Below are 141,640 nucleotides of genomic sequence, written 5' to 3' on the forward strand. Positions count from 1 at the left end.
GCGAGCGGTATGAGGGCCAGATAGTTAGGGCTAGGCTAATGAAAGTCTCGAACGAGGCTGTTAATGTAGACGCTGTTGAGCGTAAGGCTGCTCTAAGGCGCGGCTTGGACGGGTACATTCGAAAAGTAAACGACCTGGAAGGGCTTGCCCTCGTATCAACGCGGGAGACTTGCAAGGGGTTTCGGAAGCATCTATCGGAGCGCTTCACCCAACTACCCAGACTCAGGATCGAAGAGGTTGGCAGGTATTTGGCTGCTCGCCTCGCCTCGTGTCGGCTCGAGCGGCTAGATGTGATGGTCTTGTCACGGAACATGAGATCATTACTGTGTTGAAGCAGGTCGGCTGTAACAAATCCCTGGGGCTGGATGGTCTGCCCTACGAATTCTACTTGAGACTGTCGCCCATGTTGGTCCCTATTCTGAAAGATATGTTCAACCATTGGTTTGTTCAGGGCTCCATCTCTGGGCAGGTGACCAAGAGAGTGATCACATTGCTGAGAAAAGGTCAACGGCATGGTGGGGAGGAAGATTTAGACAATTTCAGGCCCTTGACTCTGCTAAACACAGAGTTAAAGATTTTGGCCAAGGTTCTTGTGACTCGATTGCAGGTTGTCATCACTGACTTGATCGAACCAGACCAGAGCTATGCTGTGAAGGGGAGATCAATTCAGGACAATCATACGCACGATCATAGAGGGGACAGAAGATGACGCTAAGACCACGCTGATCAGTTTGGATCAGTCCAAGGCTTTTGATAGGGTGGACCATCGGTTCCTGGGATCTGTGCTGGAGGCTGCTGGTTTTAATCCGGACTTCTGCAAGTGGATCTTTGTACTGTATGACAGGCCGATGGTAGCGGTGCAGATCAACGGTAAGCTGTTGGAGTCATTTGCCGTCTCCCGGTCGGTGTGACAGGGTTGTCCGCTGTCGCCTCTTTTGTACGTCCTGGTGTAGGAACCCCTCCTTCGCAAGTTAAGGGACTAGGCGACTACACCAGTCCTGCGCGGGATAGCTCTCCCTGGAGGCACACGAGCCAGGGTTTCCGTGTTTGCCGATGATGCCACCGTGTTCGTGTCTTGCCCCACGGACATTCAAGCGGTCACTGAGGCGCTCGCTCGATATGAAGAAGTTATGGAGGCCGTGGGTCTGCAGTTGGGTGCCTGGACCGGAGTAAATTCACTTCTGGGCATCTTCAGTTGGACTGATCCGGTCCGGATCCTCGGTGTGTGGTTCGGACCGAGTCTCCAGCTGAAGAAAAACTGGTCGGAAGTAGAGATCAAGGTCGAATCCTCTGTCAAGACTTGGATTCGAAGGAAATTGCCCTTGAAGGGTCGGGCAGAGGCATGTGCTACATACGTCTTTCCGCTCATCCTTTACCATCTGTCTGTACTTCCCCTCCCTGCAGAACAAAGAACCAGCTTACAGGAGCACCTCGACACACTCTTGTGGAACGAGGGTAGGTATTATGTTTGCAGAGAGGTTTGTGTTTGAAACCCGAGCGAAGGAGGCTTGGGACTGTCCGATCTCCTGTGTCACAAGCACGCAAAGAAGTTGGCCTTCCTGAGCCGTTCGTTGCACGTAGACGTTCCATGGGTCACTGTGGTTGGAAGCTCATTTTCCAATCTCCTATCCAACCCCTTGGTGGAAGCCCGGCAGAAACCGAGAGGGGAACAACTTTTCTATGCTGAATGTCGGTCCGCACTTAGAGCATTGCCGGGGACCAGTGTCCTCGAACAGTCTAGGAACAGGCTTTATCGGGAGCTAGTGGGACGCAGCACAAAGGAACCGCTAGCGGAATGGACGGGGATGTCATTAGAGGAGGTCCGCTCGCAGTGGAGTTGGGCGCCTGGACGGGACTTTCTTCCAAACTCGGAATTTTGCCTCACCTGGCGACTTGTCTAGAACGCACTGCCCCTCCTTGACGAACTCAACCTGTACAATGAAGAAACCCGGGTCTACTGCCTGCGCTGCAACGAGGACATGACAGAAACTGCCGGTCATGCCTTTTTCCGCTGCAGCAGGCTCAAGACCCTCCTAGAGTACGTCAACGAGGTAGTAGTTCACATCGATGCCAAGTGCTAGCTTGAACTCGACGAGTCATATTTTGTGGAGAACATTGATCCACCGCTGCCTAGGGAGAAAAGAATGGTTTTTCTAGCGATACTAGCAGTAGCAAGGATGGTCATATGGATCACATGCCTCAAGCGAATCCGCAAAGGGATATTGTCTACTTTAAACATCTGCTTAAAGTAAAGATCAGATGCGATTGGAGGAGGTTGCCTCGAGTGGCCTTTGACAAGAGGTGGGTGCATGACGCTAGCTTGTGCATCCGTCGAGGCGCCAAGTTTGAATTCTTGTTACCACCATAGGCATGGCACACACTAAACATCTGCTTAAAGTAAAGATCAGATGCGATTGGAGGAGGTTGCCTCGAGTGGCCTTTGACAAGAGGTGGGTGCATGACGCTAGCTTGTGCATCCGTTGAGGCGCCAAGTTTGAATTCTTGTTACCACCATAGGCATGGCACACACGGTACTGGGTCCTACGGACCCATCCCGCTAGGTTAGACAAATAAAAAGTAAAGAGACTCTTGACTGGTGGTAAAAATGAGATCCTGTCCCCCGATCATTTATTTTTTGGCACTAGAGAACCTTCTGAGGCTACCCTTCCATAACCCCCCATCTCTGCTTTTGTTTTGCTACTCCTGGTCAACTCCTCCTCGAAGGTCGCCATTTGTTGTTTTTGACAATATATTCGTTTCTCCCCCCTCACCCGATAAGAATCCACCCCAACCCCCACTAGGGATCTCCCCGCTTGTTTCCGTGCCCCGGAAAACAGTAGGTAATCTAACCATCTAGGATAGCTCAGGGAGGGACCCTACTAACAATGCATTAGGCAATTTTATTTTTTGTACATTTCTTTTAGACTCCCCACTCCCCAACACAAACTGTTTTCTCCCAAATTCAAGAACTTTTTATTTTCTGATGAATTGAACTTTTTTCACACACACACACACGCATTTTATTTAAAAAAAAAAAATTTGAACACACACACACACACACACACACATACACACACGCACACACACACATACACACACACACACACACACACAGAGAAATTGTAAATATATTCTTTTCTGCAAAACGCTGGGGTTTTTCATTAGTTAGTTTAGAGTCCACAAAGTGAATGAGGTATTGTGGTAAATGTTGCCAGTCAAGAGTAAAGTCGCCAAAGACTCCATTTTCACTTTAGTAACACAGACCCTGCAACACTCCCACATCCCACTTCTTGTATGGCCTTGTGCCTAAGTTTGTTTACAAATGTTAATTTTTTGCTTTTATTTTTGGAATTTCTCATTATTTAATTGTAAAATTTTTTCATTACGAAAATAAACTATATAAACAAGATCAAAGTGTAGTATCTGTTCTTCAGATGCTGCTGCACTTCTATTTCTTGTTCTCTTTCGGTGGTGGAGCAGTCCTTCACGACTGAGACAATTTTTATTTTTGTACCTCTGTCTAATTCTGTCCCGTGGGGAGGCATTGTAAATAGGTACAATAATATCAGAACATCTCCATTTACACTGAACATCTACAGAATGCCGAAATCAATAAATTATATATGAATGAGTCCCCGGTGGAATTTCCACAGGTCCCGCTAGTAATAATAATAATAATAATAATAATAATAATAATAATAATAATGATAATAATAGGTATTGAACATGTGAACTGACTATATGGCAATAATATCAAAACGTCTCCATTTACACTTAACATCTACAGAATGTCAACATCAATATATTACATATGAATGAGTCCCTTGTGGAATTTACACAGGTCCTGCTAGTATTCATTATCATGACAATTTAGTAGAGACCCTTGGTTTGCCTTACAATTTAATAGTAAAAGTTTCGAATTTGTTTAGTTGCAGTTGCACTGAAAAACGGGTGCTTGTTAAGATCGAGTCGATTTTTAAATATATAATTTTACGAACAAAAAAACAACAGTACTTACTTAACTATCACGTCGAAAATAGTAATATATCCCACAATTACGAAAATTCATATAGAGAACAGTAATTTTTGATTAAATTATTTGTAAAAACTGATTGAAGATGTATTTTTTGTCTGAGTTTTTTTTTTTTAATGTTTATAACTGTTAAATAAACTAGTGTTGTTCCGCACGTGTAAAAAGCGTTATATGACGTGTCGTGTTCCCATACTTACCTAAACAAAATAGACAAAACCCGTATATATGATAAACCCGGATATAAGAACATATCAGGTCTCTACCCCTCTCTTATATCCGGGTTACACTGGGTTTCTATTTTCGACATAACAAGTAAGTACTGTTGTTTTTGCTAAAAATTATATATTCAAAAAAAAAAAAAAAAAAAAAAAAGGAAAAAGTCGATCTGTCGACTTTTTCCTTTAACAAGCACCGAAAAATGTTGCACTTTTGCTCCGGCCAACGTTGGGTAGGCCTGCTAATAGTAACTAATGTGTTTTAATCACGTCCATGCAACGCACACACACACGCACAAGAAGTGGTTACACAAATTAGCCATCTCATTATAGCAACCTGTGGTTTTGTTATTAAATACGTTGAAAAATAATTTGTGGGGGAGAGCGTTTTTTATTTCAATATTTTAATTACTCTATAATTGTAAGTGTTTATATTTTAAATTAAAAAAAAAAATTATTTTCGCAAATGGTGACAAAGTTTTCGACATGTCTTTTTTCTTCTCGAGAAACGAACGACTATTTTGCCTTTCAGGTCAAGAAAGTCTACAAACAACACGTGGAGTTGTGAGAACGAAATGGAGTCGCAGTAGGAGGAGGGTGGAGGACGAGGACTAGGAGGAGGAGAAGAATGTCTGGCATGTTTTTAAAAAAAGAACCTTGTTATTAAACAAAGCTCCAACGTTTTTCTTTCCTTTTTTTTTTTTTTTTTTTAATATTTTTTATTAATGTAGTCATGATAATGTTTACAGAAAGGAATGCTTACAGATTAAACTAATAAATATTAAATATGTTTTTTTAAAGTAAAATAATAATAATAATAATAATAATAATAATAATAATAATAATAATAATAATAATAATAATAATTTAAATTAGGAATTTTACCAACATAATAAAGAGAACATTTGGTTAAATTCCTACTTTATATACGTAAATTTATTTAGAGTTTCAGCACATCCACATCTCCTGAAGGAATTATTTTTACTTATGTTTTAGTAAGTAAGTAAATAAATACTAAGTTACTCTGAAATGAAAACTATGCCCAAAAATATAGTCCCCATCTTTATAAACAAGTCGAGAAAGAAGGTAGCTATGAAAGATCGATAACTGAAGACTTTTACATTTTTTTAGTAAAGGGTAGGGAACGTTTTGATAAATTTTTACGACGTACCCCACCCCCACCCCAGTGTATTATAAACACCCCAACCTCCCATGTTAAAAACAGCTTTCGGAATAAACACTCCCCAACCTCGAAAACCGTTTTTAACATGGGGAGGTTGGGGAGGTATTCCGAAAGCCGTTCTTGACATGAGGTGGTTATGGGTGTTTATACTACGCTCTGGGGGCATGTCGTAAAAAAAATACCAACGTTTTAAATGGTAAACACAAAACTAAGCAGAACATATTTTACGATTTTTTTTCTATGGGTTGGTAAATATCCCCCACACCGACTCTAAAATGGAAAAATTTATTTACCCCCCCCCCAAGAAAGTTCCCACTTCTAAATTATGAACTTGTGTTATCGTTCTTCCTTAGTTATCCCTTTTCTAGACTTTCGGGTGGGTTTTTATTTCTGCGTTTCGCGTTTACGACGAAACTTAATATTACTTAATGGTTAATATTGTTATTATTTTATTTTTATTTATATATTATTTATTTATTGCTAAAAAAAAACATGTTGTTTGGGAAGTAATGCCTAAAAAGCTCGTTTACTCAAAATAATTTACCCACCAAAAATAGGATTTAAGCAAAGTTTTATTTTAATTTAGAAAAAAAAGATGCAATGTTATTTTAACAAATAAGACCCTTCGTGGGGTTTGAACCTACGATCCCAAATAAAACCTGCTGACCTAAATAAAGAAAATCATACAAGGAAGGATAAAAATTGTCACCAATTCGATTGATACATAAATAAATAAATAAATAAAAACTCAGTCGGCAGTAAATGGGACTTTTTTTCTTACTAAACTTTTTAAGCTTTTTAAATAATCTAGATTTCTACTTGATTCTTTTGCTTATTAAAATAAATAAATTTACAATATAATTATTGTTTAAAAACAAAGGCAAAAATATTTTTTGAGAGGAAAAAAAGGTGAAACTATTCCGCAGCAAGTATTCCTTAACGAGCAAAATGGCGTCCGTTGTCGATGCCGAGCCGTGGTACGTTTCACTTTTGGGCCTCGCCGAAACGTTTCGGACGTCCAACCCTCCCAACATCCGGCTGTGCATCCACTGTCTCCAGTCGATCTTCAATTTCCAACCGTCCCCCCGGATAGAGTCTCGGACTCATCTACAGTTGGGGAACATTCTGTTGGCCCATACAAAAAACCTCGATCTCGCTCGCTTCCATCTGGAAAAGGCGGTAGGTTCAACTCTCGACGACCACAAACTTTTTTTTTTTTTTTTTCACCCCCCTTTTTTTTCTTCGCTTCCCCTTTTTCTCTCTTCGCCAATGTTTTTCCTCTTTCGATCACGAAATTCCTCTCGTAAATTTCTCGGCATTTCGATAGTGAAAACGCGGATTAAATACCGATTAATTTATTTGTAAAATTTAAACTATTTTTGTTTTTTGCCACGTATATAAATAAAACAAAATACTGATTACTATTTTATTTTTGTTTTAGCGATTTGTTTTTCTTTTTATTTGCAGTGGGCCATTTCTTCAAACGTATCCTTTTATAATGTACACATTACGATATCAAGTTCATACTTTGATATACAAACTCATATATATATATATATATATATATATATATATATGAACCTACGCGAATTATTCAACGTTTCGACGGTGTTACTCGTCTTGTCAGAGGTTCAACAATTTTTTTTTTTTTTTTTACGAGAGAATTATCAAGACCCAAATACCACGGGTATACGGGTTAATAAATGTAAAGTGGGACAGTAGTAATCGTTAATTATGTAAGTTGGATACAACTTGATTATTTAAGGGAGCGGTTGAACAAGAACTTGTTTACATTAGACTTGAAGGCTACGATATTGTAGTTGACCGGGAAGCAGGACAATGGGATAGTGTTCCACACGCGGGCCGTTCTAGGAAAGAAGCTTTGTTCATGAAATATGTATTTAGATTTAGGCACAGATAGAGCGTGGTTGAAATTGTTGATAGTGGTTGTAGCTAGTAGAGTGTTTTTTTTTTGTGTGAAACTTTGACAAGGAGGGATCATAGATTGGACCTCATACGAGCATTTGCCATAAAAATAACGATAGAGCAGCAATTCTGACCCTTCTCTCCTGATGAGAAGCATTTAGCTTCGAAATGCCATTACCTAGGTTTCTTTTTCTTTTTTATTCCTCATCTTCTATTTAATATATTTAACTGATCTTCTGAATAGTGTTGTTGAGCCTGTTCCGTTTTGATAAATTTGGCTTTGTGTGTGTCTGTGTGACTGTTACTAGTACAATTTGCCAATCATGCTGAAATAATGTTTAGTATTTAGAAACCCATTCTTAACATGTAGAGACTTTAATTATTCTGTACTTTCAATTCACAGTTTAATAAACAAGATACTGTAAAAACTGAGGTACTTGTGCAGAATACGGAACGTGCTGTTTTTTGTTAAATAGAATGTTCAGTTTTTACGATATATTTTGTTTATTAAATTGTCAGGTTACAAAATATCCGCTCCTCCCCATGTTAATAGGTTTCTAAATAATGGTATCATTTCAGCACGGTTGGTAAAATGCATGACTACGAGTATTGAGTACCAACACATAATTTAACTTGAAAATCCGGGTTTGTATTACTGTACACATAGATTCGAAAAAGCTGTCAAAAAACAAATATATAACAAATAAATGTTATCAAAGGCAAGATAAGTTACTTTTCTACCAAACTGGATATATTTTTCATGTTTTTATTCAATGTAACATGTTTATTCAGCTCGAAAACCATACAGTGTTTACCGATGTATTCGAAAACTCAAGATGGCGTTTTATTCTCTCTTTAACACGGTAAGTGTGGGAAAAGATGTTATAAATAAAAAACCGGATAAAATACTGTTAAAAACTCGCTCAATATATGTTACCGTGACATAGGTTGACATATACTCGGCGGGTTTTTAATAGTATTTTGTATAGTTTTCTATTTATAACACCTTTTTCCATACTTACGGTGTTAAAGAGGGTGTGAGACGCCATCTTGAATTTTCGAATACATCGGTAAACACTGTATGTTTTTCGAGCTGAATAAATGTTACATTGAATAAAAACACAAAAAATATATCCAGTTTGGCAGAAAAATAACTTATCTTGCCTTTGATAACATTTATTTGTTATATATTTGCTTTTTGACAACTTTTTCGAATCTGTGTACAGTAATACAAACCCGGATTGTCTTCCCTTTTCACTAGTATAACTCTTCCGAAAATGAAAACAACAAAAAATATTTCTGTAGAGTTAAAAGTGAACTTGTGTCGAACGGTTAAAATTTATAAAATCAAAAAAGTTTGTTTTTTTACCGCAGCACTCGCAGCAGCATCACTATTCTATAATTGATTTGTTTTTTTTTTAGTTGAACAATAAGAATCGATCGATTTTTTTATCAACAACAGGGATATTTTTTGGTGGAAGGTACTGTGTTATGTATACATATATATATATTATCAGGCCACCTGACATTGCCCGGTCGTAAAATACGTTTAAATATGGTATTTGGATTAATGCAGATTTCGTATTTATTATTATATTATATTGGACCCAATATATAGTAATGATTAAAAAAAAAAAAAAATAACTAAATAAAAATAAAAAAAATGACTCGTGCGTGCGCCACCACCAAGAATCGAAACCAAAACGTTTAGCTTACGATTTACTCTTTCCTTTGACGTTAATGCCTGAGCTATGAAGACATCTTGGCAAGGCTAAAAATTAAAACCTGAATCAATAGCTATTACGTTACACATGCATATTCGTAATGCCGTCGTTCGACCGTCACCTGGCAAATTCGATTTTTTTAATTTTCACATTTTTGCACCGATTTTGCCCGGCTAAATAAAGTTTCGCATGGGTTCGAATACCCTATATATTAAGTTTCATGTCTGTAGACCAAAAACTAACAGGAGTTTGGTAGGCAAAGTTTTTTAAACAAATATACGCATACATAAATATATATAGAAAGAGGTTTGTGTTTACTATAACCTTTTTACGCAAATATTACGCAAGTATAAATCATGTAGAATATCTGCATGAATATAATTACACGTAACAGTTAACTAAAGTTGATCATCCCATGAGAAAACCGAAAAGACTAATGAGGAATTTATTAAAATGAATGTTTAAAAGAATATGCAAATTAGCCAGATCTTTTACAAATGAATGCAATTCCACGACCCATATATAAAAATAAGTTGTATTTTTTTTTCCTGGCCTCCGGGATATAACGTTATTTCAGCACGCTACCTTCTCTGCATAAGTACCTACATTTTTAATATTTATTTTTATAGTTCCTTTTTTGAGGGGCGAGGGTTGCTATAGAGTCGACGTATCGATTTTTTTTTTTAAATATGTCGTTTTAAGGAAAACTAATATTACTTACTTGTCATGTCGAAAATAGTAATATATCCAAAAAATTACAAAAATTCATTTCAACTGCTATTGTATTTTTAATAAAAAAAAATGTCTATCGCTATAGGCGAAAAATGTCGAAAGCCATTAAAATGTAATCTAAATTTTGCGTTCCGAGTTATGTACTCTGTGTGTGAACTCTTCACCTTCTTTTGAGAAAAATGCAATTTTACCCAGTTTTCCGTAAAAATTACTTTTAACTATAAATAACTTTCTCCGCGATGATTTTTCGTAATCTTTGGATATATCACTATTTTCTACATGACAAATACATAATATTGTTTTTGCTTAAAACGACATATTTTAAAAAATCGATCTGTCGACTCTCTATCTTAACAAGTACCTTTTTTTTTGTCTAGGATCAAAATTTCAGTACATGTGCAGTTTACGGATCGTGCTAAAATAGTAACTTTATTTAGAAAGCCATTTTTAACATGGGAGGGGGAGAGGATCTTAATTATTTTTTAAAACTATTCTGTACGTTCAACTAACAATTAAATAAAAAGATACTGATAAATTGAATTTAAATTAAATCTTATCTAAAAATTGCACGGTCTTTTAACTAGACAAACAGCAAAATTTCCAACAAAGTAGGGACCATTTTAAGTAGGATATGGACCCCTTAATTTGTAAGTGCCCCTTTTAAAAAATTTTTTTTTATACATATATATAACCGAATTCTAGTTAAGAGTGTACTAGACATTTTTAGCATTTCAGACAAAGTATGAATGACCATCTGACCATTGACCAACAACACCCAATTTCTCCACACTTTTGATGCCTAATTTATTTCAAATGTAATCTTTGTTTTGAGGTTTTCTACAAATAAGTAATTAATTCCCAAGTGTAGTATCTGTTCTGATACTACAATTCATCTTTTCTTGTCCTCGGTCAATTAAGAGGAAATCCTTATAAATTTAAATAATTTCAGTTTTTGTCCCAATCAAGAGTGCCCTTTTGGAAAGCTGGATTTTCCCCCGATTAAAAATCAAATTTGTGTTTAACTCTGCCCTCGTGGGGAGGAAAGTAAATGATGATATTATTCCACATTTTATTTAAAAATAATTTTTTTTTTTTTTTTTTTTTTTTTTTGTAATTTTTAAAAAATAAAAAAAGGTACTCATGCACTTACTGATCCGTACTGAAATAATAACGTTATTATTTAAAAAGCTTCCATGGGGAGGGTGTTTTGTACCTATTCTGTACAATGCCTTACAATTGAATAAAAAAATAAAAAACATATAAACCTTTAATTAAACTTGGAAATACGATTTAAAAAATAGCGCGGATCAGTAAGTGCATTTAGCACAAAAAAAAATGGGTACTTGTGTAATACGGACCATGCTGATATTTTTACGTCAATTAGAAACCCATTCTTAACATGGGAAAGGGGTAGCTTTTTAATGATTCTGTAACTTTCACTTAAAAATTTCGTCAACAAAAGATACCATAAAAACTGAATTAACCTGAAAATCCTATCTAACAAAACTATGACGGTTGGTAAACTGCGCAAGCATAACGAACAAAGTCAATTTGATGATTTGATTTCAGTTACGAAGTTTTTAAATCTTATTTCTGTTTTTATTTCTTGCAAAAAAAAAAATTACGATGTATATATATATATATATATATATATATATATATATATATATATATATATATATAATCACAAAGTATTCTGTATTTATGACGAACTGTGCTATTTTTAGTAATGATTTTTAAGTTAAATTCAAATTTTACGGTATCTTTAACTTGTTAGATGAAAGTACAGAATAGTTATAAAACGCCCTCCCCATAAGAATAGCTTTTCAAATCATAACGTTAATTTAGCACAGTCTGTATACTGCATAAGTACCAATTAGGTAGGACCAAAATACCGAGAAAAATCAAGTTGATGTTTGTTTTTGTTTATTTTGTTTTTTGTTTGTTTTCTTTAACTAATAAAAATCTATTAAAATCTAATATTTTTTAACAATACGCTCATAACAAATTGTAGAGCGTAATGTTAATAATAAAAAAAAAAATACATAGTTTTTAAATGAAATATTTAAATATGTGCAAAAAAAAAAAAAGTCTATTTTTTGCCCGGTCGAAACATATTTCCGGGTTGTGGGCCCAGAGCAAATGACATGTTTACATATATACATACTTGGCCTTTTGGTTAAGATCAAAGTGTAGTATCTTTCTTCAGATGCTGCTTGTTGCTGCACTTCCATTTCTTGTTCTCTTTCGATGAAGGAGCAGTCCTTCACGACTGAGACAATTTTTTTATTTTTGTACCTTTTCTCCACGTTTAAAAAACGACCCTGGTGTCTAACTGTCCCGTGGGGAGGCATTATAAATAGGTACATACATATATACATATATATATATATATATATATATATATAATATGACTTTAAAAAAAGAAGTTTTATTTTATTTCCATAAAATATTCGATTGATAGTTAATAGATAGCAAAAAAAAAAAAGAAAAAAAAAAACAATTTAATGTGTAGACAAGATGTTGTCTATTACTGTTTTAGAAAGATGATAAAATGTTTGGTTATATTTACAGTTACTGTTTCTATTTCACTTCCGGTTCCTCGTGTTTTTAATCGATTTTTTTTTTTTACAGTATTTTTTTGTTTATTAAATTGTTAGGTGAAAGTACAGAGTAGGTAAAGGAACTCCCCATGTTAAGAAGTGCTTTTCTGACGTTATTAAAAAAAAAAAAATAAAATAAAACATTCTTAACATGAGGGGAGCCCGGGAGGGGCAAGCGGAGATGAACTGAAAACCGTAATCGTAAAGATAACCAAACGTTTCTTGGGTCGCATTCAACCATACAACCAAACGAATAAAAGTCGTACAATCTAACGTGATCTAGTTCTGTTTACATTCGTTTGCTTGTTTACATAGTCGACAGATCGCTTTTTTTTTTTTTTTTTTTTTTTTAAGGTGTTGTGTTAAGCAAAAACAGCAGTACTTACTTGTCATGTCGAAAATAGTAATATATTTAAAAATTACCAAAATTCATTGAGTAGAAAATTATTTTCTCTAGATGTAAACACTTTGAAGATTGCGAATACAGGGAGTATACTTATCTCCCTTTTCGTCAATGTAAAGTCTGACGATTTGTTTTAGCCCATAACAATAGATTTTTTTTTTTTTACTAAAAACGCAATAGCCGTTGTTCTACTGGATGAACTTTCATAAATTTTGGATATATTATTATTTTCGACATGACAAGTAAGTAGTGGTTTGGCTTAAAACCACATATTAAAAAAAAATCTATCTTATCTTAACAAGCACCTTTTTTTTTTTTTTTTAATAGAATTTTATTTAAATTCATTGTAGTTTTCCCGTATTTTATTTTCGTTTCAATAATAAAAGCAATCCAACCGTATTCATCAAAGTTATGTATCGGCAAAAACCACGGACACTACATTTTTTTGTCGAACAGTTTTATAAATATTGCAAATAGAATTGCGTTTTTTTTTTTTTCTTTGTTAACTTGAACTTTTCAGCTGGCCTTTGGGTCGAGATCACAGTGTAGTATTGCTACACTTCACCTTTTCTGTCCTCGGTCAGTAGAGGAGATATCCTTCATGACTGAGACAATTCTTATTTTTGTTCCTATCCAGAGTGCCCCTTTTTGGAGAGCTGGATTTTCCCCACATTAAAAAACCGACCTTGTGTCTAACTTTGCCCTCGTGGGGAGGCAAGTAAATAGAAACATTAACTTAACCAAAGTAGTTATAGTTTTGTTCGGTTAATAAATGCCGTAATGATATAAACGGATATTTTGCAGTAACAACAAAGCGAAAAAATTGTAAAAAAAAACAAAAAAACAATAACTGTTACCAAAGGCAAGATTAGTTACTCTTATGCATATGTTTTTGTTGTTTTAACTTATTTTAAAGCGTTTATTGACTTCGAATCATAAGTAGTGCCGTGTATTAGATTAGAATAAGAAAAAATGTCTGACATGAGACTGTCATCTGAACAATCTTGACAATCGTTTAAAAATCGAAAAATAAACAAAATACCTGCAGAAACACGCCCAATAAGTTTCAGTGACATTTATTGGGTGAGTTTATACCAGTATTTTGTTTAATCTTTGATTTTTGAGCGATTATCGAGATTCCCCAGATAATGGCCTCATGTCAGACATATTTTTGTTCGAAGTAAATAAACGCTTTAAAATACGTTCAAACAACAAGAACATATCCATAGAGATAGAAGAATAACTAATCTTGCTTTTGGTAACATTTATTTGTTTGTTTTTAACCTTTTTTCGTTTTGTTGTCTACACTTCAAAATACCGAAATATGACCTAATTATTACGGTATTGTTTGGCTACTAAATTTATTAACTGAACCAAAATTATTACAAAACTCGTTGTAATGTGATGATGTTTCAAGTGCCAGCCATCTTAAAGCTGAAAACTTCAAGAGAAGCTCATTTTTTTTATATATATTTATAATATTATGGATGGATTGTTCTAATTCCTTTTTATCTGCCCCCCCCCCCCCTGCAGACCCTCCTTCCAGCATTCCGTAGTTAACGAGTTTCCATAGCAACCGTCGACATCCTCACTGTTTTTCCATCCACATAAAACAGTTCCTTTCATTCTTTCTCGATGCAACGATTGATTACCGATAAATAGCGTTCGTCTCCTTCTTTTCCTACAGGATATTATTAAATTTCTTATTACAATAATTGATCTTCCCCCCCCCCTCTCTCTCTCTCTCTCAATTTTACAATAGTGATGCGGTTGAAAAATACTGCTTGTGTTTGGGACACCCGCCCTAAAAACCTATTTACAAAAATAGCGATTCTCAAGAAATACTATTTTACTTTATTTTTGGAGAGCACATGAATTATAATGCTTGATTTTAGTATATAAACTGCTATTTCTTATCTACCCCTCCTCCTATATTTAAAAAACAAAAAAAAAAAACAGAAAATAAAGAAAAATCTTTATGATGTATGTACCTGTGACGAAATGAAAGTATCATATTTCAAAAATCACGTAAATTGATCAAGTAATTTTATTTAGATCCTCACGGGATCTGTATCATTTTGAAGCTCAACTCTTCGGACGATACATATTAAAAAAATTGACTAAAAACATTAATTCTTTCACCCTCAAATGGGTGACATAAGGTCAGAAAACGTAGGATTTATTATTAAGTCAGTGCCCTAGAAGAAGAGTACTCTAGCTTGCAAAAATTACCTGGGTAGGTCAGTTAATATTCCCTGGTAGGGATGTCTCGGACAATTAGCAATAAACTAACCCTTTCTAGAACTGTACAGGACCAGGACTGTACACCTCAGCCAACATGGAACAAGTCATCTCGACAATAGCCTACACTCTGGTGGCTTTGGGACCGAAGGAGGGGGGGTCGCTTTTTTGCCAAGATTTTCGATTGACTTGCTTTAAATCTTCGCCACTTTCAGTTTGGCGATGGATGCAACAGCAAAGACATTAAATTTTTTTTTTTTTTTTTTCACATTCTTTTCCTCCTTCATGGTACGGGTTCAAGCCTGCCTGCCTACTACCCCCTTTTTTTTTTCCCAACAAACATCTCCAAACCTCCGGGCAACGCCGGGCACCCAGGCTAGTTACTACATAAATCTCACAAGTTTGGAGTTATCTAGCTTAGTTTTTGAGATTTTTTTTCCAAAATGACTGACGAAACACTCACTTCTTGGATGCTCATTAAATTTTTTTTTTATTTAAAATTCTTTTATTTTATTTTAAAATAAAACTATTTGATTTATGTGATTTTTTTTTATGGAATATATTTTCATTTTATTATCGATACATGCATCATACAGATTTAGGGGGAGTTGTTTGTTTTGTTTTTTGTTTGTTTTTAATATAGGGGAAGAACCAAATTTTTTAATTCTACCTATAAATTACCTTCAATATGCCATCAAAATTACTTTTGAATTGCAAAAAATGCAAAGTAAGCACTATCCCTTCCATTATAAAACAATCCTAAAAAAGGGCCTTACGAAACTATTAAAGAAGTTTTTAAAAATGTGTAAAATAATTTTCATAAAAACATTACTGTTTGATAGACTGTGAGAGGCCATTTTTTAACATGGCTGCTTATGAATTTATTTATTTTTATTTTTATTTTTTATTTTTTTTGTAGCAAGTCCAGTAAAAAAAAAAAAAAAATTGGCTTTAAAGTTCATTAAAATTTTATTTCTGGACTAAAAATGCACTTATTGATCAGTTTTATCTGAAAGATGTTAGAAATAGTTTTATTTTGATAAGGTTTTCTATAAAGAAAAAAACAAAAAAAATTGCTATGTTGAAAAATTGTCTCTCGTAGTCAAACATTTCTAGTAATGTTTTTTTGTTGTTTTAATTATATTATGTAATGTTCCTATGTATTTGCTTCCTCCATGAGGGCAGAGTTAGACACAAGGTCAGTTTTTAATATAGGGAAAATCCAGCTCCCCAAAAAGGGACACTCAGGATAGGAACAAAAATAATTATCTCGGTCATGAAGGATTTCTCCTCCATTGACCGAGAACAGAAAAGGAAGTATAACATCAGAACAGATACTAAACTGTGATCTTGGCCCGAAGGTCAAGAATAAGATGTTTTAAAATTGAGCCAAGTAGCATTTTTTTAAGGATTCCCTTTAAATCATGTTTCAGAATTTTTTGGATTAAGATTTATAGTTTGTGTTTGGATTATTCACACTAGAGTTCTTATCATAGAGATTATTTTCACAGCGTTTTGGTCAATATGACCTCCAACCTTCTTCAGGTTCAGCCAAAAGTTTTCCTTCGGTCCCAAAGCCACCAGAGCGTAGGCTATTGTCGAGATGACTTGTTCCATGTTGGCTGAGGTGTACAGTCCTAGAAAGGGTTAGTTTATTGCTAATTGTCCGAGACATCCCTACCAGGGAATATTAACTGACCTACCCAGGTAATTTTTGCAAGCTAGAGTACTCTTCTTCTAGGGCACTGGCTTAATAATAAATCCTACATTTTCTGACCTTATGTCACATCTTATTATGGGAGGAAGATAAATAACCTCTTCAGGTATGTCTTGTTGAACTGGGGAATCTGTCATTTCAAACGAAACTCTCTATTTAATACACAAGATTAGTTCTATCAGCCATTTAGTACAGTGAGAATGAAACTTTCAACCTGTTGAAGAGTGTAATTTAGAATTGATTGTATTTAGCACTTTTATCCGTTGCACCACAAAGTCCTTGTTAAGTTTTTAGCAATCACGTAAACTGTTCTTAACATTGTAAATTCAAAAATGATTTTAGAAAGGTTTAAACTGTCCATTTAAAAGAAATTTCTTGCTAGAGATAAAATTTAAGTACAAAAACGAAATATTGCAGTTGTGTTGCTTAATAAGATAAAAGCAGTTTTTTTTTTAGATGGACAAGATTTTAAGAAAATAATTATGATTTTTTGAATTTTGCATGGCCGCAGAAATCATTGTGGCAGCCATTTTTAGAATGGATTAAAATGACAGTATTTAATAATTTGGTACTTATGTAGTATAAGGACCGTCGGAATCATCTAGACAGTTTATGAAAACCGTCAAGTATCGAACCGCTGAGTGTCTTAACCCTAATTAGCATTACAAGTTGGTTTTTCTGTTTAGATAATTGTTATTTTATCAACTTGCATGGAAAGAGCTATGTAAAAGATGCTTAAAACCGTTTGAATTATGCAAATACCATCAGTAGTTCAAAAGTTATGAGAATTTTAAGTGCCGAAATTTAGGCTTTTCTGTGGACATTTTTCTTTAGAAAAAAGTGGGCTAACTTATGGACATTTCAAGAAATTCGATAATTTCGCCACCATTTATTTATTTTTCAAGCTATTCTCCTGAAAATTGGCAGTCTTATGTAAAATTGTGTGCTCTTTCTGATTATGCAGTCAAATCTGATGTATCTCTTAGCCATGAATTATAAATTCAGATGTACAAATTTTAATTTTTTTTAAACTGGCGCATGGTATCATACAGTGGGTGTCTATTTATGAAAAAAACTAAGTATTATAGTGGTATTTAAATATAGCTTTATTGAGAATAGGCATTTCCCTGCCTCCTCACCAAAGTAGAGCTTAATCGGGTGTAGCCATTGAATGCCTAAAGAGCATTCATGGCCGTTATTTACTACTCCCCTCAAAGAAAAAAAAAATGATTAGATATGAATTAATCTCAGAAATAAATCAAAGAAAATTTTTCGTATGGATTTTGGATTTCTTTAAAAGATAAAAATTCCCATAGTTGACCAGAACTTATGCATTTTGGGACCAGTCCAATTTTCAGTTTTGTAAATCCTTTCTATCTGGCCCAAAATATACCCCTATTTTCTGAGAGGCAATCATAAATCGTACTCTACATGAATCCTCGATGTAACTTTCACAGTACCAGGATACTAGGAATCTTGATAAGCAACAATTATATATTCATTAGTTGATGGTAATTTTTGTCATTTCTATTCTGTTGTTTTACTGAAAATTCAATTATGTAAACAAAGAAATAAAACAGTAATTTTTTTATCTTGTTTCCACCTTAAAATTTAAAATGATTACTTCCATAGATTTTAGGGTATGCTGAAAACGAATATCGCATTTTAATTTTCTGCAAATAAGTAGTTTTTCGGATATTAACCAATGTCATTTCTTATGTTATCGCTGGTGGCCATCTTAGTATGCGCAAACATGCAAATGCAACGTCGAAACTATGCACAAATGCGCATACCAATATGGCCATCAGCAATAACATAAGAAATGACATTGTTTAATATCCGGAAAACTAGTTATTTGCAGAAAATTTAAATGCAGTATTCGTTTTCAGCGTACTCCGAAACCTTTTCAGGTAGTCATTTTAAAGAAAAATGTTAAGGTGGAAACAAGGTAAAAATTTACAAAAGGCATCACAATAAAATTCTTTATCGAACTGCCTATAATTATTATTATTAATTAGATATCCTGAGTTAAAAAAAACAAAAAACAACGGGTTTGTTTTACAGATTTGAAAAAATGGTCTTGACAATGAGTTAAAAATAAATTCAAGTTTCACAATATCTTTTTTATTTAATTATTAGGTGAAAGTACAGAATAGTTAACAAAAAACACCTTTCCTTCTCCATGTTAAAAATGGGTTTCTAAATAATATTATTTCAGCATGATAGCATAAGTGCACAAGTACTTTTTATTTGTTATGTGTTTGAATTTTTTTTTTTTTTTACCACTAAAAAAACACAATTCTACCTTAAGTACAAATAAAAAGTTAAATGCATGTACTTAGTACATTTTTTTTTTTTTTTTTTTTTTTTTTTTTTTTAACGCTTTTAGTGCATGTGTACTAAAAGCGTTAAAAACAACAAAATAGTATTGTTTGGAATTCAAATTTGAAAAACTTGAAAATAATTTAAATTGACAAACTCAGAATAAAAAATGACTAGTTTAGTAAGACAGTTTTCTATTTTTAAGAATACTTTACATGACGCACTTAGCGACCGTTTTTCTGTAAGCGGATTTGATTTCTATAAAAGATAAAATTTTAAAGAAAATTCCGCGCAATTAATAATTATCAAATATTTACACATTATACATGAAAATGATTCTGTAACTATTATCTGTACGAAAATGGATAAGATATGCAGATTTATCTTATCAATTTTGATATATTCTTGTCAACTTTGCTCGGTCGTAACTTTGCTTCCTGTGGTCGTAAAAATAAAAATCAAACACCAGTAGAGATGGACTTCTTTGTATAGCCTGTAAAATTTCAGCCATATCCAATCAAATTTAACCCTGCGCATATGTCTCCAAACGTAACGGATAAAATGAAAACATTGAAAAAAGTGTTTCCCTTTTTGTTGTTGTCGTTTTTAACTTGGAGCATAAAAACATTGAACGCATAAAAGAAAAATAAATTAACATCATTGGAATGCTTATTTTATTCTCTTTCCATCAATATAATTCTTTTAAAAATTGACCCATAAATAAAAAAGGTATGACTTGTTGAAGCACATTAGGTATGTAATATTGCCGGTGTCCATGAAAATACAGCATACGCTTGTAATGCTACCCTAATACAAAAAATCAGAAAGAAAACTTGTTTGCTGTCATTGGTTTGTGTGAAAATATGCTTATTCAATTATATTTCACCTTTTATTTGTATCAATCCTTTAATTTATGAAGCTCGATGCAACTACAGAGCATACAACAAATAATTGACAAAAGTCTGTATTCCAAATTTCAAGATGTTGACTATCTTACTGTTTATTCCTTTAAGTCAGCTGACATGCACAATTCTTGACGGCACCTGTTTCGTAGCGCAAAATCATACATGTAACTATGTCAATCATTGAATTTGTGTCAACGTGAATTGTGTCATATATATATATATATATATATATATATATATGCAAAATTAAAAATTTAACAGTTTTAAAGACCAAATATATTTATGTGTAAATATGTTTAATAATATTTCACAAATAACAAATAAGCACAAACAAAAGTCTGTATTCCAAATTTCAAGATGTTGACCATCTTACTGTTTATTCCTTTAAGTCAGCTGACATGCACAATTCTTGACGGCACCTGTTTTTTAGCGCAAAATTATTAATGTAGTTATTACGTCAGTTATTTAATTTGCCCTGAACTCCTCAGAAGAAAGGGCGCCTATTGTTTTTAAAAGAAAATAAAGGCATACGCGCATGATTACAAAATTCGAAAATTGGAAGAGATGTTACAATTACTTTTTTTGTCATTTTATTTATGCCATCTTTATATATGAAAGTAAATATCTTGATTTTATTTATGCCATCTTTTATATATGAAAGTAAATATCTTGATTTGAAAAATAAATAAAAAATTAAGCACTTGTGTTTCCTATCAGGTGTTTGTTGTTCAGAAATATTCATGAAACTTACCTTACAAGGTTTTTTTTTTTTTTCTTGATTTGAATTTTAATTTTCTAAAAATTTTGTCAAAATTTTCCAATAAATTATTCAAGAATATTTTCATTTTTTTTTTAACAATTTTTCATTGAAATTGTTTTCATCTTTCAATGAATGTTTCATTCAATTAGCTTCTTATTGACAGAAATAATAGTTTAATTAAAAACAAATGGTCAGAGAAACTCGCAAAATTTTCATTTGGCACCTTCCGTCGTTTTCCGTAAACTTCTCCGATGAATCGAACAATAGTGCAGTATTTATACTGCCTAAGTGTTACATCATAAAGGACTGTCCCCTTTTCATGTAAGTAAAAAAAATAGGGAATTAGTTAAATGTAAATATGAAATAGGATAGTCAAGGATTCGAACTTGTGAAGCTAGATTTGGAATTAAGAATTCCAATCATAAGTTAAAATAAATACAGAATGTTATTGAAATAAGGAATGACAGGCATCACACTGACATGACCCAACAAGTTCAGTAACCTATTTTTCGAGTAATATGTTTACAATTTCAATTGACGATTAAATTCTTTATTTTAATTTTCATTTTTTATAACAACAAATTTCATCATTACATTCCTTTTCCAATAACAGATATGTAAGCTAAACAATTGCAATTCCACATTCCTTATTTCAATAACATTCTGTGTTTATTTTAACTTATGATTGGAATTTTCAATTCTAAGTCTAGCTTCGCAAGTTCGAATCGATACAACTGAAGGTTGAAGATTACATTGCCCAAAATATTGTGAAAATAACACTTAAGATGAGAATAATTCCATAATATGAATTTACTGCAAAGTTCCCAGAATTTCTTTTAGTTTAATTGAAATTTGAAGATAAAAGTCAGGTGTCACTGTTCAAAGAACATCATTTGTCAATGACGCCACTATTGTAAAATTGAACTTTTTTTGTCGACTTTTCGCAGAGGTGGACCTTTTTAAAATCTTAAGTTTTTTTTTTTTTTTTTTTTTTTTTTTTTTTTTTTTTTACCTCTTCCTTATAAAAAAAATGAATGAGTCTTTCTAAATTTGAAAATTTTAGGAAACCGAATATTGCTGTATAATTTATTACATGAAATTTTTTTTTTTTTTTTTTTTTTTTTTTTTTTAAGACTTTTTCTGGCATCTACCCTAATATGAGAACGATTTGTAATTTTTTTTTTTTTTTTTCTCATCTTGTTAATGTTGAGCTAAGAAGAATAATTCTATGTCCAATCTTATGTTCAAGTCAAATCTGATGTGTGCCGCATGGTTGGCACAAAAATTGAAACGGAGTTAATCACATCTTCTGAAAGTATAATTTCATTAGGTTAAATTTGAAAATGTTAGAAACCCAAATAATCTTCAGGACTCTAGATTGCAAGTGAAACAATCGCATTTGCAAGTGATTTTTTAAAGCGACGCTAGAAATAATGAAATGCTTATCTTTTGGCGACTGTATTTCTTTCACCGACAATCTTCCAAATCTACCTAGTGAAAAATGTCTTCAACATTTTTTTTTTATAAAACAAGCAAAGTCAAATTATTTAAACAATAAAAAGTTTAATAGAACAATATACGTCTTTTTTTCTTTTTTAATGAATGTTTAAAAAACATCTGAAGAAATTTGAATGTTTATACGTTCAAGCTTCAACATAAAATTTGGTGTATATTTAGAATTACACTTATTTGAAAAAATAATCAGAAAAATATGATGTATGTACGCATCACAGAACGAAGATGTCATATTCTAAAAATCATGTAGATTTGGCTAGTAACTTTTCTATTTGGCTAGGAAATGAAAATGTTTAGTTGTCAAACGTCAACTGAAGAGAAATTTGTCTGTAGACCCCTGATGTTGTATATTTTTTTTTTATTTAATTTGAACAATCATTTCTTAATTATTTTTTTAGTATAAAATTTTTTTAAGATTTTTACAGAAACAAATCATAAAGTAATAATAAAAATACAGCATTACTCGTTTTTCTAAAATTTTAAAATTTAACTTTACAAAATAATGCTTTCAAAAGATTTGACTAGCTCCTATTTGATGATAGGTTAAATAGTTTACTTGAAGCATTATTTAATGTGTATAAAAAGAAATTTAAGTTTATAGAAGGCATGACAATGCAGAGATGTAATAAGACTCCAGCTAAAGATATGTATGTATATATATATATATATATATATATATATATATATATATATATATATAAAGCCAGCTGTGCAGTTTCAATTTTATTCATCCAATTCACATGTGTATATGTATAACCATACATATATACATATTTTTTTATATATAAAATATTTTACATGTAGGATGTTCTTACTTGCGTCAAGTGGTGTGTCCATGATGCTATATTTCGGGATGTTTTCCCTTCGTCAGGTGTGTATTTGACTTTCTGAAAGTTTTAAGTTACTTCAGCTTAAGTCTATCCATTACAGCTTGCATTGTTCTGCCTTCTATAACCCTAAATTTCTCCTTGTATACACATTAAACAATGCTGCAAGCAAACTATTTTAACTTCTATATAAAGAAAAGGATAATTCCAAAGGTTTAATATATTTAAAATCAATTAACCAATGGTAATGTACATATATCAATAAGAATTTAGGCCATGTTAATTTACTCCAATATTAAGCAACATGATTAACATTTTGGTAATTGAGCATGTGTGTGTGTATATATATATATATATATATATATATATATATATATATATATATTATTATTATTAAAAAAAAAAAATCCAAGCGTCTGTAATTTCATATTAATTGGACTGTTGTTTTTCGTCGATTCGTAAATTGAGTTAATTGGAAAATTGTGAATTTGTCAGCGTCATCACCATTATCATTTATTGCATATGTGTGAATCTAAAACAAACTTTTTATTTAAAAAAAAAAAAAAAAAAAAAAGGAAGAAGGAAAAAGATCAAGAAGGAAAGCGGACAAAAACGGTCCAGCCGCTGATCACTTACTATGTATGACTTTTGGAATGTTCCTTCATGTGTATTTTACATGTATATGTGTGTGTATGTATGTATAGGCATATGTATGTGTGTGCCTCTACATGATTATGGTTGCATGTGTGTGCACATGCATACGTATGTTGGCGTACATCTGTATGTACGCATGTTTATTGTCATGTGTATGTGGGGTGGAAAAGGCTCTCGTAAGCCGTGGTGAAGGCAACCCCTCTAGGAGAAGCAAATCTTAGATTTAAAAAAAACAAAAAACAAAGCGGGAGGCCAGTACCTGCATTAAGCTGGTCTGCAATTTGACTTGTTGCTGGCTATCTTGCTCTTGCTTGTTACTGGATGTCAACATTTTGAACCGAGAGAGAGATTTAGCTGTCGTACAAAACTAAAACTCTGTAACATCATCTGTGTATAGATATTCCATCAGTCATGGAAAAGTTGTGACGCATGTAATAATTGATCTGCCATCATTATATGTATATATGTATGTTCATGTACAGGTGTATGTATATGTGTGTATATGTATATATGTACATATATATATATATTGTTTGTATGTGTATGTATGTGCATGTTTGTGTATGAGTGCATATTTATGTATGTGTATGTATATATATATATATATATATATATATATATGTGTGTGTGCATATATGTATATGTGTGTGTGCATATATGTATATGCGTGTGTGTATTGATATGTATGTACATGTGTATGTATATGTATTATGCATTGTGTATGTTTACAGATGTGTATGTGTGTATATATGTATATTTGCATTTATATATATGTATGTATGCCATTGACTTGTCTTGTGTGTGTATGTATGTATGTATGTGTGCATGTATATATATGTATGTATACGAGTGACCGTCTTCAGTGTCATGTCTGTGTTTGAGCATGTGAATTTTGCTGGCAGGACTAAAGTCATTTTCGGCTGAGGGACTTTCAGTGCCTGAGGGAGTGGCACTCGTCTGACAAGACGTTACAATCATCATGTGTATATATATATATATATATATATATATTTCATGATTTTCTTGGGGGTATAAAACTTTATTAAGGCAATCATGAAGGGAAGACGTATTCCTTCGGAATTCATTTTATATTAAAAAAAAAAAATCAAAACGAGTCAATTGACATGTTTCGCCCTCACTCATCATAATTGGAATAGAGGGATTTATTTTTTAGTAATTTGTTTTCCTTAATGATAAAATCTAAAAAAAAAGAGACAGGAGCAAGAGCAATCGTATGGGGATGATCAGCCTCTAAAATTCATCATTATACAATTGTAATATGTATTTCACCTTAAGAAATAATGCTTTCAAAAGATGTCACTCCTATTTGATGACTATTTCTGTTATAGAAAAAAGAAGTTGAATATTATGGAAAAAGAAAAAAATCTCGTTTTTCATAGCAAAACCAGAAATTTTATCATTCTCCTCCATCCTTTCCCCATTTTCATTCAGTCACTTTAAAGATTATTTTTCTCTTTAGGGGCGAGGCATTAATAATATTCATTGGCTTATTAAATTAATTTTTGGTTCATTTCCACGATAACGGTGCCATGAAATGTACCGTTTTTATTGTTTTGTGAGCAAACAAAGAGCACAGTATGCCACTTTTGCCTATAAGCTTTAATTCTAGGTCAGACTTGTTAGCAGCGTTTTCACCAGAAAAGGCATGGCGTTAGGTCAGTGTTGTCTTTTACCTAAATTATTCCATGAACAAAGCTTCTTTCTTAAAACTGCACGCCTGTGGGACTGTCTTCCGTTTTCCTGCTTTTCAGCTGACTACAAAAATCTCATACCAAGACTTCAAGACAAAGATTAGAAAGTACATATCAAGCAAATGACATGAATCTTTTCCCCCAGAAATAAACTCCATCTGCCATCGAAGAATAGCAATGAGGATGCGGGAGACTGAGGAGGAGATATTAACAAGAATACAAATTGGTCATACTTGCTCGGCTTATAACTCCTGAAGGGAGATGAGCCTTCAAACATGCATAACATGCTAGTCGCCCTTTCGCTGTTGAGCACGTACTCATTACCTCCTGAAAAGATCTCCCACAAACGAGACAAAAATGAAAAATCAGACATTTCTAGATTTTTGAGATGAGGATTGGTTATTCATATTATTTCAATTTATCGGACTATTGTTTTCATCTTGAGTGTGATTTTCCGTCCAAATTCCCAACAACAGAAGTGACAGAAACATTCCCAAGTTCGGCAGGATGCATCTGAAGAAGGTCGGTGGTTACATCAACCAAAACGTGAAAATCACACTCAAGGTGAGAACAGTAGTCCAGTAAATCCAAATAATACGTATGAAAAATCTGTTTAACAAAGTTCATGTTGAGAATAAATTAAATTTTCTGAAAATCACAATACTTTTCAAGAAAATTAAACAAATATATACAAATCTGTTCAAAAGTAAATTTTACCGATTGGCAACAGGTTGTAGTTGTATTTCTGTTTAATTTTTTGAGTTATCACACCGATTAATCTCCTGCACTACTCTTTAAATCTGTAGTGTTTACATGACTGAAAAGGCAGTGATAAAATTTATATATATATATATAAAAGCGAAAATGTATGTATGTTCGCTTTTTGTGTATGTCTGCAAAAGGCTTTTTTTGTCGGCCTTCTCGCTCGGCTTGCTTTTTAAAACTTTTTATATCACGTCTACAACTTAAGAACGAGGATCGTGTGTGTATTTAATTTGCCCGACTTCCACGCGCTATATTTTCCAGATATTTTGATCGCCGCGTGTTTCTTTCGCTTTTCAGTATAAAACAAGCGAAAACTGGCTTGCAGCCGCGTCATGTTTCAAGATCAAACATTACGCCACAAGTTTCTCGCACCTGTTAATTTCATTTTATAAACGTTAAATTAAGATGCTTTTTATTCCTCTTCTCTCGTGGCCGAGACGGTTAAGTCCCAGGGTTTTTTTCCATTTCGTTTCCACCTCCACGTCAAAGGTTCGGGGTTCAAGCCCACTTTCCTACTAAAACTTTTTTTCTTTTATACCTCCAAACACTCGGCCAACGTTTTTTTTTTTTTTTTTTTTTTTTTTTTTAAACAGGGTTGTTTTGATCACCCACCCCCCCTGCTCCCCCCAATACACACACATACAAACACTCGGGTCACACCGGGTACCCCCTACCCACTCCACCCCGCTAGTGTATAAATAAAAGCACTTTAAGATTCTTAAAAACACCCAAAAATTAGGCAGGTAAGAAAAAAAATTTCTTTGCTTTTGGTAACTTATTTCTTGACTATTTATCTTTTTTTTTTTGTTGTTGAAAATTGTAAATAATTGCCCCCCCCCCCCGGGAATTTATCGATCTATAATATAAATTTCACCTGTCTGTTTTAATGTATGTATGTATGTCTACCTAAAACTTTCGACAGAGGCAACGAATTTTTATGAAATCAGTATTATTTTGAAGCTCAACCCTTCGGATGACAAATATCGAAAAACTGGCCAAAAACATGAATTCCTTCACCCTCAACTGGGCATTTTTCTATAGGGAGGTTTTTTTTCACCGATATTTTCAAAAGGCATCACCTCTTTTCGATTATCTAGCTTTAATTTAAACCTATGTCACTCCTGGTTTGGCAATAGGCGCAACAGCAAACACTTCAAGTTTTTTTTTTTTTTTTTCACTCACTTTCTTTTCCTCCTTCGTGATACGGGTTTGAGTCTGCTTACTACTATCTTCTTTTTTTTTTTTTTTTTTTTTTTTTTTTTTTGTATGCTCAGCCAACAACACCCTTACACACCCCTCCACTTTCTTTTCCGCTTTCGCATCACGGGTTCGAGCCTGCCTGCCGACAACTTTCTTTTTGCTCAACACACACCTCCGAACACCCAGGCAACCAGGCTAGCTAATTACTAAATCACACTTACCATTCATCAAAGCAAGATTAAAAATTTTAGTTTCAGACAGAATGAGTAAATGATGTTCTATTCACAGCAAAAGGACCTTTTCTTCCCCTTTTCTATTCCCTTCTCATTCTATCTCATTACTAGGGCTAGGACAACAGCATATTCTTTTTGTTGTTTTGACTCTCGAGTGTATATCTGTTGATATCTTATATGCTTTTATATAGAGTGATGTGGTTCTCGGTTGATTAACTGTGTCGGATATATACTCGAGAGTCAAAACAATGAAAAGAATATGCTGTTGTCATAGCCCTACTCATTACCTTTCTTTATTTCTGTTTCTCTCACCTATAGTCTGACAAGTAAACGTATATAATATTTCTTTTTATCTGTCTGTCCGTTCCACTTTTTCTTGGAAACTACTAGGTCAATCTGGCTGAAATTTTGTAAGGACTTTTGTTATGATAGGTGCTGTGAATTAAGTATTATGGTATCCGTTTAATGCGCAGTTATGGATTAATATTTAATGCAAAAATAAGCACACGTTTAACCACATTCAGTCATTAATTTTGCATAAAGCACTCCTAAATTAACGGGCTAAATTTTTTTTCCAGTTTTTAATGATCTAGTTAATACTCCCTCCATTTGGAAATAGTTTGTGTATAGTAGGCACCACCGCAGCCGTGTCGCCCACACTGAGGATTGAACTTTAAACCTTCAGGAGAATATCACTTTTTACAATTGATTTTTCCAAGTACGCTAACCACTGAGCTATGGGTCCTTGCGGACAGTGCGGGCGACCGAAAAATACAATTGTGAATTACTTAAGTGCTCTCTCCCGTCATGGCTGACGGAACAAGAGCATCCTACCACTGTGAAGTAAATAAAGGGTTTCGCTCAAAATTCCGTCCAAATTCCCGAGTTCGACAGAAACATTCCAGAGTTCAACAAGATAAACCTGAAGAAGGTCGGAGTTTACATCGACGAAAACGTTGTGAAAATCACACTCAAGATGAGAACAGTAGTCCGATGAATCCAAATAATATGAATCACCAATCTCCATCTCAAAAATTCAGAAACGTCATGTTAGTTTGACTTTTCTTTCTGTGATTTTGATAAATGCTGAAGCTTGTAATTATTGCCATCGTCAGACAAAATAATTTGTTCCATTGTTTGCTGTAAAGTCACAAAAACATTGTTCAGCTTTGATCTTTGCAATGCCCGAAAGTTGTCTTCGACTGCTTAAATTAAATCGTCTATAGTCATTATTTTTTTTTTTATTACATTTTCACCCCAAACAAGGCACATTGCCACTTTGGTGTAGGGGGCTACTATCAGGGACAACAACTACTGGTGTACTATGTTGGGATTTGGGCAGCAAGATGTCTGTTCACGTTACACTTGAACTTCTGCATGTCAGTACAGTTGAGGAAGCAGGGACCTGGAATGGAATTCCAGAGTTTAGTGGTTCTGGGGAAGAAACTACTGGAGTAGAAAGATCATTTACATCGAGGAATCTCTACTGAGTGGGGGTGGGATTTAGCTGCCTGTCGGGTTTGTCGAGCGTGTCTATGTCGTGGGGGTACAAGTGTCTGTAGTTCGCCAGAGCATTCACCATTAAAATACTTGTAGAACAGGCAGAGGGATGCAACATTTCGTCGGTGGGACAGAGGCTGAAGCTTAGATGCCAGTTCAGGGCCTATCAGATTGGCGACTCTCTTTTGAACCTTGTTTAGGAGCGAGAGACTAGTAGCAGATGCACCAGCCCAAATGTTACAGCAATACTCCATACATGGGTGAATGGTGGCCTTATAGAGGTACAGGATACTTTCGGGTGTTAGTAGTTTTCTAGCACGGTAGAGAGAGCTTACCTTCTTCGCAGCGGCCCTGGCAATACTTTCAATGTAATTGTTCCAACTCATGTTTCCTGTGAATGTTAGGCCAAGCAGTTTGAAAGATGTACTCTCAGACAGAGAGTCACTGGCCATTGCTATTGGTGGCAGAGAAGGTTTGTTGTAATTATTGAAGGAAACCAGTTTAGTCTTGGCAGCATTGAATGTGACCATCCATTTTTGTCCCCATTCCACTACAGATTGGAGGTCATCCTCTAGTGTTTTTGCCATTTTTTTTTTTTTTTAGATATGTGTTCATTTGTTTTCCTGTCATGCCTGTTATAGAGTGTGGTGTCATCAGTATATATACCCATCTCAGAGACAATTTTGTCGGGGAGGTCATTAATGAATATTAGGAACAATAGAGGTCCAAGGATAGACCCCTGAGGCACTTCCGCATTTATATCATATTGTTTAGATGTATGACCGTCGAGGACAACCTGGATTTTTCTCTTATCTAAGAAGGATTTGGAATCTTCTGGTGCTGAATGGATTGCATTGAAGAAACAAAGGTCAAGCACATTCAGATCCAAACTGTTTGGAGGTTAAACAATTCAATATTCAACCTCAATCTCTCTGACTCTTCTTTTGAACAGTGGGTTTGTTGGATGTAGATAGGGGCCAAGCATTGTCTTGCTGAATTTTGATACGTTGTGCAATGGATCCACTTGGCCATCTCTCCCTGTTGTGACTGAATCCGTAACCTTGGTTACCATTGTTCCAGCAGATCTGTTTCAGCTATTGCATTTAGCCTGCTCTTTTATCACAAATGTTCAAAAGCCAATTTTTATATTAAAGTAACATTTACGAAGTCGATTCCAAGGAGATCGAGCCACAGCAGCAAGAAATTTAATGAAATGTTTGCTTTGACTGGTCAGATTCATCCTTCCCTAAATAAAAGTTGCTTGCAGTTTTCTTAATATAAAACCATGTCTCATCAATATGTACGACATCAAACATTTTTTTTGAAATTTCCTCGATTTAAGTCCAAGCGCAAATCCAAATGGCAAAACTTAACACAACTTTTCATGTTTTCCATTGTGAGAAAGGTTTTGATAGCATTTGAATGTTTGTTAATTTTGCCATCTTTCATTTTTATAGGCAACATGATCGTGGGAATTTCACATGCCTTCAGCAATAGACCTCAAAGTGCTTCTTCTTCTCAAGGGAATTGTGCTTATTCTCCCTCGCTGTTGAGGAATTTATAGCTCGAAACATCCATTGGAACCAAAATATCGGGCAAACATTTTAATGCTTGTGACTAAATTCTCCTTACAGTATTTCTTCCAACAAATGAATGTTGCTGCAACATCTTTGAGTGCACCCGTTTTAGAATACATTCTTTAGATCTTTCTAGTAATGCTTGTAGGATTGCTCTTCGTCTAGAATTTGTTAAATCTTCTTATCTAATATATAAAACGCTATATGTCTGTCTGTCTGTCTCCATATTTTCAAACTCTATCTCTTTTGAAACCGAGTCGCAGAGCAGCGCTAAGGGCCTCCTCAAATGAATGGATTTTCTTTTACGGGCCGTTCTTTTGAGTGTTTAGCCAGTCAAAATAATTTTTAAGGAGTCAAAAAAATAGGTCAAAATTGAAAAATCGTTATACATTTTGTACATTTATCTTGGTTTATTTTAAATTTTTAATCAGATTGTATACTTTTTATTTTTTTTTTTACTTTTGAAATCACGACTCTATAATAATATATATAAAATCTGGATAAATTAATATCTGATATTTAAGCATATTTTACGACCGGGCAAAGCTGGGCACTATACCCCCCCCCCCCCAACTACTATTACATTCCACATTAGCATCATCGATATTTTCCATATTCATTTAGTCACTGTGGATAGTTTAAGGAATCATTAAATCGTACCTACAAAAGAAACACGCATAGATTATATTCGTTAATGAATTCTTGATCGAAAACACTTAATTTTTAGTTCATCATTCTCTAAACTACGGTTAATTATACAAAACATGACAAAACGCTAAAACATCCAGACTTATACACCAGCTATTTCCGAACGGAGGGAGTAAATAAATTCAGAATTTAATGTTGGAAATCAAATACACTTCTATTTTAGTGTTGCGATGATTAATCGAAATCTGAAAAATTGGAGTATCGGAATCGGAAAAGTTTGCGCCTTTTTTCCGATGCCAAAAACAATTCCTTTGGCTATCTCTTTTTATTTGATTTTGGTTTAAGAAAAATCTTCCGCTGCCGGTAGTAATAATAAATATTGTTTACAATGTTTCTGACAAAGAGGGAAGAATTGCTGTTTTTGGGGTCAGAATCTATTCCATTTAACACTTATTGTTGACAAATCTTTGAGCTTGAACGAGTATTTTTTTTTTTTTTTTTTTTGCCTCCTTACATCAAATGGCTTCGTGTCTTCTTTGAAGCGATTTCCATTTTAAAAAATTACAGAAGAAAGTAGCATTCCATGGATGAACACACCAGCTAACTAAACATTAGCTTTCACTCATCTCTCCCATTCCAAGCTGCGTGCCAGGGAAGGCAAAACAAAGCATCATTTTTTTTTAACCTATTTGTAATCTGACTTCTTTTAAAATTTTACAACATTTTTTATACCACCTGCCCTCATATCTTGTTTGCAGACGTTCTTGTAGTGTAGGACAGTTCTTCCTGCTGGTCTGGAGCTGGTTGCAAGCTGTATAGAATATCCTCTGGGATTCTCCCATCGTCTATTTGCCTGAACGAGAATGCTTTCCACTTTTTTCTTTTTACTTTTACTTCTCCCCAAACAAGACACAATGTCACTTTAACATAAGGGCTAATATTTGGGACCAAATTTATAGGGATACTATGTAAGGGTCTGTTCACATCACACTTGAACTTTTACATGTATCGTCAGAGTAGTAGGGACCCAGGAGGGAATTTCAAAGTCTAGCAGTTCAAGACAGGAAACTATTTGAGTAGAAGGCTTTCCAGTATCTACAATGTTGGGGTGGGATTTTGTTGCTTGTCGGTTTAGTCGGGGATATTGACATTGAGGGTGTACAAGTGCTTTAAATTCGTCGGAGCACATTCCATTAAAATACTGTGACATGCTGGCAACACTACAATCTATGGTAGCACATCAAAGACCGTAAACGACCAAGTTCTTTCTGATTTTGTCTCCTTTGAGCATGTGGAAAGAGGCGGCTGGTTACTTTTAATGCATCTAAGACCAAGCTTCTACAAGTATCTCTACACCATCTGACAAGCTTCATGTTTTGACAAGCTTCTGGCCTTGACCATTTCTCTTGACCTGAAATTGAACATTTATATCAAATCCATTGCCAAGGTTGCTGGAAAAATGGTGGGATCCTTCTACTGCTCCAGTAGATATCTCACTGCTGATGCGATTCTCTACCTATATAAAAGCCAGGTACGGCCAATGATGGAGTACTGTTGCCACATCTGGACAGAAGCTGCTAGAAGCAGCTTATCCTGCCTTGACAGGGTTCAAAATAGACTTCGTAGCTTAGTGGGGGATGCCCTTTTCTCTTTCCTGCAGCCTCTTTCCCCGTTATTTTTATGGCAAGTGCTCCACTGAGCTTCAATCTATGGTCCCCCTCCCCTGCCAAACTTTCATGAAAAACACTCGTCTAGCCAAAACCACTATCATTAATTTCTGACACTCTTTATCTGTGCCTGTAGATTCCATGAACAAAGCTTCTTTCCTAGAACTGCACGCCTGTGGAACTCTCTTCCGATTGCCTGCTTTACAGACTATTATCCTCATCTTTTTCTTAGTTGTTTCACGACGTTTCGGCCAACTATTCCTCTGGTTTTCGTCAGGTGGTAACCGTGACGAATAGGAACTCTGAATCTCCTGACTGCAATTACTGCCTTTGGTAGTTGTTGTCGTCTCACCAAAACGTGTAAGCCTCTGGCCAGCTTTGGGTAGGATTCAAACCGCTATCTCCAGACAATGCTCACCTGGAACCATAGAGATTCAACGTTTCTATCAACTGCGCCACGGGCCCCAAAGGACGATCAAGGTTTAATTTTTTAGTCTTATAAATTCATGTTTATTTATTATCTGATCTTCCATAGTTGGGTCCATACTGAATGGTATATATTATTTTAATTGGAATTCATTGAGATGAGTATTATTTATTAATTTTTATTTATTGCGGGCTATTATCTTCATCTTTTTCTTAGTTGTTTCATGACGTTTCGGACAACTATTCCTCTGGCCTACTAAGATAATAGTCCACAATAAATAAAAATTAATAGATTTTTTTTTATTTGCGATAGTTATCGGATGAATTTCTGTACAAAACATATCTAAGAAGATTGCTAGACATAAATTAGCTCTGTGCGATATTTTCTAAAAATAGGCTCAGCCATTTCGGAACCTATAAGGAAGAAACTTAAAGTGACTTTTCTATAATAGTAGAGATTTTTTTTTTTTTTTTTTTTTTTTTTTTTTTTCAAATCAAGATAAATATTTAGATTTCTTTTTTTTAATAAGCCAATGATAGCAAGCAAATGTTTTCTTTATGATTTTTTGTTTTATTAAGATTAAGGTGCTCCTCATTTTGTCACCTTATGGCATTTTCTGTAAACTGCATAGACAATTCCGATGATAGAATGGTCCTAATATTGCATAAGTATCCAAAGAACTATTCCAAGATCAAATCATTTTTCTTGGTTAAAATTTTATGACGTTTACAAGTATAAATGACATATCTACCCCAGACAGATTGTAAACAATGAAAATATTTTGTCTTTATTCTATTTTATTTATAACTAGAAAATTTTATAGAAATAAATAACAAAATAAAAAAAGAAAAAAATTTGCAATATGATTTCCAGGGTTAGGAAAAGGAGTACCCGGATCCTCATTCATTCCCAAATAATGTTAGGAGTTCCTGCTTGTATGTCATTATTAGGGCTGTGACAACAGCATATTCTTTTCATTGTTTTGACTCTTGAGTATATATCCGTTAATATCTAATATATTTTTTATATAGACGGATGTGGTTCTCGGTTGATTAAGTGTGTCTAACTGTGTCGGATATATACTCGAGAGTCAAAATAATGAAAAGAATATTCTGTTGTCACAGCCCCAGTCATCATCGCCATCACTTTTTTGTTTTGTTCTAGCTGGGGATGGGGGTATCTTATTGACTGCCAGACATTCACCTGCTATCTAATACATTTCAACCGGGAGATCTTTGTAAAATTCTAACCGTCTCTTTAAGTGCAATTGTCTATATCTCTCTTGAACTTGGTTCACTAGGTATATTTGCCAAGTAGTTTTTATTTTATTTTTCATGAGACTGGTTGCTCCTATAATTACTGAAATGGTGAAGATCTTCCTAAGATTCCAGTTTCTTTTCATGCTGTGCATAAGACTTTAAGCCAGACATTCCCCAATTTGAGATGCACACATCCTGTTAGAATTTGAATATACATTATTTTTTGGTAATTGTGTGAGTGGTTGATTTTAACAGTGCACTATTGTTGTTGCTCTCAGCTCTTCAGCGTGATGTCACGTTTCGACACCAACCTTTATTCCATTTATCAACTATGCTCTCCCGAATGCACGTTCCTCTCATGTCATGTGATCAATTCTACATCTCTTCATGTCCTCTTTCAAACAGTCTTCATTCTGCTTCTTCTGTCTTACAACCCTCCGAGTTTTCACTATTAGTTCAGAATAAAATATTTTCCGAGGACAGAACTTGTTGCTCATCCTGACAAGCCTATCTCAAATGATTTTTAACAACATCTTTATTCTAGAGAAACCAAACCAGGATATACGGCATAATTACACTGACACATCAGTTCTTGTTGGATCACCAAAGTTAAGCAGCTTTAAGCTTGGTCAGTACAGATGGGTGACCATTTAGGAACAGCAGGCACTGTATGTAGGAGGACGTCAACGTTTCCTTGCAAGAGCTGCAAAAACCCTACGTCATTATCTCCCCCTAATGGGGATATACATGCAATTGGAGACTACTTGTGAATTTCATACTCTCATGAAACTTCCTCCTTTGGAGGAAGCCAGTTCAACTCAAACCAGATTTTTCCAGGACACTGTTCATATATATGGATGCAAAATTGACTGTCGATATATTTAAATTAGTTTATGTGTCGCCATTTATGTTTTTTTTTTTTTTTTTTTTTTTTTTTTTTAATCTTTATTTGGCCACATTTCCTCCTTAACTGTTCAGTTGGCTTCAGTAGACGATGTCCGGTTTGAAGCGGCGAGTGTGTTGGCTCAGGTATTTGAGAAACAGGTAAGTTCTGATTTTTATTTTAGTTTTGAGAAACTGTTCTGTAAAACGACTTGTTCTCATCCATAGTTTTTTTTTTTTATAAACAAGTTGCCAGTCACCAAGGCACAAAAGCCACTCAACGATACGTATTAGAGGAATAGATTTTCAGTTGAATGATGAAGAATATTATGAGAGGATTAAAAATTTCTGTATGCCACTCACTCTAAACAGTAACCAACCCAGTAAGCACCAATTCTCTCTCTTTTGTCAGGAATATTGTTTGTTATATATATTATATATTTACTAGTGTAATGTGTCGAAACAGGGTGGTATCTGGTGTTGTTTGAATTTTTTAAGTAAACCTCATCTTCAGAAAAAAAAAAAGAAATATATATATATATATATAACCATTCGATTGGGGTGTGTTTTTTTTACCTTAAGATGGTAGAAGATGCACCTTAATCAAGTCTTTATACATATGTTTATTCTGAAGATAATGTTTAAGTTGTATTTATCTAATATATAAAGAAAAGTTAACCATATTATTAAAGTCAGACCTAAATAACATCCAATCTGATAAATTGATATTTAATTCTTTCTAGCCAATGATTTATGAAAATTGTTTAGTTTATTCCGTACATAAAAAAGAATTCCAATACATTTCATCAATTACATATTTTATCTGCCCTGTTATTTTTTTCAATAAGAGAAATTTCCATAATTTTCATTGCTCAATCACATACAAGGTGGTGCATAAGTCAGTGTGTGACGCAGAAATAAATTTGCCATTTTAAAATAAAATATTGTTTTTGTATACAAGTGTACTTCATTAATTCTTTTTTTTTTTTTTATTGCATAGTTTAAAGATTTGACTTTTATTTCTATTTATTTATGTATGAAAAGTGATGTTATGTAAATCAAAATAAATTTATTGAAAAAAAAATTTAATTTTAACATGATAATGTGAATTTATGCGCCACCTTCTATATTCATCAATCGATAAAATTATTAATTTAATACATGCATTTGTTTTTTGTTCTGTTTTGTTTATCAGCTTGAAGTGAATCTTGCAAAACCAATTCTAAGAAGAGCAATTGAAATTTCACAACAAGCTCCCTACTGGCATTGTCGATTACTTTTCCATTTAGCTGTAAGTACAATTTTTTTATTTGCTTATATTAAATGCTTGTATTTCGCATTTTTTTTTATTCATTTTTTTTTTTTTTTTTTTCTTTTTAACTTTCAGTTGCTGTGTATAATTTTGGTACTTGTCCAGAATTCCTCCTGTATATTTAAACAAAAAAAAAAAAAGGAAAAAGAAAACATCTGCATATGACACATACTTGTGACAAAATGAAAATAGCATATTCTAAAAATCACGTAAATTGATCAAGTAGTTTTGATTTTATAATGAAAATCATTTTTAAGCGATTAATGGGAATTCATAGGCATTACAAAATAGATTTTTGAAATTTGAATTATTATTGAGTTATCTCTTTGTTTTCGGGGGATTTTTTTTGTTATGTGTCAAAATGGTAGGCATCACAGTTGCTCCTTTTACTCATAAAATTTGATTTTCTTGTTCAAAAATAAAACTACTTGATCAGTCTACATGATTTTTTTGGAATATATTTTCGTTTCATCATGGGTACATACATCATATAGATTTTTCTTTTATTTTCTTTAAAAAAATTTTTTTAATATGGGTAATTCTGGACAAGAACAAGAATTTTTATTATTTTTCAATTAAAAAAAAAAAAAAAGTATGTCACATGTTCATTTTACCAGGCTGCGTTTCTCCTTCCTCTGACTGCATGCCAGTCACATTCTTGTTCTCGCTATTTACATGTCTATTTTCTTCGACAACGACTTTTCTTCTCCTCAGCAAGTGCTGTCCTTTTTCTCTTTTTCTTTCTTTTCCCCCTTTTTTTTTTCTTGCACACACTTTCTAATTTGCATATGTGCATTTTTCAGCTATTGCTGCTGCTAATCTCTTCACAAGCCACCATCCTTTGCTGCTGTTGATACTTTCCCACGCTTTCATATGCGTTATGTTACAAATACTGTGGCTGGTGTACTTTATTCCGTGATGTCCGCAGGTCATGTGACTTAGTGAAATGGCATTCTATTTTCGTTGGTCATGGGTTAGCACTGGACTTCTTTCACCATTACCTAATCTATATGTATATGCTGGAAAGATGGTGGGATCCTTCTACCGCTCCAGAAGATATCTCACTACTGATGCAATTCTCTATCTATATAAAAGCCAAGTACGTCCAAGGATGGAATACTGCTGCCATATCTGGGCAGGAGCTGCTAAAAACAGTCTATCCTGCCTTGACAGAGTACAAAATAGACTTCGTGGCTTAGTGGGGGGATGCCCTTTTCTCTTCCCTGCAACCTCTCTCCCACAGAACAGACGTTGCAAGCCTATCCTTGTTTTATCGTTATTTCCATGGCAGGTGCTCGTCTGAACTCCAATCTCTGACCCCTTCCCCCTCGCCAATCTTTCACGAAAAACACCCGTCTAGCTGAATCCACTGTGAAAAATTTTCCCCACTCTTTATCTGTGCCTAAATTAAAACGTAGATTCCATGAACAAAGCTTCTTTCTTAGAACTGCACGCCTGTGGAACTCTGTTCCGTCTGCCTGCTTCCCACCTGACTACAACCTAGATGTCTTCAAGTCCAACGTAAACAAATTCTTAATGAACCGCCCCTTTAAGTAAACACTTCAATAAATCTCCACACTAACGTACTGTACTTGCAATAATCCTTATCCCAGAGTGGTTCAGAGCCTTGATAAGTGGTGACCACCGTGTAAAAAAAAAAAATATAAAAGGCAAAGTGGTGCACGCGTTTTTGTATGTCCAAGAAGGGGGGGGGGGTTCTCTCGAGAGAGGGTTACTATTTTTTACAACTTTTTACATATAGATCATATCTTTTTACATATAGATCATAATATCTACGATTTGCAAACGCACGTTGTGTCTACATTTATTTTGATTGACTTTTATAAAATTCACACTATTCTTTCCTCTCGCGTGTTTTTTTGTGTAAAAGCGAAACTAATCGAAAGCGAAGGCGGCTTCCTGGCCTTTTGTGTCGGGACGTCTAACAAGCTTTGATCAATGTTGGGGAAACCCCTCATATCAGACAATACAATTGCTATTCATTTGTACACTCCCTTTTTGTGTGGAGTTGGTTTTCCCCAACATCGTGGAGAAACAAATAAATGAAAGGGCAGAAAGCCGAACTGGCCTTCAGCCAACGTTCATTTCTGCATCTGCTAGCAAGTCAACTTTTTGATTGACTTCATTAAATTTGAATGCTTTTCACTTCCTATGGCCTCGTAGCGTAGCGATAAGATGTCACGTTTTCTTTTACTTTCTTTTCCGCCTTCGCGTCGCGGGTTCAAGCCTGTCTTTTTTTTTTTTTTTTTTTTTTTTTACATCCCCAAACACCCGGGTACCCACGCTGGTAAATGTATAAAACAATAACATGCTTACAAGATTTTTATTTTATTTATTTATTTTTTTTTTTGTTTCCACAGCAAATCCATGCATCCGAGAGAGAGTATGCATCTGCCTGTCAACTTTTGGGGGTCGGATCAGACTTTGCCCTTACAGCTCGCTCAGATTACCTCCGTCTTCTTTTCCTTCTCAGTAAAGGAATGGTGAGTCTGATCTTTAAAACAAACTTTCCCCTGTCCTAGGGATGGCATCTGGTAGTGAGGCTCCAACTGGGGAGTCACCTCTAAATTGCCATTATCCCCCGATCCACCCTGACCCAATTACTCTCTGGTCCATTCTTACCTGAAGTTGTCAGAACCCCCCCTTTAATGGGTAAGTAAAATCTGTCCTGGCCGTCTCATAAAACTACAGTCAGTGGTATACACATGAATTTACATCTAATGTATAAAGTTATTGTCTTGAATTTTCAAAGTCAGATCTAAGTAGCAATTTAAGTCTGACTTTGAAAATTTATCAATTTTTGATTTTTGACTAGCCAATTGACCTACATCTTCTATCAGGGTTTTTTTTTTTGTCACAAATAAATTTATTTCATTTATCTTTCTTTGACAAAATAGCTATTCCGGCTAGGAAAATTGTCATAATAAAACCAAGTTTCAATAGTGATTTAAAACAAAAAAAAAAAAAAAAAACTAATGATTTCTTTTAAGTATCATTTTTTTTTTTTTTTTTTTTTTTTTTTTTAGCTAATTAGCCTAACACTTGATTTCTAGAATTCCAAAATCTCTGATTCCTTATTTCAAAATCTTCCAATAGTCAAACTATATGATTCTTTGGGGATAAAAAAATTCCAACTTCTATCATTTTCAAGAAGTCAGACTCCAATTCATTTCAAAATATCCTCATCTGATTCTTCAGCCCAGCTTGGAGCTAGAGTTGACTCTGTCTTTTATTTTTATTTTTTTTTAACTGTTTCTTTATTTTCTTCTAGTTATTATTGGTTGACAAGAAAGTGTCAGAAGTGAAAGAAGTTTTGTCCTTATCCGGTGCGCTGATCGAGCACTACAAAGGTTCTCCAACGCAAAAAGAATCCCTGAATGTTTTCTTTTTAGTTCTTCAAGTCTGTCATTATTTAATGGCCGGACAAGTGAGTATATATATCAACTCTCTCTTCCCCAGCGTCCCAATACTGCCTCTGTGTACACATGTGCGTGCGTGCGCGCACACACGCACACACACACACACACACACATTCCATGATTGTTTACTTAGTGTCTCTATATACTTCTGTAAAATTTCTCGCCTAAGTATTTGTTTTTAAATAAACAGTTTAACTTTTTCAAACTTATTTATAAACTAGCATGGGTGCCCAGCGTTGCCTGGGTGTTTGGAGGTGTGTGTTGAGCAAAAAAAAAAAAAACGTGGGAATAGGAAGGCAGGCTCGAACTTGCCAAACCGGAAGTGACGTAGGTTTAAATTAATGCTAGACAATCGAAAAGAGGGGATGACTTTACAAAATATTGGCGAAAAAAGCGACCCCCACCCTGTAGAAAAGTGCCCAGTTGAGGGTGAATAAATTAATGTTTTTAGCCAATTTTTTGGTATTTGTCGTCTGAAGGGTCGAGCTTCAAAACGATACTGATCTTGTGAAAATCTGTTGCTTCTTTTGAAAGTTTTAGGCAGACATGCAAACATACATACATAGATTTATATACTTGTAGCTCAAATTTTCGACCCAAACCAATTAAAAAGCTTGTCCTATCTCTGAATATCCTTTATGTAAAATTTCAAATGTTTAGACCAGAAATTATCTTTAATAATTTGGTAGAGATGGTCAAATTTTTTTAACTTTAACTCCTATTATGACCCCTTAACGTTTATTGTTTTGGACTCAAATCAAGTTAAGTTAGATCCATGTCCAAGGAACCTATATCTAAAATTTCTAGTGTTTATACCCCAAATTGTCGGAGGAGTTTGGTAGAGTTCTCAAAGGTCAAATCGTTGAACTTTGACCAGCCAAATTTTTGGCCGAAAACCGATTACAAAGATTTTTCCAAATCTCACTACCCTGTATATTAAATTTCGAGTCTCTAGACTGAAAGTTGACAGAGTTATTGTGTAGGGAAATACTCACAGACAGACACTTTCACTTTTCTAGATATAGATTACAATCTGCCTTCATGGCGACATAAGTAAAGAAAACAATGTAACTTTTCCTTTTTTAAATAATTTTTCTTGCCAAAAACTTATTAAAAAATACATAAATAAAATGGATGTCTTTTTTAAGAGTTCATTTTGAAATGGTTAAAACCCTAGTGACAATGAGACTCTGCAATGAGGAAAAAATCCAAGTAGTTTAGATAGTTTAGTTATGCAGTTTGCATAGCTAAGCTAAAAAGAAACAAATTAAAATTTGAAGGAAATTAGGAATTTAGATCCAGAGTAGCTGATTTTAATTATTTCAAATTGAAGATTGTTTGCAATTGCTTGATGTAAATTAGTGATCATATAATTGAAATGTTTGCCTTTTTTATTTGTTTGATGAATATAACATTTTTTGCTATCATTTTTGCCATGACAGATTCTAGTACAAGATTTTTTGCACTTCCTTTAAGGTACTTGTTTAGTTTAATCAAGATATTAAAAAATGAAAATGTTGAAAAAAAATATATATATATATATTATACGTACACGTTATGGAATTAAGGTCTCATAGAAAAATCTTAATTTGATCAAGTACGTTTTTTTTTTTTTTTTTTTTTTTTACAGAGGAAAATCAAATGTTAATGAGATTGATTGTATTTTAGCCGTCTTGCCTATTTCAGAGGCGCCAAGGGAGATAACTCCATCACAGCTTAAAGTTTGTCAAAATTTGATAAAATTATTTGGAGACGTGGGCAGAAAAAATACTTAGATAAATATTTTAGTTTTTTTTTTTTTTCACTTATTTTACAGAGTTTCTCTGCCCTTTTTTTAATCCCTTTTTCATTTTGTCCTTTGTTAATCCCTTTTTTGTTTAAAGGCACCCCCCTTCCTCGTCCGCGAAATAGGCAAGCTGGCCGGGATACGATCGATCTCATTAAAAATTTGACTTGCACCAATCTTTTTATACATTTTATGAATTAAATAAATTATTCCCAGATGTTGGAGAAAATTCTGAAAATGTAATTTTCTTCATTTCTGCAGGTGAAAAGTGTCAAGCCTTGTTTAAAACAGTTACAGCAAAGCATCCAAACAGTTACACAATTACATTCAGATGATGGCAAGTGAAACCTTTTTCTTTCTTTTTCTTGTCACGTGTGTGTAAACTAAACACATTTTGAATAGCTGCCATGTCTTTAGAAAAAAACAGTTATAGTCAAGATTGTCTGCTCTTTTTTTGACTTCCTGTTTTTTGTTTTTTTTGCTGTCCATTTGGCTGAATAATTATACATGGTCAAGAAGACTAGAAAGCCATTTTTAACATAGATAGGGAAAAGGGGAAGGGACTTTAACATTATTTGATAGGAAGATAATCATTAATCAGAAGGGGCCCTATTTTGCTTGTTACTGCTGTCCCAGTTGCAGTGTAGAAACTGAAAGTCGAAGGACAGACAATCTTGCCTAAAAAAAATTTTTAAAATAAAATAAATAAAAACAAAGAAAATAAATGATTAAAAGAAAAAAATGAAATATCTTGGAACTCTGAAAGTACTATATCATCAAAAAATTAAAAATAAAAAAAAATAAAAAATTCATTGATTGCCTTCCTAAGGGACTATATCTTGCTTGTCATCCTCTTCTCATCTCCAGAGTAGAGACTGGAAATGAAAAAGCAGCAAACAAATTTGACGATAACCAAAGATCACATCATCTATGTCATCACCAGAAAAATTCACAATTCTTTCTGTAGTTCAACCATTTTTAGTACAAATAAGCTTCAGTCTTTGGCTGACTTGTACATCCAGATTTAATCATAAATTTTCAACAGTCTGCTTTATCATCTTTCAATGATATGGGAGAGTGCAGCAATTCGATTATCATCTTCTTAGTAGTAGATCGCAAAGATAATGCCTATCAAAACAATTCCTAAACTGAAGAAACCCATCATGGTCAAAATCCTGGCAATGCCAAGAGAAGGGTGCGGCAGTTATTGACAAAATTACCCATCATATCCAGGTGTATGATATCAGATACTGTAATCCCACACCTAGATTTTAAAACAAAATCAGAAAGTACATGTCAACCAAAAGCAAGACTTGTGGTACCTTTTTCAAATAAACAAATTAAATTCCATAATGCCTATCATCAAAGAATGGGAGCCGGGATGCAAAGATTGAGAGAGAGTGTGTGTGTGTGTGTGTGTGTGTGTGAGAATATGAATCGATCATACTCACTCAACTCATACATAACTCTTGAAGGGAGAAGAACATACATATCATACCAATTACCCTTCATCGTTGAACACATACTCATTGCTTGTAGAGATTGCCAACAAACCAGATAAAAATACTAAATTGTTTTCTCAAACAATTACCTATCTGATGATTGCCAACCACAATGTTTCTTAACTTGAATTGTTTGTCAAGGTAATTATTAGTGATGGGACGATTCCTATACAATTATCCCAATTTCAATACAATTACCGATTCCGATTCTTTATAAATCTCTAATCATTTAACTATAAGATTGTTATTTTCCCCGATTTTTGTAAAAACAAACGTTAAATATGCAGATATTTTTCTAAACGTCAAAATACATTTGTGGAGGATGATCTATCGATTTTAGCTTTACTGGTATTTTAAAATCAATAAATATTTATTATTTTTATCATTATTATAAGCAATGGAAGATTTTACTTTAAACAAAATCAAATAAAAAAAAAAAAAAAGACAAAAGAATCGTTTTGGCATCGGAATATAGGCACCAACTTTTCTGATTCCAATACCCCCAAAATCTTTTGATTTTTCCGATTCCGATTAATTGTTCCCACATTAGTTCCAAGACCTGCTGCTGTATTTGATATTCAACATTCAACTTTTCACACATGGTCCAGTAAAAACGCATGTTAAATATGCAGATATTTTCCTAAATGTCAAAATACATTTGTGGAGGATGATCTATCGATTTTAGCTTCACTGATATTTTAAAATCAATAAATGTTTATTATTTTATCATTATTACCAACAATGGAAGATTTTACTTTAAACAAAATCCCCAAAAAAAAAAAAAAAACGACAATGAAAGGAATCGTTTTGGCATCGGAAAATAGGCATCAATTTTTCTGATTCCGATTAATCGTCCCAACACTAGTAATTATGCTGCGATATTTGAATTGCACAATGAAGGGCCACATACTAGCTTAGTATTTAATGCAAAAATGAGCACCAATTTAATGACATTCAACGATCAATTTGGCATAGAGCACTAATTCTAAGTCAACAGGCTATAACGTTTAACAAGCAAAAAAAAATGTCCAGTTTATTTCTACCATGCTCTCATCCTGTCAGCAATGATTGAGTAGAGGTGTTAATATATTTGTCATTCTTAGTTATCATCTGTAGTGAGGATTGAACCTACGACCTTTAACATCTAGAAGGATGTCACTTAGACCTGTTACAGTTTACCTCTGTCGATTAAATAAAGGGTTCAGTGGAGGAAGGAGTTTGTATTAGCAAGAATACAATTCAATCATACTAACTCAATTCTTCATAATTCTTGGAGAGACAAGGACATCCAACATATATACCATGCCAACCACCCTTTACAGTTGAACACATACTCATTGCCTGTAGAGATTGCCTAACAATCCAGGCAAAAATACAACCAAATAGTATTCCAAAATAGTCACCTATCTGGTAGTGACCAAGCTCAACATTGCTTAACTTGAATTGTTTTGTCAAAGTAATTATGCTGTGATATTTGTATTTGAATTGCAAAACAAAGGGTCACATGCTCATTACCTGTAAAGATCTCCAACACATGTGACACATATACGACCAAACAGACAAATATGAAAAATCTTTTTACCAAAAAAAAAAAAAACCCCTTTTTCCCCATCTCCCAAATCTTCCAACCAGTATGCATTAAAAAAACATTTGATCCAATACTATTGCAAATAATCTCCATATATGAATCTATGATGAATAACCTTTCATCTCATTAAATAACCTTACAGACTCATTGCCTGCAAGAATCGCCAACAAACCAGGCAAAATTTCTACCAAATAAACAATATGGAGGATCTGTTTACCAAAATTCATGTAGAGAATATGAATTCATCAAAACTTTGATTACAATACATAAAGAGAAGTTTTGTCAAGTTAAAAAAGAAAATTAGGTACTTGTACAGTTTAATCAAGACATTAAAAACATGAAAATAGGTTATATTGCACATATCCGTTATGGAACGAAATTCTGCGGAAAAAAAATTTCACTTCATTTAATTTCATCAAGTAGTTTTTTTTTTGTTTTTTTTTTTACAGCGAAAAAACAATTTATGATACGGAACAAAAGGTTTGATTTTTAGGAAGAAAAGCTAGAATTAAAGATGGGGAGGGAGTATCGGCGCTTTACATGGAGTTATCTCCCCATGGCGTGTTCAACAAATTTCGTAATGGCTGACTTCAACGCGCTCTCATAAGAACATGTTTTTCTGCTGTAAAAAAAAAAAAAAAAAAAAAAAAAAACTACTACTCGATCAAATTAAGTGAAATTTTTTTCGGAGATCTTCAGTCCAAAACAGATACGTACAATATAACCTTTTTTCGATATTTTCATTTTTTAATGTCTTGTACAAGTACCGAAAATTATATCTACATTTCAAAGTCGATCAGGATTCTCCGCAACCCATCCCTACCCACTACCACCAACAATAACAAAAAAAATGAAATTGTATTTTAGAATCAGAAACAGTAATTATATCGGAATCGGAAATAGAGAAAAGAATTGCTAAATGTATCAAAATTAGGAAAAATATTGGGAGATGGACTGTTATCTTTCAAAACTCTTGGCAGAGAAACGAACAGGAACCAATACTAAAAAGACAAAATATTTGAATGCATTTAAGCGGTACTGTTGTGGAGATAACCTTTTAAGGAAACCTGACATAAGTTGACAATAGAAAGCAGTTTCATATACGATGCAAGTGCAACAGTACTGCCCTGAATTTTAAAGAACGGACATAATTAAAAGCGTGCAGAAAAATATTCATTGCAGAGTTACTGCAACACAAAGAAAATCGAGATTACAGGTTTGTTGGTCGGGGTATTGTAAAGTTGTTGAGGGACACATAAGATGCTTCAAATCTATGGAAATCAACACGTTTAAACAAACCAAATTACATACTTGGCTCAAAGAAGGGGCACTACAAACAAGGGTCCATATAGGCCAGGCACGTATCTTAGTCAATTCCTTCTTGGGTTTGCCAGAAATGTTATACTTTTGCTCCAAACAAAGCCAAGTAACCTTGTTAGTTTTTAATTTTTTTTTTTTTTTTTTTTACTTACTAAACCTAGTGTTTTGTAGAATATAGAAATTTTGGTGCTTCTATATTATAACAAAAAAAAAATTGAATTTCAAGTGAAGTAAATGGTACCTACGTAATTGTCAGGTCTTAAATAGCAACATATATCAAAAAATTACAAACCACAATAATGTAGAAAAATAATCTAATTTATAAAACTCACTGTCTCCATATTTTCAAACTCTATCTCTTCCAAAACTAAAAGTCGCTGAGCGGCACTAGGCACCTCAAATGATTTTACTTTGTTACAGTAAAAAAAAAAAAAAAAAAAACGTTGTTGGAGCTTTAAGAGTTTCATTCTTTTGTATTTTTTAAGGTTAAAGACAAATATTTTAAAAACCTTACCATAACATTTACTTTTTAATTTAAAAAAAAATGTAGTTGTAAAAAAAAAAGTTGCGGCAAGTTTTTAAAAATGTTTACATACAATGGAAATATTATTGATTCGTTGGTTGGTTTTAGCGTCGTGAATTATGACATGAAAACAGAAACGATTCTCTTAATAGTTGTGTAAAGACTACATTTTTTATTATTAATGTTATCAACTTTGTTTACAATTAAAAGAATTCGTCATAGCTTTCTTTGTTTAATATTTCGATTTAATAAAACATATCATCAGAGCAAAATTATCCTAAATTATGAAATGAAAAAAATGAACGAATCTTTTAGTAAATGAGAATTGTCTCCCTCTGCACAATGACAAATTGTAAAACATCGCCATTTTATGGGTCTTTAGCCGGTTAAATTAGTTTTTAAGGGGTTAAAATTGAAAAAATCATTATACATTTTGTACATTAGTTTTAGTCTATTTTTAATAAGTTCATATTCGTGTCGCGTTGGTACAGTGGTAACGTCACCAGCTTTTGAATGCTACAGTTTCGGTTTCGATTCTAGCTGATGGTACCTTATTACGTTTTTGTTTTTACTTTTGAAATCACGGCTTTATAATTATAATAATATATACAGAAATCGAGACAAATTAAAATATATTTAAGCGTATTTTACGACTGGGCAATGAAAAAAGAAATTTGTTCAAGAAAGCAAAGTATATTACACTTATTAAAAACTAGCGGCGGGGGGGGGGGGTACCCGGCGTTGCCCGGGTGTTTGGAGGTGGGGGGGGGGTGAACCAAACCAACCTTGGCCGGGTGTTTGGAGGTGTAAAGGAAAAAAAAAGTTTTAGTAGAAAGGTAGGCTTGAACCCCAAACCTTTGACGCGGAGATGGAAAGGAAATGAAAAAAAAAAAGCCTGCGACCTAACCATCTCGACCACGGGAATAGATGAATTGATAAATGTGTTAAGTTGACGTTTATAAAGCGAAGTAACAGGTGCGAGAACGTCAAGTCGCGTGATGTTTGACCTAGTTTTGCGCTGGAAGCCAGTTTTTGTTTTCCCCGCTACGTGGCGATCAAAAAATATCTTGAAATAGCTTGTAAAAGTTGGATAAATTAAAGATAGCTGCGACCAGAGTTCCTTAGTCGTAGATATTATTATTTAGACAGCATATAAAAAGTTTTAAGAAGGAATGAGCTGACCGAAATGTCCAGCGAAAAAAAGCCTTTTACAAACATACACAAAAAGCTAACACACATACATACATACACACATACACACATTTTCGCTTATATATATATATATATATATATATATATATAAAAGGTAAGTTGACAGGGGAGATAATTAAGTTCTATTGCTTACGTCATGTGACGAACGTAATTCAATATGTCGGACAAAATTTATTCTCAATATAAACTTTATCAAAAACAGTTAATCATTAATAATTATTTTTATGTTATCGTATTTACTTGAAATTCAATGTTTTGTTTTTTTTTTGTTATAAAATCGAAGTACCGAAATTTCTCTTAATTTGACTTTTTCATAATTGCACCAAAATTTAACCAATTTTCTCTGCATTTCTTCTGTTCAGAACCTCTTTCAAGTAACCAGATTGACCAGTTTCAGTGGTTGCCAAAAGAACACATGTGTGTCTTAGTCTATCTGGTAAGTAGAACATTCGTCATGATAGAACATTTCTTGAGTCAAATCTTTTAAATTATAAGCAAGGTTTAATTCCAGAAGAGTTTCCAATGGGTAGCTGGTCTGTACGCGTCCTGGAGATGGAAAAGTTTTTGGTGGGTAGCTGATCTGTATAAGTTTTAAACTTTACAATTTGAAAACAAAGAGCAAAGCTCTTTCTCATGTGGATCCGAAAAATTATGTGCAGGAATTCTAAAAGATCCAATATTTTTATGGAGCGATTCCAGTTTCTGATTGGTTGCTAGCAGAACATGACTCCATTTGATTGGTCAATTCCTATCGCCCATGTCTATAAGTAGAACCTTCCAATTTTTTTTAATCATACCCCATTCATTATATCAAATATTTTGTAGCAAAATCAAACAATGATTGGAGTTTTGTTAGGGACTGAGAAATGTTTTTTTTTCTCAAGACACATTTTAGATAGGATACTGCAACTACATGGTATAGTGGAGATACATTCCTAATGTGATTGAATGCTTGCTAAAGTTCATTACAAGCACTACACAGAAAAATCTAATAGTCCTCAAATGATCATGCGTCATATTGCTTATGATTATGTGTCCTACATTATTGTCTGCATTAAGGACGCCATGTTGCATAAAACTAAAAATCACTGCTTGTTTTTTATTTATTTTTTTTTTTTTATGAAAGAAAAATGTGAATTTGTATAGCATTTCCAGAACTGGGCCTGGTTAGTACCAGATGGGTGACCATTTGGGAATTTTAGGCGCTGTATATGTTCTCCGCTTATCTTGGCATTTGTTTCCAGTTGTCCTATCCATACACTTCACTTGCCACTGGTATTTAACAATGTCGACTCAGGAGAGGTGTGGTTGGAGATTGCGCTCCTCCTGCCACAAAAACTTCATGCACAGGCACCCCTTTCGTGGGTATCCATGGTCTGTCAAAGACCAAAGGAGCCCCTTCCAGAATTATCTTTCAGCAATATGTTTTAACACTTATTCACCCCCAAACAAGACATGTTGCCACTTGAACGCAAGGGGTTACTATTTGGGACCACATCTACAGGAACATTATGTAAGGTGTTGAGAAGCGAGATGTTTATTCACATTACATTTAAACTACAGCATGTTACTATAGAGAAGGAATTCCAAAATCGAGCAGCCTAAGGAAGAAACTATTAAAGTATAAGGTAATCTGGTATCAACAGATTATCCAGGGGAGGGGATATTTATATCAAGGTGGTACAAGTGCTACGTGTTCATCAGAACACATTCCACTGGAAAACGGACACAAGAATGAAACCTGGTTGTGTGAGACTCATTAGATTGGAGACTATTTTTCAATCCTGTCTAAACGGAGAAAACTAGTAACAGATGTACTTAGATGTAAGGAGTTCTTATTTGGGGCCTATCTGAAGAGATGAGCGAGATGTTTGTTTACATTTAAACTTCTGCATTTTAGTACAGTCAGGAAAGCAAGAAATAGGAAGAGAATTCCAAAATCTAGCAGTTCATGGGAAGAAGCTACTAGGTTTGATTACAAATGAAGACTCGAAACACACAAATGGATTTTATCTTATTTACATTCATTGCTGATGTACATCGACAATATCTTAATCTCACATTCATTTCTTTACATACCATGGGTGCCGTGCAGGGCCACACTGGGAAGCAAAGCACAGGACGCCGTCATGACTCCGTACCAATCTTTGCTTTCCTGTTTTTCAAATGGTTCATCATATTTATGAAAAGTAATTTTGCTTTACACATTCTTTCTCTAAGCCACTAAGGACAAATGTCTATTTTTCAATTTAACTCCTAACATGTCAAAACTAATGTAGCTTTGAATGTCAAAAGGGCACCGAGAACTGCATTTCCATGTTAACCTGTATTTTCTTAGTAATGACAACCACACTCACCGATATCATTTCTTATTATCTATCACCTGAATATTATTAGTATTACTATTATTACAAATAGTAAGATTAGTAATAGGATTATTATTATTAGTAGTAGTAGTAGTAGTAATAATATATTATTATTAGTAGTAGTAGTAATAGTATATTATTATTAGTAGTAGTAATAGTATATTATTATTAGTAGTATCTTATTAGTAGTAGTAGTAGTATATTATTAATACCAGGAATACTACCTGTCCATTTTATCCATAACAGTCGAAAAAAGCTAAAATGTGGAAAAAATCGCTAAATCAATGTATTGTACAAATGGTTTGAATTTGTTAAAAATCTGATAAATGCTGTATTTGAAGGATCTGCCCCATAGCTTCTTTAGAAGGGTACGTAGAGATTAGGGGGACCACTTCTGTTGTTTTTCCTGGTGAATTTTATATGATTTAAGAAAAACCTGTGGCCTTTCAAAAAATTACCAACGGTTTGTCCCCATTTTCGGGGGACTTTATTTTAGCAAATGATAAATGATTGAGGAAATAAAATATACCAATGATGAGCAGAAAGATCTTCATGTCTTTCCCTCTGAAAAGAGATATTTATATATACATCTTTTTAATTTTTTCTTTAATTTTTTTTTTTTCGTTATGGACAAGGAGAGAAAGCGATTGAAACGAAACTAATCAGGTTTCAAATCCATGTTATGCTCTTTGATCACCAATTTGCTTATTTGCTTGTACATAATAAAGAAAAATAAATAAAAAGATGTATATATAAATCTCTTTTCTGAGGGGAAGACACAAAAGTCTTTCTGCTTCTCTTTCATGTCCTGAAGAAGTCCCCACGAAAATGGGATCAAAACAAAAAAATAAGCGAAGTAATTACCCTGTTTAAATATTATTATGAAAAAATGTTAAAATTTAAAAAAAATAAAATAAATAAATAAAGCTACCATAAGGCAAACGAACGATGTTAAAATTTCTTAAAATCGGAAAAACAAAAAAAGAAAATGCGAATATGATGGAAAAAAAACCCCAGAAAAACGAACGTTAAAACTTCTTTGAAAAATCTGAAAAATAAAAACAAAAAAAAAAACATAGAACGTGAAAAATAGCTTGAATAACTCTGTTTCAATATTAAACTTTTAAAAATCGGGGGAAAAAAAAAAAAAAAAAAAAAACTCACACCACGATTCGAACTCACAACCTTTATATAAAGTGTGAAAAAAACCTGACACGGTATCCTTTCGGCCAGCAATGCAGAGTAGGTGAACACATTTGAATTTATTTAAAAGTAATAAAAACAGAATTGACACGTGGCTGCAATGAAAGTTAACTCTACTGCTTCTATTTGACCTCATTAATGAGGTCAAATAGAAGGAACAGACTTAACTTTTGCTGCGGGGCAGATTTTGGGTTTGTTTACTCAACTTTGACTGGTTTTTTCCCCAAGATGTTGAGGAGGGGGACACCAGTTCCCCATTGTCCAGATTGAATAGCAATTGTCTGATATAAGGAGTTTGGCCCCACATTGATCAAAGCTGATTGCTTCTGGATGTTTCGCGTGAACGCTGCCTTAGCTTTGAAATAGTTTTGGTTTTATACAAAAAAGCTGAACGAACACAAGACGGGCTGAAATAGCAAGAATTTTGTAAAAATCAACGTAAATAAATCTAGACGTGACGCGCGTTCGCAAATCGTAGATATTATTATCTAGGGTGTATATAAACAGTTCTAAGCGATAGTATCCCCCTTCTCCGGGATCGTCGGCGAAGAAAGCCTTTTCAAGACATACAAAAAATTCACGCGCGCATTTGCCTTTTATATATATAGAAGATGATTTAAATTTAATTAAAATAACATATATTTGAACTTCTGTGTACTTAAAAGTTCAGAACCACTTCCATTGTTTTGTCCAGAAAATTTGACATAAATGCAGTTTTTCTGTAGCTTCTCTTTTTTCTGTAAGGAAACACACACACACACATTAACATTTTTATAAAGAGACTAGTCGGGGGGGGGGCTTTGCGCGGTCATAAAATATGCTTAATTTGTCCAGATTTTGTATATATTATTATAGTCATGATTTCAAAAGTAAAAATAAAAAGTATCGGGGTGCCATCAGCTAGAATTGAAACCGAAAGCAAAACTGTAGCATTCAAAGCTGGTGACGTTACCACTGTACCAACGTGACATGTATATGAACTGATTAAAAATTAAAATAAACTAAGATGAATGTACAAAATGTATAACCCCTTTATTTTATATATACATATATACACACACACACACACATATATATATATATATATAACAGGGGTGGGGGCTTTGCTTTTACTGATTAAAAATAAACTAAGATGAATGTACAAAATGTATAACAAATTTTTCAATTTTGACACATTTTTGACCTCTTAAAAACTATTTTAATCAGCTAAAGACCCATAAAAGAATGGTCCATAAAAAAACCCAATCATGCGATTTTTAGTTTTGGAAGAGATAGTTTGAAAATATGGAAACAGACAGACAGACACATATAGCCTTTTATATTAGATTAGATTATTATTACATTCCCTGTTTCTCCACAGGAGTCTTTGCTTTTTTTTTTATTCATACGATTTTTCTCATTTCAGGTGACAGTGATGCATTCCATGCAGGCAGGTTATATGGACAAAGCACAAAAATACACAGACAAAGCTCTCATGCAAATAGAAAAATTAAAAAGTATGTCCATTTTTCTTCTTTTTTTTTTTTTTTTTTTTTTAATAAACTAGTGTACATATGTCGCATGTGTCCACTAGATCAATTGTTTTGGTCCATCAAAATAATTTCCAACGCTATCGATAATGTTTACCATGTATTTGTTTTTTATTTTTTTAATTCATTTTTTTAAAACCTGATGTTCTTTTCTCCTCCCTGCTATCTCTTTCTCACAGAAGAGACATTGTGAGCCCATCTCTGCTCCTTCGTTATTTTAAAAGCAGGTGCTCAACTGAACTTACTCTATGGTCTCCTCCCTAAAACATTCATAGCAAGCACTCGTCTAGCTACAACAACTGTCACCAATTTCCTTTATTCTCTATCTGTACCTGTGTCTAAAACTAAATGAAAATTCCATGAGCAAAGCTTCTTTTTTTTCCCAGAACTACTCGTCTGTGGAACACGATACTGCAGAGCTGATTCTCAGCTGACTGTAGCACGATCATTTTCAAATCCAATGTAAGCAAGTTATTGAGTTGTCCTCTTAAATAAATTAATTTCTACCCAATTTCCTCCACCATCGATCATCACGCTCTTGTCTCATCTGACGCACATTAACCTTTATCCTTGAATGGCCTCTAGGCCTTGATAAGCAGTTATTTTTATCATATAAAAAAAATGGTGTAAATCTATATAACGCCAAATTTATATTGTGTTAAGAACTCTAAAGATTTCAAGGTTTCAGTTTCTGATCATAACATCTGCTTTATTTGTTGGAAATTTATTATTTACTATCTATTAGTTACTAGCATGGGTACCTGGCATTGCCCGGGTGGGGAGAAGTGGTATAGTAAAGTTATTAAGCAATCAATCCCCCCAAAAAAACAATGTTTCGATCAAAATAGCAGCAAGTGCCCGTGCTAGCGCAAAAAAAAAAAAAAAAAAAATTGAATTAGCCGCAATAACCAGGCTCAAACCTGGGACGCGAAAGAGGAAAAGGAGGTGAAAAGACCTATCGCATTAGCTGTCTTGCTCACGGCGCACTTATGGCATTATGGGCCTTCGAAATAACGTCTTTTAAATGTATGTTGAGATCACTAAGCGTGAATGACTTCCAAAAATGTTGACGCAAAAACTGACACCCCCTTGAAAAAAAAAAAAAAAGGGCCAGTTGACAGTCAAAGAATTAATATTTTGGCCAATTTTTTTTGATATTTGTCATCTAAGAGATTGATCTTTCTAACGATACCAAGTTTGTCACAGTTCGATGCATCTGTCAAAAGTTTTTGGGAGACATACAAACACGTACACACACATAATTTGCTTTTTATATATTAGACTAACAGATATATCCGGCGTTACTTGGGTGTGGAGAGGTTTTATCATAAGGGTATTGAGCAATGCAGTCTTAAAAAAAAAAGATAGCAGTGAAAAAAAAAAAGAAAAAAAAAAAAAGAAAAAATTAGCCTCAGTAGCCAGGCTCAAACCTGGAATGCGAAAGAGGAAAAGGAGGTGAAAAAAGGGCCTTCAAAATAACGTCTTTTATACGTATGTCGAGATCACGAGGTGTGAATAACTTTGCAAAAATGTTGACGCAAAAACTGATCCCTTCTTGGAAAAAAATGGCCCAGTTGACGGTTAAAGAATTAATGTTTTTGGCCAATTTTTGGATATTTGTCGTCCTAGAGATGGATCTTTTTAACGATACCGATTTTGTCAGTGTTTGTTGCGTGTGTTGAAAGTTTTTGGGAAACATACAAACGCACACATATACAAGCACATTTTCGCTTTTATATATATATATATATAGATTAGAAGATAGGATGATTCCAATATTTTTCCTGATTCTATACTAAATTCCTGATTTTGATATAATTACAGATTTCAATTTCAATTCATTATAAATCTTTAAATATTTAACTATATAGTTATTTTTTCTTTAATTTCTGTAAAAACACATGTTAAATGTGCATATATTTTTTCAAACATGAAAACACTTTTGTGGGGAGTGATCTATAAATTTTTGCAGAACTGGTTGTTTAAAATCAATGAATATTTATTATTTCATTATTACTACCAGCAGTGGAAGATTTTGTTTTAAACAAAATAAATTAAAAAAAGATAATCGTTTTTGGCATCAGAAAATAGGCACAATTTTTCCGATTCCGATTAAGACTTAATACAATAATGTGTGAAAAGTCGCTCCCTATTAAGTGCTTATAATTTATTACTGAAATGTATTTTCCTTATCAGAAATTAATATGATAAAATGTGTATAGTGTGTGGTTTTATTTCAATTTCAATATGGATGTAAACATTTACTACCAGCTTCTCAATCCACTGGAGAACCGCATCAACTGATTTCACAAAGAATTATGGTATGAAAAACATTATTTCTTGTATTTGCTCTTCAAAGTTTTTCAAATAAACAGAATGATAGAATTGTGAGTTGTTTTTATTTTTTATTATTTGTGATACTATGACTTTTGAAACCTACCTCACCGTGTTGGAAAATGGTACCTGCGTGAAGCGAAAGATGGAAAGATACCTGTTCATGGCGAGAGAAGGAAAGATACCTGACCATGTGGGAAAATGGTACCTGCGCGAGGCGAGAGATCGATTGTCCATAAATCACATTGCTTAAAACAATTGATGAAAAGTCATAGTCTATATCAGTGGCCAATCGGAAATCTTGAATTAACACTTTGCAACTTTTATAGAAGCAAGTTTATACCAAATCTACAACTTTGGAAAAATTTGAAGCATGAATATGAGAAGTTTTGTCTCTTATCCTGCAAGAGTTCCTTGTGAAATCATTTGGTGTGACTTCCAAGAAGTTACTTTTTAATTCTACTGTATATTTGAGTTAACTACCCCCCCCCCTCTTTTTTTTCACTAAAACTATACATTACATTCATTTTCATTAATTATATGCATATGTGGAAATAAGAGCAAAAACCGAAAATTCTTTTATTCTTAATTGTTGATAAAATAACACAATGGCAATTTTTGTACTGATTTCTTCATACAAATACAGAATCTTTCTAATCAATGCAAATTAAAGTGCAATATATAAAATCAGTTACCTGGGTGACGAATGACTTAACTTTATTAATATATATTATGTATTAATATACAGTGTCTGATAATGTAACTGAAATCGCACAGGATGCTGGGTTGTTGCTTTGGATACCAAGATTCACCCTCATACACACAAGTTCCACCCACTGAAAAAAAAAAATGTAATTTTAAATTTATCTGTCAATTATGCTGACTTTTTTTCTTTTATTTTTTTCCGCCATCGCCTTATTCAGTGCTTGATGCACACCCTTTGCTGTCTTCATTCCAATTGATGCTGCTGGAACATATTATTATGTGTCGACTCATCATGGGCAGTAAATCTGCTGCCATTCAAGAAGTAAGTACACCCCCCCTCTCTCTTCATTTCCCTCTTTCTCACTCTCTCTTTTTTCACTCTCTCCTTCTTCCCTCTCTCAGGTCCTGGATATGACCTTAAACTATATCCAATGGTGAGGTCCCAGCTTGGGGGCTTTGGGGAGTGTGGAGCTACCCTTTAATTGCTGTTGCTCCTAGGTCCACTTTGACCCGGAGTGGTAGTACCTGTTAGGGTTCCAACTATGGGTTAAATAGAAACCGACTTGAAAAAACAAATATACTCTATTAAAAAAATTTTCTTCAAAATCACTGGATTTGGCATTAAATAACCCGAAAAGGATTGATATGCCATAAAACAAAACAAACAAACCAACCCTCCCCTCTCTCAAATATATATATATATATATATATACACTAGCATGGGTGCCCGGCGTTGCCCGCGTGTTTTGAGGTGTATGTTGAGCAAAAAAAAAAAAAAACAGTCAATTTTTTAAACTTTGACCCCTATTATGACCCCTTAAAATTTATTGTTTAGGGCTCAAATCAAGTTATTAAGTTAGATCCATGTCCAAGGAACCTATATCTAAAATTTCAAGTGTTTAGACCCAAAATTGTAGGAAGAGTTTGGTAAAGTTCTCAAAGGTCAAATTATTGAACTTTGACCCCTTAATCGCCAAATTTCTGTCCGAAAACCAATCACATCGATTTTCCCAAATCTCAGTACCCTGTATATCAAATTTCGAATCTGTAGACTTAAAAATGAGAGTTATTGCGTAGGGAAATGTACACACACACACACACACACACAGACATGTTCACTTATATATATATATATATATATATATATCTATAAAAGTGAACATGTCTGTGTGTGTGTGTGTGTGTACATATATATATATATATATATATATATATATATGTACACACACACACACACACACACACACACACACAGACATGTTCACTTTTATAGATATATATATATATATATATATATATATATATATATATAATTTAAAATGTTTATTTGCATAAACAAACTGACCATCAGTCAAGCTCAATATGAAGGAGGAGAGGATATGCTTAAATACTTTTAAACGGTTTTAATTGACGTTTTCGATAAATTCACTAAATGCAATTTTTTAATTCATCACTCACCAGAAGACGAATTATGGAAGTTGAAAACGTTAGCAAATTTTTACACTTGAACAGAACATTCGAACATTGGCCCGTTAAATGGGAAAAGCAGATTGTAAGAGAAACAAACAGAACAGAAATTATCTCTGCTGTTCAATGAACACCTGCACAAGAGAAAAAATGCTACCCAAATTTAAAATAAAGATATATTTTCTAATGGATTCTACCTTGATAAAGAAATGCTCAATATTCTAGACAGAACGTTAAAATACAAAACTATTAAAATAATGAAAAATATTTTATTTATTAAATTATTAAATGACTAAGCACAATCATTTTTCCCCCCCTTATTCCAGAGGAAATAGCTAGCAGAGTATTATATTTTATTATATGTATATTTTTTGATTTTATTTTCTTTTTAACTTTCTTTTCTCTATATAAAAAAAAGGTTGATATGCCATAAAACCCAATCTAACCTAACCTTTTCTCTATAACCAATGTTTTATTTTGATTCATCAGCCCAATTGCTTTCATTTTCTTTTTTCCAGTAGAAGCGCTAAGTCTTGGCAAATTATATCTCTTTTATAGCTTAACGCTCTAAAGACTTGTGGACTGTATTTCAGCAGATTTAACTTTGTTTTGTACAGATTTCTGACTGGTGATTATTTTAATGGAATCTATATTTTCACAGGATATTACGTTCGTATTAGATTTGAATTCAGGAACTCTGTTTCCATGTTCACTTCTGCGAACTTTGTTTATAATCACGATTTTAAAGTTTTCAATTTTAGGCTATCGTGTAAGTTATTTTTTTCTACTCTATTACTCAATTCCTCTGAAGAGAAAAGATTAAGTTTTTGAAACTCCATTGAATAATAAAAAAAAGGGTTATTAAAATGAACAGACTCTAAATCCGTTGAAAATCTGGTTAAAAAAAAAATAACCCTAACTCAAGCAGTGACTTGAAGCAACATTCACCTAGGATGAGTTGAGCCGACTTCCCCTATAAAACACATAGTGGCCTGGATGAACGTAGACCAAGCATGATGGTCTGCAGCGACCAAGATCGCTATGGGTAGCCAATCCCGAGACTAGCAACAAACACCTATAGAGCAGAGGTAGGCATGACGTTGGCTTTGATGGTGTAATCACATCTTCAACTGGCCTCCTAAGCATCTTTGCCAATCTTGCAGTGATTCTGTAGCTATTGTTTTGTGAATGAACTCGCCTATATTACGGTGTGCAATGTGGTTGAATCAATAAAGTCGCCTCTTTAAAAAAGCTTAGTTAAGGGGATGATCCAGATTTAAACTTTTCTTTGTTTTTTTAACTCACGTTCACCCCTAACAAGGCATATCGCCACTTGGGCGTAAAGGGCTACTATTTGGGACCATGCCTACGAAAGATTAACAAGATGTTGGTTTACATTACATTTAAAATTCTGCATATCAGTATAGTCAGGTAAGCAGGTAGCAGGAAGAGAATTCTAAAGTTTAGCTGTTTGAGGGAAGAAGCTACTAGAATAGAAAGCCTTTTGACATTTGCGGACCTCAACAGTGAAGGGGTGTGATTTTGCTGCTAAGTGGGTTTGTCAAGGATATGTATGTCAAGATTGCACAAGTGAAACGAGTTCATCAAAGCACATTCCATTAAATACTTAAAAAACAGGCATAGAGATGCAACATTGCAGCGATGAGACAGGGGTTGGAGCTTAGTTAACAAATGTTGAAAGGCTCTTTTTTGGACCCTATTCAAGGAGGAGAGACGAGTTGTAGACTTTCTTGAAGTAATAAGACTCTTTAATATAGTCTCTTAAAAATATGTAAATAAATAATTCTTCCACTTCTATGCGTGGTTGATATGCTGTAAACCAAATTATCTCATTGCTTCCACTTTAACTTGACAGCTTTTTTTTTTTCTTTTTTAATTCTTTGCAGATCTTCCAAGCCTGTAATGTTTGTCAACAACAACCTAGACTTTTCTCGACGCATGGCGCTCAAATCCACACTTTACTCGTAAGATTTTTTTTCTGTTTTTCTTCCTCGCCTGCTTAAAAAATTTTTGTTCTTGCTTTCAGACAATTGAAATCATCATTGGGGATTTAACAAAAATAAATAAATAAAAAAACATTTGTTTTTAAATTTCTCGTCACATTAAAACAAAAATTTAAAATATTTGCATTTTCAAATTTTCAACATCATAGCCAACACTGATTTACAATTTTTAATTTTGACTTATTTTTTTTCTTCATGATAGAAAAAAATTTGTTGAAATGATTTTTTTGAGTAACTTTGATGGAATAAAACTGCAAAAAATGTTACCCATGGAAACATTAATAAAGTTCACAATCTTTTCTGCTATCCAACCCTATTACATTCATCCATCCAGCATGGCTGTAGCTGAGATTAAACTCACTACACGAGTTTGTAGTGTAATTCAAATCTTGTCCGTAGCTAAATACTAGGCTATCAAGGATGTTTTTTATCATGACACCAGCACTAGACGGGATGCTTACCACAGCTTAAGAGAATCCCATCTACCCTTGAGAGAAGGATAGATTGCGCCAGTTTCTCAACCTGGTATTTTACCTCGTGTTACATACAGCGCCTCGCCTTCCCAAATAGTCACCCATCTGGTACTGGCCAGGCTTAATGTTGCTTAACTTCGATGATCTGACAAGAACCGGTGTGTCAACATGTTTGTGCCGTATTAAACAAACAAATCTGACTTGGCTTTTTCTGTTTTACATATTGAATGATGATACATTGAAGACCGTGTGCCATTCATGATTGAAACTTGGTGGACAAGTCAGGCAGAGACTTAAGTTTATTTTAAGTGAAATTATTAAAATGTTAGGAGCTTGTTTAGAATTTTATTTATTAAAAAAAAAAAACAAAGTACAGAAAAATCTTTGCTGTACATACTCCAAAATTTACGTAAATTGAACAAGTAATTTTTTTTTAACTGAGAAAATCAAATTTTATGACTAAGCAAGAAGTAATGTTTTGCTCGGCCATGATTTATAGATAAGAGGGAGACAACTCCATTCAAACTATCTAGATCAAAACCCGTTTTACAATGGATGCAATTTAGTATTAAAGTTAATAAAAATCGTAAATTTTGATTTTCTCAGTTTAAAAAAAAAAAACAGGGATCATTTTATGTGATTTTGAGGAATATGACCTCTTCGTTCCGTGATAAGTATGTACATCATAAAGATTTTTGTTTTTTAAATAAGTGCAATGTTAATATTTATCAACATGAATGTTAATATTAATTAACAAATGTTAATTATCAATATGAATGTTAATATTAGTCAAAAAATGTTAATTATCAACATGAATGTTAATATTAATCAGCAAATGTTAATTATCAACATGAATGTTAATATTTATCAACAAATGTTAATTATCAACATGACTGTTAATATTAATCAACAAATGTTAATTATCAACATGACTGTTAATATTTATCAACAAATGTTAATTATCAACATGACTGTTAATATTAATCAACAAATGTTAATTATCAACATGAATGTTAATATTTATCAACAAATGTTAATTATCAACATGACTGTTAATATTAATCAACAAATGTTAATTATCAACATGACTGTTAATATTAATCAACAAATGTTAATTATCAACATGACTGTTAATATTAATCAACAAATGTTAATTATCAACATGAATGTTAATATTTATCAACAAATGTTAATTATCAACATGAATGTTAATATTTATCAACAAATGTTAATTATCAACATGAATGTTAATATTTATCAACAAATGTTAATTATCAACATGACTGTTAATATTTATCAACAAATGTTAATTATCAATATGAATGTTAATATTTATCAAAAAATGTTAATTATCAACATGACTGTTAATATTAATCAACAAATGTTAATTATCAACATGAATGTTAATATTTATCAACAAATGTTAATTATCAACATGACTGTTAATATTTATCAACAAATGTTAATTATCAACATGACTGTTAATATTTATCAACAAATGTTAATTATCAACATGACTGTTAATATTTATCAACAAATGTTAATTATCAACATGACTGTTAATATTTATCAACAAATGTTAATTATCAATATGAATGTTAATATTTATCAAAAAATGTTAATTATCAACATGACTGTTAATATTAATCAACAAATGTTAATTATCAACATGAATGTTAATATTTATCAACAAATGTTAATTATCAACATGACTGTTAATATTTATCAACAAATGTTAATTATCAACATGACTGTTAATATTTATCAACAAATGTTAATTATCAATATGAATGTTAATATTTATCAACAAATGTTAATTATCAACATGAATGTTAATATTAATCAGCAAATGTTAATTATCAACATGAATGTTAATATTTATCAACAAATGTTAATTATCAACATGACTGTTAATATTAATCAACAAATGTTAATTATCAACATGACTGTTAATATTTATCAACAAATGTTAATTATCAACATGACTGTTAATATTAATCAACAAATGTTAATTATCAACATGAATGTTAATATTTATCAACAAATGTTAATTATCAACATGAATGTTAATATTTATCAACAAATGTTAATTATCAACATGAATGTTAATATTTATCAACAAATGTTAATTATCAACATGAATGTTAATATTTATCAACAAATGTTAATTATCAACATGACTGTTAATATTTATCAACAAATGTTAATTATCAATATGAATGTTAATATTTATCAACAAATGTTAATTATCAACATGAATGTTAATATTAATCAACAAATGTTAATTATCAACATGAATGTTAATATTTATCAACAAATGTTAATTATCAACATGAATGTTAATATTTATCAACAAATGTTAATTATCAACATGAATGTTAATATTTATCAACAAATGTTAATTATCAACATGAATGTTAATATTTATCAACAAATGTTAATTATCAACATGACTGTTAATATTAATCAACAAATGTTAATTATCAACATGACTGTTAATATTTATCAACAAATGTTAATTATCAACATGACTGTTAATATTAATCAACAAATGTTAATTATCAACATGAATGTTAATATTTATCAACAAATGTTAATTATCAACATGAATGTTAATATTTATCAACAAATGTTAATTATCAACATGAATGTTAATATTTATCAACAAATGTTAATTATCAACATGAATGTTAATATTTATCAACAAATGTTAATTATCAACATGAATGTTAATATTTATCAACAAATGTTAATTATCAACATGAATGTTAATATTTATCAACAAATGTTAATTATCAACATGACTGTTAATATTTATCAACAAATGTTAATTATCAACATGAATGTTAATATTTATCAACATGGATAAATGAAAGATTTTCTTTTGTTTTTACAAAAAATTTATGAATGAAATGTTTATTATTTAAAATTAACGTTTCAAGTATTTCAAAATAACAAACTTTGTGAAGTGATAACAAATAAAAATCGAATTTAACGATTCAGCAAACTTTTTTCTCACCAAGAAAAATTTGTTGCGTGTTCAGATATAGTCGATAGATTGATTTATTTAAATATTACCCGGGTGTGGAGAGGTGGTATAGTAAGGCTATTTAGTAACCAAACCCCTAAAAACAAAAAAAAAATTAAAATAATAGCAAATGCAAAAGCAAAAAAAATTAGCCGCAGTAACCAGGCTCAAACCTGTAACACGAAAGAGGAAAAGGAGGTGAAAGAAACCAAAGGCGTTAGCTGTCTCACCCATAGAGCACTTGTGATGTCACAGGTTTTCAAAATAACGTGGTTTAAACATACATTGAGATTGCAAGGTATGAATGACTCGCAAAAATGTTGACGAAAAACTGCGGGGTCCATCTCCTATTTTTATTTTCGTTTATAATTTCATTTTTGAAGGGGAGAGGAGTAGTGGCAGCTGTCATAAATAAAAATGATCCATCCCCTCTAAAAAACTTTCTACGAATGAGACTCTCCAATGGCAGATTCCTCACTACCACCACCATCACCACCACCACCACCAAACAAAAAAAAAAAAATGGACAAGACTGTAGCTATCTTGGTTGGAAATTTAAACTCGTAAAGATATTTAATATTTAAGATGAAATAAAAAGCATTTAAAATTACTTAAAAACACCAAAAAATGATGGAGGTAGGTTTCAAAGTAACTTTTATTGGCTACGATAACATTTATTTGTTGTATATTTGATTTTTTTTAATCATTTTTCTGAATCATTGTGTATTGTAAAACAAATCCCAAATTTTGTTTTGAAAACTTGAATTTTGTCTGGAGAATGCCTTGAAAAACTTTGAAAAGTCCTTGAAAATGAACATTGAAAATCTATACAAACCCTTGAAAATAAAACTACTTGATCAATTTATGTGATTTTTGGAATACGATATTTTATTTCTGTAATGGGTTTGAACATCATAAATATTCTTTATTTTTGTTTTTTTTAATAATATAAAAGGAATTTTGATCAAGCAATTTTTGTTTTTGTTAAATTTCTGTTCATTTCTTGGTTTTCTGCCATTTTCATTGTAGGGTCTTTATGCAATGTCAATGAACTGTATGGAGGCGGCTGAATCACAGTTTAATACAGCATTTAAAGTGAGTGTTTTTCTCTTCTTACCTTCGGTACTTATTTAGAACTACACTTATTAAAAAAAAAACAGAGTACAGAAAAACCTATATGATGTACATACTCATTACAAAACAAAGATATATTCCAAAAATTATGCAAACTGACCAACTAATTATTTGTTTTTTTATTATTTAATAAAAATTCAGTTTTTAGCAATTTAAAGTTTTAATTTTGAATACAAACAAAATCTTAGTAGCTGAATTAAGTTGTCACCTTTGTTGGGAAATTTAAAACAATATGACCGTTAAAAAAAGAACCATACTTGATCAATTTACATGATTTTTAGAATATGATGTCTTTGTTCCATGATGAGTATGTACATCATAAAGATTTTTCTGTAATTTTTTTTGGTACTTGTATGGTTTAATCAAGACATTGAAAAAATGAAAATATTGAAAAAACTTATATTGTACGTACCTGTTACAGAATGAATTTCCCCGGGGGGGGGGGGGGGGGGAAATCAAGTAATTTTTTTTTACAGAGGAAAATAAAATTTTAATGAGATCGATCTGTCATCGCCATTTGACTGTTTACAGACACAAGGAGGGTGTGCCTTTTAAGCGAAAAATTGATTAACAAATGAAAAAAGGATGTAGAAAGGGCACAGAAACTCTGTAAAATAAGTGGAAAAAAAAAATATTTATCTAAGTATTTTTTTTTTGCTCATGTTTCAAATTAATTCTTGTCAAATTTTGACAAACTTTAAGCGGTGATTGGAGTTATCTCCCCCTGGCGCTCCTTTCTCCTAAGTGAAAAAAAAAAGATGGCCGTTACCTGATCGATCTCATTAAAATTTGATTTTCCTCGGTAAAAAAAAAACAAAAAAACTACTTGATCAAATTAAGTGACTTTCTTTTCTATTTTTTGCATGAAAACTTCATTCCATAACGAGTCCATACAATATAATTTTTTTTCAATATTTTCATTTTTTAATGTCTTGATTAAACTGTACAAGTACCTTTTTTTTTCTTCTTTTTTATCAAGTGTTATTCTAAATAAGCACCCATTTTCTTTATTGTTCAGAAAAATCTTTGATGTATGGTACTCATGAAAGAAACAGTTTATATTCACAAAATCATGTATATTGATCCAGTATTTCTTTTTAACTCAAAAATCAAATTTGGCGCTTCTACAAAAACGATGAGGTAGAAAAATAATTAATGAAAAAAGAAATTTATTCAAAGAAGCAAAATCAGTGTATTACACTTACCTAAAAAAAAAAAAAAAAATAGAGATAGGTTGACAGGGGAGATAATTAAGTTCTGTTGCTTACCTCACGTGACAAATGTAATTCAAAATCTTGGACAAATTTTATTCCTCATCTGAGCTTTAACAAAAACTATTATCCATTAATAATTATTTTTTTTACCTTATCGTTTTCTGTAATTTTTGGATGTGTTATTACTTGCGACATTAGTTACGTAGGTACCATTTGTTTTACTTGAAATTCAATATTTTTTCGTTTGCATGATATAAAAGCACCTCAAATTTTGACGTATTTTGATCGGCCATGATTTATAAATAAGAGGGAGATAACTTAATTCGAACTATCAAAATCAGTTTTATAATGGATACAATTTAGTATTAAAATAACTAAAAATCGTAAATTTTGATTTTTAGTTCAAAAAAAAATATTTCATCAATTTATATATATAAATATATATAATTTATATGATTTTTGGAATATTACATCTTCGTTCTGTGACGTGTACATATGTCATAAAGATTTTTTTTTTCTTTTTAGATAAGTGTAATTCTAAATTTTTTATTATTATTGATTCACAAATTTTTAATGTTTTTTTTTTTTTTCTTGCTTTTCCAGTTATCGTCAGAAATTGATTTACGTACATTTGTGAAACTTAACTTGGCAATTGTCTATTTACGGACGAATAGGCCAACAAATTTAATAAGTCTTTTAGAAACCGTCGTCACGCCCTCTTCAAAAGTCTCTTCATCGTCATCATCGTCATCATCATCATCCTCGTAAGTAGAAAAACTTTTTTTTTTTTAAGATACTTGTCAAGAATCCCCTCTCCCCCTCCTTCTATAAAAGAAACAAAAAGAAAAATGTGTGTGATGTACATACTTTTGTGTTTTCTGGTGCCCCACCACCACCCCTTCCTAAAATCTGGATTTGAAGTTATCTTTCTTGTTCCTGCAAACTTCCAAAACCATTCTTACCAATAAAATTCTTTGAAAATTATTTTTTAACTGCTTGATCAATTTACATAATTTTTGGTGTAAGATTTTCTTTCCGTCACGAGTACATTGTTTCTCAATATAAGTGGAATTTTGTAACGGAGCGCGCGCGCGCGTGTGTGTGTGTGAAAATATCAGCAGCAGCCGAAGGATGATTAGCGAAGATATTAGCAGGAGCAGCAGCCCTTTGAGCACTATGCAAATTAGCAAGTGTGTGCGGGATTGTGTGAAAAGAAAAAGAAAAGGACACGACATGGTTGGTAGGGAAAAGCAAAGTGCGTGCGGAGGAAGATGTGAAGTTGAAGGTGAGAAATGATTGGCTTATAACCAGCGTGATGTCGGGAGAAAAAAAAACGTGTGATGGGTGAGATGGACGTGTGATCCCATGGTAGTGGCGAGAGACTTTTAAGCTGCTATCGAAATGGCGGGGTTTTGTTAATCTCATGGCAGCCGAAATGAACAGTTAGAAAAAATAAGAAGCAGGCATTGTTTGGAAAGTAATTTTTTTTTTTTTTTTTTTTTTTTACATGGTAGTCACCACTTATCAAAGGCCCGGAAGCCACTAGGGTGGGGATAAGGGTTATTGCGTGTACAATAATCAATGGGATAATATCGTAGTAATCGTTAGTAATGGAGATTTGATAAAGTGTCTTACTTAAGGGGGCGGTTTTTCAGGAATTTGTTTATGTTGGACTTGAAGACATCCAAGTTGTACCTATTTACTATGCCTCCCCACGGGACAGAGTTAGACACCAGGGTCGTTTTTTAACGTGGAGAAAAGGTACAAAAATAAAAATTGTCTCAGTCGTGAAGGATTTCTCCTCCACCGAAAGAGAACAAGAAATAGAAGTGCAGCATCTGAAGAACAGATACTACACTTTGATCTTGACCAAAAGGCCAAGGATTGTTCATTCAACAAGTTGTAGTCAGGTGGGAAACAGGCAATGAATGGTAAATAAATGCCTTTTACTAAAACAGAAAGAAAAGCTGAGTGTGATTTATTTATTTTTTGTTTTGTTTAATTGTTCTTTTTCGATGGTACCGGACGGCATTGGGGTCCAAGAGATTGTGAGGAGCAAAAAAAAAAAAAAAGAAAACTGGTGAGATGGACGTGTAGCCACACAGTGGTGGCAAGAGACTTTTAAGCTGATGTCAAGACTGTGGGGTTTTGTTAATCTCATGGCAGACGAAACGAACAGTTAAAAAAAAAAAAAAAAAAAAAAAAAAAGTAAGCATTGTTTGGAAAGTGATGGTAATGAATGCTTTTTGCCAAAACAGAAAGAAAAAAAGCCGAGTCGGATTTATTTGTTTTATTTGTTGGTGCATTTGTGACATTACACAAGAGTTGTGCGACCAATTTTGTATGACAAACGGTACTTGTACAGTTTAATCAAGACATTAAAAAATGAAAATATCGAGGGAAAAAAAAAAAAGTTTAAATTGTACATATCCGTTATGGAATGAAGTTCTCTGAAAAAAAAATTTCACTTAATTTCATCAAGTAGTTTTTGTTTTACAGTAAAAAAAAAACAAAAAAACAATTTGTTATGATACCGAGCAAAAGGTTTGATTTTTAGGAAGAAAAGCTAGTATTAAAGATGGAGAGGGAGTGTCGGCCGTTTAACTAGAGTTATCTCCCTGTGGTGTTTCTAAACTCCAAGCAAAAATTAAAAATTCCATGATGTGTGCCTTCAACACGCTCTCATAAAAACAGGTTTTTTCGCTGTAAAAAAAAAAAAAACTGCTCGATCAAATTAAGTGAAATTTTTTTTTCACAGATCTTCAGTTCAAAACTGATACGTATAATAACGTTTTTTTGATATTTTCATCTTTTTAATGTCGTGATTAAACTTTACAACTGCCTGACAAAAAAAAAAAAAGAAAAAAAGACAGCATATATTCGAAAAGAAGAAGGATGCACACCCAGGAAGATGGACCTGTAAAGTCTAAGGTGAGAAATGGCTGGCTATGGCCAGCGTGATGTTGGGGGAGAGAGATTTTTTTAAAGTGCGCGTGTGCAAAGAGATTTTTGAAAAATAATGAAATGTATTCTTGAAGAACTACGAATAAATGCATTTAATATGTACTTTTTAAAAAGATTGTTGAGTCGGATTTATTTTGTTAGTTCCTTTGCGATGGTACTAGACGGCATGGGGTCAGAGAGAGGTTTGAAGGGTAACAACACAATTTAAAAGTACTAGCATTTCAGTCCGTGTTGCCCGGTTGTTTGGAGGTGTATGTTGAGAAAAAAAAGAAAAAAAGCGGTCAATTTTTTTAACTTCGATCTCTATTATGAATCCTTAACATTTATTGTTTTGGGCTCAAATCAAGTTGGATCCATGTCCAAGGAACCTATATCTAAAATTTCAAGTGTTTAGGCCCAAAATTGTAGGAAAAGTTTGGTAGAGTTCTCAAAGGTCAAATCATTGAACTTTGACCCCGTAACAGACAAATTTCTGGCCGAAAACCGATTACAAAGATTTTCCCAAATCTCAGTACCCTGTATATCAAATTTCGAGTCTGTAGGCTTAAAAATTGACAGTTATTGCATAGGGAAATGTACACAGACACACACACACACAGACTCGTTCACTTTATATAGATAGATTGACCACGTTATAATTTTGGACAAGGATTATTTTTTTCTCTTTCAACATGTTTTTACAATAGCTAAGTTAAGTTTAAAAGAAGGAAAAAAATTTGTCTCCCTTTTTTCTGTTTTCATGAAGACTTTAAATATTTTAAAAAAAAAAAAAAATTATATATATATTTTTTTTTTTTTTTTTTTTTTTTTTTTTTGCAGAAGAAAGTCCACAGATAGTGAAATAATGAACAGAATAGGGTAAGTCTCATTTTTATGATTTTTATAAAAATCTGACAAAGAAGGGCGGGTGAAAATTCTTCGACTCCAATTCAAAATAAAATCATAATGGAAAAATAATATATCAACATGTTTCCATCATTATTTAGGAGTGTTGGTTAACTTTTTTATTTTTTTTTATTTTTATTTGTATTTTTGAAGGCAGATTTTGATATTTCTGGGTTTTTTTAATATTTTTTTATCACATATCAAATTTTTAGATACTTGTGAATTATAAATGGATATCTAAAAAACGGGTTTCAAATAAAAGAACTATTGCATAATTATGAAAAATGATTGATAGAAAAATTAGATTTATTCAATAATGTTGTTTACGTGTTTTAGCTGATTCACTATGATGAACTGACTTATCTCCCTTGTTTTAACTTTTTTTGATTACAAATTAAAAAGTGGCAGATCGGTCATTTCTTTTTATTTTAACAGAAAAAAACATAGTTCTAACAGATTTTGTGTTTGATTATTTGAATTTTTATTTCAAAATGACATGTAAGTATGTACTAGTGTTTTTACATAAATTGCAATATTTGGATATTTTTTAATTTTCTACATAAAATTAACAAACCCCATTTTTTTTTTTTTTTTTTTTTTTTTTTTTTTTTAATAAAAAAATCTTTAGATTTCATTCATGAAAAAAATTGTTCATTTTGTGAAAGCTTGAAAGACCAACCTGTCCTCTTTGAAAATCAAAGGCTATATATATATATATATATATATATGTAGGTGTGTGTGTTAATACATTTGTACAATTAGATTAATTTATCACAGAAACAAGAATTTCTAAATATACAGACAAATATTTACTTTGCTATTCAAACATAGTTTAAATAAAAAATGTAGAATTAAAAAAAATATTGTCAAGTAATTAAAAATCAATATTATAAAATATATATATATATATATATATATATATATATTATAAAATATATATATATTATTATTATAAAACATAAGGCAAAAGCGTCACGCACATTTTTGTATGTCCAGCAAAGACTTTTTTGTGGGGGTTCTCGGGGGGGGGGGGTACTATGTCTTAGAATTTTTTATATGCCCCCTAGATCATAATATCTATGATTTGCAAAGGGATGTTGTGTCTAGATTTATTTTGATCAACTTTTAGAAATTTTGCGCTATTCCCTTGTGTCGGGTGTTTGTTTGGCTTTTTAGTATAAATAAAGTAAATCTAATCAAAACAAATTCAGTGTTCCTTGGTTTTCCTGCCAGGAACGTCCAGAAAGTAAATCAGCTTTGATCAATGCGGTGAAAACCGTCATATCAGACAATTGCTATTCATTTGGACACTCCCCTTTTTTATGGGGAGTTGGTTTTCCCCCAACAACTTGGGAAAATAAAACAAAAAAAAAAAAACTCCCTCGCAGCATAAGTTAAGTGCAGGATTTCATTTCCCTATGTCATGATTTTTGATCTCATTAAATTCACGTGCCTGTCATTTAAGTTTTCAATCATTTAATTTCAATCATTCTCGCTTCTCTGCCCGCTTAGTGTCGGGGTAACATGTCAGACTGCTTTTTCCGCCTTAGCCTCAAGACTTCGAGTTCGAGCCTACCTGCCTACCTGCCTACCAAAACTTTTTTTTTCCTTTACACCTACAAACACCTGGGGAACGCCAGACACCCCCACTAGTATTTTCATAAAACAACAATCAATACTTAGTTGTAATTAATGCCACTTATACGGTATGAAATCCATGAAAATCGTATTCCAAGTAAAAATATGCACGTGTATTCTAATTGGATATCTAAACAGTCAAAATAATGCATTTTGTCAGTAAAAACACTTGTATGTACTTTTCTTTATTGCGGAAATTTGTATAAAAAAAACAAAAAAAGATTAAAAAAAAAAAATTCCAAAAATTATTAAAAATGATTGAGTAGAAAAGTAATTACAAGTGAAAATAAAATAGTATCGATATGACGTTTTTTTAATTTGAACTCGCAAAAAAAAAAAAAAAAAAAAATCATCCAAGGGAGATAATTGGGTTTGTCATCTGAATTCCGTGTGACAAACTGACTTATCTCCCATAATAGAAGAAACTTTTTATTTTAAGAAACTAAAACTGTATTATTCAATAAATTTTTAGTTTTACTTGTAATTATTTTTTACTTGATCATTTTTCATAATTTTTTAAATTTCTACTCATTTCTACGTTTTTTTTTTTTTTTTTTTTTTACATAGGAGTCGGTACTTATCAACGCCTGAAAGCGCTTGAGGATAAAGGTTAATGAGTGTACAGTAGTCAATGGGATATCGTAGTAATCGTTAGTAATGAAAATTTGGTAAATTGGATTACTTAAGGGGACGGTTCATCAAGAATTTGTTTACATTGGTCTTGAAGACAACCAAATTGTAGTCAACTGGAAAGCAGGCAAACAGAAGACAGTTCCACAGGCGTCCAGTTCTAAGAAAAAAAACTTTGTTCCTGGAATCTACATTTAGGTTTAGGTACAGATAAAGAACTGGGAAAATTATTAATAGTGTTTTCAGCTAGACGAGTGTTTTTTGTGAAAGCTTGGTGGGGGGGGGGGCATAGATTGGGGCTCAGACAAGGACGTACCATGAAAATAACGATAAAGCAAAGACAGGCTTCCAACGTCTCTTCTGTGGGAAAGAGGTTGCAGGGAAAAGAAAAGAGCACCCCTCACTAGGCTACGAAATCTATTTTGAACTCTATCAAGGCAGGATAAGGTCTTTCTAGAAGCTCCTACCAAGATGTGGCAACAATACTCCATCTTTAAACATACCTGGTTTTTCTATAGGTAGAGAATTTCATCAGTAGTAAGATATATACTGGAGTGGTAGAAGGATACCACCATAGGTACAAGTGTTTTTTGGAGTGGTAGAAGGATACCACAATAGGTACAAATATTTTTTTTTTACTTGACATGCATTATTTTGACTTTTTATTTCATCATCAAATTCCATCCAAGATATGTTTTACAAGCTGGCATGTGTTGGAAAGTTTTTAGAAATTGACTTCCAAAGTGTAACAGAGGGTGTGTAAAAATATCAGCAGGGGCCAAAGAATAGCTGGCTCGAAAAAATATTAGCAACAGCAGGTTTTAAAGCACGTATGCAAATTAGTAAACATGCGCGAGCTTGCATCACGAGAAAAGAAAAAAATGCACCACATGGCGAGGTGCAGAAGAGAAAAATGTTTGTCGGGTAAGATGAATGTGTTGCCCCGTGGTGGTGGTGAGACTTTTAAGCTGGTGTTGAGCCAGCAGGGGTTTGTTTATCTCATGGCAGATGAAATGAACAGTAACAAAAAAAAACAAAAAAAAAAAAAAAAAAGCAAACATTGTTTGGAAAGTAACAGTAATAAATACCTTTTGCTAAGACTTTAAAACAATGCTGTTGGATTTATTTTTGTTTGTTCCTTTGCGATAGCATGGCGTGGGGGTCCGAGAGAGGTTTAAACTATAACAAACACAGTTCGAACATAACAGTCATATTATAAAAGTAATCTGTTTTTATTCACACCTCTTTCTCATGAATTTATTTTTATCCTGTGAACTGGACTTGCTACCTCAACTGTTCTACATCTACTAACCCAAGAAATCTCATCCATTCTTTCAACATGGCCATATAATCTGTTTTGTTCTGCACACACATTTCCCTAAACTATCCAGATTTATTCTTCCTCTGAAGTCATCAGATCTAAGAATCGCATTGCACATCCATTGTATGAGTTCTCTCCGTGCAACTCATATCCTCAACATTTATTAACCTGATTTTGCTTTAATACATCCAAGAAGGCCATTTCATCTCATCAGCACTTCATAAAAGTTGATTTTTTTTAAGTACTTTCATTTCTTTTCTCTTTTAACAAATTTGATTCATCAATCAATTCTGTTCACTTATTTTCATATGAATCAATTTGTTGGCTTTTTTTTTTTCTCTTTCTCTGATCTAAGCAATTTTATTGGTCCTCCGACACAGGCGGGATGGAGTCTAGTAATTCACTCCCATTGATCTGTTTTCTTGTTTGCACTTTTCTCAATAACCATGCCTTGGATTGTTTTTTTTTTATTTTGTATATTAGTCATGGTGAAAGTAAATTTTGATAGAACAAATTTTCCGGGATAACTCTGGTTGTCCCCCCCCCCTCCCCCAAGGGAGCATTATAGAAGTAAAATTACCCCAAAATCATTCATTTGTTCATATTTTTCTCAATAATCACTCTTTTAGATTTTTTTTAATTTTTTTTTAATTTTGCACAAACATTAGTCATGGTGAAAGTAAACACTCATGGGGGGGGGGGCAATGGGGGGGGCCTGCATGCTCGACTTGTTTTTGTTTAATGGGGGGAAAAAAAACATTTTTGCATTTTTCTAAAAATAATTTTAAGAAAAAAATTTTTTTTTTTCTAATAATAATATTTTTCATTTTTCTATTATATCTATATACATATATATATATATATAAATTTCTTTTTTTTCTTCAGTTCCCATAGTTTACGTGCATCAGCTTTTTATGTCCGTGGTTTACAAGCGTTCTTTCAAGCCAGCTACAGTGAAGCCAAGTAAGTAAATAAACAGCAATGATAAAAAATGTATCTTCAATTTGAAGGAAAGAATTAATGAACATGTATGCATTCTTTCTTTGTGATTTTTGTGATTTTTTTTTTTTATTAAAACTTGACTGCAGTTTTAAAATAAAGTTAAAATCTTATTGAAGGTCCTTTTTTTTTTTTTCTTTTTCCTATTTAAAAAAAAAATCAACTTTTGTTCTTTTGTAGACGATATCTTCGCGAAACATTAAAAATGGCAAATGCAGAAGATTTAAATCGACTGACGTCTTGTTCGCTTGTTCTATTGGGTCACATTTTTTTATCGTTAGGAAATAACAGGGTAAGCAATATATATTTAACTTTTCATTTTTTTTTTTCTTTACTATTTTTTGTTCCCCCCGACAAGGAGGGTGAACCTGTAAATTCACCCTTGTCTGTTCGTCTTTCCGCACTTTTCTCAATAACTACGCCTTGGAATTTAAAAAAAATTTGCACAAACATTAAACATGATATGAGGAAAAAAGTAACAGAACGGATCCCCCCCCCCCTCATACTTTTGTGCTTATTAAAAAAAATTGATGCCTTAGATTTTTATAAAACTTTCTGAAAAGTTGTGACTGATTTCTATATAATTTTGTTTGTTTATACTTCACAATAACTCTTGGATGTGCCCCAGGGGCTCTTTTAGGGCTAATAAAAACACTTCAGTTTTGGGACTATTTTACCATATTTGTCCAAAAAATTTTGTATATGTCTCTTTAGCAGTTGTGCATGGTGCTGAACTCAAATTTAAATGTTAAGGCCTTGAGGACTTGTGGGGTAAAAATAGGAGTTAGAAAATGGCTGAAAATAGGGGAAAATGAATTATCTCCCTTGTATTTCGGAGATTGCACAACGTTAATGACGGCCATTAATTCTTAAAATAATATCTATGCATTTTTATTTTAAACTAATAGATGTTCTACCTGATCAAATTTCGTAATTTTTTTTATATATATATTGCTAATTTTGATCGACAGTTAATATGGTTTTTGTGTAAAATGACATATTTAAAAAATTATCATAGTGATCTAATTATATACAAGCACTCGTATATCTTTCCGCCTTTCTCGATGAGTAAGCATTAATGTAATCAATTTTAGTGACATGATAATTTATAATCTACGCAAGAGAAAATTTAGTTTGGATTGCAACCTAGAAGAGTTAACGTGTCTGTTTTCAGATTCCCAAAGTGAACAAATCTTTTCAGTTTTCACTTCACGTAAACTGGTAAACTCAAAAACTCGCATTCTATTACGTTTTTATTCTTTTTCATGTAAAAAACATTTTTACGGCAAAAAATTATGATTTTTTTTTTTTTTTTTGACCAAATCCGAAATGTGTTACTATTTTTAACATTTCAAAACATTTCCACCATTTAAAGGTGTGATATATTATTATACATACTGTTATGGACTGACTATTACATGTCAGACAAGAAAATAATTTCTCGATTTCAAATTAGAATTAAAAAATTTCAAATAGTAGATATCAATAAACCCAGCATGCTGATTTTGGTTGGTCGTTTTCGTTTTACGGCATATCAACCCTTTTCGGGTTATTTAATGCCGAATCCAAAGATTTTGAAGAAAAATTTTTTTAATAGAATATATTTGTTGTTTTCACGTCGGTTTCTATTTAACCCATAGTTGGGACCCTAACAGGTACTACCACTCCGGGTCAGAGTGGACCTGGGAGCAATGGTAATTAAAGGGTGGCTCCACACTCCCCAAAGCCCACAAACTAGGGCTTCACCACTGGATATAGCTTAAGGTCATATCCAGGACCCCAGCATGCTGAAGAAACAACAGTGACACAAGAGATTGTATAAAAAATATATGGTTTATTAAATAGGATGTTAACAAGTACAGGAGAGAATAAACAAAATAATGGTCGTGGTGGTGGTGGTAGGGGAGAATATATCCCCTCCCTACCACCACCACCATTATCACAAGAATGAAATGTGGAATATTCTGTGTAGCTTAATTGCCATATTTTCATAACTTACTACCTAACTCTACTATTAAGCACTGTTGAAGTAAATACTGAAAATTTATGCATAAAATCATATCTTATATTAATTTATGTGATTAAATGAAGTAGTCATATATATATATATATATATATATATATATATATTATAAGTTTCTGGGCATAACATAAATTAAAAATATCAAAAAAAAGGGATGATTTGATTTTGGGATAAATGAGTTTTCAGAGCAAAGGAAAGTCACAAGATTATAATGTGGATTTAGCAAAGTTTTTTTTTAAAATTTAAACAAATCAAAAATGGTACTTATCTCTCAGAAAATAGAAATACCAGTTAACTTGGAAATTGATATCTTTTCACTCAAGAAGAAAATGAACATTTTGGTTTTGTGGTCAAGATGATCGCCGGTATCAGAGTTCAAGATTCAAAAACCAATATCTTCATTCACATATTTGTCTGTGATATTTAAAAAAAAATTTTATTATAAATTTTTATTTATTATAAACGTTTTTGCAGACATTTTTTGACCACAGAGATATTTTGGCAAATCTTGTTCAAGGTCTTTTTTTTTAACATTTCAAATAAAGTTTGTATTCTGTATCAACATTGACATAGAGTTGCTTTTGTTTTTTCTTTTTTTCCAATTTAGGAAGCCATGAATATGGTGACGCCAGCAATGCAGTTAGCTGGAAAAATCCCAGACGTTCATGTCCAATTGTGGGCTTCTTCATTACTCAAAGGTAAGCATAATCGTGCCTTTTAGCTAAGATCAGAGTGTAGTATTTGTTGTTTTGGTGTAGTACCAAGTTATTTCTGTCCTTAGTCGATGGAGGGGAAACTCTTTTAGACTATGGCAATTTTTAATTTTTGATTCCTTCAAGAGTGTCTCTTTCTGGGCAGCTGCTTTATCATATAGAATGAAGAATGAATTTGGAGAAAATATATATATATATATATATATATATATATATATATATATAACAATTAAGCTGTACAGAATTTTCTGCATTTCATCCTCTGAAAATTCGTCAGCCTAATGGTATAGCTGAATTGCCATATATATTTTCAAAACTTACCACTTACATATTAAGCATTCTTGAAGTAAATACTGAAAATAGATACATATAATAATAATTGTGTACGTATATATATATATATATATATATATATATATATATATAATGACAAAATAGTTAATCTGGAATACGTTTTGGTGTCACTATGGCTCATCAGTGTGACTATGATGGTATTCAAGCAGATGCGTTATGCTAAAAACAGCTTACCTGAAATTAGCATAGCAATTAATAATATATATTTGTACCCATCCTAAAATTGGGTGATAATGCTTATGTAGGGGAGGTAACTCGCGAAAGTTCATGGCAGCTAATAAATAGCAATAATAAAGTTATCTCTAAAAATAACATAAAAAATATTAAAAAACATACATGTGTTTGTTTCTTGACTAAAAATAACAAAAGAAAAATATAACATATGTTTATTGGCTAAAAATGAAGAATTTCTTCACAATTGACAAACAAAAACATGTAAATTGCATGCGTTATAATTTTTTATTTTAAATATTTCACATGGTCTTCCCTTTATCAAAAAATGTACTTTTTGATAAAAATCAAACAAATATGATATATATATATATATATGTCAAAAAACATTTTTGCACCAACCTAATTTACTTTTTCATAAGTAAATTAGGTGCGAAAATAATGTCGGTTTTGATGTTCAACTATATATATATATATACGATATTACTTTTGCACCAACCTAATATTTTCAATTTACTAAAAAAAAAAAAAAAAAAACTCCTCTCTTTGTCTTAACATACAAATTGGTTGACACAAAATCTTGCAGATGGCAAACTTTTCATTAATATTAATGTGTGTTCATCTTGTTGTTATCATTAACTAGACCGTTTTATCGAAAAAGTTATAGCCTGACTTAGAATGAGGGCTTTATACCAAATTGATGATTAAACATGATTAAATTTGTGCTGATTTTTGCATTAAATGCTTATTTCTATAACTCCTTAATTGTGTATCGAACAGATACCATAAATCTTAGTTCCCTGCACCTTCTCATGACAAAAGTCCATACAAAATACCGTAAATAGTTTCTGAGAAACAGTAATTGTGGTGACTAATCCTCATTAATATCAAACTTAGTATCATCACACGATAACATAGTACTTCCTTTAAACTCCTCGGGCTAACATTTACAGGGAACATGAACTGGAATAGATACATTGAGATCATTGTCAAGGCTGCTGCAAAGAAGGTGGGCTCTCTCTACCATGCTAAAAAATTACTTACACCTGAAAGTATCCTGTACCTCTATAAGGCCACCATTTGCCCATGTATGGAGTACTGTTGTCACATTTGGGCTGGTGTATCTGCTGCTTGTCTCTCGCTCCTGGACAGTGTTCAAAAGAGAGTCGCCAACCTGATAGGTCCTGAACTGTCATCTAGGTTTCAGCCTCTGTCCCATCGATGAAATGTTGCATCCCTCTGCCTGTTCTACAAATACTTTAATGATGAAAGCTCGAACAAACTGCAAGCACTTGTACCTCCCCGACGTGACTACCCCCTACAAACCCGACAAGTCCCACTCCTTCACAGTAGAAAAGGTGAAGTGTAGCATCAAAACAGATACTACACTGTGATCTTCACACATGTATGTGTTGCAGATGTAGTGATATAGACGTGATGTGTTTCTTATTGTCAGGTATGTCTTGTAGAATTGTTCTTGTACAGAATTCCCCCTCTATTAAAAAACAATAAGAAAATCCATTTTTTGAGTATTTAAGTAGTAACTATCTCCACTGCTATTTTGACAAAAAAAAAAAATATATATATATAAAAAAACAAAGGGAGATAACTCAATAATAATTCAGGTACTTGTACAGTTTAATAAAGACATTAAAAAAATGAAAATATCCAAAAAAGGTTATATTGTACGTATCCGTGTTATGGAACAAAAAAAAAAATTTCACTTAATTATATCCAGTATTTTTTTTTTTTTTTTTTTTTTTTACAGCGAAAAAACAATTTGTTATTGAACCAAACAAAAGGTTCAATTTTTAGGAAAAAAAGTCAGTATTAAAGATGGGGGGGGGGAGTCGGCACTTTAAACGGAGTTATCTCTCCATGACGTGTTCAAAATATCTTAAGGTGGCTGACTTCAATGCGCTCTCATAAAAATGTGTTTTTCGCTGTGAAAAAAAAAACTACTCGATCCAATTAAGCAAAATTTATTTTCAGAGATCTTCAGTCCATAACGGATACATACAGTATAACTTTTTTTCAATATTTTCATTTTTTAATGTCTTGATTAAACTGTACAAGTACAATAATGTTATAATGCCTACAAATTACCATTAATTACTTAATGATTTTAGAATTTGATGAGTTTGTGATTTTTTTTTTTTTTTTTTTTTTTTTTTTTTTTATATGATTTCCATTTCATCATGGGTACGTAAATCATACAGTGATTCAAAATTTTTCCTGGATGTTTTCTCGATGATTTTTTTTTTTTATTCTTTTTTTTTCTTTATTAGATCTGTACCATTTATGCGGAGATCAGGTGAACGAAGCTGAAGGCTACAGAATGCACACCAACTTTTCTCAAGATCTCCTTAAAGACCATTTCCAATCCTCACAGATGTCTGAACATGGTCTCATACAGGTGAGCAACATTCATTCAGTTTATTTATGACAAGCGACCAGCGTGATACTCTTGTCACAGGTTATATATATATATATATATATATATATATATTAAAATGGCCTGGCAAGGCTACAGGGCAGACAACCAAAGCAGAAAAACCGGAGCTTTTCTGCAGGACACTACATATACAAATGTAGGCAAATTTGCGCATATGTTATTGGTTTTAAAATAGTTTTTTTTACCAATTATCATAAAATTTTAACTATAGAATAGTATTATAATCTTCAAAAAGCCTGCAAATTTTCATGTAGTTTCGTCCCATAGAACCAAAGATATGAGCATTTCAATATTCAATTTGGTTATTAGTGTATATATATATATATATAGATAGATAGATATGCCACCTCTTTTTGCAACTTTATAAGTTCCAATTCTCAGCAACTATTGATCAGAATTTAACAAATGAAAGCTCGTTGGAAAGGTAATGCCCTGAATTGTGTAGTGGGCTACGTAACATTTGCCCTTAAGGTCGCATATTAAGGGGATCATCCATCATCCAGAGCCTAATTTTGGGCACTTTTTTACAACCATAAAATGTTTCAATCATGGTCATTTGTTTTCTTAGTTTTGCATATGAATTACAAAATATTTGATATTTTCCCAAACCTCTGGCCTTGATGGAGGGGAGACTAAAACTTGTTGCTATGGTTTTAAATGATCTGAAATAATAGCAAGAGAAGACTTGATTCCAAGTCTTTCTTATATGTTATATCTCCCCTCTTTTGTTTTCATACACAAAGTAAATTTCACAATGTATAAGGATTATTTGATATTGGAGATATTCATAATCGTACGCTATTTCCAAAAGAGGGGAGATATATGACATATGAGAAATATTTGGAATCGAGTCTCCCTTTGTTGTTATTTCAGATCATTTGAAACCATAGCAGCAAGTTTTAGTCTCTCGTCCATTAAGGTCAGAGGTTTTGGGGAAATATATATGTATATGAGTGTGTAATTATAATTAGATAATTATTCATTAATACATAACAGACACTTAGTGTTTCATGCATAAGCAATCATCAGTGTAAGGTAACAAATTCTGTCGTCTCTGATTCGAACCTAGTCTGTAGTCATCCTTGTCACTGTACCTTTTTACTTGTCGAAGGGTTATCCCTAGCTAAAGTTATCCCTAGCTAAAGTTATCCCTAGCTAAAGTTATCACTTGCAACAATCACTCTAGGAGTTGTCCTACTTAGTGTTTCCAAATCAAATCAATTTTTTTTTTAAATTTTGCATATTAGCACAGTCAGGAAAGAGGGAGGGAATTACAAGGTCTAGCAGTTCAAAGGAAGAAACTATTAGAGAAGAGGCTTTCCAGCATCTCGGGATCTGTATAGTGGGAGATGAGGTTTTGATGCTTGTCGGGTTATTTTAATTGTATCTTGTTTGTATAATGCACCTGCAAATAAAGGTTTTATATATATTCCATCGAATACGTAAAGCAAAATCTGTCTTTTTATTGTTTGTTTGTCATTTATAATTTTCTTCCTATAAAACCAATATTTAATTCTAGTTCGTGAGTTTTTTTTTTTTCTCATAAAATGTTGTAATATGTTAAAATGAATAAGATATAATTGGTTTTAATTTTTTCCAAAAAATATTTTGTCCAAGTCGGAATTAGTTTCAAATGATCACCTCTTTTTAAAGAGGGGTGGAGGCATAATTTTATATGTGCGTAAGAAGTTACTTCCCTTTGATAGGAACAAAAATATATTTTGGAGGAAATAAAGTTTAGTATGTGTGTATATCACATGCATGTTTGTCTTGTGAAAGGATCATCACTTTATTGTTTTGTTTTACTGAAATCACTGAATTGGTTAGTTGAACCCCTTTCTCAAAATGGACACCTTTTCTTAAATGGGCCGCTAGCCTAACTTGCAGTATTATCATTGATATGCACCTCAAAGCTTTCTTAATGAGTGGAGATTCAGGCTTGATGTAGTAGATGAGACCATACGTTGGAATAGAATAAGTTGGTTGTTTGGTTGTTTTTGTTTTACGGCATATCAACCCTTTTCAGGTTATTTAATGCCGAATCCAAAGATTTTGAAGAAAAAATCTTTTTAATAGAATATATTTGTTGTTTTCACGTCGGTTTCTATTTAACCCATAGTTGGGACCCTAACAGGTACTACCACTCTGGGTCAGAGTGGACCTGGGAGAAATGGTAATTAAAGGGTGGCTCCACACTCCCCAAAAGCCACAAGCTGGGGCCTCACCACTGGATATAGTTTAAGGTCATATCCAGGACCTCCATTGAGGGACTTTTATCCTCTGCAGGGGGGCAGTCGGCGTATTCTAATGCCCCACCGACAGGGCCGGAATAGATTAAGTTAGATTGGCAACATCCAACACATGGCAGTCAAGTGACCAAAAAAAAATCATTAACTTTTATATTCTTGCATCCCATCGAAGAGATTGACTGAGGAAAAGGTGGAGTGATTATATCAGGCAGAACCTAAAACATTATCCATATATCTATAAAAGTGAACAACTCTCAACCTATATACTCAAGGAATTTTTGATCTACACACTTGAAATTTGGTATATATGCTATTCAGAAACGTGGAAAACATTTTAATCGATTTTCGCCCAGAAAAAAGGGCTGCTAAGGAGACAAAATTAAAAAATTGGTACGAGGAGCTCGTCAGATTCGTATCTGTTTGTCAACCGTTTCACGATTGCACATGCGTGAATCGTTCACATAACAGATTCCTTATGTTAAGAATAAGTAAGTTTGAAACACTTTTTTAAAGATCATAAAGCTGGCCTAATGGTTATCGTACTTATTGTCTTTTGGTTTCTGTTTTGATCTCAGCTCGAGTTTTTTTTTTTTTTTTTACTTACAAGAAGTCAACTGTTTAGAAAAAAACATAATACTTGCATGCGCATGTCTCAGTTTCTGTATGAATTAAAATATAATGTTTATACCTATTTTATGACCGGGCAACGCTGGGCAGCCTGCTAGTAGATTAATGGAAGCATTGGCAATGGATCAAATCAAATGGAGAGAAACCATGCGATCAGGTCGATGATGCAAATGTCCAATCTCTGAACTCCAGCCTAGTTTAAATCAGTTATAATGACGGCATAATATTTAAATTAAAATAATGACCGCATAATATTTAAATCAGTTATAATGACGGCATAATATTTAAATTAAAATAATGACCGCATAATATTTAAATTAAAATAATGACGGCATAATATTTGAATTAAAATAATGACGGCATAATATTTAAATTAAAATAATGACGGCATAATATTTAAATTAAAATAATGACGGCATAATATTTAAATTAAAATAATGACGGCATAATATTTAAAATTAAAATAATGACGGCATAATATTTAAATTAAAATAATGACGGCATAATATTTAAATTAAAAAAAAAACTGCGGTTAGCAAGATCACGTCTGCAGGATAGAGGTTGCAGTGAAGCAGGGTTAGGGTCAAAGTACACGTACATTTCTGTATTTTATCAAGATCCTTTAAATAGGACTAAATATGACAACAGTACTCCATACATCGTCACATAGTAGATTTGTAGAGATAGAGAATAACTGCAAGTGTGAGAAAATGTTTCGAGTGATAAAGAAAACCGACTTTACGAGAAGCGGAAGGAGCAATGGATTTAATAGATACATGAACTCCGAGAAAGATTTGATGAGAAAGAAAGACAGAGAGAGTCGAAAGACATCCAAACTTTTTCGGGATGATTTGATATGGAATTATGGTCTTTGTGCGATATAAGTGGATATCTAAAAATCAGAAGAACGCATTTCAGGTGAAAACATTAAAGATGACGAAAAAATGATTGAGTAAAAAAAAAAAAAAATTACAAGTAAAAATAAAATATTATTGAACAATGAAGTATTGTCGTATTTGTCGACTTTGAAGAGTTTTGAGAATACAGGGGAGGTAAGTGTAGTCTATCAATTTGGCCAAATAATTCTAATTCTTTAGCTTCCAATATGTTTATGGTTTATTACATTTTATTTAATTTTCTTTTAAAATATATTGCTTTTCATATATGTGATTTTTTTTTTTTTTTTTTTTTTTCTTTAAAAAATTTCTTGTAATGCCAAAAAAGTTCCTGTTTTGTATAACAGACTGACTTACATTCCTTGCTTTTGCTATTTCGAATTAGAAAATGACGAATTGAGATTAGCTATGTTTTTTTTTGTTTTGTTTTTTTTGTGGGATGGAGGGGGTAAAAATATTGCTAGCAGATCTTCTATGTGATCATTTCTTCATAATTTTTTGGAATTTTTACTAATTTTGCTATGACAAGTACATTATAGTGTTTTTACTTAAGATGCAATTTAAAAAAAATTTTGTAGCACATAAAATAATGCACAAACAGCAGAATTATCCGCACACAGATTATAAAGCATGCTATGGCAATGTTATTGTGTAAACAAGTCCAATAATATTTGATTAGGGAAATTTCTTAGTCAAGCGATGATTTTAGATGAAACTTGAATGATTGACTAATTGAATTTCTTTTCAGGTGTAATTTGTGGCAGAAAGAGGCCCTAAGATTATATGAGGATGAGCTCCTCCGGCTCGTACTATGATTTTAGTAATCAAAGCAAAAACTGTTCATTTGAAAAAATTGAAATTTGAAATGTAATTTTTAGGGTTCTAGTCCAGATTTTACTCTATATTTAAAAAACAAAAAATAAAGACAAATCTGTACAATGCAGGTCACATGACAAAACGAAAATATATTCCAAAATATTATATTCCAAAATCAAGTATTTTTTATAAGAAAATCAAATTTTATACGTATCCAAGAAGTGACTGTTTTGGTTGATTATTTTGAAAAAAATGTCAACTAACAAAAGCTGATAATTCAACAATAATCCAAATTTACTAGATTCATGTTGTTGTGCCTACATGTTCTTGTCAATTGCTTAAGAGTGATTTTCTTTATAAAAAAATAAAACTACTTGGCCAATTTACCTGATTTTTGGCATATGGTATTTTCGTTTCATTCCAGCTACTATATCAGATTTTTGTTTATTTTTGTTTTTTTTAATTGAGGGAAATTCTAGACAAGTTCAACCTTTTTTTTTTTTTTTTTTTTTTTTTTCCCCTTAAAATTATAAATCTCTATAAATTGCTCCCCCCCCCCTCTTAAAATTATAATTCACTATAAATTTTCCCTTTTTTTTTTTCCAGTGGACGGAAGGTCCTTGTCCATTTCACTTGTCTTCCGAAGCCTCAAGCAGTATGTTATGAGAACGAGAGAGATAACAAGAGTCCAGTCTTCATGGCCAAAAGGAACACAACACCCCTCCCCCCCCCACAACACTCTGACCCACACACCCCTCGTCATTTCAGCAAGATGGGGCGGTGTTGTTGCTGAAGACAGAGGGAGGAGAAGGGGTAAGCAGCTGCCCCGTTCACTGGGGGGGCTGGGGGCTATAGAAAAAAAAGAAACTTGCAGGAGCTGTGACTGAGACTTGTGCTATGGGCGAGTGAATGTAAGAAAATCAGTGGCTAGACAATTCATCTCAGTCCCCCCCCCCCTCAACATTTTTTCCCCCCATCCTTTCCCTTCAATTGCTCGATCCTTTTTCTTTTTCGCCTCGTCACTTATGAGATGTCGTCAAGGACATCGGAGATCTGAGACACCAACTACTGAACTTGGGCGGAAGGAGAGCTTGTCCGGTCTAATTTTCTCCCTCGTCAGCTCAGCATCATCAAAACAAAACAATCTCTTTTCACGTCATCATCTGGTCGACGTGAGGTTAAAATCCATTTTAAAAAAAAAATGACGCAAACGCAATTTCTGCGCCACCATCACATTCCCCTCATTTATCCACAAAAAAAATCTCATCTCCAAAACTTCGTTGTTCATCTTGGCAATACACCAGTTCCATCATTAAAGACAAGAAAGGTCACGACTTCCTGCCCAATCCTAATCTCGATCCGGACGGCCGAGTCACTGCCATTTTGCTGCTGCTGCTTCTGCCATTTTCACGATGACAACGTGATTCCATCATCTTTCACTTTTGCTCATTTGTTTTTAGTTTGTCATTTAAAAAAAAACACAAAACAAAGTTTAAACTCGATTCACATCTGAGCAGAGACACCTTTACATGTCTCCCGCCATACTTTGTTTTTCTTTTTCATCTGCACCCAAATTCTCCAAACCCTCACATGAGGTTTATAATTATTAACCCAAAACCACAGAGAATTGATAGCCTTTCCCTCCATCCCTCCCTCCCTCTTTTTATTTTCAACTGTTTCTCTTTCACCTTCCACCCCTTTCTCATACCCCCCTCCTCCTCATATTGTCTTTCTCTCCTCTTTCTTGCACTCTTTTCCCCTTCCTTTTCATGTTCTGTTCCGCTTCTTTCTCGTGCTCTGTCCCCCCCCCACTTCCTTCTCGCGCTCTGCCCCCTCCCTTCTCACACTATCTCTACCCCTCTTTCTTGCACTGTCTACCCCTCTTCTCTCAAACTCTGCTCCTTCCACTCCACTTCTCGTACTCTTTCGCCATCTCTCACACATTTTCTCCCCCCCCCCTATTTTACACACTCCCCCTCATCCCCTTCTGCATTTCAAGCCTTCTTTCCATAAAATAAATTTCTTCCCCCCAATCTGGCAGCAAAACTTTGGCTCATTTCTCTGAAATGCTCCAGCTCACTCTTTTTACAGCCCATCTTCATCTTGTGCTGACCATCTGGAACATTCAACAGTGCCCCCCCCCCATTCCTTCGTATGATTTCTTTTTTTCATTTCAAACTTTCAAAAATATTTTCCAACCCAATAACAAAATTCTTTTCTTCCCAATTCCATAAAGTTGTTTCATTTTTAAAAACCACTTCAAGTATTTAAATCTGTATTTCATTTAAACCTTGAACAAATTGTGAATCACAGACTTTAATGAATCGACAAAAACAAAAATAAAATCAATACTTTTTTTTTGTTTTTAGGGACGGCTGGGAACGGTTCTCTTAGCTTTTCTTTTGTAAATAAGAAAATAAATTGTTGATGCCTTTTCTGTGGAGTTTGTAATCTTTAATAAATGTCTCTTTTTGTTTTCTCCCTCTTTTTCGCTTTCTTCCTCTCCCTCTTTCTTCCTCTCCCTCTTTCTCTCTCTCCTCTCTTGTAATGCTGTTGCTTGGACGAAATCTCAATATCTCATCAGTGTAGCTAGTCCATTAGATCAAGGAGGTGATGGTGATACCATCTGCTAATTGCTAAAGTAATACCTATGGTGCTGACTATGGATAACAGTAACTGTCTGATGAGAACCCCGCTTACTCCCTCCCACTTCGTGTCTTCCTTCCTTCCTTCCTGTCTCTTCCTCCCTCTCTGTCTTTTCCTTCCTCCCTCCCTCTCTGTCTGTCTTTTCCTTCCTCCCTCCCTCTCTGTCTGTCTTTTCCTTCCTCCCTCCCTCTCTGTCTGTCTTTTCCTTCCTCCCTCCCTCTCTGTCTGTCTCTTCCTTCCTCCCTCCCTCTCTCTGTCTTTTCCTTCCTCCCTCCCTCTCTCTGTCTTTTCCTTCCTCCCTCCCCCCCTCTCCGTCTCTTCCTTCCTTCCTCCCTTTCTCTCTATTCTTTAACTCTTTCTCTTTCCTTCCTTCTCTTTGTATCACTTTTTCTCTTTCTTTCTCTCCCTATCCCTCTCTGCTCCTCTTTCATTGTTTTTTTTTTGTTTTTTTTTGTTCAACCCTAAACAATTCAATAATAATTCAAATTCCTTAATAAAAAAACAATAAGTGATATGCACTTCATTCTTGCATATTTTTTGTTTTTCCATAACATTTTTTTAGACTTTTAAGGGAAAGAAGATAAATTTAATTTCTCTAAGAAGCAGTCAGGTTGAAATAAACTGGAAGAAACCTTCAGTTTGAAAAGACCGCTTCAACTAACACTAATCTGTACATGTTTATATAATTTGGCTCGTTCATGACAAGGAGCCGGCAAAAAATACATGTGTAAATTAAATTAAAACATAGTTCAGCAACGATTTTTTTTTTTACATCTAATAATATGATGGTAGTTCCAAAAGTAAGGCCTCCTATTTTTTTACTCAAAAACTAAAACCTTGAAGAGTTGCAAAGACGGAAGTGATACCATTAAAATGAGCAACCCTTTTGTACTCCAGAATTTATTTTGCTACATAGTTGCCGCCATTATCAGTGCACTTTTGCCAGCCTCTTTTTGATGTTTTCGTCATAAAAGTCCAGAGCGTGCTTTGTCACTCATATCTATAATGCATGAATGCCTACTGGACACTATCCTCGAGCGTCTAAGATCTCTCTGTACAGAGGATTGTCAGAACAACTTCGCATGAGAATACTTTTCCATAGAAGTAAACCCTAACTAAATATTCAAAATCACATTTTGTATTCGCTGTTCAAATTAGATCTCCTCACTATGGCTAACTCACATTAGCTTTTACGAGTAACGGTGCACCTTCTCCAAGTGATGTTACCTCAAGTAATAGCACAAAACTGGATACTTCACCAGACTAGATAAATTCTTTTCCTGGAATCCAGTAAAACCGAGAGATCACAAGAAAGACTTACTATAATTTATTTAAATGGTCAATTTGGGGAGAGAAAAATAATCTTCCCAACTTCTTTATTAACTCAGTAGTTTATATATATATATATTTTTTTTTTATTACATTTTCACCCCAAACAAGGCACATTGCCACTTTGATGTAGGGGGCTACTATCAGGGACATAGTTGCAAGGATACTATGTAGGGAGTTGGGCAGCAAGATGTCTGTTCACATTAGGCTTGAACTTCTGCATGTCAGTACAGCTGGGAAAGAAGGCATCTGAAAGGGAATTCCAAAGTCTAGCAGCTCTGGGGCAGAAACTATTAAAGTAGGAGGCTTTCTTACATCTAGAGGTCTCTGCTGTGTAGGGGTGGGACTTTGCTGCTTATCGGGTTAATGTAACATTAGAATATCTATGTATCTCATATAGAGTTCAAGTGTTAGCCCCAGGTAGTGGGCCCCTTGATTTCTGAGAACTTTGACTGAAGTAAAATAAAACAAAGAAATGTCGAATTCCTTTAACTGTGCTGACATCAACAGCATCGGCTTAGTAAACGTTCAACAGGCATTGGTGAATGTTGAGCGGTTCAATTTTTTTTTCTGCATGAAGAAATTCAATGACACATCTCTGCTTCTGACACACGTCCACGACATAAGATGCTTTGTTAGAGTCTCACACTATCAATATCTGCAACAGAGAGATGAAATAATGCAATTTGCAATCTCCTCTGATCCATTCAGGCAGAATGAAATAAATAGCAAGCATTACTTTTGGAACATCCCTTGTATTATAAGCCAACAAGATACTACAAGTGCAATACTTCAGCATTTCAAAAGTTAAAATAGACAATAAAAAATGGTATTTATATTGAGACGTGAGTGAAATCTGACGTTTTAAAATATAATTATTGGAAAATTTATATATTTACTTATTCATGGAAAATGTTAGCATAGGACAAAAATTACAGAAAATAAGTGAGTAAAATTTGAATAAAAATAAAATTAATCCACAAATTCCAAACTAATAGGAGGCCGTTTTTTTTAGAATAAGGGAGATAATCGATGAGAAACTGGTTTGTCGATTCAGAATAATAAAAACAAATTTTTTATATAATTCTATTTGCGTATCTTCCTTAATTTTTTTAACGTAATAGCTATTGCTTCAGGTTTTAATTTTTAGCCTTGCAGCAAACATGTCTTCATAGCTTAGGCATTAACCTCAAAGGAAAAAGTAAATCGTAAGCTAAACGTTTTCGTTTTGATTTTCGGTGGTGGTGCAAGAGTCATTTTCTTAACTTTTAAAATCATTACTATATATCGGGTCCAATATAATATAATGTATATATCTATAAAAGTGAAATTGTCTGTCTGTGTGTGTACATTTCCCTACTAAATTATTCTGTTAATTTTCAGTCTACAAACTTGAGATTTGGGAAAATCTTTTTAATCGGTTTTCGGATGGAAATTTGGCACTCAAAGGGTTGAGGTTCAACAATTTGACCTTTAAAAATTTTGGGTCAAAACACTTGAAATTTTAGATGTAGTTTACTTAGACATAGATCAAACTTTATTTTGATTTGAGCCCAAAACAAAATGTTAAGGGATCAAAATTGGGTTCAAAGTTTAAAGAATTTGACCTCTGCAAAATTACTTGGCCAATTTTTGGTCTAAACATTACAAATTTTACATAAAGTATATTCAGACATAAGGCAAGCTTTTTAATCGGTTTTTGGCCGAAAATTTGGCTGCCAAGGGGTCAAAATTCAAAAAGATTTGACCTTTGGGGTCCCTAGCAAAATATTCGGACAGTTTTGGCTCTAAACATTTGAAATTTTACATAAAGGGTATTCAAGCAGTTTTTGGGTGAAAATTTGACTGCCAAGAGGTCAAAGTTTGCCGAGTTGACCTTTGCAGACTCTACCAAACTCTTCCGCCAATTTTTGGTCTAAACACTTTGACTTTTAGATGTAGTTTATCTGAACATGAGTCAAACTTTTTAATATATATATATATATATACATATGCACATAAAGTTATGAACAGTACATAGGGCCCGAGCAAAGCTAGGTTGAACTGCTAGTATGATAATAAATACAAAATATCATATTTAAGCGTATTTTACGACCGGGCAATGGCGGGCAGCCTGCTAATATATATATATATATATATATATATATTCTGCTTGTTTCTTCCTTAATTAGTCTGTACGTTACGCTTTTCAAAGAGGCCAAATTACTTTTAAAAAAAACTTGTGAAATTAGGTTCTAAAAGGGCCGATCTGGCAACCCTACACTAGAATAGAAAAGTTACCATATGGCCTTGTTTTTAAATAATGTAATTATTGTAATAGTGTTAAAAGGGAACTTATAATTTCGATGTGCAGCAGTTCTTCACCAAAAAAAAAGTCAGCGAAAAAGGGAACATTTTTTAAATGTTCCCTTTTTTTGTTGACTTCTTCAGGAAAAAAAAAAAACATTGCCAAGAGGTGCTGGACTGAAGGAGTAAATTAAAGATTGTCTCTTACAATGTGATTTTATTATTTGTATTGAACTATGTAGCACAATATTATTTTCTGAGTATTTATTAGTACTTATTAATTTATTTCATTTGGGTCAGTTTTACATGAAAAATACAATGGACATTATTTTTATAGAAATATTAATAAACTCATTTGCTGCGTGTTATTTGTTTTTCTGCCCCAAAAACTAATTTTTTGCATTGTACAGAAAAATGTCAGCTTTATCAAAACATATTTGTTGATAAAATATGTTTCACATTTCACAGATTCTGCCGGGTTGTAAAATAAGCTTAAATATATCTTACTTCATGCAGATTTTGTGGTTGTTATTGCAGAACCAATTTTCTATTGATTATTATGTTGTACCAAATGTAAGTACTGATTTCAAACATCAGCTGGAATAGGAACCAAAACATTCAACGCTCCAGCCAGTGTAGTTATCGAGGGATAGGTAAGAAAGATTTATATTATAGACTAGCCTGGGTGTTTGGAGGTGTGTGTTGACAAAAAAAAAGTGGTAGTAGGCAGGCAGGCTCGAACCTGTACTACGAAGAAGGAAAAGAATGTGAAAAAAAAAAGTGATGCTTTGCCGTTGCGTCCATCGCCAAACCAGAAGTGGCAAAGGTTTAAATGAAGGCTAGTCAATCGAAAAGAGATGACTTTCGAAAATATCAGCAAAAAAAGCGACCCCCCCCCCTTCTTGTAGAAAAGTGTTTTTAGCCAATTTTTCGATATTTATTGTCCGAAGGGTTGAGCTTCAAAATAATACTGATCTCGTGAAAATCTGTCGCCTCTGTCGAAAATACATATATTTAAACAGACAGGTGAGATTTATTAATAATAAACTAGCGAGGGGTACCCGGCGTTGCCCGGGTGTTTGTAGGTGTATGTGAAAAAAAAAATAGGTGCCCGTGAAAAAAAAAGCCTTGACGACGCGCAGTTGGAAAATAGTAAAGTGTGAAAAAAAAAAACAGGTGCGCGTTTTTGATTGACGTGACGGCAATAGCTATTCAGCAGTTAGCATTTTGTGCGGGACAGTTTTTAATGAGGTCAATAAATCGGTTTGTTTGTTTGTTTTTAAAAACCCGCTCCCTCGTCTCTAAATGAAAGCTACCGTCTGATATGGCGAAGTCGACATTGACCAAACGTTAGTGGCTCTGGGCCTGTGATTAGAGTCGAGTTTCACTTTTTTTTATACCGAAAACCGAATGTAATGCGTGCCGATGCGGGAAATGGGAAATAATTAATGTTTGAAAGTCAATAAAATTAAATAGACAGGCGAGCTCCGTGGGTAACTCTGAGATATTACAATTTATAGATGATATAAAAAGTTTTAAGAAGTTGTGAACCGAGCAAGCGCTTCTCTGAAAGAAGCCTTTTGTGGACATCGAGGAAAAGCGTACATACATACACATAGATACATACATACACACACACACACACACACATACATAAATACATACATACATACATACATTTTCGCTTTTATATTTATAGATGACTTGAAGAAATGAATTGAATTTGGACATGCGCAGAAAAAAGCTGAAATGAACATTTTGCATTTCAACTTGCCGACATATTTCTGTACATGTTATTCATCCAAACAAAGATTTTACTGTTTATAAACCATCCTTGGTGTATAATTACTATTTCCTATTAATATCAGTTTTATTTGACCAATCATTTAAGAGTTTATATTTTGTAGTTATCTCCCATTTTTAAGGATTTTTTTTTAATGGCAGGTGAGACAGTCACTCATTCGATTTTCTATATAAAAATAAAACTACTTTATCAATTGACACAATTTTTGGAATATGGTATTTTTGTTTTGTCATTGGTACGCGCTGCATCGTACAGATTTTTCTTTAATTTTGTTTTTTTAATATGGGTGAGGGAGATTCTGGACAAGAAGCAGAAATATGTCCAAGTGTTGTCATTTGCAAATTCTTTACACATTTCTACAAATACTATGAAACCAAGAAGAAGAGAAAAAAAAGAAGGTTCTTGGCCTTCGGGTCAGGATCAAAGGTTAGTATCTGTTCTGATATTACGCCTAACTTTTTTACTCCCTTTTTTGATCTCTGTTAATGGAGGAAAAATCCTTCATGACTGATAATTTTTTTTTTTTTTTTTTTTTTTTTTTTGCTATCCAGAGTGCTCTTTTTTGGGGAGTTGATTTTCCCCCACATTAAAAACCGAGGGTTTGTATTACTGTACACATAGATTCGAAAAAGTTGTCAAAAAAACAAATATATAACGAATAAATGTTATCAAAGGCAAGATAAGTTATTTTCTACCAAACTGGATATAATTTTCGTGTTTTTATTCAATGTAACATGTTTATTCAGCTCGAAAAGCATACAGTGTTTACCGATGTATTGGAAAATTCAAAATGGCGCCCGACTCTCTCTTTAACACGGTAAGTTCAGGAAAAAGTGTTATAAATAATAAACTAGACAAAATACTGTTAGAAACTCGCTCAATATATATTACCGTGACATAGGTTGACATATATTCAATGGTTTTTTAATAGTATTTTGTATAGTTTATTATTTATAACACTTTTTACAAAACTTACCGTGTTAAAGAGAGAGTCGGGGGCCATTTTGAATTTTCCAATACATCGGTAGACAATGTACGTTTTTACAGCTGAATAAACATGTTATATTGAATAAAAACACAAAAAATATATCCAGTTTGGTAGAAAAGTAACTTATCTTGCCTTTGATAACATTTATTTGTTATATATTTGTTTTTTGACAACTTTTTTGAATCTGTGTACAGTAATACAAACGCAAAACCGACATTATGTCTACCTCTGCCCTCGTGGGGCTGCAAATAAACATATATATATATATATAATGAGACCAAACACAAACAATTAGAATAAAATGAATAGAAATAAAATAGGAAATTAAAATCGTTTTTTGAGAGATCTGCTGAGAAAATCTTTTTAGAAACCAATTTTTAATAGAAATTAAGTTTAATTATATGCTAGTATAAATAAAGTAGCCGATCATCCGACCTTAGATAAGTTCAATATAGTATTTAAATAATTAAAATAAGATATGACCGAGATATTTTCTGTATAATTGAAACCGATTTTGAAGTACGTAGAAAGAAATTTATTGTAAGGGAGGTAACTCGTTTTTAGAGTTACCTCCCTTGCAATGCAGAGCAAATGCATTTAAAATGCGTCACCGATTTCAGATGATTTATAGTGTTATGGAGAGAAAGATATAAAAAAAATTAAAAAAAAAAAACGAAACAAACCAAGTTATGTGTTAACCAACTTTCGTTTTTATTGCGAGACTTCCTCTGGATGAATAAAATTAAGAATACAAAACACCAGTACAAATATTTGAAAAAATATTTTTTTTGATGTAATGAAATGTATAATTCCTGTTCCAAATTTAAAAAAAAAAAGGGGGGAGGGCATAGTGTGGTGAAAGAGGATTTGATATTTTCTCTCTCTCTCTCTCATATATATATATATATATATATATATATGAAAGTGTCTGTCTGTCTGTGTACATTTCCCTACGCAATAACTGTCAGTTTTAAGTCTACAGACTCGAAATTTGATATACAGGGTACTGAGATTTGGGAAAATCTATGTGATCGGTTTTCGGCCAGAAATTTGGCGATAAAGGGGTCAAAGTTCAACGATTTGACCTTTGAGAACTCTACCAAACTCCTCCGACAATTTTCGATCTAAACACTTGAAATTTTAGATATAGGTTCGTTGGACATGGATCTAACTTAATAACTCGATTAGAGCCCAAAACAATAAATTTTAAGGGGTCATAATAGGGGTCAAAGTTAAAAAAAATGAACCGCTTTTTTTTTTTTTTTTGCTCAACATACATCTCCAAATATTCGGGCAACGCCGGGCACCCATGCTAGTATATATAAAAACATATATATATATATATATATGAGAATGTTTGCTGTTATTATTATTATTACTAGACAGACCCGTGAAAATTCCATGGAACGAGAAAGATATTTAATCAACAAATGTTTTGATAAAGCTGATATTTTTCTGGATAGCCCCCCCCCCCAAAAAAAAAGTTTTATTGGACAGAAATCTAGCAACAATAAGCAGCAAATATCATTTTAACATTTCTATGAAAATAGTGTCCATTGGATTTTAGATATAGAATTGACAATCAGAAAGTAATGTTGTGCTACATAGTTCAATACAGATAAAATTAAATCACATTGCAAGAGACGATCATTAATTTACTCTTTCAGTCCAGCACTTCTTGGTAATGTTCTTCCCCCCCCCCCCCGTTTCTTTTTAATGTTCTATTTTTTTTGTTTTGCTGATTTCTTTCTTTGGTGAAGAACTGCTGTACATCAAAAAATGGGTTACCATATTTTAAAAACAATACATACGCCGCTTAATTGGTTAAAGGGAAAATTATTCCCAACTCGCATTTAGGTAAAAATGCACTTTTATATATATATAACTGAATTCATTCAAAAAGTATAGCAAAACAAAATATATCTTTGGGCTACTGCACTGTCCGGAAAAAAACAATTTTCATTATTTCAGCTGTTTTGAAAGATTTCCAATCGGATTATATGCATCGCCACACTGGACTTAATTTTGGACGCCATTCTCTCTAAAGAACTATTTTCGCATTTCGGATCAACTTGAGAGAATTTTCATGCAAGCTGAAATATTATGCGTGGTTTGTTTTTAAATTTTTTTTACATATCCAACATTTTTTCACTTCTTTTCTTGGCAATTTATAACTACAATAAATGTTACATGAAAGGGCTTTCCCCTTCTCATGTAAATAAGAAGACATACTAGATAAGTGAAAATGATATTAGGATAAGGTTAGAATCGAACCCTGTAGGCAAGTGTTAAAGATAATTGGAAAATGGAATGTTAGAAATTAAGTCTATTGTTAATTCTATTAGAAATAGTTAAATATTGTTTACGTCAGAAAAAGAGTCGATTGTCCATTCTTTTAGAAATCTGAATATTAAATATGTCAGTTAAAAGAATGGACAATGCAAATGAAAAAATATATTGTTTAAAAATAGGTTAGATATTAGAATTGAGGATTCTTTTGTTTGCCAAAAATGTGTTTGGACAGACACTGGTGAGCCATGCATTTAACAGCTGTCCTGTTTTTAAATCTCCAAAACAGCTACGTGGTAAGCAGCTGAGGATCCCAGTTTTCTATTTACAAAATTTTTAATTAAGTTTTCATTTTTTTCTATAACCCTAACACCCTCTCTGTCCGAGGGCCGGGCCGCATCCGTCGCTATCCTGGTTCATGGGAGCATACTTGTGATGTACTTCTGGCCGTGTTCGTCGCTCCCAGCTCCCAGGACCATAGATGCAACCCAGCAGGGCTACATTCTTACTTGTCTAGTGGTGGACCCCTCAAGGGTGACCAGACTCTCACTGGTCAATGGAAAATATCCTTCTGCTGCTCAGGGCACGCGAAATGTGCATGACCCTAAGTCCGTGTGGCAACATTGTCGATTTCGGTCGTCACTCTGGCTTAGTGCTGGATCCAGTCCATCTCCTTCATCTGGCGTCAGGGCATACCTGAAATAAACTGCATCTTTATTTAGGCCGGCAATCGAGAAAGAAAGAAAAACTCTGGGACATTTTTATATAACGAAAGAAAATAATTATTCATAAATCGTTTTACACTTGTTTATAGTCGAGTTCTTTGATCCGAGCTTCATGATGCAGGTTGTATAACAAGTCCTCTAATTAATTTCCCAGCTAAGAACAAGAGCTTTTCAACTTAGCTCTTATAGATGTCCCCCCCCCCTCCCAGGCGGGGTGAGAGCGATGTGAACGCCTCGATGCCAGCTAGTAAAAAAGACTAACTCTAAAAAAGACAATCGTTTTTATCAAATCAGAAATTCCTCCCTCTACCTTTTTGAAGTTATTCTTTCTTTTCTCTTCCCTTTCTCTCTTTCTCTTCGTTCCCTATTAATTTACTCCCCTTCTCTCTTTCTTTTGTCCCGAACCTTCTCCCTCATTAATGACCATATCTCTCCCTAGGTTCAATTTATTTATTTATCTGTCCAACTAACTTATCACTTGGCTTGGTGGTCTGGTAGTTAAATACAACAGGTGGACCCAAATGACAACATCTCCCAGACACCAAAGCAGACCCTTTGAACCCAAGTCATTGTACCTGTCTCACTCAATTAGTAGTTAAAATTCATTTTTACCAAATCCAACTAGAAAAACAATCTCTTGTTCCACGAATCCTATTATCAGATTTTATATTTTCTTTTCATTGAAAAAGATACTATTTCTTTCTGGTGGACAGAAATCTCATAAACATCTGTTTTTCCTTGACCAAGGGTCAGCATGGTCCCCCCTCCCTAACCATACCTCATCCTCTCCCATCTTCTCTTCCTCTATTTGAAAAGCAAGATCATCTGGTGTCGCCAGGGATCTCGTCATATTTCTACATCATAGAGTTTCTGTGGCAAGAGTTGCGCTATCTCCAACCACACCTCTCCTGAGTAGGCGTTGTTAATTAAATATCAGTGGGAAGAAGGAGAGGTCTAAGACGACTGGGAGAAATGCCGAGGTAAGCAGAGAGCACATGCAGCGCCTAGAATTCCAAAATACTCACCTATCAGGAACTAGCCAGGCTTTCTTTCTGTGTGTGTGTGTGTGTGTGTGTGTGTATATATATATATATATATATATATAAAGCCACCATTCGCCCATGTATGGAGTATTGCTGTCATATTTGAGCTGGTACATCTGCTACTAGTCTCTCGCTCCTAGACAAGGTTCAAAAGAGAGTCACCAATCTGATAGGCCCTGAACTGGCATCTAAGCTTCAGCCTCTGTCCCATCGACGAAATGTTGCATCCCTCTGCTTGTTCTACAAGTATTTTAATGGAGAACCCGACAGGCAGCTAAATCCCACCCCCATACAGTAGAGATCCCTCGATGTAAAAGATATTTCTACTCTAGTAGTTTCTTCCCCAGAACCGCTAGACTTTGGAATTCCATTCCAGGTCCCTACTTCCCCAAATGTACTGACGTGCAGAAGTTCAAGTGTAACATGAACAAACATCTTGCTGGCCAAATCCCCACATAGTACCCCAATAGATGTTTGCCCCTGATAGTAGCCCTCTACACCAAAGTGGCAATGTGCCTTGTTTGGGGTGAAAATGTAATAAAAAATAAAAATAAAAATAATATATATGTCGTCTTAGTACCTAAGGTACTTAAGCTTTTATGTTCATAGCATTTATATGCTATGAACATAAAACCCTAACCCTGACCCTAACATATCACAGAATAAATCTTGTAATCTTAAACTTACTTAGTAATAGTTTATTTTTAGGTTTGTATTACTATACACATAAATTCAAAAAGTTGTCGAAAACAAATATATAACAAATAAATGTTACCAAAGGCAAGATAAGTTACTTTTCAACTTAACTGGATATTTTTTTAGTGTTTTATTTAATGTAACATGTTTATTCAGCTCGAAAAACATACAGTATTTACCGATGTATTGGAAAATTTAAAATGGCGCCCGACTCTCTCTTGAACATGATAAGTCTGGAAAAATGAGTTAAAAATAAGAAACCAGACAAAATATTGTTAGGCTGACATATATTCGGTGGGTTTCTATATCACGGTAAAATATTGAGCGAGATTCTAACAGTATTTTGTATAGATTTTTATTTTTAACTCATTTTCCCAAACTTACCATGTTCAAGAGAGAGAGTCGGGCGCCATTTTAAATTTTCCTATATATCGGTAAACACTGTTTTTCGAGCTGTTTATGTTACATTGAATAAAAACAGTAAAAAAAAGTATCCAGTTAGGTAGAAAAGTAACTTATCTTGCCTTTGATAACATTTATTTGTTATATATTTGTTTGACAACTTTTTCGAATCTATGTGTATAGTAAAACAAACCCTATTTTTTTATATTAGTATAAATAGTAAGCATATTATTGTACATTTTCTTATTGGGGAAGTGGTATCATATCCACTAGAGAGCCATGTATTTAACAGCTGTCCTGTTTTTAAATCTCCGAAACAGCTACATGGTAATCAGCTGATGATCCCCATTTTCTATTTACAAAATTTTAGTAAAGGTTTTCTTCCTTTTTTTTTTTTTTTCATCCTTCTATAGTCGAATTCTCTTTAAGGCGACTTATCCAAGTCATAAGTTTATTTCTATTTAACACCTTATGTCGTTGAATTCTCTTTTTGTCATTACTAGGGCTATGACAACAGCATATTCTTTTCATTGTTTTGACTCTCGAGTATATATCCTACACAGTAAGACACAGTTAATCAACCGAGAACCACATCACTCTATATAAAAGCATATAAGATATCAACGGATACACACTCGAGTGTCAAAACAATGAAAATAATATGCTGTTGTCCTAGCCCTAGTGATTATAAACATTTTAAAAGTCGAATTATGTAGGTGCTAAGTCTGCAATAGGTTAAATTTAGTGGGGGGGGGGTCCGGGAATTTAAACTGCATTCTGTATCTTTATTTGTTTTTACTCAAAGCTTCTTTAGACTATATATATATATATATATATATATATATATAGTGTTATAATGGAATAATTCCAGGAGGAAATCCGGGTATGAGAGCTCAATGTGGTAAACAGAGCAATAACATAAAAATATAACACGGAAATTACATAATTGTCGATGCAATAATTTATTTCAACCTTATGGTATTTTCAAGCATCTAAACTAGACAATTACATTTTTGATACTATACTTTTGAGTATCAAAAATGTAATTGTCTAGTTTAGATGCTTGAAAATACCATAAGGTTGAAATAAATTATTGCATCGACAATTATGTAATTTCCGTGTTATATATATATATATATATATATATATACATACATACATACATATACACACAATATTTATTACGACACTATATATACATATTTCAAGGTCGTACCATTGGTTTCATTAGGCCGAATCAACCATCATAAGAGGTTGGAAAGAGTCAGCGCAAATTCATCAGCGACATTGAAAAACTGAAACAATGTAAAGTGAACAAACAGAGAAAAAGAACGTTAAACGAGCGTTTAAGACTCAAAGTTTGAAACTTTAAAAACATAACTTAATAATCGACGCCATAGTTGATTCGGCGTAATGAAAATAATGGTACGACCTTGAAATATGTATATACAGTGTCGCAATAAATATTGTATCTTCAGCTCTCACATCCACGATCATTTTTTTCATCATCTCCTGACACGCTATATGTATATAAGCCGTACCTGTGACCTGTGACATTATATATATATATATATATATATATACGAGTGTTTCGTTGTATCACAACTCATCAGTGCGATTAGACATACACCTTTCCCCAGCTGTGGATTGAACTTACAACTGTCGCAATGACAGTCGGCAGCTCTAACCATCGGACCATGAATCAGTACCATAAATATTTCTCCTCGAGTGTGTGTTAAATCCACACTCAGCCGTTGCAACAGTGCTCAAACAAATTAATAGTGGGCTTCGCTTGGTTGCTTAAATACACGTCGGTTGAAAATATATTTACAAAGTGCTCAACCCAAAGAGAGGGGGGGGGGCTTTAACCCAGTTGTAAAATATGCTTAAATGCATATCAAAACTTTGTAAATGAATGCAATTAAACATATAAATGTATATTTGTGCATGCGTAGATGATACACATTAATTTGATTTATGTCTGTCAAGTTCCAATTTTTCAATTTTTACCCTTTATCAGCTCTAAAAAACTAAATTGAATTTGTTCCAGAGGTCCAAATATCCCATACGTCAAGTTTCAAGTCTGTAGACCAAAAATTAACAGAGTAGTTTGGTAGAGACCGTTCCTCAGACAGATAAGGTCACTTTTATAATATATACAGAAATTTAAAAGTTTATGTGGGGTCAACTTGATGAACTTGAAGGTTAGTTTTATCCGGCCGCAGGAATTAATAGACATGGACTTGAGATCATATCAAAGAGAAAGTGAATGAGAAAAGTCGACAAATCACAGGGGAATTCTAGTGGATCTGTTCTCTTGTATTTTTTTTTAAGAGTACCCCATTGGGGGAGCTGGACTCCCCCTCCCCTCCCAATGGTCAACTGTAGTGGGAAACAGGTAAGGAATGGTGAATGTTGCCACACGAAACTACATTAGAGATTTGTTTTTTTTTTATCGGGGACTCACCACTTATCAAGGCCTAAAGGCCACTCGAGGATTAGGGTTAATTAATAAACACTATAATGCACAGTAATGGTGGTAATTGAGTATTTACGAGGGCAGTTCAACAAGAACTTGTTTACGTTGGGCTTGAAAATGACCCTGTTATAGTCAGCTGGTTAGCAGTCCTGCGGTATTGTGTTCCATAGATGGGCAGTCCTAGGAAAGAAGATTTGCTGATGGAATTTATGCTTGGTTTTCGAAACAAATCGATAATAAGGAAAATTGCTTGCTAAGTGCATTTTATTTTCCAGCCATCGATTTGTAGCATTGATTTATATCATGGCGTGGGGGTGGGGCATAAGCCATCATCTCATTTTTTTTTTTGTCAGGATGATGGGTGGTATGACTGGGTCCTAAGTGATGCAAGCTCCTAGGCACTACCTCCTCCTTTGTGAAAGAATGATATTAACAGTCGCCTTAGGTGCTTTACAAAGGCATATCAGCTGGTCCGTTCCTACTTTTTCTTTAAAAAATTTGTCTTTTTTTTCAACTCGTAGAAAGCATATTTCCCAAAGAAAGCATATTGCATGGGACCATCTCTACAAGAACAATTTTGTGGGGAGTTGAGCAGCAAGATTACATGTAAAGTTCTGCATATCAGTACAGTCTGGGAGAAGGGAGGGAATTCCCAAATCTAGCAGTCCGAGGGAAGAAACTGCTAGAGTAGAATAGCTTTCCAGCATCTAGGTACCGCAACAGTGAAAGGGTGGGATTTTGCCGCTTGTTGGGGTACTCGTGGGTATTTACATTGAAAGGACAAAAGTGCTATGAGTTCATAAGAGCATGTCCCATTAAAATACTTAAAAAACAGACACTGAAATGCAACATTGCAGTGATGCGACCAGCGTTGGAATTTGGTTGATACTGCAGGATCTATTAGATTGGAAACTTATTTTTTGAACCCTGTCCAAGAGGGAGAGACTAGTGGAAAATGTACCATCCCCGATGTGGCAACAATATTCCATGGATGGGAAAATGGTGGCTTTGTAGACATACAGAATACATATGTGAGTGATTTTCTAGCATGGTAGAGAGAGCCCGCCTTCTATGCAGCAACCTTGGCAATCTAATGTCTATATCATGAGGAGGAGGGGTATAAAACGTCATCCCCTTTTTTATCTGGTTGATGTATGGTACAGTTTGGTCCTAAGTAAGACAACCTCCAAGGCATTACGTTCTCCTTTCTGAAAGGACAGTATCTTTTAAAGAGTGCTCCCACTGGGGAAGCTAATTTTCTCTCTAAAGTGAAACTGCTTTTGAGTTTAAACTTGCAATGAGAAACAGATGGAGTGGGGAGCTAATGGTGAATTCTGTGAAGCTAAATTAAAAGTAAAACGAATTTCCTTTTTATAAATATCAAGTGCAAACGCAGTCCTCACAATATTATTGGTATGAACAAATTAAAAGTAAAATGGGTTTTCTTTTTATAAATATCTAACACAAACGCAGATCCCACAATATTATTGGTATAAATTAAACCGCATTTTTTTAAAATATCAAATGCAAACAGTCCTCGCAATATTATTGGTATTAATAAATGACAAGTAAAATGCCTTTTCTTTCTATAAATCTCAAAAGCAAATGGAGACCCCACAATATTATTGGTATAAATAAATTAAACCGCATTTTGTTTTTATAAATATCAAATGCAAACACAGTCCCCTACAATATTATTGGTATGAATAAATTAAAAGTAAAATGTTTATAAATATCAAACACAAACGAGGACCCCACAATATTGTTGGTATGAATAAATTAAAAGTAAAATAGCTTTTCTTTTTATAAATACTAAATGCAGACACAGTCTTCACAATATTATTGGTATGAATAAAATATTGATGATGATGGTGGTAAAGCTTGGGCCACTTGTGCATTGCTTTCATGAAACAACTTTTTGGTTACATTTAGAAGAGCATAGAACGGAGAGGGGGAGGCAACGCAATTTCAAAACTATTTATAAATTTTAAAAGTCATACATTTTGATAATTTCATTCATTTCACAATTTTTGTGCAAAAAAAACAAAACAAAAAAAACTAACAAACAAACAAAACTGAAAAACAAAACTATTTTTTGTCATTAGAATTAAAAAAAAAGAAAAAATTATTTCAATAAATGTTCAGATAATCAGTTTTTCATTTTGTTTTATTGTTGACATTTGTTGCTATTTTCGATTCCCCCAGTGAGATTGAATTGTCTCCTGTTCTGTGCTTCCCAGCATGAAACCAAAATAGTTATTCCATGACGATAATACCCAAATGCCCAGTTCGGTCCTTGTTGATGCAACCTATCAGACATTACCCCCCCCCCCACACACACACTGCCTCCTTGTGGAAGTACAGTATTACCAGTCGGCTTAATTGGCTTACAGAGCAATACCAACTGGTCCATTTTTGCCATTGGATTGGAAACTTATTTTTTTAACTCTATCCAAGAGGAAGAGACTAGTGGTTGGAGCACCAGCCCCGATGTGGCAACAATATTCCATGGATGTGAGTAATTTTCTAGCATGGTAGAGAGTTCACCTTCTATGCAGCAACCTTGGCAATCTAATGTCTATATCATGAGGAGCTGATTTTCTCCCCAAAGTAAAACTGACTTCATGTCTAGCCTTGTCACAGTGAAAAACGGGTGTAGGGAGGGGAGATAATGGTGAACACTATGACATGAAACTTCAGTAAATCTAAGCGCATTTTATTTTCTCACCATCGATTTTTTGTGTCATGTCTAGTTATATCGTTGGGGGGGACTTTGTGAGAGGGGGGGGGAGCACGAAGGTTATCCTTAATTAAGTCTGATTCCAGATCATTTAATTATTTTATTTCAAGGTTGTCTAATTCAGTTTCCTATCATTATCACCTGGAAATATATCTCCCCCCCTCCTCCTCCTCATCTTCCTTAAATAAAAAAATAAAAAAAAATTGTACTAATCTACCTTGATATTATTGCGCTGTCAATATGATTTTTTTTTCCTTTTTTCTATTTCTTCTTTTTTTTTTGTATATATATATATATATATATATATATATATATATATATATATACACACACACACACACACACACACACACACACACACACATAGGATAGAATGATAAAATTGTCGCCCTAGAAAAGAAGACACGATTCCATTTCGGTTTGATGGAAAACGCTTTTCTTTTTTTGTTGCAGACCATCTACTAGTTGGCTACTTGTGTATAAATCCCAAGAGCGATAGGAGCCTTCTATCATGTCTGAAAGTGATACAATGTTCAACAAGTGAGATCGGAGATGCGCCGCTGTACAACTCATGCTCTCTCCCAATCCAAGTTATGACAACAGGATCATTGTCAGCATCCTCAAAATGCAAATTCAGACGGTTCAACGCTTGAGGGTACAGCACAATGAAGTTTCCAGCCACGGTTATAGTCTTTGGTGTGGTTTCAAATGAGGGCCACATTATGCAAACTCAGCTTGAAAGTCAACACCAAAGTGTACCCGGATGTGCTGAAGAGTGTGGTGATCCCCTGGTGCAATCAGGTGGCTGCTGACAGACCCTGGGTGTAGCAGCAAGACTCGGCAGTCCACAAGTCCAAAGAGATCCAGGCTTTGCTTCAGAAAGAGTGTTATGACTTTGTACCCTTCTCTCACTGCCCCACCCCCCGGCCTAAACCCGCTGGAGCACTTCGTTTGGTCATACTTTGAGAACATCACCAACATGACCTCCCACAACACCAAAGTCAGCCTGATCATCAGACAATTACTAAGGCCGTTATTGAGGCTGATGGTTGAATAGATGTCAGCTCTACTATATAATCAATTACCAATTTGATTTTTTCAATAAAAAATTTAAAATAGGGCTGTAGTGGTGTTTTTTTTTTTTAGGGTGACAAATTTATTGTTCCACCCAGTAAAACATGACAGATCAGACACTTGTGGTATTTTTATTTTTCATTTAAGGAAGGGGAGGCTTGATGCCAAATATCAAAGTACCTAATGTTGATTTGGTATTTTACCGTTTGTGTTGAGGTTAATGGCTTTGCTAGGGTTATACATTATGATGAACAGTCAAACAAATAGAGAAAGAAAAAGTGATTTTAACAGCAATAAAGTTTTATAGTTCTTATCTCTGCTTCTCTAAAGACTTTTCACACTGGCTTGCTAAAACAGAAAGCATTTTCAGTTTTATGTTGACCATGATTAACCTCTATTTAAAAAAAAAGAAGTCTAATCTCATCTATACCTGTGTAAGGGTATTCAGACATGAAGGTAAGCTACATCTAAAATTTCAAGTGTTTAGACCCAAAATTGGTGGAGGAGTTTGGTAGAGTCTGCAAAGGTCAACTCTTTCAACTTTGACATCTTGGCAGCCAAATTTTCGGCCCAAAACTAATTAAAAAGCTTTCACCTATGTCTGAATACCCTTTATGTCAAATTTCAGATGTTTAGACACAAAATTTGCTGAATAGTTTGCTAGAGGCCGTAAAGGTCAAATCTTTTGAACTTTAACCCCTTGGTAGACCAATTTTCGACCAAAAACCACTTAAAAACTTTCACCTATGTCTGAATATCCTTTATGTAAAATTTCAAGTGTTTATACCAGAAATTGGCTGAGAGGTCAAATTTTTTCTTCAACTTTGACCCCAATTTTGATCCTTTAACATTTATTGTTTTGGACTCAAATCAAATTAAAAAGTTTGATGCATGTCCAAGGAACCTACATTCGAAATTTCAAGTGTTTAGACCCAAAATTGGCGGAGGAGTTTGGTAGAGTTTTCCAGGGTCAAATCGTTGAACTTTTGACCCCTTGACAACCAAATTTCTGGTCGAAAACTGATTAAAAAGATTTTCCTAAATCTCAATACCCCTTATGTCAAATCTCGAGTCTCTAGACCGAAAATTGACAGTTATTTGGTAGGGAAATGCCCCCCCCACACACAGACATTTCCACTTTTATAGATAGATAGATTTTTTTTTTTTACACAGGCATTACCACATTATCAAGGCCAAGAGGCCACTCGAGGATAAGGGTTAAAGAGTGTACAGTAGAAATTGGACAATATAGTAATCATTAGTAATGGAAATTCGGTAAATTTGTTAACTTATATGGAACGGCTCATCAAGAACTTGTTTATGTTAGACTTGAAGACAACCATATTGTAGTTAGCTGGAAAGCAGGAAAACGGAAGACAATTCCACAGGCGTGCACTTCTAAGAAAGAAGCTTTGTTCATGGAATCTACGTTTAGGTTTAGGCACAGATAAAGAGTGGGAGGAATTATTGACAGTGTTTTCAGCTAGACGTGTGTTTCTTGTGAAAGTTTGGCGAGGGGTGACCATAGACTGAAGCTCAGTCGAACACTTTCCATGAAAATAACGATACATCAGAGACAAACTCGCAACATCTCTTCTGTGAGATAGAGGTTGCAGGGAAGAGAAAAGGACATCTCTTGCGTGGCTACGAAGTCTATTTTGAAATCTATCAAGGCAGGACAAGTTCTTTCTAGCAGCTCCTGCCCAGATGTGGCAACAGTATTCCATCCTTGGATGTACCTGGCTCTTATACAGCAGTGAGATATCTACTGGATCAATAGAAAGATCTCACCATTTTTCCAGCGGCCTTGGCAACAGATTTGATGTACGTGTTCCATTTAAGATCAGAAGTAACGGTCAAACCCAGAAGCTTGTCAAAACTGAAGACGAGAACCATTCATTTCAATTGATGCTAGATGTGGATCAGAATGTTAATGATGAAAAGAGAGAAGCTTGGATTTAGATGCATTAAAAGTAACCAGCCACTCCTTTCCCCATTGTACCAGAGGAGAGAGAATCGGAGAGAACGTGGTCATTTACTGTCTTAGATGTGCTACCATAAATGGTAGTGTCATCAGCATAAATGTCTACAAATGATGTAAGGATGTGATTTGGAAGATCATTAATGTAGATCAGGAAAAGAGTTGGGCCCAGGATGGACCCCTGAAGGACACCAGCATTAATACTGTGAGCTTCTGATTTTTGCCCTTCAACTACTACTTTTATGAACCTATCAGAAAGAAATGATTTAATAATTGAGAAGACATTTCTAGCTATACCATAGCTAGAGATCTTGTGAAGTAAACCTTTATGCCATACCCTATCAAAGGCCTTAGATATGTCAAGAGCAATTGCCCTAGAAATGTTGCTTCCGTCAAGAGATTTGCTAATCCTATGAGATATAACTGTAAGCACATCTGCTGTAGATCTAGCAGAACGGAAACCATATTGAGTGTAACTAAGGTTATTTTTCTTGAGATGGTGGATTACTTCTGTATTTAACACAGATTCCAGCAACTTACTCATAACGCACAGGAGACTTATTGGCCTGTACTGAGAGGAGGATGAGGGATCACCTGAATTCTTAAATACAGGGCATACTGATGAGATTTTCTAGGGTTATGGGAAGCTATTCTCCTTAAGACAACGTTTAAACAGTTTTGTAAGTATGGGCACTAGTTCTGGTTGAAGCAATGGAGAAATCACGACAGCACCTCCCCTCATCATCGGTCTTGTTTGAGTGGGTCAACCATTCCACGTTGTGAACATTGAAGTCTCCACATACGTGAATGTTAGCTGAAGGATAAGCAGATAGGACTTGGTCAATTTTCTCAGATATGCTTTTAAAGATAGTAACTCCACTGTTGTGGAGGCGATAGAGAGTAAATATAAATGCAGTAGTGTGATCTAAAGTAACCCAGAAGCACATATAGGGTAAGTTAGGATCTTCCCTGGAGATGTCCCTACCACATGAAAAGCCATCTTTAATATAGGCACATATTCCATGCCCATGGCGATCTTGGGGGTCAGATTTAGAAGTTAAGTTAGAGTATCATTTAATTGCGAACTCTTCTAGGGAAATAGCTTGTCCAATGCCAGTTTTGCTTAAAAATAAAAGGTCTGGTTTAGTCTCCTGTAATTGGGTTTCAACCTCTGGAAGGTTAGAACGTAGACCCCTGATGTTGGAGAAGGAGACATGATAGTAGGGGTCTACGTTGGAAGTTGGAGAACCAGGTTTAATCGTGTATTTTTTCTTGAAACTTGTCATGATGGAATTTTGGAATTTGTGGACTAGGTCGTCAGATTTGCTTAGAGCAGGACAGAGAGAGGAAACTAAGAGAGAAAAAGAAACAACAAATTTTTTTTTTTTTTTGTAGAACATAAGATAAAGCCGTAACAATTACCCACTAATATGGCATCGAGAGGCTCCCACCAGAAGCTACTGCATGGTCCAGAATCCATTCACCAAATGGCAATACAGCAGCCGCAGTACTTTGCACCTGCTGATAGGACAGCCTTCTTAGTGGTTAATCCAAGGTTCGGGTCCCTGACTATCAGGCGGATAACGTCAGCCCAGATAAAACGTTTACCTCCAGCACCCTTACTAGTGACATGGCTACAAGGGTAGACATGGGAAACAGAAAATTTCCGGCATCTCTGCCAACTGTCCGCGCAAAATACTGCCAACCTAGAAAACAGCTTTTTCTTCTCCCTTTGTCAGAAAAATCACTCATTAAAAAATGAGGACTGAGGGACAAACAAGGAGAAGCGAGAGTAACGGGAGCTGCCGATAACGCATCCACAATGCGTTTTCTACTCTCCATTAAAAAAAAAAAAATTATTAAGTATTATACTTAATAAAAGTCCAACGGACGTGTTTAAGAGAAAGTATGGTGATAGATTCCCTTCTCACGAACTAAAAATGAATACAATTACCTAATCTATTTTTGCAATCAACTTGGTAGATAAATAAACATTTATGGACGAGAAAAACGCTAGCATTTAATAAAACAGAAATACATAAATTAAACACTGAAATAAAATGTAGTTATTAATATTTGAATCTAAAGATAAAAAGTAGGATTAATATAGAAGTCACTTATCTGGAAAAAACACTTCCGTCTCCAAAATGAAAACTGTAGAAAAGAATTTTACTTTTAATAGCATCAGCGTTCAAAAGACTTTCTTTTTTTTTTTTTTAATTAACCGTTAAAAGAAAAGCGTGATCTTATTTTGGACTTTAGCTAGTCACGTTTTAAGAAACTTGCGATATAAAAGAAAAGCGGAGGGGGGGTTTCTTCCGAAAGTTAGCTGGATATTATATTATATTATATAGATATATTATGTATAGATTTTCATTATTTACTTCAACAGTGCTCAATGTGTGAGTAGAGCTAGATAGTAAATTATGAAAATATATTTATGGCAATTGAGCTAGACAAAGGCGTCTGCGTTTCATCCCTGTAAAGAATCGCGAAGCTAAGTGCCTAGCGATTCTTTAGGAATGGCTTAAGCTGAAGTTCCATAAATATGTTTGCTGCTTGTTAAGATAGAGTCGACAGGTCGATTAAAAAAAAAAAAATGGTTTTAAGCAAAAACAACACTACTAACTTAATTGTCGCGTCGAAAATAGTAATATATCCAAAAATCACGAAACTTCATCAAGTAGAACAACTGCTATTGTATTTTTAGTAAAAAAAAAAGAAAAGAAAGTCTATCTCTATCGACTAAAACAAATCGTCAACCATTACACTGGCGAAGGGGGAAATAAGTATGTCTCATGTACTTGCAATCCTCAAGGTGTTTACATCTAGGGAAAATGCAATTTCCTCCAATTTTCTGTAAAAATTACTTTTACTTTTTTACTCGATGAATTTTCATAATTTTTTAATATATTGCTATTTTCGACTTGATAATTAAGTAAATACTGTTGATTTAAGAAAAAAATTTTTTTTTAAGTTCGATCTGTCGACTCTAGCTTAATAAGCACCATGTTTTCATAACTTTACAGTTCAGGGATTTTTATCCTCGCCACCAAAAATCAACAAACATTAGACCATTCTTATGATGATCCGGTCCCTGGTGATTTTGCGGTGGGAGTTTAATTCTGTGCAGTTCTAGGAGGTCCACCCTCCCAGACCTTGCCTTCTCTCTTTGAGAAGAGGTTAGTTTATTGCTAATCGCCTGAAACGCCCCTACCGGAGAATTCCGACAGGTCTGCCGGGGCACTTTTTGCAGATCAGAATGCCCCTTCTCGGGGGCGCTAACTTCTCAATCCCACTTTCCGACCTAGGTGTCTAAGTTCGTGCAGTGGGGTGCGGGGGTGGGGGCTAAAATCCTGTACAGTATCTAATGGGTTTACCCGGCTTTTGTGCTTGACATGGGACAGAATCTGACTGTTCGAAAGTGGACTCGTAAACACATTTCTGTTGTCGGATGCCACCAAAGGTCCTACATCATCAGATCGATTAAACCTGGACCCCCCCCCCCAACAGATATGGTAATGTAATGTATAGTTTTAAAAAATACTTGCAGATAAAAGTGAGCAAAAAAGAAAAAAAAAAAAAAAATGCCGACAGGTGTTTTTCCACCCTTTTCTTTTTTAATAATTTTTCTTCTTTTTTATGTCGGTTTTCTTTTCTTTCTTTTTTCCTTTCTTTTTCATTTACCTTTTTTCTTATAATTTTTACCCTTTCTTTTTCTTTCCTTTTTTCCCCCTTTCCTTTCATTTTCTTATCTTCCTTTACTTTTTTAAGAACTATTCGAATCGTCAAATGACTCCAATCCATCCCAATCGATAATAAATATTTAAATTTCTATTGATTTATCTTTTCTACTAATACGTTTAATCTACTGTTATGTCATTTGGCTCTGAAGACACAGTTAGGTCCAAACAAAACCAATATATATATATATATATATATATATATATATATATATATATATATATATATATATATATATATATATATATGTATGTGTGTGTGTGTGTGTGTGTGTGTGTGTGTGTGTGTGTGTTCGTGGATAATGTTTTATTTTGTGTACATGCGCGTATATATGCGTGTATATATGCTATGTGTGTGTATATGCGTATATATATGTATGCGTATATATGTGTGTGCATATATGTAGATATATATATGTGCATATTTATATTTATATATGTCTCTCTCTCTATATATATATGTATATATAATGTACGTGCATATGTGTGTATATATGCGAGTGTGTAACATCCACATTGAGAGACACATATACACATATTTATATATACACACATATGTATATATCTACTATCTATATATAGATCTCTCTCTCTCTCTCTCTCTCTCTCTCTCTATATATATATATATATATATATATATATATATATATATATATATATATATATATATATATACACACACACACACACACACAAGTATGCATGTATATATAATGTACTGTTTCTTTCCCGCCATCCTTCTCTTCCTCCTCGGCTATCTTTTCCAAATTTCTCGAAATCATTCTTCTCTTTGTTTCCTCCTCCAGACAAAATCTACATTTACTGGGGCTGATATCATCTTCCCCCGCCCCACCCATCCATATACTGTTATTAACTTTGTCACCCCACCACCCACACCCTCTCTCCTCCGGTGCTGCCATGACAACCACATTAGTATTACAACTACCATCCTGTTATAATCAGTTATTCTTTTCGTTCTTACCAATACTACCTTAACCATTACTACTACTACTACTACTACTATTACTGTTGTTGTTGTATTTTTTGTTGTCCTCTGTAAAAGCTCTTGTGTGCACAAGTCTTGCCATCATCATCATCATGAGTACCAATACCTCAATGTTGTTGTTATTGTTGGTAGAGAGAGAAAGAGAGAGAGAGAGAGAGAGAGAGGGAGAGAGGGAGAGAGGGAGAGAGAGAGACATGAAAAGAGAGGGAGATTTTCACCAGTTCTTGTCCTTTGTGACTGCTTTCTGTTTCCCCTCCCTCACTTTTTACTAACCGTCCCACTTCAATCCCTCCCCATATACACGCTTACCTCCACCCCATCATATCCTACCTCCACCCCATCTGTTTTGGCTGTTCCCTTTTTTGGACTCCCGCCTTCTTCATCTCCTTTTTCCCTACAATTTTTCTTGGCTTGCTTTGCTTTTCCGCGTCACCCTCTCCCTCTCCGCCAGCCACCCCCACTTCATCCCTATCCTCCTTCCTCCCGTTTTTCGATCAGCCCCACCACCACCTGCTGCTGCTGCTGTGCATTTGCTGCTACTGCTGCTTCTTGGATCGGGGTGTGGGTAGAGGGGAAACTGGGGGGGTGGGGGTCGGCATGCATGTATGTTTCCAGGTTGATGGCTATTTCTTATACCCTCTGACTCTTTCTGCCTAAAACGGAGGAAGAGAGAGAGAGAGAGAGAGAGAGAGAGAGAGAGAGAGAGAGAGAGAGAGAGAGAGAGTATCTACTGCTCCACCACATTTACCTTCCCCCTCATCTATAGACTCCCCCTCTCTTTTGTATGTCGGTATAATGGTGACAATATTATAATCTTATATATTTATTAGGATTGATAGACGATATATATCTATATGAGATATATGTCTATTATATATATATATATATATATATATATATATATATATATATATATATATATATATATATATATATATAGACAATGATCAGTCACTGGGGTTCCGGCCTAACCACACTGATGAATCAAGGCGAAACACGTGTCTGTGGATAAATATATCCCCTTCACGTACATATCCCGACAAACCCACCTAGCTACAAAATCTCACCCCTTCACTGTTGAGCTCACTTAATGCCAGAAAGCTTTCTACTCTACTAGCTTATTTTCTCGAACAGCTACACTTTGGGATTCCCTTCCTGCTACCTGCTTCCCTGACTGTACTGATATGCAGAATTTTAAATGTAATGTAAACCAACATCTTGTTAATCTTTCCTAGGCATGGCCCCAAGTAGTAGCCCCTTACATCTAAGTGGTAATATATACTCGGGTTTTTTTTATTCAAAAGTAATGGACTAATGAATTCAACGAGGTTGTTAGATAGTGCTCAATAAAAAGAGCTGATAATACTTGTTTATTGTTATATAAACATGCTCACATCCCGCTGCTACAAACGGCCACTTGTTTCAATCAAACAACAGATATCATCAGGCAGCGACTTGACTATTCAAATCATTTGAATAGTCAAGTCGCTGCCTGATGATATCTGTTGTTTGATTGAAACAAGTGGCTGTTTGTAGCAGCGGGATGTGAGCATGTTTATATAACAATAAACAAGTATATATATATATATATATATACACATATATATATATATATATATATATATATATATATATATATCCTCAACACCTCTGGACTTGATGAAGACGAAACTAAAACTTGCTGTTATGGTTTCAAATGATCTGAAATAACAAGGGGAGACTCGATTCCAAATATTTCTCATATGTTATATCTCTCCTCTTTTGGAAATAGGGTACGATTATGAATATCTCCAGTATGAAATAATCCTTATACACTGTGAAATTTACTTCATGTATGAAAACCAAAGAGGGGGGGGGATATAACATATAACATTGCCAGGCCACTAATAGATAGATAGATAAATGTAATTTGAACTGGAGCATATAAAAGCAACCAGATTTTAAACGAAACAGTAATCAAAAACTGTCTAAAGACGACTGAAGAAAATCAGTTGAAAGTACTTGCACAAAAAAGCAAAAAAAATAGATGGACGAAAACAACCATGGAACTTTCCTACGCAAATTCGACCGAGAAATAAGAATAACCATTCGAAAAATTGAAAAATTACAAAAATAGATCATTACGCGACAACACTCCGTGCAATTTAACAATATGTCTGAATAAAAACATGCTGCCGAAATACACAATGTATCAGTAGAACTGCTGACTGTCAACGCGATGGTTCTAGGTTCAATCCTCGACTTGGGAGAGGTGCTAGTCTAGCGGCACTGATGAGTTGTGATACAACAAAACAGGACTGTACGTCGATGACTACAAATATTTTAAGCGCTCCCCCCCTTCTTTGGATAGAGCACTGTCGTAAGTAATCTCACTCGCTACTTAATTGGCTGAAAAATGCGACGCTCGCTCTTTGTTTATAAACAAGCAGTTAGAGCACTGTAAAAGTGGTGGACAGATGTTTGTTTAAATAGACATTTGGTGAGACAATTTACGGGCGACGCTCCCGTGGGTCGATCAGTAGAACTGCTGACTATCAACGCGATGGTTCTAGATTCAATCCTCGGCTTGGGAGAGGTGCTAGTCTAGCGGCACTGATGAGTTGTGATACAACGAAACAGGACTGTATGTCGATGACTACAAATACATATATATATATATATATATATATATATATATTTCCTCAAAACCTCTGGCCTTGATGGAGGGGACACTAAAACTTGCTGCTATGGTTTCAAATGATCTGAAATAATAGCAAGTGGAGACTTGATTCCAAATATTTCATATATGTTATATCTCCCCTCTTTTGGAAATAGCGCACGATTATGAATATCTCCCATATCAAATAATCCTTATACACCGTAAATTTACTTTATGTATGAAAACCAAAGTATGAGAAAAATTTGGGAGCAAGTCTTCCCTTGCTGTTATTTTAGATCATTTGTCTCCCCTCCATCAAAGCCAGAGGTTTTGGGGAAATATCAGATATTTTGTAATTCATATGCAAAACTAGGAAAACAAATGACTATGATTGAAATATTTTATGGCTGTAAAAAAAAAAAATGACAATAAATAGGCTCTGGATGATGGATGATCCCCTTAATGGGTGATCTTAAGGGCAAATGTCACATAACACACTACACAATTCAGGTCATTACCTTTCCAACAGCCTTCATTTGTTAAATTTTGATGGTTGAAATTTTATGATAATTGGTAAAAAAGGAACCTATATTTCCAAACCAATAAAATATACTCAAATTTACCTACATTTGTATATATAGTGTCCTGAAGGCCAGCTTCAGTTTTGCTGATTCAGTTGTCTCCCCCGTGCCTCTGTAAGGCCATTAATATATATATATATATATATATATATATATATATATATATATATATATATATATACACACACACATTATATATATATATATATATATATATATATATATATATATGTATATATATATGTATATATATATATATATATATATTTATATGTGGAAATATATATTTTTTTCAATTGCATTTCACTTTTTATTGATACCAATCCTTTTAATTTATGAAGCTCAATGTAATTACAGAGCATATAACAAATAAATGACAAAAGTCTATATTCCGAATTTCATGATGTTGACCATCTTACAATTTATTCCTCTAAGTACGTTGACATGCACAGTTCTTGACAGCACATGTTTTGAAGACAATCAAATTGTAGTCAGCTGGAAAGCAGGCAAAAGGAAGATAGTTCCACAGGCGTGCAGTTCTAAGAAAGAAGCTTTGATCATGGGATCTATGTTTAGGTTTAGGCACAGAAAAAGTGGGGGGAATTATTGATAGTGTTTTCAACTAGACGAGAGGTTCTTGTGAAAGTTTGGCGAGTGGGGACCATAGATTGGAGCTCAGTCGAGCACTTGCCATGAAAATAACAATAAAGTAGAGACAAACTCGCAACACCTCTTCTGTGAGAAAGAGGACGCACCCCTGTCAAATCAAAGAGCCTATTGTTGATTTTATATGTCAGGACTTTCAGCTTGTGTGGTAATAAAATGCTCTTGTGATGTTATGCCGTGTAAATCTCTTGTTTTTTCTTTCGTTGGATTATTTCGATAATCAATTATCAAGGTACATCGAAGATATTCTAAGAACATTCAAAATGGCGTAATGTAAACACATTAAAAGGTATTTACAGCTTCAATTTTCGTATTTTTAATCATGTCAAAACGCACTTTATCTCCTTTGATGGATTGATTGTTGCTATTTCTTTTGATAAGTTAAGGGCAAAATAGATTCACTAATTAGTATAATAATTAAGTGATTGATATTGTCCTACGAAGCAGATACTGTCAAGAACTGTAAATGTCAATTGTCATTCATTATATATATATATATATTATATATATATATATATATATATATATATATATATATATATATATATACATATATATATATATAAAGATATATATATATATATATATAGAGAGAGAGAGAGATATATAGATATATAGATATAGTAAGCTCGATAGGTAAATATCCTGGAGCTAATTTAATATTTAGTAATGTGATTGATAATTTAAAAATAAAATTATAATTAAATTAAAAATCCGTTTCATAAGAAGGAACAACAACAAAATCAATTATTTGTACGATCGTTTCGGAAAACAGTGTTTTTATTGTGGTAGACATCAAGTTACGGACAATAATTATTACATATAGTTTTTTAATAAACAAGGTTTCCTCATCAGCAAATTGTGAAGGTTTTTTTTATTAAATTTAAAAGACACCATAAATAAACCTAGCATGAAAAGTAAGGCAGATGTAGCTTTTAATTTTTCCCCTTTTGAAATCAGGAACTATGGTTAAAGTACTCATATAGATGCTTGCTATAGCTTTTCAGCTTATGGAATGATTGTACAAATAAGTGATTTTGTTGTTGTTCCTTCTTATGAGACGGATTTTTAATTTAATTATAATTTGATTTTTAAATTATCAATCACATTACTATATATATATATATATATATATATATATATATATATATATATATGATCGATTGCAACGTCTTGTCAGACGAGTTCCACTCCTTCAGACACTGAAGTCCATGAGTGCAAATGGCTGAGGGAGTATCTATACAAAGATGATATTACAGAGTCTTAGCTTTGTATGACAGCTAAGTCTCTCTCTCGGTTTAAAATGTTGAGATCCAGCAACAAGCAATAGCAAGATAGCCAGCAACAAATTAAACTGCAGACCAGCTTAATGCGGGTACCGGTCTCCCGCTTTATGTTTTTTTTAAATCAGAGATTTGCTTCTCCTGGAAAGGTTGCCTTTATCTTGCATGAATCAAATATCAGTTTTGGAGTAGCATAAGAGATTCAAGGAAGGCACAGAGTCTGTGAGGGATGATGAGAGATGTAGGAGAAGTAAGGAAGCCAGAACACCAGAACTGATTGGCCAAATAAAGAATTTCATGGATAAGGACCGTCCTGTGTCTATAGAGACAATAAGTGCACAGTTTGATGTCAGTATGAGAACTATACACACAATTATTTGCAAGGAACTGAAGATATGGAAGATTTGCACAAAGTTTGTTCTAAGAGTGCTCCATCCTATTAACTGAGATGGGTATCAAGTCAGTTCTTCACCCTCCCTATAGTCCAGACATTGATCTCTGACTTTTAATCTCTTTCTCTTTCTCTCTCTCTCTCTCTCTCTCTCTCTCTCTCTATATATATATATATATATATATATATATATATATATATATATATATATATATTAGCAGCCTGGCAAAGCCACAGGGGGAGACAACCGAAGCAGCAAAACTGAAACAAGCCTGCAGGACACTATATATATACAAATGCAGGTAATTTGGGGCATATTTTATTGGTTTAAAAATAAAGGTTCTTTTTTACCAATTGTCATAAAATTTTAACCATAGAATAGTATTATAATGTTCAAAAAGCCTGCAAATTTTCATGTAGTTTCATCCCATAGAACCAAAGACATGAATATTTCAATATTCAATTTGGCTACCAGTATAGATATATCCATATATATATATATATATATATATATATATATATATATATATATATATATATATATATATATATATATATATATATAAATATAAATATATATATATATATATATATATATATATATATATATATATATATATAGCATGATATTGGGAAATTTTATAAGTTCTAAATCTCAACGACTTGATCAGAATTTAACAAATGAAGTCTTGTTGGAAAGTTAATGACCTGAACTGTGCAATGTGATATTTGCCCTTAGGGTCAGTCATTAAGGGGATCACGCTTCATCCAGAGCCTATTTTTGGCACATTTTTACAGTCATAAAATGTTTCAATCATAAAATGTTTCAATCATAGTCATTTGTTTCTCTAGTTTATATGAATTACAAAATATCTGATATTTCCCCAAAATCTCTGCCCTTGATGGAGGGGAGACAAAAACTTGCTGCTATGGTTTCAAATGATCTGAAATAATAGCAAGGGGAGACTTGATTCCAAATATTTCTTATATGTTATATCTTCCCCTCTTTGGTTTTCATACATAAAGTAAATTTCACAGTGTATAAAGATTATTTTATACTGGAGATATTCATAATCGTACCCTATTAACAATAAAGGGGAGATATATGACATATGAGAAATATTTGGAATCAAGTTTCCTCTTGCTATTATTTCAGATCATTTGAAACCATAGCAGCAAGTTTTAGTCTCCCCTCCATCAAGACCAGGGGTTTCGAGGAAATATATATATATATATATATATATATATATAGCAATGCTAAAGAACTATTTTCGCATTTCGAATCAACTTGAGCGAAATTTCATGCAAGCTGAAATATTATGCGCAGCTGTTTATATATATATTTTTTACATATCCAACAGTTTTTCACTTCGTTTTTTGGGAATTTCTAACTCCAATAAATTGCGGTTTCACTTAATGCAATAACTAGCAAATTCTAGCATTGCTACAAATATAATTTGCTGATTTCTTTATGTCCTCTGATGAGAAGAATAAAAGAATAGCATTCTTTGAAACTCCACGGAATAAGGACTTTTTTGGAGTATTCAGTCGAACAATAAATTTTGATTGTAAAGTTCAACTTACAGTTTTAATTTTCCTTCTCTTATAATAATGGTATATCTTTTTTTTTTTTAAACAAAATATTGTTATCAGCAGCTTGTGTTCTGTTTGCAGAATGAATTTTCTTCTGTATAAAAACCTGTGCATTTTTTACAGCATAAATTATTAAAGCCTCTTTCTGATTTGCCTGTAATTTCGTTCTGGGGACAATAACCTTCTTGAGCCATGTGATATTGACTTCGTGGATCAAATTTGCAAAGCAGTTCATCACCCAGTCCCTGATTACTAGCATCTGCTGCTGCAATGATTTTCTTTTTCGGATCAAAATGTGCTAACAGTAAGGTTTGCTAACATTTTTTAAAATTTTTTTAAAAGTCTGTTCGCATTCTTCTGACAATATCCACTTTGGACCCCTTTTTTTTTTTTTTATCAAATTCTCTAGCATAATTCACATGTCATATATATTTTGGAATATGTTGGTTGGTTGGTTGGTTGGTTGTTTTTGTTTTACGGCATATCAACCCTTTTCGGGTTATTTAATGCCGAATCCAAAGATTTTGAAGAAAAAATTTTTAATAGAATATATTTGTTGTTTTCAAGTCGGTTTCTATTTAACCTATAGTTGGGATCCTAACAGGTACTACCACTCCGGGTCAGAGTGGACCTGGGGGCAATGGTAATTAAAGGGTGGCTCCACACTCCCCAAAGCCCGCAAGCTAGGGCCTCACCACTGGATATAGTTTAAGGTCATATCCAGGACCCCCATTGAGGGACTTTTACCCTCTGCAGGGGGGCAGTCGGTGTATTCTAATGCTGCATCGACAGGGCCTTTGGAATATGTATGTTATAATAAATTACAAATCACAAGAAATCCTGGAGTTTAGCAACGTTATCAGGTGTGAGTATGTTCTTAATAGCTTCAGGTTTGGTATACCTTAAGTATTTTATCTTTTCACATTTTTCATTACTCACCTTGAACCCGTATTCTTCAATTCTCTGAAACACTGCTCTAATATGTTTTTTTTGTTGCATTTAGATATTTTTGATAAAATTGTGTCCAAGTTTGGTATATTTGCTGATGACAGCACGTTCTATAACAGATATGAGTGTACATATGTTAAATGAAAGCTTTTGTTTCCTTCTATTTATTATTTATTTATTTAATTATTTATTTATTTAATTATTTGATAATTATTTATTTAATTATTTATTTATTTAATTGTTTAATTAATTATTTATTTAATTATTTAATTATTTATTTATTTAATTATTTAATTATTAATTTATTTAATTATTTAATAATTATTTAATTGTTTATTTAATTATTTATTTAATTATTTAATTAATTATTTATTTAATTGTTTAATTAATTATTTATTTAATTGTTTAATTAATTATTTATTTATTTAATTATTTAATTATTAATTTATTTAATTGTTTAATTAATTATTTATTTATTTAATTATTTAATTAATTATTTATTTATTTAATTGTTTATTTATTGATTTAATTATTTAATTATTTATTTATTTAATTATTTATTTATTTAATCATTTAATTAATTATTTATTTATTTATTTAATTATTTAATCAATTATTTATTTAATTATTTATTTATTTAATCATTTAATTAATTATTTATTTATTTATTTAATTATTTAATCAATTATTTATTTATTAAATTGTTTAATTATTTATTTATTTAATTATTTATTTATTTAATTACTTATTCATTTATTTAATTATTTATTTATTTAATTATTTAATTATTTAATTAATTATTTATTTATTTAATTACTTATTTATTTATTTAATTAATTATTTATTTAATTATTTAATTAATTATTTATTTATTTAATTATTTATTTATTTATTTAATTTATTTATTTATATATTTATTTAATTAATCGTTTACTTTTTACTCTTACTGTTCTGTTTGATTCTTTTTACTTTTATGTTTACTACTACTAAGAGTCTGTGTGTTTATCACCATTCTTACATATATGTGTGGTGTATGTATGCTCTTATGCATCTTACGTGCAGTTCACTGTTATATATATGTGTGTGGGTGTGTGTTCTTATCCTTACACCGTTTCTTGCCTTGAAAGTCTCCGAGACGTGTATGGGCCACGTATAATGTGTATTTACCTGGTTGCCTTGGCCAGCGGATGATGCCTTCTTGGATGCTGGTCTCCATCTCGTGGGGGAGTGGTCACTGCAGACAGATGCATCGATAAACAACAAGATGGATTTGAAACTTCAATCTTTTATTTCAAGGCAAGCCTATCATCTCGAACCCTGATTGTCGGAGAGCCAAAATATCCTGTCTGCATTCTCTGCTGCACAAAACCCACTCTCAGCCCATGTGGTCGTCAACCGGAAGCCTACGACCACAATTCCCGTGTTACCCCTAATTTTCGGTGCATGTCACCCCTAATTTCCGGTGCATTCTCTCTAGGTTGATACCTGTCAAACCTAAGCTTTTGTGACCCTGCCAACTTGCTTATGGGAAATGAAAAATAGACTGACATAACTCTATTTCTAAAACTACCTATATAACAATTAAGCTGGGATTCCCAATACTACAGATATATATCCAAGGCAATGACTGAAAACCTACAAAATAACCTTCAGTCTATAGTGGAATGGGGCCGAAAATGGATGGTAACTTTAATGCTACTAAACCTAAGTTTCTTTCTGTTAACAATTACAAAAACCTTAAAACAAATTGCTTCCACAACACTCTGAGAATACATATTCTTCAATTCTCTGAAACACTGCTCTAATATGTTTTTTTTTTTTTGTGTTGCATTTCATTTTCACTTTTAATTAAAATCATCCAAATATACGATTGCATATTCCATACCAGCCAATATTGTGTCCATTATTTGCTGGAATAGACTTGGATCTACCTTCAATCCAAAAGGAAGACGATTTAGTTTAAAAATTATTACTAGTTATTATGAACATTCTTCACTGACTTTAGCCTAAAAACAAGCTTCCGACAAATCCAACTGATTCTTTCTCCTCTGATCTTAAGCACGTGATCGATAAAACGGTGGCTGGTTAATTTTAATGCATCTAAAACCAAACTTCTATCTTTCCATCATCAACACTCTGATCCTCGTTTGGCATCAATTGAAATAAATGGCTCTCATCGTGACGAGGCTTCATGTTTTGACAAGCTTCTGGTTCTGACCTTTACTCCTGATCTGAAATGGAACACGTACATCAAATCCATTGCCAGGTTACTGGAAAATGGTGGGATCATTCTACCATTTCAGTAGATATCTCACTACTGATGCAATTCTCTACCTGTATAAGAGCCAAGTACGTCCAAGGATTGAGTAGTTGCCACATCTGCTAGAAGCAGCTTATCCTACCTTGACAGAGTTTAAAATTGACTTTGTAGCCTAGTAGTGGATGTCCTTTTCTCATCCCTGCAACCTCTTTCTCACAGAAAAGACGTTGCAAGCCTGTCTCTGCTTTATCGTTATTTTCATGGCAAGTGCTCGTCTGAGCTCCAATCTATCGTCCCTCTTGCCAAACTGTCACGAAAAACACTTGTCTAGCTGAAACTACTATCAATAATTTCTTAACCACTCTTTATCTATACCTAAACCTAAACATGGATTCCATGAACAAAACTTATTTCTTAGAACTGCACGGCTGTGGAACTATTTTTTGTTTGTCTGCTTTCCAACTGGCTACAATATGGTTGTCTTCAAGTCCAACATAAACAAATTCTTGATAAGCCATCCCCTTAAGTAATGCAATTTACCAAATTTCCACTACTAACGATTACTACAACATTTTACCATTGACTACTGTACACCCATTAACCATTATCCTCAAGTGGCCTCCGGGCCTTGATAAGTGGTGACTCCTCCCCTCTTATTAAACACACACCAAAAACAATTGAACATAGAATAAATAGTAACTCTTCCAAGGAAGAAACATTCAATAAATACAAAAACATCTACAATAATGCACACAAAAAATAGTAGAAATAAAAATGCCGACATTAAATACAATAGAAACAATATATAGATATAGAAATCGAGGTAGAAAAATAATCTGGTTCACTCCCTCCCCCTTTAATCTAATGGTAAAAAAACACAACTTGGAAATAGGTTTCTACATCTTATAAATAAACACTTTGCACCAGATAGTACATTATATAAAATCTTTAACAAAAACACCTTAAAACGTAGCTATAGCTTTACTGAAAACCTAGAAAGAATCATAAAAAGCACAATAATAAAATATCAAGAAGAAATAATCCAACTGCAGACACTAATAATAATGGTAACAGAAAGGCCTGTAATTGCCAAAGACCGACTGAATGCCCATTAAATAATAATTGCATCACATTTTCGGTGGTATACCAGGCTAATACATGCACTGTAGAAAACTCAGAAATAGAAAAGTTCAAGATAGGCAGTACCTCAATGACCTTTAAAAACAGATTTTATGGTCATACACTATCAATGAGTATGCTACAGACACCTCTCTCGATTCATTGCTGAAATTTAATTGAAGCAGAACACAACACCTTTAGTCTAATGAAGGATACTTAGAAAGGCAAAAACCTGTAGTTCATTAACTTCACCCTGTTATTTATGTTTATCAGAGAAACTTGAAATTATTAAATTTAAGGACCGTGAAAAATGATTAAATTTTAAAGTAGAATTGGTTATAAGCTGCAAGCACTTTAGAGGCTATGCTTTAAGTAAAATGTAAAAAACAAATAGCTATTCCCGTCATAACAATACATAACCCCTCATTCCTAATACCTTAATTAATTAATACATGAACCAAGAAGAAAGTCGAAGAGATACAAAGTGATCTTGGTTCACCGCAAAACTATACTAACTAAAAACCAGTACACCTCTAGTTAATAACTATACTAACTGAAAAACGTCTAAAAATAAGCTAACATAAATAATTTGGCTAAATGAAGGATGGAGCCACCCTCTCGCTAACTCAACACCATTTCAAGCTTATCGTTTAATACTAAACTAAACAGATGAGATCATAATATGCCACTAACTGGACAAAAGTGAGTGCACTTTGCATACTTATTAATAAAATACCCCAAAACGATTAACTAAAATAATCTATGTGGCTAACATACTTATAAATGTAATGTTGACATAGATCTATGAAAAGTATTATCGTAAAGCAGCATTATATATGGGAACCAAACATACAACTGATTCCAAGTAATAACTAAGTACTTTAACTAGATGGTTTATGTGAACGGGATGTCCTACCAATATAAACGCATCTTTCTTTCAGAGTGTAAATCACACCAGATATATTTTTTTATATACAAAATCAATGAACCTTGATTTTCGTTTCAATATCGCTTCCTTTCTTGGTCTGATGAGGTGGGTCGCTCAAATAAATGAATAAAAAATACGTCCAAATAAAAAAATGGGCGACTTTCTAAGAAAACACCGGATCGCCAAGGTAGAGATGGTAACCTTAATATTGTTTAAAAAATCAACAACAAAAACTATGTATATATGAAAGCGCACACGCGCGCGCACACACACACACACATAATGTTAAAAGTCCACGTATACTTCTAGGATAGTGATTTAAAGGTTATGGCAGTTTTTTGAAGCATGAAAACGATGTTACTTATTGTATTTTATATATTATTCTTCATCATTTTTGATATTATATATATATATATATATATATACTATATATATTATTATATATTGTATATGTATTATATATGTATTAATATATATATTATATATTATTGTATATATATTATATATATATATATTAATATATATATTATATATTATTGTATATATATTATATATATCTATTATTATATATATTATATATATATATCATATATATGTGTGTGTGTGTGTGTGTGTGTGTGTGTGTATACTTCAGAACTTATACTTATTGAAATGTATTGTTTGTCTTGCATATAATAAAAATTCTAGATTTGAAATTTAACCATTTCACGTCATGAAATTTAAATTACGATTATATATATATATATATATATATATATATATATATATATATATATATATATGCTTGGTTGATTGCTTGAATCTTGTCTTCAAAGAAAGATCGGGTGATTTTATCTTTTAAAAAGGGGATGACAAGTGAATTTACATATATATATGTCATCCTCATACAGTACTATTTCACTGCTTCACAGCTCATCAGTGAGGCTAGACAAGCAACTGCCTCAAGCCAGGTTGGAAACCTGATCGTCCAAATGACAGTCGAAGCTTCTAACCATTGCGCTATAGAGCTGCTGCTATGCGGGCAGTGAATTAACAATGTTTTGACATTGTCCAAAGTACCTGGGGGGGGGGGTTCAGAGGCTAAAGAATGAGGGTTGAGAATTGTGTTTCGATTCCAGCTGATGGCACCCAAATCATATATGCATTTTTTTAAGTTTGCTATAATAATCGGTAGATAATTTTCTATATAATAAGTACATTATTTGCTATCATATTTAAGTTTATTTTATTATATATATATATATATATATATATATATATATATATATATATATATATATATATATATATATATATATATATATATATCAAAGATGCTTCCGGGATAAATGTTTTCGCATGTGTTATTTCCTTTAAGGGAAATGTCTTTACATATTGTTCTATTGTTAAAGTGTTTTTTTATTCAATAAGTCTGAAGAGAGGCTATTTATATGAAAATATTCAAACCCAATAATGTTTGAATTTGTCCAATTAGTCTTGAAACAATTGTAACTAACAATGAAATATACTTTTGGTTGCTATCAATTCTTTTTTGAAGTCTTGGTTTTATTAATACAGTATATATATATATATATATATATATATATATATATATATATATATATATATATATATATATATATATATATATATATTCATTCCAAATTAATCAATAAGACAGACAATGAAACAATCTAATTGTTTCTGCTAAATTTACCTTTATGCAAATTTACCTTTATGCAAAAATGTGTAAAAAATAACTACGCTTATGCAAGAATTCATCTTTCTCTCTTTTTTTTTTTTTCTTTTTTTCTTCCTTTGAAGATTGTAATGCCGGGTATGGGGCAGCCAAACCAGCTGCCAACATTGCCCCGCTTTTTTATTGAAACCAACCGAGAGCTCTTTTTAGTATCCTCGCTGTTCCCTTAAGTGCAATTGTCTGGATCTCTTTTGCACTTGGTTCACCAGGAATATTAGTTAGGTAGGACTTCAGGTTCTTCTTCATAAGTCCTGTGGCACCTATGATAACTGGTATAAAAGACTCTTAATGATACGTAGTTGCCTTCTCCAAGGACCCATCCTTCTTGACTGAGGCAAATCAAGAATTTGGGAAAATAGTTATTATTTGTATAGCTGCACTGGAGATATATTTCTCATAAAGGCCCATGATATGAATTGGGATGAATCTGTAATTTCTTTTACAAGTTCTCAATGGGGATTCATATCCTCTAGAGGTCTCTGGGCCTTGATAAGTGGTTATGCCTATGTAAAAAAAAAAAATCCACAGAAACCATGACTCTCCAAGAATGCTCTTTGCTGGAATAAGATGGAAAAAAAAAAAAACTCCCTTAAATTAGAGACGAAGGTAACATGTCTGCTCATGTCAAAACTTAACTGAAAACTAATTTTGGCGCGCTTTTTCAAAATGAAACAATGTGCGTCGCACGTGATTTAAAAAAAAAAAAAAAGGCAACTCTAAAGGCAATCCTCAACAGAAGTGTTCAGACGATGCAATTCCAACAAAATATGCCGACAAGTTAAATGCAAAATGTTCATTTCAACTTGCTGGCATATTTCTATTACTTTTGTGCATGCGCAAATTCATTCATAGCTTGAAGTGTTTCAATTTTATATTTTTCTTATCAATCTCATGATAGCTCAAATGGATGGAACGCAGCTGGAGCGCTAAATGTATTGGCTTTTCTTTTAAATCTTCTGAAATCACTACTACTACTACTGCTACTACTACTACTACTACTACTTCTACTACATTCATCATCATCATCATCATCATCATGCAGGTTGCCTGGACCAAATTGACTCTTTCTCTCCACAGGTCTCTATTTTCCATGGCCTTAGGAAGATCTTCAAGTTGTAAGTCAATGTCTTCTGTCAATAATTTTTTGTACGTCGTAACAGGTCTTCCTACTTTAGTGGTTCCGTGTTTTGGATCCACAGTACCACATCCACTGACCTCAATTTTTTTTTTTTCTCTGTAGCAATGCCCGGCATATCGTGTTTTTCTTTCTCTTATTATTGTAGAGATCGTGGGCAACCGACCATACAGACGGCTAATGGTTTTCAATGATTGACTAATGGTTGGGCACTAGATTTCCAGTGGAAAAAAGAATTTTGTTTGTAGTTACTCTCTGTTTCTTTCTTTCTTTGTTTTTTTGTTTTTTTTTTACCGTACAGACGGCCATGTTTTCCAATTTAAGTTTAACACTGTCCGGAGCATTCCAGTGTAAGTTCCATCTAACTTGCTTTCAAGTTTTTTTTTTACTGAGAGTTCATGCTGATGAACCATAAAGCAGCATCGACTCTACTACGGCTCTAAAAAAAAGTTTTTCTTAATCTGTTCCGAGAGGGCAGATTTTTTTTTTTTTTTACATATCAATGCCCGGAGGCCACTCGAGGATAAAAGGTTAATGTGTGTATTGTAGTTATTGGGATAGTAGCGTAGTAATCATTCGTGGTGGAAATTTGGCATGATTAGATTATTTATGAGGACTGTCCAATAAGAACTTGTTTACATTGGACTTGAAGACACCAATATTGTAGTCAGCTGGAAAGCAAACCAGCAGAACAAAGTTCCACATGTGGGCAGTTCTAGGAAAAAGCTTTGTTCATGGAATTTACGTTTAGGTTTAGGCACCGATAGAGTGGGAGAGTTTATTTTTTTTATTTTATTTTTTTTTTAACATAGGCATCACCACTTATCAAGATCAAGAGGCCACTCGAGGATAAGAGGTAAAGAGTGTACAGTAGACAATTGGACAATATAGTAATCGTTAGTAATGGAAATTCGGTAAATTTGTTAACTTATATGGAACGGCTCATCAAAAACTTGTTTATGTTGGACTTGAAGACAACCATATTGTAGTCAGCTGGAAAGCAGGAAAACGGAAGACAATTCCATAGCCGTGCAGTTTTAAGAAAGAAACTTTGTTAATGGAATCTACGTTTAGCTTTAGGCACAGATAAAGAGTGGGGGAAATTAGTGATAGTGTTTTCTACTAGATGGGTGTTTCTTGTGAAAGTTTGGCGAGGGGAGACCACAGATTGGAGCTCAGTCGAGCACTTGCCGTGAAAATAGCTCTATCAAGGCAGGATAAGTCCTTTCTAGCAGCTCCTGCCCAGATGTGGCAGCAGTATTCCATCCTTGGACGTACCTGGCTCTTATATAGATAGAAAATTGCATCAGCAGTGAGATATCTACTGGATCCCACCATTTTTCCATTTTATTGATAGTGATTTTGGCTAGACGAGTGTTTTTGTGAAAGATTTGCGAGAGGGGGACCATAGATTGGAGCTCAGTCGATTTCCATAAAACTTTCATACATTAGGTACAATATTTCCATATAACTTTCGTATATTAGGTACAATATAATATTCAATAGGGAATTCTACAGGAATTAAAATATATTTAAGTGTATTTGACAACCGGGCAACGCTGGGAGCCCCTCCCCCACCCCCCTTCTCGGCTAGTGAATAAATCAAATCTCTGGCAACTTTTTTTCATGTGTTTAAAAACTTCCTTTTTTTTAATTTGTTAATTGTTTTAGTACTTTTATTCCCAATGTTCTTGCTGTACCTTTCTTTCTCTCTCTCTCCCTCTCTCTCTCTCTCTCTCTCCATCTCGTTAATCTCTCTGCTTTCTTTCTTTCTTCTTCCCTTTTCTCTCTAATATGCTTCATCCCAATGTTCTTACTGCACCTTCCCACCCCCACGGAGTTGAATCCCTCCTCCATGACTAACAGCCATTGTGTAACTTTTTTCTTTCTTCTTCTTCTTCTTCTTCTTCTTCTTCTTCTTCTTCTTCTTCTTCTTCTTCTTATTCTTCTTCTTCTTCTTCTTCTTCTTCTTCTTCTTCTTCTTCTTCTTCTTCTTCTTTCTTTCTTTCTTTCATTGTCCCTTTTCTCTCTTTTTCATTCACAAGCTCTCCCTCCCCCTTTTTCCTCTTCACTATATCTTTCTCCTTATTCTTCTCTCTCTCTCTTCTTTTTTTTATTCTCATTGTTTGTCTCTTTCTCTCTCTTTTTCCTCTCGCTTTCTCTATTTCTCTCTCCTCTCTTTTCACTTCTCCTTTTCTCTCTTTCCCTTTCTCTCCCTCGCTTTCTCTCGCCCCTCTTCTCTCTCTCCCTTTCTCCCCTCGCTCTGTCATCAATTCTTTTCATCTTTTGTTAATCAAGAAAAATCTTTGTAAATATTCAGATTTTCTTCAAATTTTTTTTATCTATATAAAAAAAGAGAAACAAAAGAAAAATCGCTTTCCAACTAAAATAAAAAAAATAATAAAATAATTTGTTAAACTCGTTTGATCCCCCGCTTTTTTTTTTAATACTGAACTTTCTTCTTTTTACCCCCCCCCTCCCCACCCCCGCTGTTTTGCCGATTTCAGATATTTCAGGGTAAAGGTGATTCAAAACTTGTGTGCATGTTTTGTCGGAAGAATTGTTGAACTCTGAGCTGAAGGTGACCTTTTGAAACCCCGTGGGAATTCCTCTCCCGTATTTTGACAAAAGCACGTAACATTTATTGAAATGATCCCCTCCCTTCCAATCTGAAACTTTTTTTCAAAATGTTTCTGAAAAATGCCAATCATTTTTTTTACATACATTTTAAAATGTCTAAAAATTCGGGTAAATTTTCAGATTAGGCCCACCTCCACAATTTTCTTTTAAATGACGACTTTTGAAGGTTTTCAACTATGCTGAATACGAACATCGCATCGACATTTTTTGTTTCTTTTTTACACGGTGATCACCACTTATCAAGGCCCGGAAGCCACTCAGGGATAAGGGTTATTGCAAGTACATTACGTTAGTGTGGAGATTTGATGAAGTGTTTACTTAAGAGGGCGGTTCATTAGGAACTTGTTATCGTTGGACTTGAACACATCCAAGTTGTAGTCCGGTGGGAAGCAGGCAGACGGAACAGAGTTCCACAGGCGTGCAGTTCTAAGAAAGAAGCTTTGTTCATGGAATCCGCGTTTTGATTTAGGACCAGATATAGAATGGGGGAAATTTTTCACAGTGGATTCAGCTAGACGGGTGTTTTTCGTGAAAGATTGGCGGGGGGGGCAGAGATTGGAGTTCAGACGAGCACCTTTTTTGCAGAAATAAGTAGTTATCGAGATATAAAAAGTTGTATTATGCATTGCATTCTTTGGCGGCCATCTTTTTTACTATCGTGCACGCGCATTATAAACAAATTTACTCATCTATGACTGACACTGCACGCGTGTAAAAAAGATGGCCGCCAAAGAATACAATGCATAATACAACTTTTTATACCTCGATAATTACTTATTTCTGCAAAATTTCAATGCGATTTTCGTATTCAGCATAGTCGAAAACCTACCCAAGTTGTCATTTAAAAGAAAATTGTGGATGTGAACCTAATCTAAAAAAAATACCAAAATTTGGTTACTTATGGAGAATACAGACCATGTTGAAATAATAAGGATATTATTTAGAAACATATTCTTAATATGAGGAGGGCGTTTTGTAATTATTCTGTACTGTCACCTAAACAAAAGATGTCGTAGGAATTTGTGATATGGTCCCTGATCTTGGTAGAGGCTATTTTGGACGATGATAGCGTCTTTGTGTATAGCCAAGAACTATTCATTCGAGGGGGTGGGTTTTTTTTTCCTCGAGCACCAAAACCATAGACGTTAGACTATTCCTGTAACGATCTGTTCCCTGTTGATCGCGGTGTAATGCTGGTTCTATGCATTTCTAGGCGATCTACCATCTCAGGCTTTGCCTTCTCTCTTTGAGAACGGGTTAGTTTATTGCTAATCGCCTGAGGCAACTCTTCCGGGGAATGCCGATGGGGCTGCACAGACATCTTTTGTAGGGTCAGAGTGCTTTTCCTCTGAAGCATTGACTTTTCAATCCCACTTTCCGACTCTTGTGTCACATTTCTCGTGGTGGGAGAGAAATAAATACTGGCTATAATATATATATATATATATATATATATATATATATATATACATATATATATATATATATATATATATATATATATATATATACACACACAAAATTATTGGAGGAGTTTGGTAGACACTGCATAGGTCAAATCTTTTGAACTTTGACTCCTTGGCAGCCAAATTTTCGGTCAAAAATTGATTAAAAGCTTGCGCTATGTCTGAATTCACTTTAATGTAAAATTTCAAATGTTTAGACCAAAAGTTGGTTGAGTAATTTAGTAGCGACCACAGAGGTCAAATTTTTTTAACACTTTGACCCCAATTTTGACCCCTGAACATTTATTGTTTTGGGCTCAAATCAAATTAAAAGAGTTTGATCCATGTCCAAGAAACATCTAAAATTTCAAGTGTTTAGACCCAAAATTGGTGGAGGAGTTTGGTAGAATTTTCAAAGGTCAAATCGTTGAACTTTGACCCATTGACAGTCATATTTCTGGCTAAAACCGATCAAAAAGATTTTCCCAAATCTCAATACTCCTTATGTCAAGTCTCGAGTCTGTAGACTGAAAATTGACAGAGTAGTTTGGTAGGGAAATGTACACATATAGACATGCACACACAGACACACACACAGAGACAATTTCACTTTATATATATATATAAGTTAAGGTAAAGAGTAAAGTTACATTGAAACTTTGACAAAAATAAAACCAAGTTAACGGATTTTGAAGTGTCGTTGCCAAAATACGTTTCTAGTGTAACAAATAGTTAAAAATGGGGAAGGTCTCCTCAGGAAGATTAGATCATACGGTATCACTGGTAGAATACTTGACATAATTAAATCCTTCTTAGATAAGAGAAAAATCCAGGTTGTCCTCGACGGTCGTACATCTAAACAATATGATATAAATGCGGGAGTGCCCCAGGGATCTATCCTTGGACCTCTGCTGTTCCTGATATTCATAAATGACCTCCCCGACAAAATTGCCTCTGAGATGGGTATATATGCTGATGACACCACACTCTATAGCAGGCACGACAGGAAAACAAATGAACATATATCTAAAGTAATGGCAAAAACACTAGAGGATGACCTCCAATCAGTAGTGGAATGGGGACAAAAATGGATGGTCACGTTCAATGCCGCCAAGACAAAACTGGTTTCATTCAATAATTACAAGAAACCTTCTCTACCACCTATAGCAATGGCCAACGACTCTTTATCTGAAAGTACGTCTCTCAAGCTCCTTGGCCTAACGTTCACAGGAAACATGAGTTGGAACAATTACATTGAGGGCATTGCCAGGGCCGCTGCGAGGAAGGTGGGCTCTCTCTACCATGCTAGAAAACTTCTAACACCCGAAAGTATCCTGTACCTCTATAAGGCCATTATTCGCCCATGTATGGAGTATTGCTGTCATATTTGGACTGGTGCATCGGCTACTAGTCTCTCGCTCCTTGACAGGGTTCAAAAGAGAGTCGCAAATCTGATAGGCCCTAAACTGGCATCTAAGCTTCAACCTCTGTCCCATCGTCGAAACGTTGCATCCCTCTGCCTGTTCTACAAGTATTATAATGGTGAATGCTCTGACGAACTGCAAGCACTTGTGCCCCCATGACATGAACACCCTCGACAGACCCGACAAGCTGCAAAATCCCACCCCCACACTGTAGAGATCCCTAAATGTAAAAGATCTTTCTACTCCAGTAGTTTCTTCCCCAGAACTGCTAGACTTTGGAATTCCATTCCAGGTCACTGCTTCCCCAACTGTACTGACATGCATAAGTTCAAGTGCAACGTGAACCAACATCTCGCTGCCCTAATCCCTACATAGTACCCCAGTAGATGTTTCCCCTGATAGTAGCCCCCTACACCAAAGTTGCAATGTGCCTTGTTTGGGGTGAAAATGTAATAAAAAAAAATAAATAAAATAAAAATAAAGCCTCGTGAATAAAGACAAAGTGACAATAAACAAAAGGGAGGCAAAATATGAAAAAAAAAAGGAAATGAAAGCCAAATCCGAAAATTATATTTATTTAGTCAAGTTTTATTGAAAGAAATAAAATGCTGAATTGCTTTTATTTCCCAAAGCAAAGGCTAACAATTAATTTAATTAACTTAAGTACCAATTGCAAAATGATTTAAAAAAATAGAACATGCAAAAAAAAAAGGGGGGAGGTCTCTAAATTAAAGACTAATTCTAGAATTGATTCTATCGAATGGAACAACAATGTTAAAATTATCGTCCAGACGATAGTAAATAATGACAAATTAAAGCGGGAAAATATGTGTTGTCCTTTTTAAAATAACCATAGAGATAAAAAAGTCTTACTTGATATGTAAAACCATGAAAGAAAAGAGGCATGCGAAAAGGGGTCTTTGAAAATGTTCTTTTTCTTTCAGTATTTTTCTTTAAGAGGCGATCTCTTAATCTTCTAGAACCTTCTGGTTCTCATGTTGTTTTTTTTTCTCTTTTAAAATAAAAATGTCCTGATGAGAAAGGAATTTCGGTAGAACTGTCTTCCAAGATGGTTTCTTTCCTTAAGTTACTTTCCTGGAGAACACTTGTACCGATAATCTGCCTATATTATTGGCTGACAGGCTGGCAAATTTAATTTCTGTGTCTTACAAAAAAAAAAATATCTAAAAAAAACCAACAGTTTTCTTCTGTTAGTCCTTTGAGACTAATAGTTTCCTAGCAGGTAAAGCCTAGTTGCCTTATAACTAACCAGGAATGAAATTGTAACGTAAGTTTAACATAGAAAAAAAAAAAAAAAGGTTTTCAACGGAGTTCGAAGCCTAGCGTCTTCTGGCAATGCCAGCTAACACGAAACCGAGGAAAACGGGCAAAAAAGCCCTTCCCCCCCTCACCACTTCCTGTTCCTGACAGAGCAAGAGGTGACTACTGGAATAGTTGACGATGATGAGAGGCAAAGAATATCAACGCCACCGTCATTCACCCCAGGTCAAGAAGTGTAGGCATTCTACTTAACACAGACAAAAAGGGCGGAACCCCATCCTGCCTCTTCGCATCACTTGATGACTGCAAGGATAAAAAAAAAATTCTCAAAACTTCATTATCGAATCAACAAGAGTTACAGAAAGAGGAATACATTACACCTGTACTCTCCAGATTTAATTTTCATCTGATGTCATCAGAACTAAGTTAGTCATTAAGACTCGCATTACACATCCATAGTATCATTCTTGTATCATTTCTCTCCATGCAACGCATGTCCTCAACCGTCCCTCGCCAGATTTCACTTCCATACATCATCACACCATGTACACTTGCCTGGTAGAATGCCTTGGTCAAGAGTGGTAACTCTCTGCTGCTTAGTCATGGCAGAAATTACCTTAATCATGTTCATTTTAATGCAAAGCCCCCTACAAGAGCTCCTCTAGCACTTCGTTTCTTACACTGAGGAGGAGGATATACAGGGGAGGATTTTAATACCTACTAGACACTATCGTGGAATGTCTAAGATCATTATGTACAGAGGTTTGTTAGAAAAACCTTATATAAGAATATTTCCCCTTGCAAGTATGTAATAGTCACTGTATGAACTTTTTAGTGAGTTATATATTGTTATCTATATAACATTCTGCTTCTTTCTTCTGTAGTTAGTCCGTACGTTATGCTTTGAAAAAGGCCAATTTTTGAAGGACAAACTGCTCAAAAAAAGGCCAAATTAGCAAAATTTGGCTTTAAAAAGGCTAATCTAACAACTTTTGACAAGAATATAAAAGTGCCCTACCTTTGATGTAGCCTCGTTTTCGAGTATTATCATAATAATATATGATCAGTTTTGTAATGGTGTGAAAAGAGAAATTGGGAATTAAAAAAACATTGGTGTTTTTTTTTCATGACTATATCAATCTTTTCAGGGAAAAAGAGTCTTTTCTTTATAAAATGGCCATCAATCTATCAGTATTATCTATATAATACTATATAATATCCTGCTGTGTCCCTCTCTTAGTTGGTCCTTATGTAACACTTTGAAAGAGGCTAAATACAATTTTTGAAGGCCAAATTGCTTAAAAAGAAAAGGCCAAATTCATGAAATTTGGCCCTAAACATGCTAATCTGGCAATACTGGACAAGAATATGAAAGTGACCTTCTTTTGATGTTGCCTCGTTTTTGAATATCATTATAATAATATATGATCACTATTGTAATGATGTAAGAAAGGAACTCATAGTAATTTTGATAGGTAGTAGTTCTTCACTAAAGAAAGAGGTCAGCAAAACGTTATTAAAAAAGGGAACATTCAAAAGAAACAGGGCAGAAAAAGAGCATTGTCCGTAAAGAGGTGCTGGACTGAAGGAGTAAATTAAAGATTGTCTCTAACAATGTGATTTTATTTGTATTGAACTATGTAGCACAATATTACTTTCTGGGTATTTATAAGTACTTATTAATTTATCTTATTTGGGTCAGTTCTATATTTAAAATACATTGGACACTATTTTCATAAAAATGTTAATAAGTTCACATGTGCTGCATCTTAATGACATTTTTGTCCAAAAAAAATTAATAAATAAATTTGGGCTATCCAAAAAAATATCAGAAATATATAGACTTCGTGGCTTGGTGGGAGATGCCCTTTTCTATTCCCTGCAACCTCTCTCCCACAGAAGAGATGTTGCAAGCCTGTCTTTGTTTTGTCGTTGTTTCCATGGCAAGTGCAAAAACAAATTACTGATGAACCGCCCCCTTAAGTAAGACACTTTATCAAATCTCCAATACTAACAATTACTACGATACTATCCCATTGATTACTGTACATGCAATAACCCTTATCCTCGAGTGGCCCCCGGGCCTTGATAAGTGATGACCACCATGTAAAAAAAAAAAATTTAAGTATATTTCTCCTTCTGTGGAATTTCCATGCGTTGTGCTAATCATTATTATAAAACTTACAGCTTTAACATATAGTTAACGTAAATTGGTATTCGTTTAGTATTCATTTAGTATTCAATTAGTATTCATTTAGTATTCAAAGGCCATATAAGGTCGCATCGCTATGCTTACTGGCTCATATGAGGAACAGTACACGTTTTCTGAGGGATGTTGTCTCAAGCAACAGTACAAAAATTAGATCAATTTTTGTGCTGGAATCCGATAAGACCAATATACCAAAAGAAAAATATAGCATATTAAACTAACACACTTGGGAGAAGGAAATTAATGTTTACTAACTCAACGCTTGAGGGATAAAAGTGAGTCTTTAATTGAACATTTGAATATATATGTATCTTATATAGAGATCCGTAATGACACTAAGCTGGATACTCCACCAGACTAGACGAATTCTTGTCCTGGAATCCGGCATGATTAAGAGACTATAAGAAAGAAATACTATAATACACTTAATTGGTCGATTAGGGAGATTTTTTTTTTAATTACATTTTCACCCCAAACAAGGCACATTGCCACTTTGATGTAAGGGGCTACTATCAGGGACATAAGCTACAGAGGTACTATGTGGGGAGTTGGGCAGCAAGATGTCGGTTCACGTTACACTTGAACTTCTGCAGTTGGGGAAGCAGGAACCCAGGAGGGAATTCCAAAGTCTAGCGGTTGTGGGGAAGAAACTACTGGAGTAGAAGGCTCTCTTACATCTAGGGATCTCAACTGTGAAGGGGTGGGATTTAGCTGCTTGTCAGGTTTGTCGGGGTATTTATGTCGAGGGGGTACAAGTGTTTGCAGTTCGTCGGAACATTCACCGTTAAAGTACTTGTAGAACAGGCAGAGGGATGCTACATTTCATCGATGGGACAGAGGCTGAAGCTTAGATGACAGTTCAGGACCTATCAGGTTGGCGACTCTTTTTCGAACCTTGTCTAAGAGCGAGAGACTAGTAGCAGATGCACCGGCCCAAATATGACAACAATACTCCATACATGGGCGAGTGGTGGTCTTATAGAGGTATAGGATACTTTCGGGCGTTAGTAGCTTTCTAGCACGGTAGAGAGAACCTACCTTTTTTGCAGCGGTCCTGATGAAAATGAATTTTATTCACTTCTTTATGAGTCAACAAAGATGACAAGGTGAAGCTTAGCTATGACGCCTTCAATAAGTTCCCAGACTCTTTTTAGAAAAGCATTTAAAATTGTCGTAGACTCTTGAAAGTTCAGTATATTATTGCTCTACATCTTATGAGATGACTGACCAACTTTTATGATTTCAGGTTCAAATGAACAGCTACAACAGGAATTGGAATACACCCTACTAAATCCTGATTGTCACTTTTGGAATGGCCCTCGTTTGACAAAGCACGCTCCAAGCGCTCATGCACAGCTATCGTTCATCACTGGCAAAATGCATTGATAATGATAGTGACTATGTAGAAGAATGAATTTTGAGATACAAAAGGTTGCTCGTTTTAATAGTATTACTCCCGTCTTCATAGCTCTTCAACTTGAGTTTAAAAAGATAGAAGGCTTTACTTTTGGAACGACTCTCATAGTATTACACAACATAATACAAATATACATAGCACATGCGATTCAACTTGAATGCCTACTAAAAGGAACTTGAATACCTACAAGACACTCTCCTTGTGTGACTAAGGTCTCTCTGTGCAGAGATTTGACTGGACAACCTGGTATGAAGAAACTTCCCCCTTACAGGCCAACCCTGACCAAATATTTAGCATACTATATTATTCATAGCATAAATAAGTTTCTCCGGATATGACTACCCCCACACTAGTTTATACAAGGAATGGTGAACCTTCTAGAATGTACAGGATGGAATGATAAACGTGTTGCCCTAAATAAAACAACAGACAGCCTTATTTTAAAACCTTTATTGAAAAAATCAATTCAGGTAACTTTATTATGTAATAGAGCTGACATCTATTCAATGTAACCGCCTTCAGCCACGAACACAGTCTCGATATGGGTCCAGAACTGGGAACATGACTTTTCCACAAGTGCCGACAGGAGCTTGGCAAATACTTGGCAGATGGCGGCGATCAGGCTAGCTTTGCTGTTGTGGGTTGGTGGTGTTCTCAACGTATAACCAAACAAAATAGTCCAGCGGGTTCAGGTCAAGGGAGTAGGGGGCTAGTAAGAGAAGGCTACAAAGTAATAGCATTTCTAAAGCCAAGCCTGGGTATCCTTGGACTTGTGGGCCGGTGCCGAGTCTTGCTGCCACACCTAGAGTCTGCCAGTGGCCACCTGATTGCACCAGGTGATTAGCACACTCTTCAGCATATCTAGGTACACTTTGGTGTTGACTTTCAAGCTGACTTCGAAAGTGTGAGGTGGCACGATGTGGCCCTCACTTGAAACCACACTAAAGACCATAACTGTGGCCGGAAACTTTGTTTTCATCACCCTGGGCAATCCAGCAATGTATTTTAAGGGTGCTGGCAATGGTCTTGTTGTCATAACTTGGATTAGTAGAGAGCATGAGTTGTACAGTGGCGCATCTCCGATCTCGCTCTTTGAACATTGAGTCACTTTCAGACACGATAGAAGGCTTCTATCGCTCTTAAGATTTGTACACAACTGGCCAACTAGTAGATGGTCTGTAACAAAAAAGAAAAACGGTTTCAAACGGAAATGGAATTATGTCATCTTTTCTAGGGCGACAATTTTATCGTTCCACCCTGCATTCTTGCACAAAACACTTCAATAATGCTTCAGTGAAATTTCTGAAAATTTAAGAAAAAAAAAAAAAAACCCTAAATCCTTGCTATTAAAACAGTTCATTGAGTCTTTTTTTTTTTTTTTTTTTTTTTTTTTTACCCTTTCAACAAATTAAAACGTTGCCTTTAAATATGTAGAAGAATACGTTGGAATTCTTTTATTTTTACAAATAAAAAAAATGAATAAATAAGGAAAGGAATTTCTGCCGGAAAAAGTATAAAATGGAAATATTGAGCAAACTATATACTAAGACATTTTTGCGTATGAATTTATTATATTGTTCTATTGAATCTATATATCTATAAAAGTGAACGTGTCTGTGGGTCTGTGTGTGTGTGTGTGTGTGTGTGTGTGTGTGTGTGTGTGTACATTTCCCTACGCAATATCTCTGTCAATTTTAAGTCTACAGACTCGAATTTTGACATACAGGGTACTGAGATTTGGGAAAATCTTTGTGATGGGTTTTTGGCCAGAAATTTTGCTGTTAAGGGGTCAAAGTTCAACGATTTGACCTCTGAGAACTCTACCAAACTCCTCCGCCAATTTTGGGTCTAAACACTTGAATTTTTAGATATAGATTCCTTGGACATGGATCTAAGTTAATAACTCGATTTGAGCCCAAAAGCATAAATTTTAAGGGGTCATAATAGGGGTCAAAGTTAAAAAAATTGACCGCTTTTTTTTTTTTTGCTCAACATCCACCTCCAAACACCCGGGCAATGCCGGGCTGAAATGCTATTATTACGAGGAATAATTTGCTCGGTAGACTAATTCGCAAAAATAAATGAAAAAAAAACAAAAAAATAATAATGATAATGTCGTTCATCAAATTCCGTCTATGTTGGTTTACAATACCAGGTCAGCTGATATTTGGTTTTGACGATAAATGTCCTGGAAAAGTCACTTCTGATTAATGTTTAATTTTAAAATATGCAATTGAAGAAATGATTTGCGGCAATTTTAAATGGTACCTTTTCTTTTATTGTAAATTAAACTCATTTATAAGAAAAAATAAAAATAAAAAGGGGGTTGGTATACCCGGGCTTGAACATGGGACTATTTGATCTGTAGCCAAATACTCTACCACTAAGCTATATCTCGAGATGATAATAGTTCTGCTTTTTATTAAGAAGAAATGATTTCCTGAGAATTGAATCTCTGTTGATTTGCTGAAAATTATCTTCCTTGGCCGGTGCAACGTTAAATATTCCCTCGTAAATTTTCTTTTTTTTTTATCTATAAGCTATTTTTAAGACCAGATTTTTTCAATTGTTCAATACTTATCGGGTGAATTTCTGTAGAAAACATATCTAAGAACACTGCCAAATTTGCAAAAGATAGATTCAGTCGTTTCGAAACCTATAAGGAACTCACTCACTCGCTCGCACGCACGCACGCACACACACACACACACACACACACACAGACTTTCATATAATAGTAGATTTATGGCTACCAAATAGAGAGAGAGAGAGAGAGAGAGAAAGAGAGAGAGAAAGAAAGAAAGACAGAAAGAGAGAGAAGGGGTTGGGGGTAGGGGTGGGGTGATAGGTAAATGAATATGTATAAAATGGCTTCTGTAATATATATAATAATAAGTATATAAGAACGAAGCATCTTTAAGTCCACTCGGGAGGAACGCGTGACTTTCTTGAAGCTGCGCTACTTTCAAACATACTCACTAAACAAACAACGCGCTTGCGCGCACATACACACACACACACACACACGTGTGTGTCAACGCACGCAGGCACACATAAACATGTCAACGTGCATGCAAATCACACGCGCACGCACACGCGCGCGCCCTCCTAGCCCCACTTATTTAACAACTACTGTAAAAACCGTTTCAACCTCTCTACTTCTTTTCCTATTCGCCTTTTATTTCCCTCTCTCTTTCCTATATAATTCCCATCTCTCTTCGTCTCTTTCCTATTGTCTCCCTCTCTTTCTCTCTTTCCTTATTTATGCGCTACCACCCGTTCTCCCTCCCCCTCTCACACCGCCATGCTTTCTCATCTAGCTTATATTTGCCTGATTTTTTCTTTCTTTTTTACTTCGTTCTTTTCGTCTTTTCTCGTACACCCATTCTTGTTTTTTTTTATCCCTCTCGTTTCCCACCTCCTTTTGCTCACGAGGATGCAGCGCGAAAAATTCCGTGTAGTTTAATTGCCGTTTTCAAAACTTATATATATATATATATTATATATAACCTCAAATGTATTCACTTAATTCATTAGAAATAGTTTCAATAGACATAATAAAAATTATCCGTCCATATCGTCAGATGATTCAAGTTGAAATAAAACTAATAAGGAAATATGGTTTTTAGTGATTACATTTGGATATTAAAAACGAAGAGAAAGGAAGGAAGAGAAAGGGTAGAAAGGAAAAGGAGGAAAAAGAAAACAAAACGGGTGAAAGAAAAGAGGGGGAAAGAAAGGAGAGGGAAAAAGCAATAATAAAAATAAATTAAATTAGAAATTTGTAAAATTATGAAGAGAAGACAAAGTAAGAGAGGGGAAAGAAGAAGAGAAAAGAAAGAAGGGAAATGGATAATTGAGTGTGTCAAAAACGTTTGTTGGATTCTGGATAATGACATGCAACTCTCACAAAGCCGAAACAGAGTTAGAAAGTCAGCAATCGCCTACGACGACGACAGTGGTGGTGGTGGTGGGGGGTATGCAGAAAGAGCTAAGATGCGTCCAGTTCATGTGAGTAAACATATGCGTCTAATAAAGCTTATATAAACTCTCTGAGTAGGAAATCAGTTATAGATTCTGTTGAGTAGATTTTAGAATTGAAGTCGAGTTTAGGAAAGAAAGGGAAATAAATAAAAATCTAAAAAAAAAAAAATAAATGGGTTGTTTTGAAAATATTAATAA

General features: G+C 33.7%; 1 protein-coding gene across 1 annotated transcript; it reads left to right on the forward strand.

Moving 5' to 3' along the window:
- The first annotated feature begins 6,349 nt into the window (after positions 1-6,349).
- On the forward strand, positions 6,350-86,966 carry LOC145249716 (MAU2 chromatid cohesion factor homolog). The gene is made up of 19 exons (XM_080111594.1): positions 6,350-6,610; positions 6,899-6,916; positions 35,727-35,792; positions 36,826-36,921; positions 39,324-39,446; positions 40,235-40,390; positions 42,430-42,505; positions 48,676-48,749; positions 53,288-53,378; positions 56,669-56,772; positions 59,825-59,902; positions 64,472-64,537; positions 66,394-66,554; positions 69,574-69,612; positions 74,114-74,191; positions 74,408-74,519; positions 76,858-76,948; positions 79,777-79,904; positions 85,138-86,966. Exons 1-19 carry the CDS (start codon positions 6,380-6,382, stop codon positions 85,195-85,197), a joined length of 1,848 nt encoding a protein of 615 aa, XP_079967720.1. The 5' UTR covers positions 6,350-6,379; the 3' UTR covers positions 85,198-86,966.
- The last annotated feature ends 54,674 nt before the right edge of the window (positions 86,967-141,640 follow it).

Source organism: Euprymna scolopes, chromosome 28, assembly GCF_053919585.1.
Source record: "Euprymna scolopes isolate OS-2025 chromosome 28, ASM5391958v1, whole genome shotgun sequence".
In the NCBI taxonomy this organism is placed as follows: Eukaryota; Metazoa; Mollusca; class Cephalopoda; order Sepiida; family Sepiolidae; genus Euprymna; species Euprymna scolopes.

What these genes read in the sequence shown, in the direction of transcription:
- LOC145249716 (XM_080111594.1), top strand. Translation starts at nt 6,380, where the DNA reads ATGGCGTCCGTTGTCGATGCCGAGCCGTGGTACGTTTCACTTTTGGGC. An exon ending in ACAATTACATTCAGATGATG is followed by an intron (nt 42,506 to 48,675) that starts GCAAGTGAAACC and finishes TCTTCTGTTCAG; the next exon opens with AACCTCTTTCAAGTAACCAG. An exon ending in TATCGTTAGGAAATAACAGG is followed by an intron (nt 74,520 to 76,857) that starts GTAAGCAATATA and finishes TTTCCAATTTAG; the next exon opens with GAAGCCATGAATATGGTGAC.